We start from the raw sequence: 144179 nt of genomic DNA on the forward strand, positions 1-144179 counted from the left end.
TGAGTATGGCACTGGGAACTCTAAATAAATAATTAAAAATATTTTTAAAAATTAAGGGGTTTATTTAGCCCCGCTACTCACCAGCCAGGTCTGCAGTTCCGAGTTGGTGTATATCAGGAGAGGTATAGACCAAGTTTTCAACTTGCCTCAAATACCTACCCAAAAATTGGTGCCAGCTCTCCTACTATAAGTACTTATCCTAACTTGAATTATAACTGATTAAAAGCGAAGACTCACTCCTTCTACTATTAAAATAGCTCGCCAAAAAAGCGGATAAGTAACCATAGTTTTTTGTGATTGGTGTTGGATGAATGTTTCTATATTTAATTTAACGTTTCAAGGATCTTACAGCAATCAGCAACGCAAAAACATTAATTTAGATTCGATTCGTGCTCGTTTTCATATTGTGTAGATAGGAGTTATAAAGTTATTTAAAGAGAAATAATGTAGGTATAATATAATATTAAGGCGAAGAGTAAGCAGAAAACACGCCAACAAGGTGTTTTTAGAAAAGTTTTTTAGTGAAAATATAGCATGTTGGAGTGCCCCAAGGCTGTGTGCTATCTCCTACGCTGTTTCTTCTGCATATCAATGATATGTTGGACACCTCCAACATTCATTGCCATGCGGACGACAGCACTGGTGATGCCGTATACACAGGCCATGCAGGTCTCTCTCGGGAAATCGTCGATCAGTGCCGGAGAAACTTGTGTCTTCTATCGAGTCCTCTCATGAGAAGGTTGCGGAATGGGGTAAATTGAACCTTGTCTAATTTAACCCCCAGAAGACTCAAATTTGCGCGTTTACCTCTAAAAAAACCCCATTTGTCGTATCACCGCTCTTCGACAACACTTCCCTAAAAGCCTCGCCTAGTATCGGAATACTGGGTCTCGAAATCTCGAGCGATTGCCAATTCCGTGGCCATCTGGAGGGCAAAGCCAAATTGGCTTCAAAGAAACTGAGCGTCATTAATAGAGCACGGCAATACTTAAAGCTGGCCCACATTCTAGCGCTGTACAAAGCGTAGGTCCGGCCACACATGGAGTATTGCTGTCATCTCTGGTCTGGCGCACCACAGTATCAGCTCGATCTATTTGACCGCGTGCAACGCAGAGCAGCTCGAATTGTCGGGGAACCAGTACTCTGTGAACGGCTGGATCACTTGGCGTTGCGTAGAGACGTCGCTTCATTGTGTGTCTTCTACCGGATTTATCACGGGGAGTGTTCCGAAGAGCTGTTTAACCTAATACCTGCTGCCGAATTCCACCTTCGCACGACACGCCACAAGTTAGGATATCATCTTCACCATCTGGATGTGTGGCGGTCCTCCACAGTGCGGTTTACAAGGAGCTTTCTTCCACGTACTACAAAGCTGTGCTCGTTTGTCCTCCTATTCCATAAAAAAAAAGAAAATATAGCATTTGGAGCTATGAACACTACTTAATCCTGTTACACATATCCTTAAGTCTTATTTGTAGGTTGCTAATGTTTACTGTTGGTTATAGTTAACACTCCAGAGCCTTTTTGAACTACCACTTTTCCTTGCAGTTAAACAAGTTTTTTGGCATGGCATGACGCATTATTTTAGTACAACTCTTAGAAAAGTTATTCGTATAGCTTGTACTTTTTTGTGTAGGTATATTTATTCAGATTAGTAATGAATAACGAGGATCGTAATCATATAAACTATTTTCCACGCAAGAATTTTGAAAATATTGGCTTTGTTCCATAGATGGCGGGCCGGAACTCATATCGCTCAACGTCGCTGGCATTAACGCCCTAACAATTCGCGCTCACAGAAGACATTAAGATATGGCACAGTCAATATTATATAATATGTTGGTATAGTTAGTTAGTTTATAGGTTACCTATTATATTTTAATAGGTTATAGATTTTGTAATCAATTACTAAGCGGATATAATATAGGTATTCAAAGTCAAAGTCAAAACAATCTTTATTCACTGTAAAAATTTATAAGTTATTTAGTGCAAGTCAGGATGAAGTACAAAAGTTACAATAGCATTCAAATGAGTATAACAATATTCATTAACATTAATTCCAACTCTTTATCATTCAAATAATCTTTCACATTATAATAGGCCCTATATGTTAATTTATTATTTACGATATTTTTAAATTTTTGAATAGGTAATATTTTAATATCATTTGGGAGTTTATTATAAAATATAACACAATCCACTTTAAAAGATTTAGCAAATTTACGGCGCCTAGTAGATGGAAATGCGAGTTTATGTTTGTTTCGAGTATTGACAATGACACTATGTACATAACTATTCTTAATCTAAATTGGCTAATATGTTTATGAGCGTATAGGAGGTTCTCGTATATGTACTGGCAGTGTACTGTCATAATATTAATTTCACTAAACTTTTCTCTCAATTAATTATTATTATATTTTTATATTAATTACTAGCTGACCCGACAGACGTTGTTCTGTATATAATAAATAAAATAATGTTTTTATATGAATTTGTCAATAATATATCATAACATCAAAAATAACTTCGTAAAATATGCACCCTGCTGTCGTAATGAAAATGTTTCACAGCAGAACTGTCAAACCGTGCTTCAATAAATTCTCTCATAGAAATTATGTATGGTCACATCAAAGGAAAAACAAATTTGTTGTTTTTATTTAATTTAGCCGCATTTTCTTATTTATTCACCATTTAAACCTTCTCTGGACTTCCACAAATAATTCAAAACCTAAATTTGCCAAATCGGTCCTGCCGTTCTCGAGTTTTAGCGAGACTAACGAACAGCAATTCATTTTTATATATACATATATAGATATAGATTATATTTACACAGTAATGCTGCCAGTATTCTTGGTACGCTTCCACGTAATGATAGTTTTAATTTTATTTTGTCATAGTACTGTAAATATAGTTAGTTATAAGAATTGTTTTATGTGGTTAAATACAATATTGATACATTACTTAGTATCTGAGATCAACATATTTCGCATTGGTACCTCATACAATTTATTATACCTACTTATAAGCACTGAATGCACTAACATTAAAATTATGCAGTAGCTAACATGTACCTAGTTATTCGTAACTTTCTTTCTTTCCTGAAATTGAGTTATTAACTAGTAGAGAGTCACCTGAAAGTGTAATAATATAAACGCCGCCGCCTTTTTAACCGACTTCAAAAAAGGAGGAGGTTCTCAATTCGTCGGTATGTTTTTTTTATGTTTGTTACCTTAAAACTTTCGACTGGGTGATCCGATATTGAAAATTTTCTTTTTTTATTTGAAAGCTGGTGCTTCCCGTGTGGTCCCATTGGTCCAGATCTGACAATGGCATCCATGAGAAAACCATAAAAGTCTTAAATTTGTTACATATATACTATACCTACATACAATATAACGATATTCGAAGACACCGATTCCAAAAATAACAATAATCGTAGCTAGAATTAGTTTAATTAATTAGATTGTATAAAAATACGCAATTTTTTTATACTTTTTAGTGCATATTATACCTATATCTATTGTTTTGGAATAGTGTTTTTGAAGTCGGTTGTTTTATTGTTAAAATATTTTTTATCTTATGTCAGAATGATAGATGTATTGATATGTCTGTTATTACTACATATTTCACGGCTGAAAAATAAAAAAAGTTTTTTTATTTCCGTAAAGTTAGAACAGCATTTGTATAGTCAGAAAATATTTACAAAAACAAGATTTTCTTACATGGGCCTTGAATCTTAATCAATTCAACATCATCATAATTTCATTTGACGTCCTCAGCTGGACAAAGGTGTCCGCCAAAGATCTCTATGACGATCAGTCCCGGCGCTGCCCTCATCCAACCTGTTCCGGCGTGAAATATGAGAAAAATCAATTAATCAATCAAAAATATTATAGGTAAGTACTGACACGAGAGTGGGTCAGGGATTGAAAATAATACTCCGCTTATAGGAACGAGTCTTTATTTGGGGTTAACTTTTTCTGAACTTGCACTTCGCCCGTCTGCCGCTGTTCCTCTTGTAGGCGGCGGTACCTTCAACGTGTCCGCGCTGAACACTAAGTCTCTACTATCTTCTTCTTCTTCACCTGGGTGTTTCCACTTTTCACTACTTCTTCTTTTCTTCTTCTTCCTTTACACTTTCGAGTCAGAACTAGAACTTACTAGAAATGTCCATTAACTTTACAAAACGCAAAAAATTCCATACACTGGTAGGTGTAACGAACCCGGGTCTACTGCATGTAAAGATAACACTTTTCCGCTGAGCTACGAGTATTGCTGAAGGAGCTGTTGAAATTGACAATGTCTTGAAGTTTGACAGCTCTCGTCATATACGTCGAAGCGTTGCTACGCAACAGTAGGTACTATAGTTTGCACGCAGCCTGCGATATTAATTGAATGATAATAGCTACATTTCATCCCAAAAAATAGCAATCAAACGATAAAAGAAACTTCCTAGCGTAGCTGTCTCCAGGATCATACGATATGGATATCTTCAAATAGAACAACCACCTAAAATCCTAGCAACGAACGCTCCTGTGAGGAGTGAGGAGAGGAGGAATAAGGAATCACAGGATTCCTCTGGTGTTCCAATAGTACAAGCGGCAGTCATCACTTACCGTCAGGTGACCCGAACGTTCTTTGACTTTATCTAAATAACGATCTAAGTACCAAGCAGATTTAGTCTTCTAATAAATCAATTTAATCAACGGCGGCGTGTCCTATTACGACGCGCGGATCACGACCGGGGTCAACGACTCACCGATCTCCGGCTACCTCAAGAAGCTGGTCACAAGAACAATGCCCCTGCCTCTCAATAATACCAAGAGGTAGGTATGTACAGCCATCTAATCGTTTGCAACTAATTTCGTGTATTTGTCGAACATACTTTATACTTACAAAGCTTTGTATTCTGCAAGACGACTTCGTCTACTTGTGTGTATTACGAGTATAATCTTAGTGTAGAAGACGTATAATATAGAACGTTTTTGAAAGTAATTGTACTGCCCTTTATTTTCCCAGCGCAGCTGACTGTTTACGACTTATCAATCAAAATAGGTTATACTAACAATAGATTCGTTTAAGTCGCATCTGCTGCGCCATGTTTTCTTGATTGTTAACACAAAAACATGTTTTATAAACAGATTAGAGGCGTGGCTCAACAGTTTTTAACCGATTACAAAAAGGAGGTTATCAATTCGATCGGTATTTTTTTATGTATGTCTTTTATTTCTCTTATTATTATTTCTCTGAGATTTATGATCCGATTTACGTAATTCTTTTTTTCTGATGCGAAATAGATGCCATTTGGTCCCATAAAAACGGGCTTGGCACTGACTTAAAACCTATCAATAGGTAGCACATTTAAATAATAGTATTTTATTAATATTAAAGGTAAAGGTTTGCATAAGAGGTGTATCAAATTAAATTTTTAGTTATTTGATACTTTTCAGCTTTTGAAGTCGGTTTTTAAACGTAGTGTTTTTTGTTAAATAAAACATCTTAACATGTTTACCACGAGAAATGGATGACATCTCCCGCGTTCCTGCGGGGGAAATTAACGCATAATTTGTTAGCGTTCACTGAATGAGAACGTAGCTATCATTCGTAGCTAGCGATAATTCTATTTGGTTTGTTTGTGATGGAGGAATAAGGAAAACACTTTGTTTTTTTATACTACTGATAACAGAAAGACCGGTTCTTTAAGATGTTACATTCATCATAAAAATAAATACAAAAAGCTGGATGCACTTTGTCGGAACTCATTTTTGAAATGAAACAAAAACATACACAAAAGCAGGACGGACTGTTTTGCTAACATGTTATAAAATAGGCGCAGCAGACCCGGCTCTACGCTTTCTATCTTGCTGAATCTCCGATAGAGGTGTTCTTTCCTCTCGCACGATTGTTTGTCTATATTATGCTAGTATATATTGTAAGTCTATCGTTAAAGTACGTGGTATATTGCTGACTTGATTATTACCAACACTACTCATTTATATATTACTTACTTATAGCCCGTGCTAATAAAGAAACGAATCTAAAATGGCAGCCACTAATGATTCGCTCTTATGTATATAGGATAGTAAATTTATACGAAAAAAAATTTAAAGATGTTGACATTTTTTTCATCAGCCGTAATAAATTTATTAACTCAGTGATCGAGCACATGTCCCAAGCTGAGAACGATGCCCATTAGACTGAAACGTACACACTACTCACAACTCATAACACTATCACATATTCATACACACTATACACATATCTATTTAATAATCATGTATCACAAGCACACATTATTCAGGACTTCTTCTTCTTTATTTTATCTAATTACTTACCAATTATTTGCCAGCGTTATTATTTCATTATAATTTAATCTGCCAAACTTTGTTAAAGGCAATACATGTATATAGGCAATCTGTAGAATAGAAATGCTGTAAAGTTTGCTTTAAATAAATAAATATATAAATAGTCTTTATATCTTATTCAGCAGTATGTTTTGTACAAAAGCAGTTTATTTTCTTCATTCAAGGCTTTTCTCCTAATTGCTTTCCTTGCTCCCAGTTGGCTTTCTGGTTAGCTTGAGAAAAAGAAGTAGGGAACTCACGGTTCAAGTTTCTTATCACTTGTGTAATTATTCGTTTGTCGTCATACTCAACAAATATAAGTACTGATATTATCATAATTCTAACCATTTAAATGAAATTTACTGAAAATCGAGGCAGCATGAAACAATAAGCTGATACCCGCTATTTTGTCCGCGTATACACATGACTGCGAACGTAGTGCATAATATAAAAATCATTGTTTCTTAAAACCCTAATACCTTTATCATGAAGTTATCGCAGTATTTTTTAAGCTATTGCATAGCTTATATCGCGGGCCTTGAGCGTGGGGACCGAATCCAGAAATTCCGTAACGAAAATAACCTAACACTTACTTACTAGATGTATATAGATATTTCGGCACGCTTTTTACAGTTGCCGTGGAACAGCGGTTATCACATATGCTCGTTGTGCAGAAGGTCCCAGGTTCGAGCCTTTTTATCACGTTTTTTTATTTACTTTTATTATGACAAGCATTTTGATTTAGTTTCACCTGTCCCGTTGTCTGTCTGTAATCAAATCTTGCAAGTTAAATTTTACTCAGTTCCCGTTTGCTTTTTTTAAAATTAATTTTATTAAAAAAAAAATACTGCATAAATAAAATAAATAAATAATTATAATTGCATAAATTGATAAAAAATGCTATGCAATAGCTTCACTGCGGCAGTCCCCGAGCGCCATACGTCTTTTTTAGACAAGGGCCAAGTGTCTTAGGAATAAAACTTAGAAGACTTATATATATCCAGTAGCTTTTCCGTGATGCGTGCACAAATGAAAACCTCTATCATTTTATTTATGTTAGGTAGTTAGATAGGCAGGAAGTATTGACGTAGCAACGCGGGGGCCGCAGCGGGGTCGTTCACCTACGGCACTACGTCCTACGCCTTCGTCTGAATTGCAGGAACTCGACTCACCGTCAACAACTCACCACAGGGCACAGACACCGCGACACATTATTTATTTATTACTTCGGTGTTACTAAAACACTAAATTCAATTTCAGTATTGGTATACTTTTGTTTGTTACTGTTTTTAACCGACTTCAAAAAGGAGGAGGTTATCAATTCGATCGGTATTTCTTTTTATGTACGTACACCGATTTCTCTGAGATTTATGATCCGATTTACGTAATTCTTCTTTTGTTTGACGCGAAATAGATGCCATTTGGTCCCATAAAAAATTTACATAGTTTGGCCCAGTAGTTTTCATTTTATGAACATTTATATGAAAATTTTTGTCTACCTGGATGACATAATTGTTTTCTGTGTACGACTTTTTTTTGGAGTTTTCATTCAGGTTGATTATATATTATAATTAACTGACACTAAAACGTAAAAAATAAACTACGTTTAAAAAACCGACTTCAAAAACTGAAAAGTATCAAATAACTAAAAATTTAATTTAATACACCTCTTATGCAAACCTTTACCTTTAATATTAATAAAATTGAAGTCGTTGCCAAGCCAAATGTAATAAATGTACCATTCGCCACGCGTGACTTTGAGCTAGAGAGCTTATAGCTTCGTCTAGTACAAAACAACCCACGCGGACACAATGGTTTGCATAAGAGGTGTATTAAATTAAATTTTTAGTTATTTGATACTTTTCAGTTTTTGAAGTCGGTTTTTTTAAATGTAGTTTATTTTTTATGATGTCATGAACTTCATTATGGCAACTATAACAAATACTATCTTTGACTCATTTCATCTGCAGCCCCCTGAAAACGAGATCTGGAAAGTTCTTGAAACATCGGGTTAACTAAAATAAAAATGTTACTTTTACGCAAAAATCTAATGTACCTAATAACAATTACAATTACACGTATTTTAATCCTTTAATAGTGTTTTATTTGTATGTGTAATGTAAAACTCGCGTAAATCAAAGAAAATACTAAATAGGTACCTACTGTTTTCAAAAATGAATATTCCGCCTTATCTAGACATAAACTTAGAATAATTGCCCTGCTCCACATATGGGTAAATAAAAGGTAACTTTAAATGAATAATATTTTCTATGTTGAACAAATATAACACTACTAGCTGACCCAGCAAACGTTGTTTTGCCATATAAAGTATAATTCACGCGATAGTTTTATAAGTAATTATAGCCTGTACATCATTTTGTTCTATTGTCAATAGTTTTTGCAGCGCACGCAAAAATAGGTTTTCGATTTTACACCTTGTGTTACAAAATAGCAATTTTATTACGGATCCCTAATTTTGAAAAAAAAACATAGCCTATAGCCTTCCTCGATAAATGGACTACCCAACACTGAAAGAATCATTCAAATCGGACCAGTAGTACCAGAGATTAGCGCGTCCAAATGAACAAACAAACAAACAAACACTGCAGCTTTATAATATTAGTATAGATTTGATAGCTTAGATTGTAAAATTTGGACAGTAATCGCGGTTTTTAAGATTGTTATTCGAGTATGAAATTGTGGTTTTAACCTTTTATAAAAAATACTCTTTAAAGGATTAAAACGCGTGTTATTGTAGTTTTAAATTAGGTTTTTGCTTCACTTTTTATTACACTTTGCTCAAAAGAAGAGGCTGCCGGTGATCACGTTGCCCGATCTACATCGATGACTAATCGCCAATCGTGTTTATTTTGACACTGAACACTGCAATACTCAATTTGCGAATATCTAGAGATATTGACAAGTACCTTTACTTAGTTCTGTAGCATACGCGCTTAAAAAGACTACACAATTAACTGACATAGATACGGCGGGACTAGTTTACTGTAGTTATTTTTATAGTATTATCTCCTTAACATAATATATTCCAGATAAAATTCAAATTAAAATATTTTGTTTGAATGTAGGATATTAAATCACTCATTGAAAGACAAAAACTACTTTATAATCTAAATACCTAGTCTAACGGCGATCGCTCCCATTCCCAATTTATGGTAAAAAAAATCTCGATTATGGTAATACAATAATTGTTTTGAGCATTTTCTGGGATAATGTTTTAAAAGTATTTATGTAAGTACATCGCCCCACAAAAAATTACTAACACGACGTGCGTATGCAAAAATTAATAAAAACTCTTGAATAAACATTTCATTTAATATTATACAAACATTTTTTTTTCCTTTGTGAGATATCTTTACCCTTCATAAGCCCCCAAGCAAAATATTTACGCCACTGCATCCTAGGTAGCCATTATAAGTTTATGTTTATTCCTAGTGTTAACATGATTCTCACAGATTTTATAAAATGAAAATAAAATTCGCTTATGTGCCTGTACACATAAGTACATACATAACATTATGAAAAATATATTGAGAGGCAACAGTCAATTTTTAAATCTTTAAATTTGGCTCAGAATGATTCTTTAGGGCCAATTATAAATAGCGCGAATAGCCTTCTTCTTCAGCACAAAGATGGCATTTATAATTTATATCAGCTGCATTGCCCCATAGTAATGATACACCATAGGACATAGTATGAAACTAACTAAAATAAACTAGTCCCGACGAATCTATGTCAGTTTATTGTTTAATCTTTAAATTTGGCTCAGAATGATTCTTTAGGGCCAATTATAAAAAGCGTGAATAGCCTTCTTCTTCAGCACAAAGATGGCATTTATAATTTGTATCAGCTGCATTGCCCCATAGTAATGATACACCATAGGACATAATAGTACGAAACTAACTAAAATAAACTAGTCCCGACGAATCTATGTCAGTTTATTGTTTAATCTTTTGAAGTAAAACTTCTATACTTGAGGGTATGTCAGATTTTTTCTGACGAAAGTAACGATCACTTACAAAAAGTGTATTGATTTATTTATTATAAGATAGTTTTGTAATAAATAAATTATTTAAGAGGTGTTCAGAAATTATTTGACGGTTGCGACTTTCTTTCATATTTATTAACAACGTTATATTTTTGACATGTGCCAATCTAATCTATAATTTCCTATTCTCAATAATTATGTTTAATGTGTGAAAATTATTAAAACGTAAATTTTTCAAGACAAGCAGGACGTTCAGTTGATGGTAATTGATACACCCTGCCCATAACAACGCAGTGCCGCTCAGGATTCTTGAAAAACCCAAAAATTCCAGAAGATGTCGAGTCCCATTTGCCCAATAATTTCACTACCTACCACGGCGCCTATTTCTCGGCGCGACATAATTGGTGCATAGAATATAAAATGGAATAATAATCAGTTATATGAAATAGTGGAGCCTCAGGAACATTTTACTCTTTCAGCAATTAATAAAAATAAAAGAGAAAATCATGAACCTTACAATGTCTTGACTAGTTAAAAATGTAAATGTTTATGCTGTAATATTAACTATTCTAGTAGATAAAATGCCAACGCTGTTCAAACGATGAGGTAATATAAATTTATATATCAATCAATTATTAATCCTTAAATTAATAATTATTAAGTTTTAATTAAATCGCTCGTACAGATTACACTTTTTTAACTGCGGGTAGTGCATAACTAAGTTTATTAGCCAATCCCCCAATATGGGGGCCCCGTTGTAATTTGGAATCAAGAGTAAAGTCATAAAATATAGCAGATTCCACAGGTTTTATCACCTTTCCGTTGTTCGAAACGCTCTCTCGCATCTACATTGAAATTTGGCAATGAAAATGTATGTATATATTTCGTTTTTTTGCTATTTAATATTAGGTTATTAGCGCTTAACCAGTACACGTCGTTAGAAAGAAATGCGTTTCCCTCGTCATACGTTCGTTTATTTTCACTTTGAATATAAGTGAAGATCCGCAAACAATACTACCCTGTGTTTTTTTCGAATAAGGTTTTACGTTTATTACTCATTGAGTCACTCCTTAGTGCTCGAGCTCACGCTCGCATAAGAGTGAAACGAAACGTCAAGCGATACACGATTCATTGTGCGAAGAGCACGAAGATATAGTGTTTCCTTGTCTTACTCTGAGTGGCGAGTGCATTTTTGGTGCACTCGTACTAGAAATGTACTGCATCCATTGTCCTACCAGTACAGTTAGGCAGACGGCAGACCGTATTTTATTTATCAGTCGAAATAATTCGAACTCGAATTCATATAGTACGCTTACCTACCTTTCTTGTACTACTACATATTCTTTGCCTCTACCAGCTTATGCTTAATGTTTTGCTATACCAGTATGATAGCACTTATAATGGATAGTGTGGCTACTTTGACCTACATTATTATAAAATAAGTAGCTAAATAATAAATAACACAAAACATACAAAATGCGATGTGGAAATGACATTTTAAATTACTGACAATGTAGTAACCTGATCAGTGAGTATAATATCAACAATCAAAGTCGCAATTTTCCGTATATTAAAATGTGCTTTGTGCTCACAATCAAGTCACAATGCTAAATTATTGTACTATATATAGCTATAGTGGTTACCTACCTACTGAATGCAAAGAGACATAAATAAGTATACTTTTACCATTTAATTTACTCATCTGCTTTTCCTGTCCCTACTTAATCGGGTTCATAAACACTAAACAGCTGTGCAGCTTCGGGCAACATCGTCTATTCTCGTAGTGTGACCGAACAATTGATTGGTATGGAGTTCGTTCAGTCTGTATTCGCGATTCACGTTGTTGTTCTCGCCTCTCGCCTCTTAATTTGACTTCCAAGTTTCATTTAGCTTAGTAACATATGATTTTAGATAGAGTAGAGACGTATGTATATAACAGACTATTTATCGTACATAATAAAAAAACAGTTGTCTGTTAGCATTGTGCATCTTTTATACTTTTTTGTGAAATTGTAGTGTGGTGTTCAGCAGTGAGGATTTTAATTCTGCATATTATTAGGTAAGCGCGTTGGGCTCATATTTTCTTTGTTTTTAAATATGTAGAAAAGTAATCATTGGAGAGGCGAAAATAAGTCATGGAATCCCATGCCATAGCATTTAATGTTTCTTATTAAAAAAAAAATATTCATGAAGTGTTATTTTTGAACAGTAGTTGTAACAGTTTTGTAGATCGTTTGCTGCTTTTCTTAACAAGAATAGGTATAGAAAGTAAATAAATAAACCATAAAACAATTTATCTTTTGCTTTTCTTTTAATATAAATTTCCAGTATTCATGCTTGCTTTTACTATTTCTCTAACATTTATAATCAATAAATTTGATTTTGTAGTTTATTATAATTAACTACTAAATTATTAACTCGTACTCGAAATCGAATATCGTATTGTAATATTATCTAAGTATTTTTTATTGATTTAATTGTTAATTAAGTCTAAGTTTAATAAATTTCATTAAAATAAGACTGCAGTAAGATATCCATTGTAAATGGATTTAATATGAATGAGAGTCTAATTTTACTGTTTCGAATGTTCCAAACAAGTTCCAAAACATGACTAATCACCTAATTTTGTTTTTTTTTTCTCTAAACTCCACTGAACCTGTATATTTAAATAAATTGCATAATGCTTAAATATGTAATAGCATTCTATAAAATCAACTTTTTTAATAATTACCTATAGTACTTCTGATAAATATATGGTAGGTAATAAATAGTGCAATCATGTATTTAGATTTATGAAAGACTCTTATATCCGAATCAGTCAAGCTTTATTTGTATAACATAATGTTATGATTGACTACTGCTACACTATGAGAAGGGTATTATCTAGTTAAGATATTCATAAAAACTGTAGATAAAATGGTTATTATTTCTTTTGATTTTAAAATTATTGATTCTAATTGGATTAATTTTAATTGGACATTTTATTGAAGCCCTCGCTACAATGATATTACTTAAGTAACTGTTTTTTTTCCAAATAAATATATATACAAACTATTGCATTTTGAAAGATTAATTTTTGGAATGGGAGTAAAATAGGCAGAAAGATGTACGGATTTAGGCTTTCACAAATATGTGATATTTGTTAACATTTCCAAGAAAGGAGTGTAGGTAGTTCTTAAGTCACCTTATTCTTATTAATTGGATTATTTTTCAATAAAACTAAAGAAATTGCTGTTAAATTTGCAAGATTGTTCTATATTTTAAGATTACTTTTATTCCACTTAAAGAAAAGGTCCCCATGCTCAGCTCCTTTCCACAATAAGTAAAATTAATGTAAATTTTTTAATAATAAATATTAATGTAAGTATGTATATATTTAATATAAGTACTTAATAACATTATATTTCTCTAATTAATCCTATTCCTATAGGTACAAACATGTAAATTTCTTATTTTTAGAACATCATTCATTCATTAATTAGGTGATAATTTGCTTTACATCATTAATATTTCTATTAACTGTAATTAACCTATGTTATAATTCAAAGTGTACAACTTATATATTATTGAATTACGAAGAATATTTAAGGTCATAAGGGTTATAAAGGTCAAAGTATTACATGGCCACTGCAAACTTGTATGAATAACGAATTCAAAGAAGCAGATTGTTATCTTGGAGTTAGCCAAAAAGTTTTGTTACCTGCTCAGTGGATAAAAATTAAAATACTTCTTCCTTCAGCTGATTATGAAAGAAATGTATTAATATTTTATATCTAAGCTTTTAACACATCATGATGTCGGTGGATGCAACTACGGAGTACAGTTTATTATACACCTACAAACATGGAATTACTATTAACTAAACCCTGGTAACTATCCGTGAAACACCTTATTATATCACTCACTAACAGATGTTTTAATAATTTGATAATTTAACATCTAATGAAAAAATGGCCCACACAGCCAAGGGTTTGTAAGCTTATCAATAAGTACAGACAAGCTTATAAACATAATAAATTAAGCAATAGAAAATAATTTTTCATGTTGGACATGTCATCATGTCATGTGCATATGCGAACACTAATGATGGCTGTAGATATGCAAGTACAAATAGGTAATACATGAAACAGCATTAAACACTTGTAGGTATTTCCTGGTGGGCGGCTATTTTGTTATTTGATCTGTACTCATGAAACACTTTAAATGTCACATGGATAAAACTTATACTATTCATGTGTAGGTACTAAGTAGGTATATAAAATTGTTTGTTTTTTTAACAAATTCTGTGATAAATACTTACTGCAGACTTTGAAATAAGCTTTGCTGGTTTAAAGTTAATATTTTTTTATGGAAGAGGAGGACATACGATTGTACCAGATGTTAAGTGATCACCGCCGCCCACGGTCTCTTACAACACCAGAGGAATCATAGAGCTGCGGGCGTTTTAGACAAGTGTAGTGCGCTTTTTTGAAAGTACATATCGTTCTGGAAACACCTCACAAGGAAGCTCATTCCATAATTGACAACCTGTATAGCCGAGTGGTTAGCGATCCTACCTACTAAGCTAGAGGTCCCGGGTTCGAATCCCGGTAGGTGCAAGCATTTATATGATGAATATGGATGTTTGTTTCCGAGTCATGGATGTTTAAATGTATTTATGTAAGTATATTGTATTAAATATATCGTTGTCTTGTAACCCATAACACAGGCTATATATATATGCTTAACTTGGGGCTAGATAATTTGTGTAAAAAGTGTGTCAATATTATTATTATTATAATTTGAACTCTTAGAGAAACGCCAGACATCAAGATGGTGGGCATGATATCCTAGTTTGTGTTGTTCGGCAGGGATTAAGTCAAATAGCTCTTCGGAATACACCACGTGATAAATGCGGATAAAACAGACAATGAAGCGTCTCTACGCAACGCCAAGTGATATGGCACGTAGACCGTCCTTTAGGCTGGCAAAGCTCTTTTGATCCAGTGGCAGACTTCGTTATGCTCCCTTCTATCTATAAAAGACATCGAGTGTACGGGTCACCACGATGGTAGGTGATCACTGCCGCCTATACTTGTAACACCAGAGGAATTGTACATACTACGCTCCTGTTGCCATATCTTTTAGGTAGTTGATACGCACTTCGGATGAACCCGTGTGATATATATATAATCCTACTAATATCTCCCCTCTCTTGGCATGCGTCCGTGCAGAATGGGATGTCGCTATGCCAACTTAATGGCTGACAGGCTTGCCCTGCATGTTTCAGTATGACAACTCGCTCTGTTGTCCCTACTTAAGCATTTTATTGTGATAAAACCTTTAGTTGCGAATGCAACGGACTACTAGTATTAAGATAATTCCATTATTTCGCTGTACGGAGACGAAAGTTCCTTGAAAACATCACAGCGGTGAACGCCTCACATCCATTCAGACGATGAGGATATTTAAGTATATAACTCTTCCCCTACACTGCTCGAGAAGTGCATTATAGTAAATAGTTAGAGAGGTACTTCCGTCAACGTCAGGCGACATCCAAAAGTTGTCGGCTTTAGCATAAGTTGAAAAATTTACTATACCCGTTAAAATAGAATCTAAATATTTGTTCCTGAGCACAAAGAGTAAACAGTCAGTGCTCATTGAACTTTATATATGAAAACGAGTTTACAAAGGTCAATCTTTCAATTCTTGTGAAATATTTAAATTATTCCGTTTTATATATTTATGTCTTTGTTGCATATTGAAACGGTTTTTTTCCCACGAATATAACAGGACAAGTAATACTAATATGTCCGCTCCGATTTGTTTCCTTGTCTTAATAGCGATTACGTAAATTCTCGTCATAATAAAACGAGAATCCGAACAAAGAGATATTAATGGTGTTTCTTTATTGTTAGCATTTGATGTACAGACTATTCTTTGTTTCGAAGGGACGACACGAGCAGGACGTTCAGCTGATGGTACTTGATACGCCCTGCCCATTACAATGCAGTACCGCGAAGGATTCTTGTAAAACCCAAAAATTCTGAACAGTATTACAATTTCGCTCGTCACCTTGAGACAAATTACGATTTTAAGTCTCATTTGCCCAGTAATTTCACTAGCTACGGCGCCCTTCAAGCCGAAACACAATAATGCTTACACATTACTGCTTCACGGCAGAAATAGGCACCGTTGTGGTACCCATAATCTAGCCGGCATCCGTGCAAATGAGCCTCCCACTGGTAGGTTATATAGGTTATAGGTTATCACGGGCTATTATCCGCAACTCGACGACTACAGCGCGCCTATTTTGCGTGGTGAGGAGGGCGGCTAATCCTGCCACCCTAGTTCCTCAAGGTAATGTATCAAACCTCTGATGTCACCCATGACCTCGGGGAGAGTCCTCGGTGACCCCAGGTGTTTGGCCCGGTATGAGGCCACACTCCTACACTCCAAAATGACGTGTGCGGCCGTTTCGTCCGCCTCCGTGCAGGCTCTGCACAGTGGGCTGTCGGTGACACCTATATTGAACAGATGCTTGTTAAAAGGGCCATGACCCGTTAGTACATGAGTTATTTTCCGTAACCTAGGTCGTGGAAGTTTTACTAGCTTGCGAGAGAGCTTGGGGTCTATTTGTGGTAGAGCTTCTTTTGCTTGTCTACACCCACTTACGTTCATCCAGTACTTATTATGTAATTCCTTGGTGTGTTGGCGTATTACCTTCGTAGGCCAGCTAGGCGGGAGAGGGATAGTTGGTTCTGGTCCTTTTGCTGTCATCGCTGAGCCTCTCCTGGCCAATTCATCAGCGGCATCATTCCCTCGTGAGTTACTGTGTCCCTTTATCCATTGAAGAGTTACTTGGTTGTTATTTTCGCATAACTCCCTCAGACATTGGTGACAGTTGTATATTAGCTTAGAGGTGATAGTGTGGCTTTGTAGGGCTTGTAGTACTGATTTGCTATCTGAAAGGATGCGGATGGAGTAGTCTTTTACCTTTCGAGTCAAAGTAGCAGTGACTGCTTCTATGATACCCATACATTCTGCTTGGAAGACAGTGTTATGAGCTCCTAGTGATGCAGCTATTCTTATATTTAGGTCATCCGAGAACACTCCGTATCCCGTGCCCGACCTTGTCTTTGAGCCATCTGTGAAAATCCTGAGGTTTTTTGTACTGAGGTCCCCTTTCAGTTCTTCATGCAGCTGTATTTTGTATCTCTTATCGAATATGTATTCCTTTGGAGATCTATCACTTACTGCCAACAGCAGAGGCTCCTTTTCAATCACCTCATTTAGAACCTCTGGGTGTGGGGATTGAGTGGTTTTCCAAAGATTTAATGTCTTCAACCTTACTGCGGCGCAGGCCGCCTCTTGTTTTATATAGAGGTGTAGTGCCGGAAGATTCAGCATAGCTTCTACAGCCGCGGTAGGTGTAGTTCGCATACATCCTGTGATAGCCATACCCGCTAGTCTTTGGAATCGTTGCAGTTTATTACAAGTAGTGATCAGCTTGGTGCGTGGCCACCATACAACTGCGCCGTAACTTATCATAGGTCGTATCACAGCTGTGTAGAGCCATAGTACGATGTTCGGGGCAAGTCCCCATGTCTTTCCCAACATTCTACGGCATTGCCAGAAGGTTACGGTAGCTGTATTTATTTTTGTTTCCAAGTGGGCCGCCCAGTTTAACTTGCTGTCAAGTATAACTCCTAAGTATTTCACTTCGCTGTTTAGTTGGAGTTCGGTGTTAAACAGTTTTGGCAGTTTATAGTTACCCAGGACTCTTTTGTTTGTAAACATTACCAATTCTGTTTTATGTGGGTTGACTGATAGGTCGTTATCTATGCACCATCTTTCCACGATTTTCAATGCTGCATTTGTTACTTCACATGTAGTACTGGCAAACTTTCCGCTTATTAATATAGTTAGGTCGTCTGCGTAGCCTACCGTAAAGTAGTGATTTTCGTTTAGAGTGGTAATTAGATCATTTACTACCAAGTTCCATAAAAGAGGTGAGATAACTCCTCCTTGGGGGCAGCCTTTAGCTACAAATGCTTTCTGTGTCTCACTTTCATTTAGTAAAATCACTCTGTGTTTGAGCATGTTTTCAATCCATGATGACAGAGTTGTACATACTCCATGGCGGTGTAATGCTTCTTTTATTTTTGTAAATTTTGTCTTATCGAAGGCTCCTTCAATGTCCACGAAAGTTCCTAGACAAAAGGTTTTTTCCGAAAGTGCGCCCTCTATAACGTTCACTACAGCGTGGAGTGCAGATTCGGTGCTTTTACCCTGACTGTATGCGTGTTGGTTGGGGTGTAGGGGTATGTTCTTAAGGTAATTCTCCCTCAGTTCTCTTTCACACAACCTTTCTAGGGTCTTTAGGGTAAAAGAGGTAAGGCTTATGGGTCTGTAAGATTTAGCGTTTGAATAGTCACTTTTACCTGGTTTAGGTATGAAGATCACTTTAACTTCCCTCCATATCCTAGGGATGTATCTATGCGCTAGACACGCCCTGAAAATGTTGATCAGCCGGTTGTGGAGACCTTCTCCTCCCCATTGCAACAAGGCGGGAAAGATCCCATCAGGTCCTGCTGACTTAAAGGGGTGAAAGGAATTTATAGCCCACTTTATTTTATCGGTTGTCACCAACTTGTGTGCTTGTTGCCAGTCAGCTTCCTCAGCGGTTATGTTTTCATTTACCCACTCGATATGCTGCATTATTTTGCATCCTGGAAAGTGAGTTTCCGTCAGGACTCGCTCTGTTTCCTCTGGTGAGTTGGTAAATGTACCGTCAGGTTTCAGCAGGGATCCAAGGATTTGCCTGGGTTGGTTAGAGATTAATTTCCTTGCCCTGTTGGCCTGGTTATGGCATTGGATGCTGCTGCAAAATTTACGCCAGCCTTCTGATCTTCTGTATCTGATGCGTTTCTTGTATTCAGACTTACACTCTTTGTAGATGTCCCAGTCGTATTGATCGCCTGTGTTCATTGCGCGGTTCAGATGTCTCCTCACTTTTTTCCTGAGCCTTTCTAATTCAGGTCCCCACCAGGTCTGGGGTCTTGGTCTGTCTGATTGAGGGCTGGTGAGGGGACATGTAGCATGATAACTGGCAGTCATGAATTCGTATATTTTTTCTATTTGGTTTTCGATGTTGTCTACTCCGATTATTCTGGCTGGGAGTGTTTCGTCCTTTAGACGCGATTCCATCAGCGACTTGTACTGAGTAAGATTCGTTCTGCGGGGTTTCCTCTTGGGAGGCGGTGTAGTGATGTTTACCTCCATGTTAAAAAGTATCCATTTGTGGTCTGAGCAGGATGCTTCTTTCGACACATGCCAATTGGATATATAATCAGACACTCCCTCTGTTGCTAAGGTGATGTCTATAATTGTTTTGCTCCTTCTATTTACAAAGGTGGGTTCTGAACCTACATTCAAGATATTAAGGTTAGTAGAAAAAAGGTATTCAGTGAGTTGCTTACCCCTTTCGTTGGTTGTTTGCATGCCCCAGAGCGGGTGATGTGCATTGCAGTCTGCAGCCACAATAAGCTCGCTCTTGGTTGTCTCGCAGTAGTTCACCAGTTTGACAAGTTCTTCCGGCGGTGGGTCTTCCCCGTCCGGCATATAGACGGAGGCGACCACTATCGCTCTCTGGTGAGTTGGAAGGATGTGTCTGTCCAGTATTTTTATTGCGCATAAGTCTCTGTAACAAAAATCTGTTAGGGGTTGCACATGTAGATTATTAGAAATGTAGATACAGGCTCTAGGGTGTTCTGGTCCTGAGTAATGTATAAGCTTACCTCCGATATTGGAGAGATGGCATATCCGGCCCCGCCTAACCCACGGCTCCTGGATTAGGGCGAGAGCTGTAGGGTTAACCTCCAACCATTTCCGAAGTTGGGCCGTTGCGGTTTCGCTATGGTGGAGGTTTATTTGGATGGTGCTGCACTTAGAAGGGGATGCCATCTTTGGATAGCACACCCTCCTCGCCATCACCGATGCAGAGCTCTTCAATGCCCTTGGTGCAGTCGGCATCGCCTTTGGTGCCCGTCGCCAGAAGCTCTTCGAGCTCCTTTAGGCTGTCGAGCACTTCCTCCGATGGAGAGCTAGTGGCGCAGTTGCCGTCTGCTGGGTCAATTGCTTGAGCGTCCATGGGTTCCGGCAGTGCATCACTGTCGTCTATATTATTCCCAGTTGTTGTCGATGCCTCACCGTTTGTATCCTTAGAGGGGGGGGTCTCGGTGTATTTACCTCCTGGCCCCTGGAACTTCAGATATACTGAGCCCAGCATGAATGATAGCCGGCGCTCATGCTCCAAGATTGTGGGGATTTGGTCCTCCGGGATGCTTACCACGATGAAGCTGTGGTCGTTGTGGTGATAAAGGGCGTGTAACAACCAGCTGTCTACTTTGGCCCAAGAGTTCTGGAACCGTAGCATCCCGCCGATTGCTTTGGTGTCCTTCCATTCACCTGGTAGTAGAATGCCACACCTGACGCGGTTGGGAATTTCCCAGATGTTTTTTACTGCCAGGGTGTCACCGTTAGGGAGTTGGATTTCCGGGACAGCTATTTTCAGCCACTCCAATGTTTTAAGATTAGAGCACCACAGTTTTAGGATGCCCCCATCATAGACGGGTTTGCCCAGAAACGCAGGCCCTTCTCTGTCTTCATTCATAGCGGCCATCATGGCTGACATGAGCTTATCTTCAAGCTTGCTTTGTATAAGCTGTGCCATATTCGCGTCAATATGCCCTGTAGTGGTAGATGTTATGGCCACAACAGGGTCGGTTTTCGCAGCGTTGGCGTATGTTGTCGGTTTGGGCCTATTTAGCAATTTGGCCCTCTTGTGGTCACCCCTCGGAGAGTTGGTGTCGTCCAAGCGAGTGCGTTTGGTGGATGTCGAGGGTTGGGCTACTCCACCTGCTTTGTTGGAAGGAGGCCTTCGGTTGTCTGGGGCCTTCCTAGGATCATACCGGGCTTGCCTGACCGGCATATCCGAACCTCGTGAGGTGCTGGGTTGCGGTTCGGGTTCAGAGGAGGGCATTGAGGCGCTAGCTTTCTGAGCGTTGGCCTTGCGAAGGCGAGCTGCTATGCGCCTTTGCCTCCTGTTGGGTCGATGGCGATCTGTGTTGTCATGTGCCGAGTGACTTTCCCCTATTCGGGGTTTGTTTTGGTTTCGGCCCTTGTAAGATACGAGGGTCCAACCTGCCTCCAGTCTGCTGACTGATTGGGCAGACACTGCTGATGCGGCGTCTGTGCCCATAGACGGTTCCCTATTAGGCTCCTTGGTCTGTAATTTCTGGGTGCCAGCAGTTGCTGAACACGCTCCAGAGGTTTGTGTGGTCCCGGTGGATTTCTCCGCCGGGGAATTATTTTGTTTAGGGGTTTTTTTGGATCTTGTGTTGTCCATAGTTTACCGGGTAAAGAACTTCGTTTCCCTTGCTCCCCACCCTCCACCGAGCCCGCAACTGGGGATGGTTAACTTAACCATCAGGGCTGCAAGGGGAATATAGGTCCAGCTGGTTGGCCTCTTGCGCGACATCGGGAGCTCGAGATGAGCGGCTGATGGATTCGATCCTATCCATCAGTTCCTCCACCCATTCTTACCCCGTCAGCATGGCTGAGCACCTCCCCTTGCGGGGACCAGCCGAACCTCGCCTGTGGCCCTGCCAAGGCGGGGACACTTGACCATTACCCTCGTGGCGGCTACTCACGGGGCTACCGTTTAGCTTGAAATCAGGACCGAAGGAAGCGTATTACGTTACAGGGGTAACTAATCCCCGACCCCTGTCCCGCTCAACCTCCCAGGACTCCGTCATCCCCGCGTACGGCGATCAACTGCGCAGGCCAAAGACGCAGGTGGATGCTGTAAAATCTTCCGGTTGGCACCCACTAACCGCCGGAAGAGTGGAGCAGATATTAGCCACTGGCCAGCAAAGGACTGCCATTACGCAGCAATTAGTGAAAATCGAGCGCAATAACAAATCAGTCACAGGCGCAATGTTTCCAGGGTGCACCGGAGAGGTAGGTGTCACTCTATTCAGAACGCCTAAGAGAGGTTTCATCGTGGATCGACACCACCGCCCACACGTGGAGGTTTCTGCTAAGCACCCCCTCCCACTGGTAAAACTCTCCCCAGACCACAGGTTATGTTATGAGGTTGTAACGGGTAATCTCTGGACTCTCTCACTCTTCTACTGAACCAATTTTGAAAATTAAGCTACCAATAGAAAGTTAAAAATTATTATTAAACAACTTCGTGTTAGTTGTAATTGCAAAGTAAGTCAGAGAAAAAATGCTCAAATGAAAACGTTTCTTACGAACGCTGTTTTAACGATGACATAATAAATAAAGTGATTGTTTAGTATAAAGAAACACTAGACTGGATGTCTATGAGGTAATGATAAGATATATGATTGTTTTGTAGCAGCATTGGAACACCCAACTAATATTGTTACATTGGTGAATGCGAACGAAGTCGTGAGTTACAGCTAGTCACTTATTTCCTTGAGCATTTAGCAGGTTACAAGCTGAGATGAACCAGGTCATAATGACTTACTATTTAGGTGATAAATGAGTCTATAGGGATCACATGAACAATAGAGAAATCAGTTAAAAATATATTTTTTCAGTTAGATCAAAAAATACACATATATGAAGGTTAAAGTCGTTTTACCATTTTACATTGCCACTCTTTTAGTACACAAAAAAATCACAAAATTTTAATAGAATCTATTCGAAGTGATGTAACAAAAATATTCAATCGCTTCAACTTACTTGAATAAAGCCGATAGCTTTTGGAAGTCGCCTGCGTAGGTAGAGGCCGGTTAGGGGATCACTCTAATGACTAGTACATTTCTCGATTATCTGTCACCAACTCACCAGCCTATTGTATACTTAATGCTTCCAAAAAATCTAAGAACAACTACAAAGTGGAGCAAAAACTCAAAAATAAACTCTTGGGATCTATTTTGGATCGTAAAATTAATTAATTCTAATCATTACTTGAACTTACAAAATACATTAAAGGGTGTCTTCTCTCTCAGTTCGCCATTGTTTCCGAAGCGTGGTGGTGGTGGTAGTGTATCATTTGATATCAAAAAGAATTTCTAAAGGAATCAATGTCGAGGGGGCTAGTTAATAGACACTACAAGCCGGGCTACAGTAACCCTCCAAACTCCAAATACCTGCTTTATTGCACAAATTTAACCTGACGTTTGGCTCTTCATAATGTAAAAGTAAACAAAACATTGCGATAAAAACCTCGCGCATGTAAAAGAGATTCTAAATGATAAATATTTATTTTACAAATTTAAATAAGGATTACTCAAAAACAAATATTTCCTGGAAGAAGTTTTATGGAATTTCCGCACACTATTTTTCGTTCAATAATATCGCTTTGTCTTGCTTGTCGTCAACAGGCGGTTTGCGTTGTATGAAACAAGATGACCGAAAGGCCATGTTCGCGTTGACGATAGACAGAACCGGACAGGGCCTCTCTTATTTGTCTTCTACCGAAATTATCGCGGTAATTAAATTAAAAACCAATGTAACCAAATAATAGTCGCGTGTTATTACATATATAGCTTTGTAAGTATCATATGAATATATATTGGAACGGGGCTTAGACCTGATTAAATATTATATTTTTAATTATCTGTGTTGAATATTTTTAGCTTGCTTAGTTAGAATTTTAGAAGTGTATTATATGTCTGGTTATAGTTGAAAAACCAATTAACACGCGCGTTCTTCAAAAAAACTACGAATTTGTTGTTATTAAATAAAATAATAAAGTTGTTTAAACAAATCTAATTGGAACTTTAATTTGTTGTACCTTCAAAAACCGTCATCCTAAAATACCGCCCTAAAATACCGGTAACGCTCCTGTGATACCTCTGCTATGGCGGGAGAACGCTCGTTTGTCCGTGAAAGAAACTGGATTTTCAACCAGGAAATAAGTCAGTTTCGCTAATTCTGACTCACTTGCACAGAAAGAAGGAAAATGTCTATAAGCAAGATGGTCTTTTCGATACTGAAGTACTCTCTGCAGGCAGCCATCCAAACCGGTTGCTATTAGTTATGTTTTTCTCCGAATATTTTTAAGATACTTATCCAATTTTTTTGGTTAACTCATTTTTCTAAGTAAATTTATATTTAGTTATGCCTTTATTGACCTCGAGGGATTTACTGAGATTATTCGTGGAATACCTTTGTACATATTTGCAGAATTTTAATGCTGCGTTAATCAATTTATTTTTATGCTACCAATCTTGTAAAGTGGAATCGGTACCTATTCTAGTTGATATTGTAAAATTTGCCATATCAAGCTGATATAATTCGTTGATACTACAAAATCCATGCAGGTGTAGATAAAGAATAATTCGTTCCATTTTAATAAGATTTTTTTATTAGAAGATTCTGCTTAAGCTTTTCTCGGCACCTCTTCTGGAAACGGTTTTTGTGCTACTTTTTTCCTTGCCAGATAAGAACAGTTTGTTTATCACACACACACACACTCACACCTCGTTCCCGTCGGGGTAGACAGAGACAACAGAACGCCACTTCTATTCTTACAAACCTCACGCTTCCTCTACATCCATTACTCTATTCATACATGCTCGCCGGTTGCGGGTTCTTCGGACCTTTCCTTTTCTCAAAACGTCCTCAATTTGGTCGACGAATGTTCTACGAGGTCTCCCGCGACCGACTTGCCCACACACTTGCCTTATATATTTGTATAGGTCATTCTTTCCCCACTCATTCGCTCCAGGAGCCCTATTACAAAAAAACCGAAATACAAAGTTTCGGTCGACGGATCGTTTATTTTCCTACTACGAAAGTGTTTCGGATCCGAAGATCGATACGAAGTTCGCGATTAGACATTTTATCTTATTCCCAAATTCGTAACTTCACTAATTTATGGTTATGTCTATGGTTTCGAAACGAAATCCGTCCGCACTATTCGGGTCCGAAAAACTCTGGTAACAGGATATAATGCGAAGTTCTTCGTTCTTTCGTTTTGGACCGAAACTTCGGCTTTCAATTTTGGTAATAGACCTCCAGCTTGTTAATCAATAGATATATTTTTCATATCTTTGTTTACCTACCCAGTTAGCACTGTTGTAATATTTTTTATGTAATACGAGATAAATCAGCTGATCATCTAGTCGTTCTGATGAACACCAGTCGATGAATCACAGTGCGTTACCGGCCTTTTCAGTAGTGTGTTGGTACGCTTTATTCGAGGTTACGAAATTTCGTATTACTGACTATTTTAAATCAATTTATTTACTGTCTTATTCATAATGACTTAGCCGAGATTTAAGACATCGCTAATATACGCTTGTTAAAAAATGGTATTCATAGTCTCATATTAGAGCTAAAACGCTCATTATCTCTTCGATAAAGCTGACGTGACTTATAGGAGCTTCTATAAACCTATTTTAAGCACTCGAACGCAGAAAAACATGGCCGACATCGATCAGCTGTTCGTTAAATAATGTGATAAATAGTTTCCCGCTTCTGGTTGGCACTCAACGGCAGTTTTGATGGCAGACGTCGGACGTCTGATTGGCTCCTCGGGGGATGGGAGATTTATCTAACGAATATGAATAAGGAATTTTATCGAACGTATGATAGGCTTAAAACACGTTTTAACTAATATAGCTTTTTATTATGAATATGGCAGTTAAAGTTCTAATCGAGTGGTTGACTCTAACATACTTTGAGTTATTTATGTGTTGTAAATAACTTTCAATTTAGCAAGAATAAGCTGCAAGTTATTTTTTTGCTTTGAATGTCTACTGGCCTGTGTGTAGAAATCTTAAGTTGAGATATAGAGCTTAGACTTTGCTCAGACTTTACTTACGTAAAACATAGCTGAGTGTATGTAGTAAGCATAATGAAAATACGGGACGAGACGAGCAGGACGTTCGGCTACTGGCAATTTATACGTCCTGCCCATGACAATGCAGTGCCGCTCAGGATTCTTGAAAAGCCCAAAAATTCTGAGTGGCACTACAATTACTGCGCTCGTCACCTTGAGACATAAGATGTTAAGTCTTATATGTCCAGTAATTTCACAAGCTACGGCGCTCTTCGGACCGAAATACAGTAAAGTGTATGTAGTGGGACCTAGTGCTCTGTGAACGGCTGGATCACTTGGCGTTGCGTAGAGACGTCGCTTCATTGTGTGTCTTCTACCGCATTTATCACGGGAAGTGTTCCGAAGAGCAGTTTTACCTGATTCCTGCCGCCGAATTCCACCTTCGCACGACACGCCACAAGTTAGGATATCATCCCCACCATCTGGATGTGTGGCGGTCCTCCACAGTGCGGTTTTCAAGTAGCTTTCTTCCTAGTACTACGAAGCTGTGGAATGAGCTTCCTTGTGTGGTATTTCCGGGACGATACGACATGGGTACCTTCAAAAAAAGCTCGTACATCTTCCTTAAAGGCCGGCAACGCTCTTGTGATTCCTCTGGTGTTACAAGATAATGTGGGCGGCGGTGATCACTTAACACCAGGTGACCCGTACGCTCGTTTGTCCTCCTATTCCATAAAAAAAAGTGCATAACACTGAAGTAAACATAATATATTATACCGCATCCCCAGTGCCACAATTGACCGGGATTTTTCATATGTTAGCAGAAATAAATTTAAATCATTATGGAAACGAGTCTCAACTGCGAGTTGTGACCTACTTATACAGTAATCTCTTAACCTAAATAGGCGGCACTCAGTGAGCGCTTTTAAAAAAACTATTGTGCAGTTTTACGCAAATTATTTATATTTAAATAGTAAAGTTGTTGCTTGGTTATAATTAGTTCTTCGGTTTCAGTTTAGTAAAGTGTCGTTTCTTGTATACTGTATCCTGTGTCTATAACTGTCATAGGTATATTAAAAAAAATATATATTTAAAGGATTAAAACGCGTGTAACATTTGGGCGCGAGTGGGACAAACCCACCACTTCGTAGATTTATCGAGGACTGATGACAATACATTAATTTGAAAAAATTATTCTATTTATCAATTTGCAAAAAAGATTTTTCTTAATTTACATAATTTTTTAATCTATCGTCGATAAGGCAGGAATCGATGTTCATTTTAAACTTCAACCAATATCATTTCAACCAAAGCGTGTTTTTTGTTTTTTAAACTACTGTTATTACATTAGAGTTTGCGTAAGAGTTATATTTTTTTAGTTATGTTTTCAGGTGGACTGAAATGTTGAAACACAGTAACAATTACACGCGTTTTAATCCTTTAAAAGTGTTTCATTTAAATGTGTAACACTCGTGTTTCTCAATGAAAATATTAAAAAAAAATACTTTTGACTTTTGTGACATTCAACGACGCCTAGACAATAGACAGGCATAGTATTTTTGCTGCTTTAAAGCGACCACGCGGACGATCTAGCTGTCAGCAGCTAAAATAACATTGTAATTAAAACAGTGTAATGTTCATTTTGCCGTCAATATTACATAATTAGGCGCTAGAGTTTGCTTAACCCCAGGTTATGACGATGAAGCTGTAAATGTTGATTTAAAAGAGTAGCAATGGGTGTCTTGCCACTTCTTTTGTTTTTTTTTATGGAATAGGAGGACAAACGAGCGTACGGGTCACCTGTTGTTAAGTGATCACCGCCGCCCACAATCTCTTGCAACACCAGAGGAATCACAGGAGCATTGCCGGCTTTTAAGGAAGGTATACGCGCTTTTTTGAAGGTCATGCGCGGTTCTGTGCCCTCTCCAGAATACGAAGGGCAGCCTGAGCTAGTGTGCTCGGGGAGGGATTCTCCGACTCTGGTAGAGCCGGTACCCTCCTGGGGTAAGGACCGCTTTCTTGGGGAAGGGGGGGGGGGATGGCCACCGGTCCTCGACACTAACCCATGCGAAACATAGCGGCACTAGGCCGCTATTTCACGCCGGTATTCTGTGCGAGTGTGGTAATTAACCCGGACGAGTCTGGCACGATTGTGCTGACGTCAAAAGACGGCAGCGTGACTCTCCCAATTCTAAAAATCCCTTAGTCGCCTCTTACGACACCCCTGGGCCTGGGACTCCCCTATTCTTTTTATGCCCCGGGGAAAGTACATTACATCTTTTTTTTTATATAAGAATGGGCAAACGGGCAAGAGGCTTACGTGATGGGTGGTGGTGAGGCAACCGCCCATGAACATCCATAACACCAGGGGTTAAGATATGCGTTGTTGGCCTTTTAGGTGGGAACCTATGCTTGAATCTATCCTAACTATTGACGTCATAATTTGAAATTTGTATGTTTTTATTAAATAAAAGTTTTAAATTAATCAATTTGCCAAACGTATTTGGGCGTAACAATAGAGTAAAGAGGTGTCTTTACAATAATATAATAACAAGGCATAACAATAAACCGTTAATTGGATCCAATTCGTATTGTTCGCGTCTGCTTTTCACAATTACTTAGCGTGTTTGTACAAGTACAAACTAACTCACCATTCGGATACGATAGTTATACAGAGTGCAATTTTGAAGGCACTTCTTTCTCCGTCTATAGCTGGTATCAATTACATAACATTCTAGTTTCTCACTGTACAATAACCTCGCGTAACATTTAATTGACTTTCAATGCATGAGTCACTACTGTGATAATAAATGATTAACATATCTATCATACCTAATTTATCTACTAAACGCGAAGAACATTCTATAGATACTCATAAGACCACGGTGACATTTTCAGCTATTACTTAAATGTTAAAATGCATAGCTATTTTTGTTTTGTGGTTCTTTCGCAAGGCCACAAGATAAATTTGGAAAACGAGTCGTAATGTTCTTTTTATGAGAAATAGTGACGTAACGAGACAGTCGTTCATCTAATACATTCATCCGGGCGTATTATTATTACAATGAAGTACTTATCAAATTGGTTCCAAAATACTTAGCGGTATTGAAACTGCGCTCGTTACTTTGAGACATATGATGGTAGGTAAATGATACTTAACATCTTATGTCTCGAGGTGACGAGCGTTATTGTATTGCCGCTCAGAATTTTTGTGTTTTTCAAGAATCCTGATGGGCACTGCATTTTAATGGGCAGGAAGTATCAAATACCATAAAGTGAACCTTATGCTCGTCACGTCCCTTAATTTAATAAAATAAAAAAAAGTCTCGTAAGCTCAGTAATTTCTATACCTACGGTGCGAACACAACAGTGCTTGCACATTACTGCTTCGCGAAAAGAAATAGTGGCACGTTTTGCACCGGCGTGCAAACTTTGCACTGGATGCCAGTGGTAGGTGGTGGTGGTCAATGAAACGCTCCGAGCAACTGTTTAACCTTTAACTTGACGCGCCCGTATTGCTCATGTTTACTGATACGCAATTTTGGAACAGGACATCAATAGACCGACGCTTCATCCGATACTAAGTAGTACCACAGGCCAACAACGATCTTGGAACAGCAGAGAAATCAAAAGAACGTTTCCAGCCTTTCACATTAAAATAAAACACATTTAAAAGATTAAAACGCGTGTAATTTTAACTGTGTTTTTAAATTAGATTTTTGCGTTAAAGTAACATTTTTAGTTTAGTTAACCCGACGTTTCAAGACCTTTCAAGATCTCGATTTCAGGGGGACTGCAGATGAAATGATTCAAAATTTGTCATAGTTGTCATTATGAAGTTTAGTGCCATTTATTGCCTCGTAGGTAGTATTTGTAAGATACTAGCCTTTCACAAACTGCCAGTTCTTGTTAAGGTCTTTCATAATGTCACGTTGTCGATGCAGTGTTTGCAACTATTACACAACTCTACCTTTCATGAATCTCTATGTCTTCTGAACGATATGCTGAAACTGAATTGATTTCAAAGTATTTACAAATTGTTCAAATGATTAATCATATTATTGCTTACTGTTGATTCAGATTGAGTACGATAAACATTGCATCTCAACTATTACGCAAACATTTGCGTTATAATTCTTGCATTACTTGAACAAACTAAATTCTTCCACTTTCTCGATGTTTTGAAATTCAGGTATCTAGTAACTTATTCAGTAAAATCCGTACTATCATTGGTTAAGATGAAATGAGAAATAACTACATAGCAACTGAGCTGAAAGAGGATAAACCATGTTTAACTATTGCTATAGAATATTCGGATATATAAAGAGTGTAAGGCGAATAATATTTTAGGATACTTAATACTGTTTGGAGAAGGAAACGTAGCGAAAAAATCATTGAAGGGTTTAAGAAAGTAAGTAGGATATCATCCTCACCATCTGGATGTGTGGCGGTCCTCCACAGTGCGGTTTACAAGGAGCTTTGTTCCTCGTACTACGAAGCTGTGGAATAAGGTTCCTTGTGTGGTATTTCCGGGACGATACGACATGGGTACCTTCAAAAAAAGCGCGTACACCTTCCTTAAAGGCCGGCAACGCTCTTGTGATTCCTCTGGTGTTGCAAGAGAATGTGGGCGGCGGTGATCACTTCACACCAGGTGACCCGTACGCTCGGTTGTCCTCCTATTCCATAAAAAAAAAGAAAGCGCTGCTCTGAGCAAATCTTTTCATCCACTCATCGCTATTCATCAATTTGTGGGAAGGCTCCTTTGCACAGGATGCCGGCTAGATTATGGGTACCACAACGGCGCCTATTTGTGCCGTAAAGCTGTAATGTAAGCATTACATGTTTCGGCTTAAGGGCGCCGTAGCTAGTGAAATAACTGGGCAAATGAGACTAAACATCTTATGTGTATTGTCATCTCAAGGTGACGAGTGCAGTTGTAATGCCGCTCAGAATTTTTGGGGATTTTCAAGAATTCCGAGCGTGCACTGCATTGTAATGGGCAGGGCCTACCATCAGCTGAACGTCCTGCGCGTCTCGTTAATAATACACGTTTTAAATTAACACTAAAGTCGTAGTAGACATGGCACAGATGTTTTTCTTTTGCGTAGACCTTCCTCAGACACTTGCAAAGGTCTTGGTCATGACACGATCTACTCCAAATTATACTTGCGGTATATTTTAAATCGTCGATCCATTTAAGACTCGTTCTCCCTCCCGTCTTCTTTAACCGACTTCAAAAAAGGAGGAGGTTCTCAATTCGTCGGTATGATTTTTATAAGTTTGTTAGCTCAAAACTTTGGACTGGGTGAACCGATTTTAATAATTCTTTTTTATTTGAAAGCTGATGCTTCCTCTGTGGTGCAATTTCGTCCAGATATGACAATGGCAACTATGAAAAAACCATAAAAGTCTTTAATTTACTAAAAGTATGTACGCGACAAATTTACGAATAACTCTAATGTCGCGAGAACCGATTTCGAGGTTTGTTACTACATACGTAGTTGTAGGTGAGAGACCTTTTTTTTTTATGGAATAGGAGGACAAACGAGCGTACGGGTCACCTGTTGTTAAGTGATCACCGCCGCCCACAATCTCTTGCAACACCAGAGGAATCACAGGAGCGTTGCAAGAGATTGTGGGCGGCGGTGATCACTTAACATCAGGTGACCCGTACGCTCGTTTGTCCTCCTATTCCATAAAAAAAAAATAGAGGCTTTAAAATTTTGAGTCAGTTCAATATGCTTTTGGCGTGGTTTGAGACAAACATTTTTTTATTATAAGCCGAATCAAGTCTGTTGAGTCAGCTAGTTTGTAAATAAATTACCATATTTTAGATATACACTCTATATATAACCGCTTATCGCATTATTATACCCATCCTAAATTTTCAACCATGATTTTGGCTCGAGACACAATTTTGCATTGCCTCACAGAAAAAATAAGGGTCCTAATATTTGACTAAGGTAGGTATAGAACTGAACCGCAAGTGTATTGAGCGATGAGTGAAACAAAGGCTCAGGAACACCGCTTAGATTCACACTGCACAGACCAACAATGCTAGACGAGCATTGGTTGTATGCAGGAGACAGGCGACTACTTACTCATCTTTTCTTGCTATTATCTGCAGGCTGACAGACAACCCTCCTTAACATATACATACTGTTTATGTAAGTATACCTTATTTCGGAGTCAATGGATTTTAAGCTGTTCTTGAAAGACCGTTGCGTTGATAAAATAAAAAAAAAGGCGTGTGGCACTCGGGGACCGCCGCGGTAAAGCTATTGCATAGCATTTTTTATCAACTTATGCAATTATAATTATTTATTTATGCAGTATTTTTTTTTGATAAAATTAATTTAAAAAAAATCAAACGGGAAGTGAGTAAAATTAACTTGCAAGATTTGATTATAGACAGACAACGGCACAGGTGAAATTAAATAAAAATGCTTGTTATAATAATAAAAATTAAAAAACGTGATAAAAAAATAAAGAAATTAAAATAAAATCAAGACGTACCCTAGGCTCGAACCTGAGACTTTCTGTACAAAAAGACATAGAAATATCTATATAGATCTAGTAAGTAAGTGTTAGGTTATTTTCGTTACGGAATTTCTGGATTCGGTCTCCACGCTCAAGGCCCGCGATAGAAGCTATGCAATAGCTTAAAACGGCGCCAGATTTTATAGTTACTTGAATGCTAATTTTCTGTACGCCACTTATTCATTGTTTGTTTTAGTATCTGATACCGGAAAGCACTGACCGCAATACATACAGTTACAAGGTGCTAAATTTTATAATAAATAAAGCGAATGACTTCTCCATATAATAACTGCGTTTTTTTAGTGAATAGTTTGGCTCTTTTGTTTAACAACAAACCCTAACTCTAAGGCTTATGAGGTTGATCTTAATGCCATGCGTTACTTTAATTACCTAACGCTTTCCTGTGCTGATCAAATTAAAAATAATAATCATAATATTTACTTGACTTGTTACTAAACTTGTTGTTTACTGACAGGTATATTCAATTTTAAGAATAGATGTATAAATGGAGAGCCGGGTGTTTCCTTTGGTAAAACTGCGAAAACTACTGAACCGTTCATATTCTATATACGACCCCAAATCGTTTATAAAAAAGCCAAACTCGATATATTATAACGATTACCAACACGTTTCACTCAAGTTTTCCGAGTATCATGTCATAAAATTTATAGTTGTTAAATATCCCTTCTATTTTTTTTTTATGAAAATAAGTGACGAGACGAACAGGACGTTTAGCTGATGGTAATTGATTGCCCTTCCCATTACAATGCAGTGCGGCTCAGGATTCTTTAAAAAACCAAAAATTATGATCGCCACTACAATTGCTCGTCACCTTGAGACATAATGTGTTAAGTCTCATTTGCCCAGTAATTTCACTAGCTACGGCGCCCTTCAGATATAAACACAGTAATGTTTACACATTACTGCTTCACGGCAGAAATAGGCGCCGTTGTGGTACCCCTTCCCTCCCTTCTCTAACTATAACAATATTCTAGATGCTTAATTGTTTATAAAAGAAACATACTTGTATTTCCTAAATTCAGTTGTTTATATTTAGTTAACATTGTCCATAACTTTTGCACACAATTAATAAAAAACTGAGTAAAGCACTCAAATGCTTAATCTAAATCCACCATTCGACGAAAGTGAAAACAAATTGAATGCGGATCTGGGATTACGTTTACAACTTGTACAGATAATTGATATAGAGTTATCTTGAAATCACATGTTCAAACTAACTGTTGGCGATAATGAAATCAAACAATCCATTTATTGCTGTGACTCATTGTGAAACTTTTGTATGAAAATGACTCAATATTTTGGTAAATTACAGTAATATAAGTCATAAATATAAGATGTGTGACAATAAACTTCCGATACGTCAGACTATACGACCTAATATATATATAGTAAGACCTAAGTGTTCGGTTGGTTGGTTTCACACAGCTTCCAGTTCAGCAAAACGATTTTCTTCTCTCTCTCTTTCTTTTTCTCTATTTGGATCCATTTTAGCCCAGCGTTTGATTTCGTCTTCCCAACATTCCAATTGTAACCCTTATTTCTTACTATCTTCTATTGGAATTCAATCGGTTGTTATATTGGTGTAATATTTTATATACGTATTATAAAAGTCTATATTCCTAGCAGTCGTCCTAGTCAAAGACATTAGGTCTTTGGCTTCTTTTCTATTGTCAAGTCGTCTGCAGTAACATCTGTCATCTGTTTTGAATTCTGTTGATCTCTTAGGAATACTTAAAATGTGATGATTTAAAAATCGTATCATTTAAATGGATAGGTAAATAAACAGAATAGATTAATATTTAAAAAAAATCATTAACTAATAGTTTCAGTCTGAAGTATAAACGTTATCTTTAGTCTTCGGAGACGAAGCTAATGCTGAGATTTCATTCAAATGGCCTGATACCATCGACCAATGATTAGATCGATATGGTAAGGACTAAAAGCCAAAGCTAAGAGTGTTGTCGTACACTAGTCATTACTTATCCGCGTTTACTACACTTTATATACGTGCTTGGCATCATCCACAAGCGTTAAACCTTTCGTACATACTATCTTGTCCTAGTATCGACCCGAACACTTTCTTCTACATTTGCCTTATAAGTTTATGCATTTTAATATCTACTATCTGCTAATTGCTATAAAGCTCCTTCTTCAAAATATTACATGACTTAATTGATTCCAATCGTATTTTAAGTAACATTAAACTTAACTGTCCCCAACATTATACACGTTCTATAGATACATTCTTTATCCCTGTTCGTATTAATTAGTTCTAAGAGCATGCAAACACTTATAATAATAATAATAGTCACTTAGACATTTTTCATAGCAGCCATCGAACATTTACTAAAAAAATTAAAGAATATCTTAAACATCCTTAAAATATGTAATGTAAATATATATCTATTATTGTGTACTTTTTTCGCCTTATGTTTAATTGTACTCATATCAAATCGTTATATTTTGTATTATATTCACTCCTACTTTGTTTATATTTAAGTGGAAACTTTAATGGCTTGTGTAATATACATTATGTGTTACAATGTGTATATAACTTAAGCTGTTTGTTTTCCAATAAATAAATAAATAAAAGCTAATTACCTACTTTCATGCATCTCTACATAATAAAACCACCCCATCACGTTCTTACCAATAATTGTGATTTCCTTTTCTTTTACCCTACATCGCTCTCTGATGTCACTGTTCCCTTATTCTTTTTCTCAATTTACATACTGCAAACTATTTCAAGCGTCCAATAAACAATGCAAGCTCTCAGTCATGTCAAAGGTATGGTGAGTTCTATAATGTGTTTCACCTTGGCAGGATAATGAAACTTATAATCAATCAACCTTTCCGATATGGATGTGGGAATTTAGAACGTGCACGGTACAATTATATAACAGATAATTAATTATAATATTACTGCATTAACTGTCATTGCAAATTGCTGCATTAATGTACTTAGGTATTAAAAAATATCAGAAACGTCATATTATAATGTTATAACTGTAGAACGGCTGGTCTGACTTTTATGGTTTTTAATTTGTTACATTTGTCTCCAATTATTATAAGTTTAGGGGTGGACAATTGGTTTGTTCACATAGAGAGAATTTCTAAAGCGAAACGAAATTTCATTTTCAAGTTTTTGCGTACAAATTTTTACCCCGCCTTGTGGAAGCATTTACCGGCTGCAGTATTCCCAATCTGACACGACTTAGGGACCTACAAGCTCAGATCTATAACATGCTCTTTCTTTAAAAGCCGGCAACGTATCAGTAGACCTCTGGTATTGCGGCTGTCCATGATGGCTGGTTGTTACTTTCTATCAGCTAAGCCACTTACCCGTTTGCCCGCTCAAATATCAAAAATGTCCGTAATATCTACCTATCCTTTTCGGGAGACAGCCGATTGTATGGTGATGATCATGATAATCTATGAAGTAAATGAAACAATCCTTAGTAATATGTCAGGGTACAAAGTGCATTCACATTTAACATTTATCCACAGACTAATTATCTGTTTAATGGGATTAGGAGGCGCCCATACGCTTAGTTCATCCGATGTTAGTGGTCACCGTCGCCCAAACGGTCCTTCAGGTGGGTTTACTTGGGTGATGAAAACGAATTCAATGAGGCTTAAACCTGTCGTCAAGTGATGTAGGAAAATAAACAAAGCGTTTAGGTTGTAAAGGTCGAATATATAAGGAACTATTTCGTCACCGTAGACCACGTAGTGTAGCATCCTGTTACACTATGTTCAATATTCTGATCTTGTACCCCATAAGTTTTTGTTTGTTGTTGAATGATTGATAGGATATTATGTTATGATAAATATGCTACATTGAAAAAAACCTTTTTCACTAGGTAAAGTACTTTTATAGTATTAACGAGCGGAACTTTATATTTTCAAATATCATTCACGAAGCGACTAAACAAAGCGCTCATACAAAACATAATATCGCATAGACATAAAAGACTAGGAAAAATTTAAGTGTTATTATATCCTTGAGCTGGTCAGGTCCAAAAATACATCAGCCATATTAAACGTACGTAGCTATATGGCGGGACATCAGAACAATGTTTCCGGTATTATATTGGTGACTATTTGCTGAAATTTCGTTCTGAAGGAAATTTCTATAGGAACAGCTAGAACAAGTTCAGTAAGAAAGGCGAGGTACAGAATACTTTGCCAATCTCTAGGGATTGTTTCACCAAAGGGCTAAGCGGTATTTTCACTTTTCGCATTTTTAATAAACTTCTTACTAATAATCAAAATTTTAATGTTTAATGCAGGTTTCTTAAAATGACAATAATTTTTTTCAGATATCCGATTTCAATAAAACAAAACTGAAGAAATAACTATAAGTAAGTATATCTGTCAACCTGTGAAAACTAGATAAAAATCGGTTCCGTTAAACTGGCAATATGCGCTAACAAGTAAACTTTAAAATAAACAGACAATAAGTAAATCTTTTCATTTATATTCAGCTTCTTTTATATCATCTCTTCTCTCTAGTCACCTTCGTTCTTTAAGTTATTACTTTTCTTTGATTGTGCACACACTCAGTGTGTATTGTCATTATATGTATAGATTGATCTGGTATAAGAACGATGGTATAAGAGCGGTGATAGTGATTTTATCAATGACTAAATATTTTTTCGGGAGTCAATTTGTAAAAAATAAGTCTTATTATTTTTTGGCTCTGTTTTGCAGTTAAAACTTAAGTATGTCAGTAATAGATATGCTTATTTTTTTATTTAAAATATTTCTCATTAAGTTCGTTAACCACCATCTTATGCAAATGCATATGAAGGAAAAGATTTGGTTAAAACCATAGACGTAATATATACTAGCGTACAAAGATTGCGAGAGAGAACATTGCTAACGGAGATACAAAAGATAAAAGATGTTAATATAACTGATTTTGATCGGCAAGTCGTTAACAGTCAGCCACAGGTGCAATTAGCTCTTAACTAACTGTAGCTAACGTACACATTGACAAGCTGGCTGTCAGTTCGTCTAAACGCTAGCAATATATTCTAACTCTATGGTTAAAACTATTTTGGGGAGAAAGTAAGTGAGGCAAAGCAGCGGAATTCGCGCTTCACTGCCTTCAGTTTTATGAGCGGCCGGTTGTTCTGTCGAATTTATTTCATAACACGCAGAATTCTAGATAATGATCATATTGTTACGGGAATAAAGACCATTTTTCTATGAGAGAAGATGTGGGGCAGCTTCTCCCAAATTCAGATTGTGACCAGTTATAGCTAGTGTATTTCCGACAAGAGTTCATAATCAATAATCTCGTAAGTTACGCACAACATTGGTATTGATCGTAATACGGCATTGTACCGGCCTGGTTCGCGTGTACTCGCTACTGTTATTATGTAAACAGTTGCCGGCTCCAAATATAACAAGACAAGAGCTGGGAACGAACTTGAACATGTTACGTTTGTCGAATGGTAAGACGTAAATGGACGGATGATCTGGTCAAGATCGACGGAATAGTTAAGATGAGGGAAGCGTAGGACTAGGCTCCTTTGCACAGGAAGCCGGCTAGATTATGGGTACCACAACAGCGCCTATTTCTGCCGTGATGCAGAAATCTGTTAACCTTACTGTGTTTCGGTCTGAAGGGTGCCGTAGCTAGTGAAATTACTAGGCGAATGAGACTTTACTTCTTATGTCTCAAGGTGACGAACGCAATTGTAGTGCCGCTCAGAATGTTTGGGTTTTCAAGAATCCTGAGCGGCACTGCATTGTAATGGGGAAGGCGTATCAGTTGCCACCAGCTGAACGTCCTGCTCGTTTCGTCTGTTGTGGTCTGCTGTTGTGGTACCCATACTCTAGGCTCCTGTGCAAAGGAGCCTCCCACTGGTGTTCAAGATTCATTCGTTGGAAAGGTGACATTGCTAGTGAAATTAATCGCATCTTATCTCTGAAGATGACGCGCGTAATTCTAATGCTGCTCAGAATTTTAGGATTCCTGAGCATTGTACTTATAACTTAGGTCATATAAATTAACATTAGGTGAACGTCTGGCTCGTCGTGTTATTTTTTTTCATAAAAAAAGACAACGCTAAATGGAGACCATATCAATTTTCGATCAAAGACTTCCGAGAATATTAGCTTCATGGAAGAATACGAGCCTTATTTGAATTGGCAGATTAATTATGTTGTTCATTCATCAGGCTGGTACGCGCTGGTATCAAAATGTGATACGAGTGCGTTTTATTTTTGATGGTTTTTATGAAATACGGGATGAACGTGTCAACAGAACAATAATTGATCGTATGTGATCCAAGCTCTCATCATCATCAGATCTCAGGTCTCTTCCAGAAGAATCACAATTAATAAGCCGGTCTGATATCGTGTTCGTTCCAGACTTTTTTTTTTTACATATGCGCATATATGCGTTTCACAGACATTATTCGTAATAGTAGGTAATGAGATAAGTACCAGTATGTTTGTGTTTCCCAGAACGACCATTTATTTTTTTGCAATATAATATAGTTTCAGTAATATTAATAAAAAACTAAAGTACCTATTGTAAAAAACATTAAATATCTCCCACCCCAGCACATTCTAGGATTACATGAGTGACCGTTTCTTCCTCAGTTAGACAGCTCCTGCACTTAGGACTGCCCGTTAAGCCGATTGTAAATAGGTGCGTGTTTAGTAGTAATGTGTTTGTATGTATGTGTGTGTGTCATTATATTAATTTTTGCAAGATGGTGAATTTCTATAATTCAATATAAGCTTTAATATTCACAGCAACAAAGAACTGCATAATCACATTATAGCATATTTTGTCATATTTAAATTAAAACATTAAGAAATATACGAGTTGTTCACGTCTAAATACTTTGCACTTGAATAATTCATTCAGTGACGTGATTACTCCCCAAAGCTAATCCAAACAGCTCTTGTATATAATCTAATATTGGTTGTAATAATAGTTAATTATATTGAAGACTGTGTCGTGTTGATACGAGACACAAAATCACATGAAGCCACAACCTGAGAGTTGAAAAAAAGCATACAAGATTTTATGACGATACGTCACTTGAGCGGTTAGCTCAGTTGGATTTCGCACGGAACGCGAGAGGTCGTGGGTTCGAGTCACGCATCGCTTATAAAATTTGAATTTAAAATCACAATTGTTCCAACATCGAACTCGGAAAGAAAAACGTCTTAAAACCTTCCATCGATCTAGATTCAAGACTATTATTCTTTAAATAAAATAAACGAATAACATGTGAATAAATTGAATTATAAATTATTATTTAGCTAAAGAAATAAATTAATAATTAGATAATAGAGGCTATCGCTACATACGCACTACTTCAGCATGACGTGGCTGATGTCATTATCCTTTTGCATACGTCTATCATTTTAGTATCATTATCATGGCTTGCGTAATTTGATGTGAATTAAGTTTCCAACTGATATCCTGTTATAGCTGTCACTTTCAAAGTTGTTTTGTTAATAGAATAAATGTTTGATTCAAATTAGATCACGTCTTTATTCTATTCCTTCACGTCGTACTCAGTACGGACGGATGGTAATAATAATTTTGTGCAATGGACATCGAATATGGTACCGGACCGCGTCCGATGGTTCATCATCAGCCGAAAGATGTCCACTGCTAGACTAAGATCTCCACGACGATCGGTTGTGCGCTGCCCTCATCCAACGTATTCCATATCCATCTTGTGGGGGCCTACCAACACTGCGTCTTCAGAGTCCGGTGTCCGATGGTTCGGCCGGACAAATTCGACCATCTGTTTAGGCTATTCGACCATGTGTATAGTATTGTCTAGCAGTGGACATCTTTTAGATTAGGCTATTAGGGTTGCCAAGGTCAAGAGTAACAGCTGCAGTTTCCAACAAGCGTCGATAATATTATAAAATTTAATGACACGTGCTTTGATCGCGGTGGATTCACAATTATATTTCAATTAATTCCTTGTTCGAATACTTTTCGAAGAATATAAATACATATATGTTTTTTTGTTGACCATAGACCATACTAGCTTATAGACAGATATTAAAAGCATTTACAAAATATTGTTTCGTGATGGTCTAGAAAAGAGTAGACTTAATTTTTTAATGCTTGTTTAGGTCAAGTCTATCGGAGCTGTATTAGCTTCCAGTAAGAGGAACTTGTCTCTCTGTGAGGAGGAAGATGTCTATCTTTATATAACTCAAGTATCAGGGCTTCAAGTATGATTGTGTTAACAATGTAGGAGTAAACAAAAGGCAGGCCCCTAACGAGGGAACTAATATGTAGTAAAAGAGTTTGTCGAGAAGAACACAGTAAAAAATCAAGTATTAAATATTTAGCTTACAGTTAAGATAAAAATGGAGAAATAGGAATGCATATATATCTATACAGTGGTAGTTGACTACCGCCACCAATATTGATCGAAAGTTGCAGATTTTTATTGAGTTCAGCAGATTTTTTTTTAACGATTCACAGCGAGCAATGCATTTCGGATATATCATGGATACATACACAGACGCCGCCCTCTGCTTATATACAGCTTCTTTTTATAAAAGAGGAGAACAAACGAACGTACGGGTCACCTGATGTTAAGTGATCACTGCCGCCTATCTAGAATTTAATTTGATCGGTGTCATAAAGCAGGTTATATAATGGATTCCGCGCCACATATATTCAGAAAATACATGAAGACCATAAATACACACTCACACCAGTGGGAGGCTCCTTTCCACAGGATATCGGCTAGATTATGGGTACCACAACGGCGCCTATTTCTGTCGTAATATTAATATTATTATTGACTCACATTTTACACAAATTATCTTGCCCCAAATTAGGCATATAATATAGCCTGTGTTATGGGTTGCAAGACAACGATATATTTAATACAATATACTTACTTAAACATACATAAATACATATAAACATCCATGACTCAGAAACAAACATCCATATTCATCATAAAAATGCTTGTACGTACCGGGATTCGAACCCGGGACCCCTCTAGCTTAGTAGGTAGGATCGCTAACCATTCGGCTATACAGGTCGTCAAAATAATGAGTTAGCATTACTGTGTTTTGGTCTGAAGGGCGCCGTAGCTAGTGAAATTACTGGGCAAATGAGACTTAACATCTTATGTCTCAAAGTGACGAGCGCAGTTGTAGTGCCGCTCAGTATTTTTGGGTAGGTATTTCAAGAACCGTGAGCGGCACTGCAATGTAATGGGCAGGGCATTGTCAATTACCATCAGCTGAACGGCCTGCTCCTCTCAACCCTTATTTTCATTAAAAAAAATTCGTGGTGATTTGGATGATGCGACCCGTCAGCTGAAGAACCCTTTGGCCATCAATCGATATAAAATAATGTCCTTAGCCAAGGTACTTTATACTTGACCTAAACAAAGTTTATCGTGTGTTGCCATGTAATTAGGCAGATAGTCATCAGCTGATTAGTGGTTCTGGTTGCGTCAATTGTGTGTTGATTGGAGTGTAGAGTGGTCGTATGCTCGGTGCTCGGTGATCTGTGCTCGCTCTGATGTTGTCCAATGTTGGGACCTGGGTTCAAGTAAGTTAATTTTATTCTGATAACGTATGCGAAGACATCAAAGTTCACTCTAGTTGCCCAATGGCCTGATTGTTTCTACATCCGATCTATAAGGGACATAATATATATATAATATCTTGGAACGTAAACTTTTTGGAAAAAAACGTTTGTAGAAAGAACAATATTGTAATATTGCAACGATGGCTTTGACAATTAATTATTAAATAAAGAATACGGCTGTATGGGCTTGAACCCTTTGCCTATCCTAATAATGGACACAGAAACCAAAAAAAAATACTAATGTCGCAAAAAAAATGTCAGAAAATTTTAGTAACCAACTTCACCCTGTTACTTTTGTGTTACAGTGATGTGCGAGCATCTTAAAATTTCACTCTCATCATTTTTTCATAACGCACCTAAAGAAGTATAACTTCAATAAATTTTAGAATGAAAATATTGTGAACGGCTCGATCTCTTCGCGTTGCGTAGTAGTGACGTCATTCAGTTTGGATGTGGATACGAGGCTTCTTTTATTTCACGTATAAACATCTGATTGAAGTCCCTTTCAGAATAGAACCTGTTGCCAGGCAAATACTTTTAATTAGCTGAAATAATGCTTGAGCTTCCTCTAGTAAATTCAAATTCAAATATTTTTATTTAAAATAGGAAATAAAATCACTTATTGAAAGTCAAAATCTACCACCCATTCCAAAAGAATGCCTCAGACCTGAGAAGAACGGGCACGACAAACTCAGTAGTCTTTTTTTTTCACAAAAATTGTTACATGGTTACAAAGTAATATCGTAATTAAACTTATTATTTAATAACCTGGTCGCACCATTCCCAATCTGTGTTATCATTAAAGTGTTAAAGTTGATTTAGTTTAATTTAGTTCCGTTATTTTATAACCAAACTTCTATTCAACACTCACTCATAAAATTTTTCCTTACGCTAGATACTAGATACCTACGGTAACCAATCTTTGCATATTCGAAAGCTCAACTATGACTAGTTATAGTATGAGTATAATTCACATTTACAAAAAAGTGGTGGGATTTGTTATGGTTTTCAAACTCCTTAAATATATAAAAAAGTAAATTTCTTCGTTCTTACAATAACTATAAACATATTGCGAACAAAGGAACTGATAACACAACATTTTTCCAATGCGGGTTGCGTATTTTTATTCGTCTTTGTAAACACAGGTTTTAGTATGTGTGACAGACAGATAATGCATGCTTAAACCACGTGAGCACGTCTGTGTTTTTATGCTCTAATGAGAATACGGGCTATACTATTGTAAGTAGTAACTTAATACCGCTTACCAGCTCTGCATATACCCTTTATCCCATTATCTGCAGAAACGGATTAAGCTTACGCGGGGCCCGTAGCAAATTCTTTCAATGTCTTCTTTCTGTCAAGTGTCTGACGTGGGTTGTCTCAGTAGTTAAAGTGGTAACGTTTCACCTTTTTGCCACATCAAGAAATTCAATATCTTAATAAGTTTCTCTCAAAAAATTATGCTCAGACAGAGATGAGTAGGACATGCGGGGCCCCCTTTTGCGCGGGGCCCGTAGCATTTGCTACACTTGCTATATGGCTAATCCGGTACTGATTATCTGTATATAATAATAAAATAAATAAAATAAGCCTTTATTGCTGTTACTAACAATAACATTTTTTAAATATATATCCTTAACTAATTGCTTACTATTTTCTTAACAGCTTGTCCTTCGACATAGGCCTCCTCCAAAGACTTCCATCGTTCTCTCTCTCTCGCCATTCTTATCCATTCTGGGCCAGCCACTCTCTTAAGGTCGCCCTTTGCTTCTTTTGCATTCTCGTGGATACCACTCCGTTATCATTTTTGTCCATTTTTCGCTTTTGTCACGTAGCATATGTCCTGCCCATTTCCACTTTAATGTTTTGCACACAGTTTTGACATCTTTGAATTTAGTTGATGACTCTTAATTTTTGTTAGTTTTATTTTATCTCTTCTTTTAATTCCAATAACACTTCTTTCAATTCCGTTTTGGCAGATTTCGATTTTTTTCAACAACTTTTCTGTTAATGCCCATGTTTGGCAACCATACGTTAGACATGGCAAAATGCAGGTATTATATACTTTTCTTTTTTCCTTAATCTGTATATAAACACTTCTTTTAATAATGAAATTATTTTTGATGAAAATTGCGGAGTCACCTCCATGTGAGTCATGTGGAACAATTGAGGATGTTGAGCACTTGTTAAAGGAATATGTCCGATTTCAGTCTAGTAGAGACAAAATTGTAGGACTTATGGGTTTGAACAGATTTGATACGGGCATGTTTGTAAATATACTTGCCCGCCCTGCATCTAAGGATGCCATAAGTATGTTTGAATCCATAAGTCTTATTCTTTGAACACTATAGATATAACTTGATTTTGGTTTTATTATTATTTTTTTAAGTTTGTTAAGTTAAGAATTTTGTTTTTCTTTTGTCTTTTTTATGTACTTAGATTATAATGGGGCTGACATGTACATACGTATAAAAGCCCCTAAACCAATGAAATTAATTTTTAAATAGGTGTACAAATTTTTTTTTACATTTCAAAATTTTTTAAGTAGTTTAAAGATTTATCACTGATAATTCATACAAATAATTTCTACCTACTGATTTTCGTGAATCAAAATATGTGTTTATTATAAACTGCGTATTTGTAAATGCGTTTAAATCGTGGTTCGATTGTGTAAGCCGGAATTATATTATAAGAGAGCGGAAAAATAAACAGGCCTTAAATTTAAAAGTAATCATGTGGTAGATTGGACTATGTTCATTTACTAACACTAGCCTTACTTGAGTACTACTGTTGGGTTAGAGAGAACACACCCAAAGACTAGAATGTGAATGAAGAAGAGGATATAAATACTTAAATAATCTATTATATATAAATTAGATGACACGTTGTTTGTCCGCGATGGACTCCTATACTATTGAACAGATTTTAATGGGGATTACTTCATGGAGTGCAGTTTGGTCCAACTTGAGAGATGTTGTTTTTATTTCGATTTGGGACCCGTAATTATTTTTATTTTCAATATTTGTTTTGTATGGACATATTTTCTATGAGGGAATTTAGTGACGCACGTTTTGACAGTTCCGCTGTGAAACAATTTCAACAGGGAGCATTTTTTACGAAATCATTCTTGATGTTTTAAAATATTTTTGGCAAATTCCATTAAAACAGATTTTTTTTTATTATCTACAGAACAACGTCTGTCGGGTCAGCTAGTAATTATATATGTGCAGGTTTTTGTTTGATAATAATAATAATATTAGTAGCAGTAATGCTCGAAATTGATCGTTCGGGACACAAACCAATGGTTGAAACCAGCTTTGGCAGGTTCAAAGGGCGCGCACAATTGTAAGTATAATTGATAGAAGGACGTACAATGCCCTCCCTTATTGCGTAGCAACTTTTATTTATATGATTGCGTCAGCTACAAGTACAGTTCATTGTCACTTATCAGCTGATGATAATTAAACGGAAGGGTATTTTAAGACTCCCCTTAAGAGGAGTCAAGGAACTTTTAGAAAATTTAATACATTAAATCGTTAATAATTTAGCAATGAAGTATATTATTTTTTTAGTTCAATTTTGAAGTAAAACTTCTTTAGGCGCGACAATGCAACGGAAGCCCGTTATAGCAAGATGGCGGCACGTTTCTGTTCCATCCGGTTTTTTTTAATAAAGTACTTTTTAAACAGATTTAAATACTTCAGTCTGAGACTACGCTTACAACAAATTAATCGTTAACATTTATAATTCAATCAATTTAAAATATAATACAAAAAAATCTGTAGTGTGGTTCCTACTTGAAAAATATCTTGCACACTAATAATTCGTGAGGGGTGGATAAAGGCATAAAGGTATTTATTTTCTCAAAATTGATTCCTTTAGAATTATTTTTGATGTCATTTCTAATAACTACTAGATATTACTACCGCTTCGGAAACAAATGGCGCTCTGAGAGAGAAGAAGCGGCGCAAGAAACTCTCCCAGCATTCTTTTTTTGCGCTCTTTTGAATAAAACTATATACAATAAAAGATAGTCGATGCGAAAATCTTCGTCTTGACAACTGTAGAAGTGAATGAGAAACCCTTTTTTAAAGCAGTCAAAAGATTCAAATATTTATATCCGTTCAGTTTGTAAAATTAGCAGGCATAACTTATATTAAGAATTGATCTGCGCTGCGCATAACTTAGATTAAGGATTGGTTTCCGCTTCGCTCCGACTAGATACCGCACTACCTTACAACAACAACTTTTTTATTACGGCAACTATTAGATGCTTGTGTAGGTGGCATCTTGACACTCAATGGCATCTTTAATATTTTGTAACATACGCTTCGTGTTATTTACATTGAAATGAATGAAATACAAAATACTGGTGATATGTGATCCCAGTGTGTTTCTTATTTCTTGTAGTATTCTTTTTACAAAGCTTTACTACACAGGCCGGCATTTTGGTTTCAATTATTAGCAAAGTTTAACAGAATAAGTGGGACGTCAACGTCACAAATTGTTTGAGACGGGCTTGAGTACGCCCACTTGGGCGTAGAACTAGTTGCCGCAATTTACGACTACACTATCTAGTTGGAGCGCAGCGTAGACCAATCCTTAATCTAAGAGGTATAATTTATTTGTTTAAATTATCATAATATTTTTTTTATTTACTCCAAAGTCCAAAGTACAAATGACATTCTCGCATGATTGTTCTATGTATGTATTTGTCACCTTAGCTATCGACTATATAGGATTGCAAAGACATTGAAGGAATAATGTTGAAATGAATTTCTTACGGTATTGTCAGGTTATCGACCTGGTGAAATGCTTAAAGACCAACAATGTTCATGTGATTCCACTGCTTTTAAAAATGAGCTACCCCGACAGTGATCACTTAATGTCAGGTGATTACTAACAATCTATAAAGGCGTCTGTTTGCACTATGATGTAATATATATGTACGTAGTATGCTAATCCAATTATCTATCGATCGAACTTATTGAAACATATGCCTTGGGTTGCCAACCGTACTATAAAATTGAGTCTTATACTCTATTTCATGTACTCTGCAGTTACACTACCAGTGGGAGGGTCCTTTACACAGGATGCCGGAAAGATTATGGGTACCACAACGGCGCCTATTTCTGCCGTGAAGCCATAATGTGTAAATATTATTGTGTTTCGGTCTGAAGGGCACCGTAGCTAATGAAATTACTGGGCAAATGAGACTTCTCTCATGTCTCAAAGGATCGAACTTATTGAAACATATGCCTAGGGTTGCCAACCGTACTATAAAATTGAGTCTTATACTCTATTTCATGTACTCTGTAGTTGCACTACCAGTGGGAGGCTCCTTTACACAGGATGCCGGCCAGATTATGGGTACCACAGCGGCGCCTATTTCTGCCGTGAAGCCATAATGTGTAAATATTATTGTGTTTCGGTCTGAAGGGCACCGTAGCTTGTGAAATTACTGGGCAAATGAGACTTAACATCTCATGTCTCAAAGTGACGAGCGCAATTGTAGTGCCACTCAGAAATTTTGTGTTTTTCAAGAATCCTGAGCGGCACTGCGGGGGAAAACGTTTTAAACTTGGAATAACTTCATTTCGCGTTTATAAGTAACACGGTGGTGTTTCCCAGGGAGCGCGATTCAAAATAATAAGAACGATGTCGAACGACGTCAATGGTTCTATCTAGTGCGACTCCAACGCTTATATTAATCCGATGTAATCTATCTTCTATTTATAAATAATGAAAATGGTCTTTATTTGAGGCTCTTTAAAGCCTAAACTACTGATCGTATCGACATGATACTACCACTTTTCGATGCGAAATTTATCCTAGATGGTTTATGGCTACTTATTTTACTTCTTAGTCGCCCAGCGAGGCGGACGGGAACGACTAATATATATATCTATAATAATCATAATGGTCTTAGTTTGAGGCTCTTTCACGCCTAAACATCGTATCGACATGAAACTACCACCATTCGATGCGAAATTTATCCTAGATTCTCTATTTTTCGTTCAACGTTCTTTTATTAATTTATTTCCTTTTAAAATTCGCCCAGCGAAGCGGCCGGGAACGGCTAGTATATATATATATAACTTTCAGTACGGTGATCCCGGTTCGGTCCTCGTATTATAAGGTCCTGTGATTCCTCTGGTGTTACAGGTGACTAAAGGCCGCGTTCATCGACCTGTATGTTTGATAATTTGTCCTCCTCACCCATAAAAAATGCAGGAAAAGAAATCTAATGCGTATTAAATGCAAAGACTTCTGTGTATACTACTAGAGAAGCTCTGTGGTCTTAAATAATTGCTCACATAAGCCGTCAACGTTTTTTATATGTGCTACCTACTGATAGGTTTTAAGTCAGTGCCAAGCCCTAAACAAAATAAAACTTAATATTATTAAGTTTACTTACTGTATTTATTTAGGTTGTCTTGCCTTGCGTGTCTGTCCGCTTGGGTTGTTTTGTTCTACACGAAGCTATCCCGCTCAAAGTCACGCGTGGCGAGTGTAGGTACCTTTATTACATTTGGCTTGGTACAGACTTCAAAGCTATCAATCAATATGTAGCACATAAAAATAATAGTATTTTATTAATATTAAAGGTAAAGGTTTGCATAAGAGGTGTATAAAATTAAATTTTTAGTTATTTGTTACTTTTCAGTTTTTGAAATCGATTTTTTTAAACGTAGTTTATTTTTATTTTTTACGTTTTAGTGTCAGTTAATAATAATATATAATCAACCCGATTGAAAACTCCAAAAAGAAGCCGTACACAGAAAACAATTATGTCATCCAGTTAGACCAAAATTTTTATATAAATGTTCATAAAATGGAAACCACTGGGCCAAACTATGTAATATTTTTATGGGACCAAATGGCATTAATTTCGCATGAAACAAAAGAAGAATTACGTAAATCAGATCATAAATCTCAGAGTAATCGGTGTACACGCATAAAAAAAATACCGATCGAATTGATAACCTCCTCCTTTTTGAAGTCGGTTTAAAACCAACAGAGATTTTGTTTAAACTGACAAATTAAACATTGTCATAGATATTACATCAACGTTCAAGGCATATTCACCATGCCTGCCCCTCTCTGCCCTTCCGTGCGATCCAAAACTGCGACACAATTGTTATTCCATGCTTCTTGTCTAGTAGTATACGTCGGCGTTACGCCAGGGTTTCCTTGATCAGGGTCCATGATGAAGAAATACAACACTAAGAATTTCTCAGTTTATTGAAGCACAACTGCTAGTATAGATATGAACCGTCTTTACATAAAACAACCGCTTTTATAGCTTCCGTACAATAGATGAAACAGAGTAGATACAACTTCTTTTAAAACACAAAAACAATTAGGTATTGTAAAATAATTCCTAAATACAGCTCAATAAATGTATTAATAAATTTATATAACTTCAAATGATTTATATAATAGTTTGTTCATTGAATTTGAACAAACATTACGAAGTAAGAAGATGGCGCTGCAAGCAAGTTTCGAAATACAATTAAGAAAGACTTAATGCATAACATAATAAAGTTTGATACAGAATAACGATATTAATTCTAATACAAATTAAGTCTAATACAAATTAATTTGAACATTTTCACATTCAATTAAGTATTTTAACAATAAATGAAACATGAAATATCTTCAAACAATTCAAACAGTCAAAACAGTGTCTATTAAATTAGTTAGACCTTACTAATTCTATTACTAATTCTACTACTAATTATATCCATTTTAACGATAAACTAAAACATAAATATCAATAGTTGTAAACAATTGACGGTAGGTGGCGATTTGCGCCCATATATACAATTGAAGGTTTTGATTAAAATATGCAATAATTTATTATCATCTTCACGAACAATTAATTCATTCGTATCTGCTGACCTTTGGTTAAATAATAAAGATCAGCAATTTGACCCGCGCGCGCTATTCTTTATATAATTATATCAGTTCAACGCTGACCTATAAACATTTACAACGGCACGCGCCAAGTCCTATAAAAATTATTATCAATGAACTACCCAGTTTATACATGTAGCAATAACATGAGATAAAAACGATGACTCACTTTCGGACTTTAACAGCTTTTTTATCTCGTTTTTCAATATAGTCATAATAAATATTTAAGTAATCAATTAAATAAATTAAGGTTGATATTATATGTAAACACCTACTGACGTTGTTCTGATCATATTAAAAAAAAACTCGCGGGTGGAATTTCGTGAAATCCGTACTTAGTTGACCTCTATTCGGCGAATGGAATATTCCAACCAAAATTCAAGTCTACATTAGATCCAGGCATAAAGGCCGGCAATGCTCTTGTGATTCCTCTGTGTGGGCGGCGATGATCACCTACCATCATGTTCCCATATGCTCTTTTGTCCCCCTCTTCCATAAAAAAAGATAACTTTCTAGAAAATTGTGATAATGACTTTAAATGAACGAAAGTATTTTTCGTCAAATTTTCAATGATTTAATATTATTCTGCGATTCGAGACGGAGGCAAATCAGTAATAATAAGTAATCAGTGAAATAAAAATCATGAAAATCAGCCGTTCTTCAGATATAAGTGTTCGAACAAATATATTGTGTAATGTATGTTAATTTGTACTAAGAATTTTTATGATGATTTCACCAATAGATATTATAAAAGCTATAGTTTGTAAGGATAAATAAGTAGGGATGTATGTATATGATGGTTGATAGTAATGCAAAAGTTATAGGTAGCTACTGCAATATATTCCTTTGTCCTCCTAAATTATGTTAAAAGATTTATTTCAGTCAGCATAAACATGCAGATTTTGCGATTTAAAAACGCGTGAGCAAGTCACGTAGTTGGCTGTAGGAAAAACATGGCATGCATAAATGTATGCTTGCTTCATTTTAAGGTTTGACCCTGCGTTTAACACATTTATTTGTGATTTATTGTTTAAAAATTTGATCTTTACAGATTTATTAATATATATAAGAGATAAACAAGCATACATATGACATAATCACGTCATCTTGAGAAGTCTCTCTCTCTCTCTCATCTCAATATGGAACGGAAAAGTGGTTGCACACTACTGAGAGTGCATATAGATTTATTGTTAATGCACCAAGAACCGTATCATTTATAGCCTATCTATAACAAGGGCACAGTGTCGCATTCTGCCAGACGTTAAAATATACTCTCGCACCCTTCTTGCCAAATGTTTATACTTTATAGCTACGTTCTCATTATTTATTTGATAATCGTTTGCAATCCTTTTAAATACTTTGTACTTATAACTCTGTAAATGCTATTATTGACATTCATCTCTGTATAAATCACAATACTGAATAATATTAGAATAAAAAAACCAGTAAACTAATGGAAAGTAAGGTACAGAGAGTCGCAGCTAGCGCAAGCTGAGGGCATAATAAATCCTAGAATTTAAGAGACTTTCGACCCCAAATTATAAAAAAAAAACTATGGAATAAAAAGGCAAAGCAGCCTACGGGTTTCCTAATAGCAATTCACTATCACAAGCCTGTTTTCTGGCAACACCAAAAACTCATAAGAGCGTTGCTAGTCTTAAGCTTGGTGTTCTCTTTTGCAGTTAACTCTGAATATAACATGTTATGAAGCTCTATCTTGCCGCAAAATATATGGTGTCGTAATATATCATATTATGTGAATATATATTTATATGTCATTTTTTTTAAAGGACCGAGAATAGAACCCTGCGGAACACCTATTCCAACAGGTTTACCCGAAGACCGTTTGCCATTTACATCGACTATCTGAACTCTTTCGCTTAAATATAATTTTAACAGATATAGTTCTGTATTTTTTACTCCGTAATGCTTTAGTTTTAGGAGTAAAGTTTCATGGTTGACACAGTCAAATGCTTAGATTGGTATTGCATTCTGCATGTTTCCTTTGTACAAATGTTGAAATCCATCTACGCTTCTTTAGCTCATTGTTATAGTAGCGTTAACTAATCATTATAAACACCTTTATCTGTATTATAAAGCTTCCTATCATCCTGGCCAAATGTTATTTGGAACGGCTGTCTTACTAAACAATAGTATTGTTTTAATTGATACCAATTACATGAACTAGGAATGAGAACAGTTTGTGATAATTGATTAGTTTACCACAATACCGCCTTGACTCTGATTCAAACTAGACTGAGACTTAATTAGTAGCTACTCTTTGTCACTCTTCTTAGTATATCCTTATTATTATAAATATTTAGATGATTTTTTTTATGGAAAAGGAGGATAAACGAGCGTACCTGGGTCACCTGGCGTTGAGCGATCACCGCCGCCCACATTCTTTGCAATACGAGAGGAATCAGAGTAGCGTTGCCGGCCTTTAAGGTACCCATGTCGTATCGTCCCGGAAACACCGCACAAGGAAGCTCATTCAACAGCTTTGTAGTACGTGGAAGAAAGCACATCCAGATGGTGAGGTTGATATCCTAATTTCTGGCGTGTCGTGCGACGGTGAAATTACGGCTGGTGCAATAATAAATATGATGAATATGGGTGTTTGTTCTACGTGTATTTCAGTGTGTATATTGTATTAAATAATTCGATGACTGGGGTCAATAGTACAGAGAGGGCAAGAGAATATGCGAAAAAAAAAATTGTGACGTTTAAGGACCTAATGTAGTGTCAGTCAGAATAGCAGAAAATAGGTTTACGCGTTTTCAATCCGGGACGTTTAAGGTCAAAGATGCACTCTGGTCGCCCTGTTACGAATAAAAGGGACGCAAATTTTGAAAAATGGATCAACAAGAGTAATTGAAGAAAGAATTTCAGAGAAAGCAGCCGGAATTAATCAATAGAAAAGGGTTTGGTATTAGATCACGATACCGCTAGACGACACTTATCTTTAGCCACGTAGCAACAAGTAAGAGAATTTGGCTGGGAGATGTTGAGTGTATCCACCCTATAGCGTTTACCGTGCGTGCACTTTCCGAATTGTTATGGCAGTGTCAGGTTAAAATCAAGAGAGGAGTGCCAACACATGGTGTGATTTTTTGCTCAGAAGTTCAAAAATGTGTGCCTACAGCACATGATGGCAAAAAGTCGAACTGTTAACTTTGAAAAGAGTCTACTTCTCATAAAAAATTCGAAGCAACTTTATCCCCAACCTAATACTTACAATTAAAAAATTCGGTGACTATGAAGAATTAGTTCAAGTTCATCAAATTAGACTTGCTAGATAAGCATGTATGATTTGATGTTGAAAATGAACGCAAACAAAAACGATGGAGTTATGAATTAAGAAAATATACGTACGTGACTTGCGCACCTGATCCTAACTCATACATAAATGTAGTGGTGGTAATATGTGCGGGTCAAGCATCACGAGATAAATTACCATGTAATTTATACGTAAAAACCCTGCTGTAGGAAGTTAGGCTTAGGCCGCACTATGGATAAACTGCCATCATGTAATGAAAATATATTGGATGAAATCAATATAAGTAATACGCACTAGTCACTGACCTGTATAAATACCACTGGACAGGCTGTTCCATATGTTTGACAGCAAATTTTTTGTACCTATTTGAAACGCCACTCGCGAGCGTCCAGAGAACTAATTTTAACGTATAATACAAATGGCTGCGAAGGAACGTACAATACTCTGAAGTATTTTTACATTTTGAATTAATTTCGTTCGTTTTCCGCGTTATTTATACTTCAAGAATAAAAAAAAGCACTTTGATAGCCGCCAGTCCAGTGGTTTATAGTAGAGGTGGGTAGGCACTAGTGGATTTCCCGTAAATTGTTTCTGTAAATTGATACAAAATAGCTCGCGGGTAATATCCGAGCCATAAACTGTCGCCATAGACTTGACGCGAAAGCATATAACGAATTTTAGCAAATCTTTAGCAGACAACTCTATGATGATAATTTGTGGCTATTAAATCCCAGGTTATTGAAAAATTTCAAAGGACGTTTTCTTGAATCTTGATACTTCTTATGACTGAAATTTTTCTATAAACTTTAGCTTAGTGATTGGCGTGTCAATTTTAATATTGGACTTAGACATACTTACTTATTAAAATTCATCTTAACATTCAACTTCGCGGACAGATTCGAGGTTTTTGATCGAGTAGATTAGTGAAGCCTAAGACTTATAACACATTTCTCTTGCACGTTGAAGAGTAACGATATTCAGTTATATTTACATTTCAAATCAAAATTCGAATATGAGATCATATTAAAGACGCACAATAATGGTGCATTATTACGTAATAGCCATAGATCTTCACATTGATTTGAGACAGAGCGGTACTGAAATAAGAGAATCGAGACCCAGTATTGTAATAAATATTCCTTAAAGTTACAATTCTTTTGATGTTCATGTTTGAGAAGATAAGACTTATTTCTAATAGAGTCTCATTTTAAATTGATCAAGTCAAAACAATTATAAATTCCTTAAACTGATTTGATATCTTTTCGGATCAATGGCAGCCGTATCAAAAATATAGATAACTAAATAGGAACATTAAACGCAGAAAGCGTATTTTATATAGGGTAAAACGATTTCTAGTATTGTAACAGCTTATATCCCGCTACGGATAGGTAGGCAAAGTAATAAAATAACATGGAAAGCAAGTTTAATTTAATCGTTTTTCTTTTTCTTTCAGGAACATTTTGAGTAATAACTTGTGTCGGAAATTATATATTATATTAAAATCTTGACTTGATTCTTTCAGTGTTGGGTAGTCCGTTTATCGAGGAAGGTTATAGGCTATGTTTTCAAAAACAGGGATCTGTAATAAAATTGCCGGATTTAGGGATCCGTAATAAAATTGCTATTTTGTAACACAAGGTGTAAAATCGAAAACCTATTTTTGCGTGCGCTGCAAAAACTATGGACAATAGAACAAAATGATGTACAGGCTATAATATAGGCAATATTTTATTACTTATAAAACTATCGCGTGAATTATACTTTATATGGCAAAACAACGTTTGCCGGGTCAGCTAGTAAATAAATAATATACAACATATTTTCGAATGTAGGCCCTCAAATTGGTGAAGAATGCTCTGAAATAACTAATTAATAGCATTCTTGGCAAGCTAGAGCAGATACAATACACTGTAAAGTGACAATTAGGGAGCTACGAAGGTAGGCTTTGTATAAAAATAGATGGTTTCGTAAGAGCCGACCCAGCGAAGCCTGCGGGGGTTTAATTGCCTAAGGCGGAGGAGGTTTACTCGTACAATACATTTCGCCGGTACAGTTTAGTTGCGAAAAACAATTCTATTTCTGTAAATGTAAATTTTATCGTGGTTTTTGTTGTGGAATGGTCAAGTGGGTGTGGAAATGTAGTGGTATACGTTGTAACCCTCAAAAAGGATAACCCCTCGTAGGGATTTTTTATTTCTGTTTGGGGTTCAATTTACAAAAACGTCCATGTAATTCTACATTTATTTGTTAACAAAAGCAGGCATATGAAATTTCGTATATTATTCATATTGACGGACTTTCATACGACTGTTGCTTCGTTATTTTATCGCTCAATTAGCGAATTTTCAAAAGTACCCTCATTACTCATTTAAAAGTTATTAAGGGATATTCTGTTTAAAATGGTTGCCCCGTGGTATATTTTGGCTTTGTTTTCATGAAATTGTCCGACAAGATTTCCCAAATCTGTGGGTTGCTCAGGTTGATCAAAAACTGTCATCGTTTTATCAACCTGATAATGAAATAAGCTATCATTAGTGAGAGTGTTCCTGGTTCATCCCCTAAAATACTATGAAGTGGCTGCCAACTTTTACTAAACGAAACACTTTTCTTGCAGGGTTTCCATCAAGATGGCCAGACTCCGATGACGTCAGGCACGAAGATGGAGTCGAAGGGAACTCAGATCCACCTGCCGCTGATAGGACGCGGCAGTCGCGGGGAGATCAATGATAAAGTTACGTTCTCGCAGGTCAAGTCGCCAGAGCAGCTCAACAATGGACAAGTCTTAGGGTGAGCATTATAGGGTTTTTTTTATGACAATAAGGGACGGGTCTCGTCGGACGTTCAGCTGATGGTAATTGATACGCCATGCCCATTACATTGCAGTGCCACTCAGGATTCTTGAAAACCCAAAAATTCTGAGCGGCACTACAATTGCGCTAGTCACCTTGAGACATAAGATGTGTGTCTCATTTGCCCAGTAATTTCACTAGCTACGGCGCCCTTCAAACCGAAACACAATAATGCTTACACATTACTGCTTCACGGCAGAAATAGACGCCGTTGTGGCTAGCTGGCATCTTGTGCAAAGGAGACACAGCTCAGACTTCACTTACGTAAAACTAAGTTGAGTTTAAGCTTAGCATAATATTTGATTTCGTTTTTATAGCCATTTGACAGCTGAAATTATGCTGGGCTTAAGCTAAGAGAGCCCAAGTCACAAATCAAGTCCCCGTTTTATCACACTCAGCAAAGTCTTAAGTAAGTAAAGTGTGAGCAAAGTATAACTACGCTCTGGAGATCTCAGCCTTAGTCCGATGTATGTCCATCCGTACATCCGTGACTGGACAGTATCTCATTAATCGCATATCAGCTGTCAATGCGATTTATGATATATTATTAAAGTTTGTAATAATATTGTTGAATACTAAAAACCCAGTCCGAAATTCTTCAAGTTGTACAATAAGAAAATCGTTTTCTTTTACGGATGCATTAAAGTACATATAGTGATATAACTTGTACGATGTATCCGCGACGTATCAGCTTTTTACAACAAACTACCCAGTAATATCCAGGAACAATATTTTTATTTAAAAACATCGTTAAAAAATTCTCTATAAAAAAGGTATTAGAAAATATTTGATTATTTGGATGACGAAACAGTCTTAGTATTAAAACTGCTCAACGTCAGTTATAAATATAAATGTAAAATAATATATAAAACCGTTTTATTCGTTTAAATAACATATTCAACAAAAAATAACTCATACATTCTGAACAAAATCGAAATGATATTCATAGTTTCTTTTTCTTATGAGACAAAGCTTGTATATTTTATTATATTATACTAGCTGACCTGACAGACGTTGTTCTGTATATAATAAATAAAATTATGTTTTTATATGAATTTGTCAATAGTATATCATAACATCAAAAATAACTTCGTAAAATATGCACCCTGCTGTCGTAATGAAATTGATTCACAGCAGAACTGTCAAACCGTGCGTCAATAAATTCTCTCATAAAAATTATGTATGGAAAAGGAAAAACAAATTTGTCGTTTTTATTTAATTTAGCAGCTTTTTCCTATTTATTTTAAACCTTCCCTGGACTTCCTCAAATAATTCAAGACCAAAATTAGCCAAATCGGTCCAGCCGTTCTCGAGTTATAGCGAGACTAACGAACAGCAATTCATTTTTATATATAGACTAGCTGACCCAGCAAACGTTGTATTGCCGATATTAAAATCGCGATACAAAAGTAACTGTTGATCGTAGATGGGTGAAAATTTGAAGTTGTATGTATTTTTTAATGCTGACTCATAATCAAACAAATTTAAAAAAAATGTCAAAAAAATAAAAAATAAAAATTTCGTGTGGACCTTAACATTTACGGGTATGAAAAATAGATGTTGGCCGATTCTCAGACCTACTCAATATGCTCACAAAATTTCATGAGAATCGGTCCAGCCGTTTCGGAGGAGTACGGGAACGAACATTGTGACACGAGAATTTTATATATAAGATTACGTGAATGTGAAATAATTTTAAAACATATTCGCCTGGCCAAAGCACAACATCTCAATGTACCTTGGCAAGTTACAAGTTTGTCTTCATTTCCCATAAAAAACTGAATCTTTTTTACTAATTACTACTATTACCTTGATTCATTTGAATATGTTATCTTAATATATTACAACTCTGTATAAATCTCACACAAACCGATTGTTTATCAGCTGTTTATCGGTTAATTCATTTTTATTTGATAACGGGGTCGGCCGTGAAATTGATTTAATAATAGCTGTCACGTACCCGTTGTTGGTTTATTATTATTATGTTGAATTAGTTGAATAGAATTCATATATAGATTAAAATATTTCAATTAAGAAGTTACATATTGAATATAAGAATCTGTGAATTGGTATGGGAATGGTAGGTACAAATGAAAAAGAGAAATGCCTGAGAAAAAAACGGTGGAAAAAACAGCGGCACGTATATTTTTGAAGTGAAGCGAACTTCTTTAGCTGCGTTGAGCACTTTTCTTGGAATGTGTATAAAATGTTAAACTCGCGTCAGGACACGTGACCTGATCGAAAAATCGTAAGACAGTCGTTGAAGTTATGGATGAAAGTTGATTTTTCGGAGAGATAAACTTTTCAATGTAAAATAATTGTAATCGTTCTGAAATTTTAAATTTTTTATGTGATATAAATTGTCATTTTTGTGTACGATAGCGTAATAAATGAATATTGTATATATAATCACATAAATGCCTCTACTTTTATACTTATAACTAAAGAAATTGGTGCGAAATTATTCCCTAACCATTCCAAAATATGGCGCCACAACTTTACTCCTGGTTACTACAGCGATGACTTTTGTTACCGTGAAGCAGTAATGTGTAAGCTTTACTGTGTTTCGGTCTGAAGGGCGCCGTAGCTAGTGAAATTACTAAGCTAGTGATACTTATCTTCTAATGCCTAAAAGTGACGAACACATTTGTGAGAATTTTGAATTCAATTAAATAATGTACATCCAGCTCAACTCGGTACGATTATTATAAAAACGAATTTCATTAATTAAATTTAATGAAAAATTTAATGAGTTCATTCCTTCGAATCAATATTTAAAAAGCGGCCAAATGCGAGACGGACTCGCTCATGAATGGTTCCGTAGTCGCAAGTAACATGATATTAATTTATTTAAAGGGGAAAGACAAAAAATCTTTGCTCAAAATCATACAGCGCAAATGAGCTCTCATCATTTATAGGTATTAAAAAAAACTACTTACTAGATCTCGTTCTAACCAATTTTCGACATGACGAATCTATAAGCGTTCCGTTTTGTGCCATTTGGCTACGGAAACTGGCCCTAAAAATCCGTTCGTTTTGTAAGCGTTATGAAATATGATAAGGTCGATTCATATTAAACAGGACAAGTGCGAGTCAGAATAGCCCACCAAGGGTTCCGTACAAATAATTACGTACCTATAGGTACTTTTAAAAAAGGGAAGAGGTTATTAATTTTTTCATGAGTAAAATATATGACAGGGTTAGCTAAATTCAAAATTTGGACCGCCATACTTGTAGTATTACTTGCCAAATTTCATAGTTCTAGGTTAACAGAAAATACCCTATAAATTTTGATTCCTTTGAGCGTGTCGAAATGTACATTTTTTGCCGCATTTACCGTAACTTTTGTTTGATTTTGTAATTTAGAAGTATGATTTTTCACAGGTTTTTCCTTCCTTTCACAAGTTTTTTCCTTTTGAGGCACGGAACCAAAAAAATCCTATAGATATTATGGATTATGTCTATACTAACGTGTAGGTGCCCAATTACTATTACAAGCAGCATTATCAATTAGTATTCACGGTACTGCTTCATACGTTGAAGTGACAGTCCATTTATGAGTTCAAATATAGTCAGATTTAAGGAAATGTACTAGGTATATGACATAACATGTACTGACAAGACTCACAAAGACTCCGAGAGAGGAGATCATCTCTAACGGAGGTACAGCAAAATAGAAAAGGTGATATGATTGTAACGTTAAGACCTAAAGTAAATTGCCCTTTATATATAGTTGTAACAAATTAGTCGGCCATTATCTAAAAAAATATTGTATTGTTAAGCTTTGTGTAAAATTGTGCTGAAACCAGACTATATACTCTCAAACACGCGAATGGTCCATGTCCTGATTGTGAACGTTCAGGGAAAGATATTTTTCCTATTATCGTGCGCAAAGTTCGATTTTGCGCATGCATTTGCGTTCGCAAAGTAACACTTTCCCACACGTTGCGTCCGGGGTTATAGGGGTCGAACTTTGCGCAATATAATTGGAAAATAGTATACGATACTCGTGCGCACGTAGGTCATCCTGCACTCGCTTCGATCGTGCGGGAACGAACTACTTTGCGCACTTGTATCGTAATGTACTATACCGGAACCGCTTAGTCTGGTCAAGTCTTTGAGTATTTTTTTTAAAACCTGTACAGTCATTCTATCCTAAAGTTTGAAATGGTAATGGTATGGTATGGTATGTAATAAATGGTATGGTATATATATATAATGGTAAATTCTAAAATTATTTCCCACATACAAAATTGCAACATCGTTAGATACCAGTGGGTGTCATCTTTGCACAGGATGCCGGCTAAATTATGGGTACCACAACGGCGCCTATTTATACCGTGAAGCAGTAACGTGTAAGCATTATTGTATTTCGGTCTGAAGGGCGCCGTAGCTAGCGAAATTACTGGGCAAATGAGACTTAACACCATGTCTCGAGGTTACGAACGCTATTGTATTGCCACTCAGAATTTTTATGTTTTTCAAGAATCCTAAGCGGCACTGCATTGTAATAATAAAAATGAAGTCGGTTAATAAAAGTTCAACCGCTTTATTGAAGCTATTTTAGCTATCGAATTACTGTTTTACCCGTTTTCAAGTTAAAATGCTTGTCGGTATTCCTTAAAGTTGCATCGTGATAAACTAAATTTTTATACGATACGAGATGATGATGACCGGAACGCTCCATCTAAATTTTTATGCGTTTTTATTTAGAACATGTGCCGGAATCGTGTGCTGTTTAGTGAATAGCAGAATATTAAGTAGAGCCCGTTGGGGCTGGCGAGTGTCGACTGGTGCTCCGCAGTCATCCGGTGCATGTGAACTCGTTGGCACGCTTCCAAGCGGTTCGGTTCGGGATTTTGTAATCATTTGTTGACGCTACGCAGGGCGTACGTACTCGTTGTGGAATCATCTAAATCGAAAAATGGAACAAGATAATACGTTAGTTAGTCATTACTAAATTAAATACAAGTAACGTGGAAAATATTGTCTATGTAATGTGTATATGAGTGGCTACTAAATCTATACTTTACTCGGCTAAGTCGAGTTAGTAAGTCTTTTGTGGGGCGATGTATATGCTTTTACAACAAGATCCAAAAATGTTCAAAACAAAAGTATTACAATATTACTTTGTCAACATATTTTGTTGATGAAAAAAAAACTACGTTTAAAAAAACCGACTTCAAAAGTATCAAATAACTAAAAATTTAATTTAATACAAACCTTTGCCTTATATTAATAAAATACTATTATTTGTTTGTATTAATAAAATGCTAAATATTGATATGTTTTAAGTCGGTGCTGGAAACGGCTGAACCGATTTGTATGAAATTTTGTGTGCTATCATCGGGTAGGTCTGACAATCGGCCAACATCTATTTTTCATTCCGCTAAATGATAAGGATGACCCACCCCTAAATACTATTTAATTATTTTTTTTTGATTTACCCCAAAAATTTTTTTTGACATTTTTGAAGTGAAACTTCTTTGCGCGCATGAGGGTTATTTTTTTAACGGATGAAACGCAATAGTGTGCGAAAATGTGGGACGTTTTTGTTCAAGAGAGAGAGTGATTGACACCGCTTAAGAAAGAGTATTTCTTACTCTCGGGCTTCTCTACCAGCCTTGTATCGTGCAGGTTTAGCGCGCGGCCGCTAGTAAGTAGAACATTTTCCATATTAGCCTGGTATCGTTCAGATTTTTTTTTTAAATCCAAGATGGCCGCCGGGCAAATTTATGATTTTAACAATATGGATATCGAATCCGAGGTTCTCGAGGGTGCAGAGAACGAATTTGGGATCATTTTTGAAATCCAAGATGGCCGCCGCGCAAAATTTTGATTTCAGCATTATGGATACCGAATCCGAGGTTCTCGAGGGTGCAGAGTCCGAATTTCGGATCGCTTTTGTAATCCCAGATGGCCGCCGGGCAAATTTATGATTTTAACAATATGGATATCGAATCCGAGGTTCTCGAGGGTGCAGATAACGAATTTGAAATCATTTTTGTAATCCAAGATGGCCGCCGGGCAAATATATGATTTCAACATTATAAATATCGAAGCTGAGGCTCTGTAGGGTGCAGAGAACGAAATTGCGATCATTTTTGAAATACAAGATGGCCGCCGCGCAGAATTATGATTTCAACAATATGGATATCGAATCCGATCTTCTCGAGGGTGCAGAGAACGAACATAAGTATGATTAATTATAACTATTTTATACGTTTATTATTATTTTGAAAATTAGTTTTTCGAAGAAGTTTCACTTCTGACATGTGTACTTTATACGCACGCCATTTTTTTTGTTTTTATTTTATTATGATTCAGCATTGAAAAATATCAGATACAATCTCAGACACACAACTTCAAATTATCACCCTTCTACGATCAACACCTTCTTTTGTATCGAATACAATAATTATTGTAGTACGATAAATTTTATGTACGATATTTAGAATCGGTCGTCATCTATTTTTTATACCTCAAAAATTTTAAGTATTGATTTTTTTATTACTTTATATGGCAATACAACGTATGCTGGGTCAGCTAGTTATAAAATAAAATGTTGATTGTCATCTGTAGAGTAATGCATTCATCTCTGATTTAGTGCATCTGTTTTATTTTGTACTAGTTGACCCGGCAGACTTCATACTACCACAATCGATAAATAAAAGACCTAAACTTTTGTATGAAATAAACTTAAAACAAACAAAAGGACTCCTTTTTTTTAAATGTTACCCGTGTCTTAAGGAAATTTATTTTTACCTCCTTAGAAAGTTAGAAAAATATAAAAATCCTAATTAGTTATTCATTTTAAACTATTATTTTTATTACTTATTTGATTTCTGAACGACGGGGGACACGTCAAAGAAAAATCAAAATTGTTGTTTTTATTTAAATCCGAGGATTTTCATGTTTATTCGAACCTTTTAAATCTTCCCTGGACTTCCACAAATAATTCAAGACCAAAATTAGCCAAATCGGTCCTGCCGTTCTCGAGTTTTAGCGAGACTAACGAACAGCAATTCATTTTTATATATATATAGATAAGCTGACCCGACAACGTTGTTTTGCAATATAAATTATTTTTAGAGTTAGACCGTTTCTTGGACTTTGCCTTATTACTTTATTATTCTAAAATAAAAGATTTTTTCTAAAATAAACGTAGCCTCAGTTACTTCTACATCACTGATGCTTGCCTGATATTTCAATATTACAAACAGACACTCCAATTTTATTGATATGTGTACAGATTAGTCAAGCTGGTGCCCTATCGTTCGTATCGTTTTAAATCGCAGTGTGAAACACTTCTATACCATATAAAAGTTGATGTAAGCATTTCTCAGTTCAAGGCCACAATATCACGTGTTCAACTGTGTAGGCAGTCGGCGTTTAGTATTTTATGCATACTTTTGTTTCTTTACGTAACTATTTTATATGAGTTATGGTCACGAAGAACTTTACCCAAACATAATTGGAATTACTAATTGGATTACCTTGTTAAGGTACTTCTAGTCTCTTGTCTCTGTCCCATGCCTCTTGAATGTATTTATGGTTTAAGACATTTATTGTTCGATAAAGGAATTTCCACTTATATGAAACTTACAGGCTATTTTATAAAAAGTGGGTAACAAAATTGCATCTTAAAGCGTGCAGTAAATATAAAGTAATAAAAATAGGCTAATTAGGTAAGTATAGCTTATATACATTTCTAATTTCTAATACAAATATTAAATAAAAATTATAATACAAATATTTTATAAAAATTATAATACTAGTGGGTAGTTTTAAAACACCATCGCATCAAAATCATACCAACCCGGGCCGGTCGACTGACACAGTCGACGCGAGCAACGGTTGAGTCACAACTCACTTCACAAGATTACGTAGATTCATCGATTTCGAGTTACTAGATGTGACAACAGAAAAAATTAATTTTTTCTTTTTAATTTTTTTTTTAAATCAGTTTTTAATTTTCGTACTTACATCCTTTATCGCTGAACAGTGTTTCGGCTTTCTTTGTCTTGTTTTCAGCTGAATTTCGATCACTATGTAAATCAATTTGATGATTTAAAGGAATTATGTTAACTGTTAACCTTTTTATATGTGGAGGTAAAATATACAATAATCGATTGCCGACTATTCTTTTTGCCACTCTGTGTTTTACCACTACACGATGTTTTCTTCTGTGCTGTCTTGTGCCAAAGAAAAAAGCTCTCTTACTATGTCGAAAGTAGTCCCGATGTTTAACAGCCGTGTGTCCTATATATTAACGATAAATAGGATACATATATATGTTGTGTAAATGTATTGCACGAACACTTACTTGCGTGAATTTTTTTACTTCTGTCAAGTGCTTAAAATCGATAAGTATAAATGTATGTAAACGCCGTATACCGTATTTTCAATTTGTGACAATACCTTATATCTTTAAACGAGCAATTCTTGTATATTTTTGAATTTCTAGTGAATCTCGGAAACGGCGCTAACGATTTTCATAAAATTAAGTATACAGCGGATTTCGGGGGCGATAAATCGATCTAGCTATGTTTCAATGTAGAATAATGTGGTTTTATCCGTATTTAATGAGAAACAGCTACAATAACATTAGAATACAAAGATAAATTTCGTCACTATATACAAGTACTAGCTGACCCGACAGACGTTGTTCTGTTCATTATAAAAAAAAACTCGTGCGGGTGGAATTTCGTAAAATCCGTTCTAAGCTGACCTCTACTCGGTGAATAGAATGTTCCTACAAAATTTCAAGTCTTTAGCTCTAAAGGTTACAGAGATATCGTGATGAGTGACTATATTGGGTGACCCAAAAAGCAGACCTCGGTTCGAATCCAGATGACCTATGAGGTTCTTTTTTGTTCAAGTTTTGTACATTCCTAAAAAACCGAGCAAGGCACGGTCGTCCGGATTTTAAACCTTTAATTATAAAGTTTATTTGAGTAAAATCAAACAGCTTTCATTGAGTACAAATAGCTATTGACAATTAAGAACACATAAGTCAATATATATAGTTTTGTGAAACGCAAAATTCTTAAATACTTCTCGTATGTTTTGAGAATATGTAGTTTAGAATCTTTTGAGAACTGCTACTTTTCTCAGTTCAGATACCGGGTGATAGAGTCTCCAATTTTAATTCATTGAAATTTTATTTACATTGAAACAAAAATGCATATAAAACAAAAGCAATAAAAATTACAGTTAATTACAGTGACAGTTTATTATTTGTATCGCCTTCTCTTGGGAACTGGAAAGTATTGGGATCGAAATTCGTATAGATAGTAACAACCCTATGTACTTTTCTGTCCCCTGATGACTTGCAATATTTCATGATGATCCGTTGAGTAGTAATAAGGCGTAAACGCAAAACAAACAAATAAATAAAAATACACATTTCTATTGATAATATTAGAGAGCAAGTAAGTATATAATAATAATAATATTGACACACTTTTTACACAAATTATCTTGCCCCAAAGACAAGACAACGATTTATTTAATACAATATTCTTACTTAAACATACATAAATACATATAAATATCCATCACTCAGAAACAAACATCCATATTCATCATAAAAATTCTTGTACCTACTGGGATCCGAACCCGGGACCTCTAGTAGACCTTAGTAGGTAGGATCGCTTACCACTGGGCTATACAGGTCGTCAAAATAATGAGTTAGCATTACTGTGTTTTGGTCTGAAGGACCCCGTAGCTAGTGAAATTACTGGGCAAATGAGACTTAACATCTTATGTCTCAAAGTGACAAGCGCAATTGTAGTGCCGCTCAGAATTTTTGGGTAGGTATTACAAAAACCATTTTCATCATATAAATGTTTGCACCTATTGATTTGAACCCGGGACCTCTAGCTTAGTAGTCAGGGTCACTAAACATTCGGCTATATCGGTCGTAAATACATAAAAACTTTAAATATTACTTTATTTAGGTAAAAGATTAAAAAGTTTTCGGAAATCTCCCATGGTATATGGAGAGAGAGTGCATGAACATAGCATAAGTTTTGTAATTAATAAAATATTCATAGCGAAAAGTGGTCGCACGCTGCGTGCGTCACTAACTGCTTCATATGAGGCTTACACTTACTATAATTTGTATCAGTAAATCAAAGTCAAAGTTCTTTATTTGCCAGAAACATTTACAAAATTTATACAAGTAAAGTTGCTACAAATTTAAGAGCAGGCACATGTTTCGTCTTGACAGACATGCAAATATTTTTGTAGTTTCGTTTCACAATATTATAAACCTACAGAATCAATAATTACTACTACGCCTACTAAAAGACCCTTCAATACACAATTATTATAATTAATGAAATGCTAAGAGATAATGTAGTAAAAATAATCACAAAAAAATATAATATTATTGGTAAAAATAGTATTAGTGCCAGTCACCACTTCATTTGATAATATTTGTTAATTGAGTAAAAAGAATATTTTTTTAATAGTGTTAATAATTTAAATTAAAATCTATTTAACACTGTCTCCACTCTTATTTCTTTTGTTATTTATTAAATATTAGGTAAAATAACAGCTGAGATACCATCAAAGAATCAAATAGGATTCTATTTTGCTTTGATAAATACATGTCCCAACGTTTATGTTATACAAACCACAGTCAAACATTATCCATTGTACGAGTGCATTGTTTATTTTCAGCGGCTCACAAATGAATCTTTGCAACGGTGGTGCAGGCATGGCTCTCGTGCCGAAGATACCCAATGGATCCGCCTGCCAGAAGAAACCGATGGCGACCCTCACACATCTGCCCAAGCGTCCCCCCGTCGATATAGAGTTCTCGGAGCTCTCGTACTCAGTGAGTGAAGGGAGGAAGCGCGGGTACAAGACGCTGCTGAAGTGCATCAATGGAACCTTCAGGTCCAGCGACCTCACTGCGATTATGGGGCCTTCTGGTGCAGGGAAGAGTACGTTGATGAATATTCTGGCCGGATACAAGTAAGAACTGTTTTAATATAAATATATATACAGGATTTTTGGTGTAATTGAAACCATACAAGCATTTTTGAGTTTCCATGTTTTTATTTTTTCAAAATAAGTCAAAAATGCAACATCAGAAATTTATTTTTCTATATAAATCAGTTGAAGAAGAAAAATCTAAACAATATGTTATGTTTTTAAAGTGATAACCCTCACTTCTGGGATTAATTACACAAATAAAACTGAAAACAAAATTTTATGAACCATGCGGAACTCGAACCCGCGACCTCTCGCATTCCGTGCGAGCGCTCTTTCCAACTGAGCCAAAGGTTCGAGTGACGTATTGTCATAAAATCTTGTATGATTTGTTCAAGTATCAGATTGTGGCTTCATCTACAGGATCTACTTTACAGTTGATAACCTGCTCAACCCCAATATTTGCATATTAGGAAACTGACTTGAGACAGACAGACATACTGTCGGAATTTTAGTAATAGGGTTCCCTTTTTACCTAACGGTACAGCACCCTAAAAAGGGTCTTAATATACAGACGAAACCAAAGTTGTATTATTAATTCCTTATTGGTCATAAATTAATTATTGTATATTATCAGTCGCTCACCGGATGGTATGTCGGTCAAGGGTTAACTTATGATAACAAGTTTTTTTCTGTTGTTATTAGATACTATATTGTTCCTCTATAATTAACTATCATTAAAAATGAATTTTACCCAAGAAGAGTAATTCGAAAGACATTCTTTTTTGATGTATAAAACACTACCTCCCGCACCGCTCCACTGAATTGTTGATTGTTTGGAAATAAAAAGCTTTCTTCCACGTACTACAAAGCTGTTGGATGAACTTCCTTGTGTGGTTTTTCCGCGCCGATACGAAATGGGTACCTTAAAAAAAAAGCGCGTACACCTTCCTTAAAGGCCGGCAACGCTCCTGTTCCTCTGGTGTTGCAAGAGAATGTGGGCGGCGGTGATCACTTAACACCAGGTAACCCGAACGCTCGTTTGTCCTCCTTTTCACTAAAAAAATAAATTGAATGTTATTATAAGGCTCACCACAACTTCCCCTTCATAATATATAAAATGCATCTCTTACATAATTATAATTTTTAAAATTAATAATAAAGTAAATCGGATTTTAAAATACACATTAAATTCAAATCAGAAGTAATTCTGTAGGTGAAGAAAATGACACTTATAAATGTTAAGTTTTCTTTTTTTTTACATATACCACCACTTCGGAAAACGTTGAGCTTTAATGAGAAGAAGTGGCAAGAAACTCATTGCAACTCTTTTAATTATTTTTGAGTTTCTTGTCGATTCTCTTTAAGGCGACACTAAATGCCAGCTACCTTGAGCGATATGAGTTCACGGCTGCCGGCCCGCCGTCTATGTAACAAAGCCAATATTTTCAAAATTCCTGCGTGGAAAACAGTTTATATGCTTACAGTCCTCGTTATTCACTACTAATCTGAATAAATGAACCTACACAAAAAAGTACAAGCTATAAGAATAACTTTTCTGAGAGAAGTACCAAAAAAATGCGTCACGCCATGCCAAACAACTTTTTTAACTTCAAAGAAATGTGGTAGTTCAAAAAGGCTCGGCAGTTTTAACTATAACCAACAGCAAGCATTAGCAACCTTCAAATAAGACTTAAGGATATGTGTACCAGGATTAAGTAGTGTTCATTGCTCGAAATGCTATACTTTCACCACAAAACTTGTCTAAAACACCACGTTTGCGTTTTTCTGCTTACTGTTCGCCTTAACATTTAGTGCTGCCTTCCTAATCAATACTTACATAAAAGATAAAAAAAAATAAGATTTCGTGCAGTGTTTGATAATTGTTGGTAGTAAATCATCAGTTGTAATATTAAGGCTTTAAATTATCTGTATAATACACATGTTATATTAATATGCGACTGATACGAGTAAGTCATATTATTACTAATGATCGATTTATAATAATTAAGGCTCATTAATATATTGCTGCGATAATCTCAATGTCATTACCATATTATATGAATTATATTGTACAGAATTTCTTCATCCTACTCCCGATATATTTTTAGCAGTTTATAAGAAACCTTTCATCTATTCAACGAATGGCTTACTACTCGGATAAGTCGAGTTGGTAAGTCTTTTGTGGGGCGTTGTATATGCTTTTACAACAAGATCCCAGAAAATGATCAAAACAAATATATTACGATGTTCAAAAGCATTGGTAAAAACATTTGTATGGATAAGGTTACTATAACATATATGACTTTCTTAATGATTCCACAGATTGGAAATGGAGCGACCGCCCTCAGGCTATTAAATAATAAGTTACGTTGTAAACATATTTTTTGATGAAAAAAAAAGGCCTCTGAGTTTGTTGCGCCCATTCTTCTCAGGTCTAAGGCATTCTATTTGGAATAGATGGTAGTTTTTGACTTTCAATAAGTGATGTCACATCCTATTTTGAATGAAAATATTTGAATTTGAATGAAGTTCGCTTCCTATTCGGGCCATTAAACTAATCCTTATTCAATCATAGACTTATATAGAATATATTAGCGTATTGACTACCTGACAGCCCGATTATGTGTGATCAATTTTGATTTGTCATTAGATGCGCGTTAGCTAGTTTAAAATTCAAAATACTAAGGAGCTAATGTCAATCGTGGCTGACTTTTTATGACTTTTAAATCAAAATTGGTTACAGTAACAAAATATTCGATATCTTGATCTATCTCCGTTATAGATGTTCTCTCTCGCTTTGTTCGTCTACGCGATATATACTAAATATTGTAATTATATGACTTATTTAGGTTAAAAAAGCAGCTCGAATTGTCGGGGGCCCAGTGGTCTGTGAACGGCTGGATCACTTGGCGTTGCGTAGAGACGTCGCTTTATTGTGTGTCTTCTACCGCATTTATCACGGGGAGTGTTCCGAAGAGCTATCATCCCCACCATCTGGCTGTATGGCGGTCCTCTACAGTTCGGTTTTCAAGGAGCCTTTCTTCCACGTACTACAAAGCTGTGGAATGAACTTCCTGGTTTCTGTTTCCGGGACGATACGACACCTTCAAAAAAAGCGTGTACACCTTCCTTAAAGGCCGATCGGTGATCACTTAACATCAGATGACCCGTACGCTCGTTTGTCCTTCTTTTCCATAAAAAAAAAACAAACTTTAACCCTTCCATTTTCATTACAGAACGTCAAACGTCAGCGGATCTATTCTGATAAACGGCAAGGAGAGGAACCTGCGTCGCTTCAGGAAACTCTCCTGCTACATAATGCAGGACGACTGTCTCTTACCGCACCTCACCGTACGCGAGGCAATGACAGTCTCCGCCAACCTGAAACTTGGCAAAGACATGCCACCCGCAGCAAAGAAGATTGTCATCGACGAAATCCTAGAAATGTTAGGCCTATCAGACTCCGGCGAAACCAGGACGATCAATCTTTCTGGCGGACAGAAAAAACGACTCTCTATAGCCTTAGAGCTGGTTAACAACCCTCCAGTGATGTTTTTCGATGAGCCGACTTCAGGCTTGGATAGTTCTGCATGTTTCCAGTGTATTTCCTTGTTGAAATCTCTGGCAAGAGGGGGCAGGACAATTATCTGCACGATACATCAGCCGTCTGCGAGATTGTTCGAGATGTTTGACTTCTTGTATACGTTGGCGGAAGGACAGTGCATATACCAGGGACCTGTCAGAGAACTGGTGCCGTTTTTATCCACACTGGGATTGCATTGTCCGAGCTATCACAATCCTGCGGATTATGGTAAGTTAACTGATGTATCTAGAGAGCGATGTTGAAGAAGAAGTAGTGACAGTTATTTGAGAAGAGAACGTTGAGGTTGTTTGGTAGAGAGATAAAGAAGTTTAATTGCAAATTTTGTTAGGCTGGGTCCTCATAAGTATGAACGACGGCAAACTAGAGCCATGGAATGAAAGAGAAAGAGTATGTGTAGCATGTTGAGTGTAAGAGAAAGGGGATGTTTAGCTGGCTTTCGTTTGTTCTTATTATTTCCAAGTTTTTCCAAGTCCAAGGCCTATTGAGAATGTAGATGGATGTATTGGCAATATTTGGAAATAATGCTAAAAATAGTGATGACGTGCTGAAAGGAGGTGAAGATTACCAGGAATAAGAGAGATGTATATAAGTGTTCATGCAAGATAATGTCAGGATATTGAATTTCGTATCGTCCATATATATTTTCTTTGTTCAATACTTTGAATACAATACTGAATCAATAGAAGTTTGGTCATAGAATAACGGAACCAAATTAAACTAAAACAACTTTAACACTAGTACTATATTTATTCAGGTTCTTACTGAGGCAGGCACTGCCTAATTGCCTATATAGTATGCACGACTTTGCGTATTACATAATCTCCACTATGAATTCCAGTTATGGAAGTAGCAACGGGTGAACATGGCGAGTGGGTCCACAAGCTGGTGCTGGCGGTGAACAAGAGCTACACGGAGCGGGGGCAGACCAGCTCCTCATCATCATCGGCCTCTTCAGTGCCCCAGAACTGCCACTACAACAACCAGACTAAGAATAACATTAAGAAGGAGGCCCTGGAAGTGGTTATTGGTGAGTTGCTCTGTAATAACTTCGGCTTCTGAAACGTCTTTGCCCATTACACCGACTCAACGCCAATCTAGTACTCTTCCAACTAAAGCTACCATTGGACTTACGGCCGTTCTTAATATACTATAATAATATCTACATATAGAGATAAATTACTACCTTCTACTGTGAGTAATTAGCTGTCAATAATCTGAAGCTGTCCCAATATTCCCGATAAGTCATTATTATCGCCTTATATTGGGACGCGTGAATTGCAATTTCGCTATCGCTGGTAAGCTATACGTCCTCCCATTGACAGACAGCGTGCACGGATAAGGTGAGTTACCGTGGATAAGTTTATTGGGACAGAAACGTAAACGATAGTTACAATTTTTATCTAAAGTAGGCCATAACCGGAGATAGACTGAATATTGGGAACGGCCGTTAGTGGCAATGAGTGGGCGATGCGTCGTTGATTTGAAAGCGCGTTGTCCACTAGCTCGACCTCTAGCAACAGGGAATGGTGACTCTTCTTCATCTTCTTCCTCTCTAGGGACGCGTTGGCAACACGTTGCCCGCTTGCCGTAAGCGTGCCCGATTTGTCGACAACGAGGGACAAACGGGAGGCTCCTTTGCACAGGATGCCGGCTAGATTATGGGTACCACAACGGTGCCTATTTCTGCCGTGAAGCAGCAGAATGTGTAAGCATTACTGTGTTTCGGTCTGAAGGGCGCCGTAGCTAGTAAAATTACTGGGCAAATGAGACTTAACAACTTATGTCTCAAGGTGACGAGCGTAGTTGTAGTGCCGCTCAGAATTTTTGGGTCTTTCAAGAATCCTGAGAGGCATGTAATGGGCAGGGCGTATCAATTACCATCAGCTGAACGTCTGGCTCGTCTGGTCCCTTATTTTCATTTAAAAAAAAACGGGTCGGTGACAGTCTATATGTGTAACGTGCGAAGACCTTAAGGCTGTTGCCAGTGACGATCTATATACACATATGGAACGGCAAAAGTGTGCTTCGAGACAATGTAAGCACTCTTTTCTCCTTAGTCGTGTGTCAACTGTCACAGTCTGAATCAAACCTTCATTGAATAAATGTTTTACATTGCTGCTTATTCACCGAGAATATTTTAAAAAATTGGAGTAAATGCGGCAATGTATAGATATAACAGTCGAATCTCATTATGGTTTTTGTGGCATATATTTCGGCTTTGTTTTTATACGACGTGATTTGTCTTTATCTATAGAACGTTATTGCCTGTTACTATCAAATAATATTTTGAGTATAACTCTTTTCAATTAAATTTTCAGTCAGAGTGTAGTATAATATGCATAAGCATTTATTTTACATGGGACATAAAACAATGAAATAGTAAAAATGGAATCAGTTTATGTATTGTTTCAAGAACTGATTTTAATGTTACGTTTTAAAAAGAGAGAGAAGAAGCTAAAGAAAAGTCATTTATTCATCCACCACTTCGGGAAAGTACAGAGTTAATGAGAACAAGTGGCAATAAAATGCGATTGCCACACCTTTTAAGCTACAATTACAGTTTCAGCATTCTATATTGTATTTTATACAAAGCGTAAACCCTAACATTTCTAGTTATCTCATTAGCTATGATAGATATAAAATTTACCGTTTATATATTATCTAATAGTTATAATCTTTTGAGATGGATGTTTGAATATCGCAGTCTGTTCGTTATCTGAGTATTCAGTAATTTCAGTTGTAATCACGGCACTTGGCATTGAATTTGCTTATTTCGTAATTTATATTTTAACCTTATTTATAATTTAATTGAGTCAGATAAGCAATGAATAATGTATTTGTGAGGTTACCGTTGTGTGGTCAGATACAATAAATTACAGAACATAAGTTGACATAGCACACGGTAGCGACCGCAAACCGCATTGTATTGCGGTTACTGTATCGCATAACTCAACGATTGCTAATTGCCCTAAATTTGTGATTTACCGAGTAGTATGTGTAACGAAACGTGGGCAAACATGGGCGATACCGGGCCGTAGCTACTATTTAGTTAAATTACTAAGCTAATAAAACTTTTACCAGTGGGAGGCTGCTTTGCACAGGAAGCCGGCTAGATTATGGGTACCACAACGGCGCATATTTCTGCCGTGAAGTAGTAATGTGTAAACATTACTGTGATTCAGTCTGAAGGGCGCCGTAGCTAGTGAAATTACTGGGCAAATGAGACTTAACATCTTATGTCTCAAGGTGACTAGCGCAATTATAGTGCCGCTCAAAATTCTTGGGTTTTTCAAGAATCCTGATTGGCACTGCTTTGTAATGGGCAGGGCGTGTCAATTACCATCAGCCGAACGTCCTGCTCATCTCGTCCCTTATTTTCATTAAAAAACTCACGTAAAACTTAGCTGAGTGTGATAAATCTCGCATTTGACTTTTGCATTGGGGTGTCTTAATGAAAATAAAATAAAAATAAAAAAGCCTTTAATTCCCATATTAATTTACATAATAAAATTAAACTAAATTCAAAAAATTAAAAAATCGTATAATTATTGTTAGTAATCTTAACTTAAGCCTAATATTATAAGAATTAAAAAAGAGAAAATGATTTATATTACTAAGTTTTTATCTATTTCTTAATAATTAATGTTTTAATAAGTAGTATGCGCCCCTCTTTGAGTGAAGGCTTCCTCCATTTTTTTCAGCCCTATAACAGTCTTTGCCTAATATTAGCCAGTCTTACCTTAAGCTCAGCATAATTTAAGCTATAAAATGACTTAAAATACCAAATCAAAGATTATGCAAAGATTACACTCAGTAACGTGTCTGAATACACACTAGAGTTGTCAGCCTTAACGTCGTATCTGCGATATCGCTCAGAATTTTCGCTCTTTGACTAAATTGCTCTATAAATTGATGTCCGATAATCTACTTTTATCCATAGAACAACATTTTCAACCAATGCTTGGAAGCCGAGAAAATATCGAACCGATTAAAGTTTTACCAGAAGACTTTATCGGTTATGTTCTACCGTTATATTATAAAATTTTTAATTGACCGGTTAAAACGGTTTTTTCCACCTATCTTGCCATAATAAATATGATTGCATTGATCTAACACGCAAGCTGTATTACCGAGTTCCTGTACGTCATCTCTCTAGGGCTACACGCGCTCATCAACTTTTTGCCTTAAAAAAGTGTCGTACAAATGCTGGCATGCGCTCTCCAATTCATAGGATGGTCTCATCTTATAACCAAAACTTCCTTGACATTGACATACTAGAAACAAGACCTTTAAGAAACTGATATTTAACAAGTTGCATAAAATAATTTCGTAATCTTTGTGACTAATATTGTTATATAATGTGGATAAGTTTTAATATATATATTTGTATGATTCTATGTATGTGTATATGTATGTATTTTAAAACCTTTGGGATAAGGTGAGTTTAGTGAATTTGTTTCTCCAACACAAATAAGTAATCTGTGGATAACGTAGTTGATTATACATGTATTTATATTGTAAGAATTGTAATTATTAAGTAAGATGTCATGTATAGTTGTTTGTTGTTCCCAATAAATAAAATAAAATAAAATATCTTCATCACCGAGTCATACAGACCGGCACAAACTGGTTGTATCATTAAAACCGATAAATAAAAATTGGTTTCAAGTGTTGATATTTACTTAAACTAATATATTTTACTTGAATTTATTTATATTATTAAAACAAAAATGGCCGTACATATTCCCAATTCCCATTTTATGTGGTCGACAGGCTGAGTTCCTACGGCCAGCATGATGCTAATGTAAATCTAAGATCTATCGTGTGCGAACGCCCGACAACTGCTTTTATTTATAATTTAAGTCACTAGTGACAATAACTTCATTATTTTATAAGTTTTTGATAAACATAGTTTTGTGTATTTTAGTAATCTATAACTTGGAGTGACCTATCTCTCCAAGCACAGATTGTCTAAATCTACCAGGAGAGTTTCATATGTGCTTGTAAATGACTTTGTACAAATCTATACATAAGAATAAAATTGGAGTGTCTGTTTGTAATATTGAAATAACGGTTTTATACTACATGTATATGATTATATATACGGTACATACACCAAAATAACATTTTTTACAATTTTTATCTGTCTGTATGTTTTTTTCCGGCTAATCTCTAAAATGGTTGGACTGATTTTGACGGGACTTTTAATATAAAAACCTTAAAAATAAAGTAATGTTGCAATGTCCAAGAAACGATGTAACTGTAAAAATAATTTATATGGCAAAACATCGTTTGCCGGGTCAGCTAGTAAGTAAATAAGAATTTGAATTTGACTTGCAGACAAACCGACGTGTACTGTGATCGATGTATCAGAACCGACAACGACCGAGAAGCAACCGATTACCAACACTAACAACCTGGCTCCCGTTACCTGCACCACCTCTCTCCTCGACTCCAACGAGAGTTTCAACAAGAAGCCACTGAAGGCCGGCTTCCCGACTTCCGGCTGGAAGCAATTCTGGATCTTATTGAAGCGGACCTTCAAGAGCATCTTACGAGATCCGACGTTGACGCACTTGAGGCTGTTCTCGCATACAGTCGTCGGATTGCTCATCGGGTTCCTGTACTACGATATCGGCACAGACGCAGCGAAGGTTATGAGTAACGCGGGCTGTATATTCTTTACTGTGATGTTCACTATGTTTACTGCCATGATGCCTACTATACTGACATGTGAGTATATAGTTTTGTTACCAGCACCAGTAACATTTTTTAAAATATTTTATATGCACATTGTTTTATTAAGGCATAAAGGCATTTATTTTCTCAAAATGATTCCTTTAGAATTCTTTTTGATGTCATTTCTAATAATTACTAGATACTACTACCGCTTCGGAAACAAATGGCGCTCTGAGAGAGAAGAAGCGGCGCAAGAAACTCTCCCAGTATTCTTTTTTTGCGCTCTTTTCAATAAAAATATACAATATTGTACAGTCATTTCTATCGCTATAAAATAATAACAATAATAAACTTTATTGGCAACATAATTACACTGCTAAAATAGTTTATAATATAATAACTTTAACAAACAAGTAATTTTAACATAAAATATTAGATTAAAATTATAAGTTAACCAAAATTATAAACTTAAACTATAAAAACCAATAAAAAAGAATTAAAACAGACCTAGTAAAATTAAAATAAATAAAACAATTAGATTGAGGAGCAGTGCAATCACTTTAGTATTGCCAATCGGAGGCCCACTCAGTATACGTCGAGCCTTCAGAGACTCTGCACTGATTTTCAGTAGGCACCGTGTTAAGCAGCACGGACAGCGACTGCGGTATACAAATACTTCCTAAATCTTCAATTACAATTTAATTACATATTTCTACACTAAAAGCAAAACTATATTAGTAAAATAAATAAAATATGACACTATTCTGATGTTTATAAATTTTTATAACACAACTACAGTCATAGTTTATTGTTGAAAAATGTAAACTTCGCGGACACAGGGTATAAAGAGAATAAGAAGAAAGAAAAAATAAATTGGCAATAGACACGTTATTTGGGCATAACAAAAAGGTAATATTAATTTATTTTCAAATATTTTCAGAATAGTTTTAAATAATAATAGTCGGTTTGTACAATATGTATGTATGGGAATAAATATAATTTCAATTTGTAAAGATCCAGGGTAATCATAATCACAATCTAGTCCCAGGCTGTCCGATCATTTATATATTCAGCAGTTAGATTTTTGCACCAAGTCTACATCAAGCGGGGTTTATTAATAATAATTAATAATTAAAAGGTTTATTCGGTTAAAATAAATTACAGAAATCTTTAACTAATAAAAATGGAGTTTAGTCAGCATTATGTTGGGAATTTTACTTCTCAACGCTGGTATTCTCCAGACACCGAGACACAGACTTATAATTAACTAGCTGACCCGGCAAACGTTGTTTTGCCATATAAAGTATAATTCACGCGATAGTTTTACAAGTAATAAAATATTGCCTATATTATAGCCTGTACATCATTTTGTTCTATTGTCAATAGTTTTTGCAGCGCACGCAAAAATAGGTTTTCGATTTTACACCTTGTGTTACAAAATAGCAATTTTATTACGGATCCCTAATTTTGAGAAAAAAAACACAGCCTTCCTCGATAAATGGACTACCAAACACTGAAAGAATCATTCAAATCGGACCAGTAGTACCAGAGATTAGCGCGTTCAAACAAACAAACAAACACTGCAGCTTTATAATATAAGTATAGATTATTAGTTATTAATGAACAGTCTTGCATTATTATAATATTCGGTTACGTTTATGGCAAGGTATCAATTGAACGTTTTGTGATGTAGGGTAGGTACAAGAGCATTAGGCAGGTCGCTCTGATGGACTGAATAAATAAAACAGCTTGGGCGGGCCACTGAAGTAATGACGCAATAAGTAATATAGTATATTGCCAATATTTCAGTCCCCACGGAGATGAGTGTGTTCGTCCGAGAACATCTCAACTACTGGTACTCGCTGAAGGCGTTCTACTTCGCGAAGACAATCGCGGACCTACCGTTTCAGGTAACCTGCCATTCTTATAACATAGAAACTACTTATCCGTCAACTCTTACAATATTTTTTTGTTGCAGCTGAAATATTACCTTTAAATGTTTATAAACCTTGATCCTTTGTACATTAAAATTCAGAGTAATTATTACCAGTGGGAGGCTCTTTTGGACAGGAAGCCGGCTAGATTATGGGACGACGCCTATTTCTGCTGTGAAGCAGTAATGTGGAAACATTACTGTGTTTCGGTCTGAAGGGCGCCGTAGCTAGTGAAATTACTGGGGAAATGAGTTTTAACATCTTATATCTCAAGGTGACGAGCGCAATTGTAGTGCCGCTCAGAATTCAAGAATCCTGAGCGGCAATGCATTGTAATGGGTATCTATATGTAAGGCGTATCAATTACCATCAGCTGAACGTCCTGCTCGTCTCGTCCCTCATTTTCATAAAAAAAATGCATTAGTTAAACTTAAGCTCGCTCTACAAATTCATAGATCGAAGTGCGTTCTGTTTTCAGATCGTATTCAGCGGCGTGTACGTGGTGATAGTGTACTTCATGACGAGTCAACCGCTGCAAATGGACCGCTTGTTGATGTTTACCACCGTCAACATACTGACGGCGCTAGTGGCGCAATCCCTCGGCCTTCTCATCGGAGCCGCCATGAAAATAGAAACTGGAGTATACCTCGGACCCGTAACCACAATACCTATTGTACTATTCTCAGGATTCTTTGTCAATTTCAATGCAATACCTGATTACTTACAATGGTTGACGTACCTTAGTTATATAAGGTACGGTTTCGAGGGCGCCATGTTGGCTGTCTACGGCTACGATAGAGAAAAATTGAAGTGCTCCGAAGCGTACTGTCACTTCCGAACGCCGAGTTTGTTCTTGAAAGAGATGAGCATGGATAAAGCCAATTTCTGGATCGACGTCGGCGCACTGAGCGCGTTCTTTATATTCATTAGAGTAATCTCCTATCTAGTTCTAAGGTTCAAACTAAAGATGCTGCAATAGAGCACAAAGCTTCCGGCAACACTCTGCTGTGACGTTGACAGGTGACAGCTGTCAGTATATTAAACAGCGCAAATCGCATTCGTTAGTTCGATAGTTTTAGAAATAACTAGCTTGATAGTTTCGACGTAGTCGGAGTTTATACATAAGGTAGGTAAGTTAGGGTGTGATCGGGCCAATGACTTAACATTTAAGTTACTTAAATGATATTATTTTTCAATTAATCCTAACGGGTTAGTTATTGGTTCGGCGTCTGTCAAAATTACGTCAAGTAATATATTATTATGTATTTAGAGATTGTTATCTTACAAATAATTTTGTATCATCTCTTATTTTAAATTACACATTGTTTTATACTAACCAACATTGTTTAAGTGTTTGAGACCGCAATACAAATATAAGTAGTACAAATGAATTGTAATGGTAACCTGTATGCAATATGCAACATGATAATTTAGATTTAAGGTTTTAGATCATTGTAAAAGTTTTAGACCCCAGCAAGGTTCTCCAGTGGTGGTGTTGAATGTATTGAAATACTTCGTACAACTGTGTATTAATTCTGTTCACCAGTGGGAGGCTCCTTTGCACATGATGCCGGCTAGAATATGGGTACCACAACGGCGCCTATTTCTACTATGAAGCAGTAATGTGTAAGCATTACTGTGTTCTGAAGGGCGCCGTAGCTAGTGAAATTACTGGGCAAATGAGACTTAACATCTTATGTCTCAAGGTGACGAGCGCAATTGTAGTGCCGCCCACAGTTGGGGTATGGGTTTTTCAAGAATCCTGAAAGTCACTGCATTGTAATGGGCAGGACGTATCAATTACCATCAGATAAACGCAATGCATTCCGTTCACCACTCAAGAACTTTACTAATAAGGATTATAGTAGGTGCCCGCTGGCGGGGTTTTACAGTGAAGACAAATAATAAGGCAAGATATAGATTATAGAGTACTTAAACAAAACTATTTCAACAATTATGTTTGAGTTTTGCTAGAAGCCTAAAGTGCCGCTTCCAGTGAATAATTTCAAGTAGGAGATCTCTTTTAGCTTGAAAATCACGTACTGTTTAAGTAAAACCTCGATATGAGCTCTTAAGTTCACAATTTATCTTCAACTGCCACCATCACGATAATATTTTAGATTTTAATATTTAGTTTAGTAATCATAAAATCGAGTTATTTTCATTGAGCCTCTGTCAAGTCATATTACTATTAAACATCCCAGTAATAGTTATTCAATGATATTATTATTATTTTCTGGGAAAACCATTAAGTAAGGTAGCATTCTTGTAAGTAATATTTTAACTAATAGAAATCATTATATTCATGTAATATAAATAGAATATAGTATAGATTTTAGCATAAACCAGTCTTGAAAATGGTATTCAATATGTTATTAACCAGATACACGTAAGCAGAATATTAAGTTGATCCAATAAATCTTGTTTCACTCAACTTTAACATAAGTTTATTGGCAGGATTGGTTACAACATACAATAATATGAAAGTTAGTTTTGTACCAAATGAAAGCGCCACGGCGATGTACATTGAAACTATTTTGATATTTTATTGCAAATGGCCGTTGAATTGTTAATATTGTTAGAATTTTTCTTAATATGTTTGTCGAATCTATTTTGATGAATGGTAATACATTGACGGACTTATAAATAAACTTGGTATAAAGTTATACCTAAGAATAAAACAAGAATATGCAAAATGTTTACAAATAGGCATTTTGCTTATGATTGGTTTACTCGGACGTATAAAGTTTCCCGCGTTTATTTGCAAGGCTGCTTGACATTCGGAAAAATTCAGAAGCAGTATCTTTTTTTTTATTTATTTCGTGGCACGGGTTGCAAGTCCATAGGCCAAATCAGTATTGTATTGACAGCAATATAGTCAACATTTTGCAGTTGACTTGTCAAACTCTGGCTCGAGTTTGAAGACGAAAATTGGCGGAATTAACACTCAAAAAAACTCAAAACAATTGGATATTGATATAAGTTTGAAGTACGCTCACATTACAGCTAATAGCCTTTTTAAGACTGGGAGTTAAAATAAAAATATTGTGATATCTTTCAAACCTTAACCCTGTGATTGTTTAATTATGACATCTTATTTAGTATATTAAAACTAGAGCATATGATATTGGAAATTCAAAAAAATCTTGTTTTTATTAGTTTTACCTTTGCACAGGATGCCGGCTAGATTATGGGTACCACAACGGCGCCTTTTTCTGCCGTGAAGCAGTAATGTGTAAGCATTACTGTGTTTCGGTCTGAAGGGCGCCGTAGCTAGTGAAACTACTGGGAAAATGAGAATTAACATCTTATGTCTCATGGTGACGGCGCAGTTGTAGTGCCGCTCAGAATTTTTGGGGTTTTTCAAGATTCCTAAGCGGCACTGCATTGTTATGGGCAGGTCGTATCAATTACCATCAGCTGAACGTCCTACTTGACTTGTCCCTTATTTTCATAAATAAAGTTTCCAATAATAATTATGGCAGCATTTACAATAATTGCTTTATTATAGATTTTTTGTGAATATTTCATTGAAATTAATAAAACACATTCATTAATTTTATGACAAAGCAGTTTGTCTGAATTGTTTGTATGTACTGTGTGAACATTGTGCAATTTTAGATGTATAGTAATGTTTTTTTTTTCATTTTTTTCTGTGATATAACGAAGTATAATTTACTCGCCGTGGAAAATAATATATAAATATTGATTTATTTTTAATTTTTAACTTTTAATATATATAATTACTAATAATCGTAAGTAAATTTTTTTTAATGAAACTTAACTTTCATAGTGTGAAATAGTCATTTTTATGCTGTGAAGTCTGACTGTGACAGTTGTAAAAACGTCGAGAAAAATTGAGGTTCACAGTTAACCTCTATATTGAGCAACGCACTCACACTAACACAAAGTAGCATCTTGGGAGGCTTCTTTGCACAGAATGCCGGGTAGATTTAGGGTACCACAACGCCACCTATCTTTGCCGTGAAGCAGTAATGTGTTAACATTACTGTGTCTGAAGGGAGCCGTAGCTAGCGATATTACTGGGCAAATAAGACTTAACATCTTATGTCTCAAAGTGACGAGCGCTATTGTACTGATGCTCAGAATTTTTGGGCTTTTCAAGAATCCTGAGCGGTACTGCATTGTAATCGGCAGGGCGTTTCAATTACCATCAGCTGAACGTCCTGCTCGTCTCGTCCCGTATTATCATAAAATAAATCGAGTGTACGACGTAGCTTGTCACGCACGCTTAGGTAATAAACCTGGCCTATTTTCATCGGTTGTCTAGCTGCAAGAGGCTCTATCTACAGTAGACGTATAAATTATCTAAGATATTTTATACTTACAGTAGAAACTATGCAAAGAAAACCTTCTCATTTTTTTTTATATTTACTTGTGGACATATTTCACCTATCACACAGTCCAATGAATATTCTTAATATATGAGCAGAGATATATAGAATACTACACATCGTACCGTCATTATTTTATTCAGTACTTATTATTTTAAAGTATTTTTTTTTATTATGTAGTTGCATTAGATGTGTGTATGTAATTTTGACAGACATATTATGTAAGCGTAAATATATTTTTTGGGTCTATTATGATATTCCACTGTTAAAAACGTAACCCGCCATTTTGGATTTCAATGACATTGACATATGACACACTTAAACCTATATTCTGACAGTTACATCGCTACGTACAGGCCCCTCGGTTTTAATAAAATAGTTAAAAATTACGCTACATCTTTCATAGTTCTATAAGCGGTATATTAAATTTCAAGTATTTATTAATTAACAATAAACGACTGTGATTTTTATAAGGAATAGTGTGTTTTATTTCTTACCATTACTATTGCAAAATACACATATAAAAACAGTCTAAGCAACATGTACTAATTTAAATTTTAGGATGGTTTTTCACATTATAACGTATTTTATTTTTAAAATAATATTTTTAGGGTCCTATGCTGTAAAAGTAACAGCTGTTGTCTTTATAAGTTCTTTTAATAACAGAAATTAACAATATTAGAATATACTGCAGAAACTAAGGTACATAAGCAACTAAATATTTTTTTAACAAAATGAAATTTCTAAAGAAAATGAATTTATTGTGAAAGAATACGATAATATAATACAAAATATGGCCTCCTCTGCTATTCAGAACTTGTCGGCAACGATTATTCATTGAATTAATGAGACTGTTTATGTCATCTTGCGGTATTCGCTCCCAATGGAATTGTAGCAAATCCTTCAGCTGTTGGGTTGTTGTCACTCCATCCACGTCCTTCAAAACACGTCTCTGGAGGATGTCCCATGCGTGCTCGATGGGGTTGAGATCTGGCGATTGTGCAGGCCAGGGCAATACCCGGACGTTCTTTGTTGCCAAGTAGTGACTGGTTCGCCGAGCTGTACGTGAACGCGCATTGTCATTCATTAACGTAAAATCGGAGCCAAAGGTTTGTGCAAATGGATGGACTTCGGACGAACTTAGCGTTCATGTTTTTCATTTACAAAAACGAGCTTAGTTCGCCTGTTTTTCATAATACCCGCCCATACCAATAACTGTTGAGCCGCCGTATGGATGAACTTCCTGAATGCACCTGAGCCCTTCCGTATTTCCGGGCCGACGGTACAATCGCACCCTTCTTGTATCAGGCCTAAACCCGAATCGCAACTTATCGGAAAACATAATTTTATCCCATTGTTTCTGGGTCCATGTTCTGCGTTCTCTACACCATTCATTTCGACGAGTGCGATTCCCGTGACGTATCGATAAGCACCTAATTGGGCGTCGAGCTCGTAGGCCATACTCGTGCAGTCGATTTCGCACAGTTTAGGGACTTACATCAACACCACTTGAATTTTGTAGGCTCAAACTTATATCTCGAGCAGTTAACATCGGCTGGCGTCTTGCAGTCAGTTGTATGTACCGGTCTTGCCGAGTGGTTATACTCCTTTTACGGCTTGAATGTTGTTCAGCGGGTTCCCTTGTATTATTGTAGCGCTGCCAAATAAGACAAATAACTCTTCTATGAATGCCTACTACTCGGTTGGGTCGAGTTAGTAAGTCTTTTGTTGGGCGATGTATATGCTTCTACAATATGATCCCAGAAAATGTTCAAAACAAATGTTTTACGAAATTTTAAAGAATTGTTAAAAAACGTTTGTGTGGGAAAGGTTACTATAGCATTAGCGATTTTCTTAATGACACCACGGGCTGGGAATACAGCGAACACCCTCAGGCTCTTTAATTATAAATGTTTATTGTACGATATCACATTGTAATCCATATTTTATATTTAAAAAAAAAGCCCGCTGAGTTTCGGGCGCCCATTCTTCTCAGGTCTGAGGCAGTCTCTTTTGAATGGGTGGTAGTTTTTGACGTTCAATAAGTGATTTTAAATCCTATTTTCAATAAAAATATTTGAATTTCAATTTGAATGCCTATCATCTAACAATTAAATTTTGTCGCTAACTTTATTTAAATGGCTGGTAAAATTATAAAATCAAGACTAAACGTACCATTAAAAATCACTTAAATTCAAACAAATTCTCTTTCATTTAATTTTATGAAAAAAAAAAAAAAACAAAACATATTCGATTTTTTTTTACAACCAGCCAGTATGTCATCAATAACAAAAAAGTTTACATACCTATGCACTTTGAATGAATAAAGACTTAGAAATTATTTAATATAAATGGTAAATTTGTAATATCATGCATGTTGCTTAGACTTTTTTGATGTGTGTAGATTAAAACTACGACAGTTTAAAACAACCCTGAGTCGGCTATAGAGTAAACTAATTTAACGAATCTTATCTATGGGTGAAACCATCAATTTGTTTTATTCAAGTATGAGTTAACCTAAATTTAAATACCGCATTTCCTACCTCATAACGACAGAATGTTTGAGTTTGTTTGTTTAAGAGTTCACAGAGCTCCGTGTAAGCGTGTTGCTCGAAATAAACTGCCCGCTCGGTTTCCGAAGTACTTTTAAGGGCAGTTTATTCGATAGCGCTATTGGTTCGAAAACCCACAAAAGTATGTTTCTGAACGACGCAACACTAGTTAAACTATAATTAACTTAACTGACCAATGTGTGCTGCTTAACTGTTCCATAACTTTATTTGATGTTTCATTTCAATTTTAGATTATAATATAAATAATAAAGTGCCTACCTCTGTATTTCAAATATATTAGCAGTATTGTTATTCGTGAAAGTTAAAAAAAAATATTTTTCGGATTACGGCATAATGGAATTTCCGAACAGTTCCTCAGAATCTGATTTGAAGTTATTAAAGGAGTTTATTTCCAATATATTAAGTACCAAGAAACTTAAGACTTAGGAGGAATCCTTTTTAAATGTATTCAGAACAAGAATTTAAATAAAGGTATCGCTTTGATAAGAATACTGTGCTTCATATTAGTAACGTGATTAGCCCTGTTCTAGCTCGCGTTATGTACCACCAATACACATTATCTGATTTAGAACAAATTATGTATTCAGAAGCGAAGTGTTAACCGACGCTTATCATATACATAACTTTAACGGACCAATAGCTAATAAAAGTTTACCAGAGAGCTTCAGAAACCGGGCATCAAACGTCTTAAATGCAACTCTAGCTCACCCTTCTAGTGGTTTTCGGCTTGAAATACGCTCTATAGATTTCAGTCTTAATCCGCAAATTCTTAAAAAATCAGGCAAATCTTGAAGTCATCGCTCTCTCGGGTGTCTTTTGCGCACGTGATCCTGAAGAGAAACTGGGTAGCTACCAAAGCAATTACATGGTTAATGGGCACTTAGCCAATATGGGTCTCAGTAAATACAGTTTGCGGATTGTACCGCGTAGCCACTTTAACCATACATTCTCATATACTTTATTCTACGCCTCGTAAAAGTAACAGGAGTAACAAAAGTACTAGAGTTTGTTCTGCTCGAGAAGGGCGTGGGACCCCACCTCAAAGTACCTTAAAGACTGGATAGAGTCTTCACAAAAGGTTTTGTCAGAGGAGTGCACATTACTAGTTGGTATGTTTTATTTTAAGTGGTTTTATCTAACTTATTGACTTAAATAAACAGCGTGACTGTTCGAAATATATGTTATACAAGCTGCTTGAGATATTTGTTTAGCTATTTATGTTTGTTTATTTTACTACACTAAACTCATTAATCCTTTCCGGTTTGATTTGATTTATAACCTCAAAAACTTTAATACAACTTATAAGTACAGTTTGGGAAATATGGGGTAACTACTTGCGGGCAAGAGGGAAAGTAGTTTCATTATCGAGTGAGCCTCTTACCCTTTGTCCCCTCTTATATATAAAACATCAATTATTAGATGGGGTAAGAGAGCAGCGTTATTACAACAAAAATATTTGAGAAGTTGACATCCTCAACCAGCTTATTGAATATTATAGGATGTCGGAGGCTATGAAAGACTAATAGTTACTAATTCATATCTCAGACTTTGCTGTTATCGCATGAAAGCCGGAGACTTCCTGTAGTTTCGAGTAGATTTAGCTGACATTCTCACGACCAGCACTACGACTTTTTCTGTAGCCTTAGCTAACTGAGGAAGGGTAGGGGAACACGTATTATCGCAAACGATTTGACCATTTGTTAGTTTTTTTAGAGGCGTATTTTTTGTAACTTATTTATTTATTTTACTCAGTAGGAAATTTTATTGGAAAAAATGTCTGCAAATACTTATTAGGTACCTACTACAGAGACTATTTTTGAGACGTTAAGATGTTAAGTCTCATTTTCCCAGTAATTTCATTAGCTACGGCGGCGCCCTGAAAGGCGACACACAGTAATGTTTACACATTACTGCTTCACGGCAGAAATAGGCGCCGTTGTGGTTCCTACCCATAACCTAGCCGGTATCTTGTGCTAAGGAGATTCCCATTGATGGTAAGGACTGATCATATTCCGTTTGCTAAAGATGGTAAAAAGTCGTATATTTGCTGTGTTGTAAGTTTGACTTAAGCAGGATATCAACTAAACTAAAGTAGATCCTGTAGATGGAACCACAACCTGACAGTTGAACAAGACATACCAAAATTTATGATCCATGCGTTACCCGCTCGTAACCGTAACCCTCTCGAGTTACGGCTCGTTCATAAATTTTGGTTACAAATTTAATTTGTTTAATTAATCCCAGAAGTGAGGGAAATCAATTTAAAAATAAAAATTTTTTTAGATTTGAAAGAGCGACATCTCAAGTCAATTTCCTAATATGCAAGGCGTTGAGCAAGCTATCAACTGTAAAGTAAATGGAGCCTCAACCAGAGAATTGAACAAGATATACCAAATTAACAATCCATGCGTACTCGAACGGTTAGCTCAGGATTCGAGTCCCGCGTTGTTCAAAATTATGGTAGCAAATAAATTGTACCATTATAAATAGCCGATTCAGAAACATTCAGTATGGCCCATGTATTATACTACAAATATCTATAAACGCGCACTTGTAAACGAGAACAAGAGACGGAAGATATGAAGGAGATATTGAAAGGAGAGTGACTGCGGAAAACTGTGTGAATGGAGCGCTGCATGCCTTTATGAACGGCCAGACTTTGCCAAAAGAAGCGCGAATGGCTGTCCTTAATGGAGTGCTTGTCGGCACGTTAATGTACGGAGGTGAGAGCTAGGTATGGCAGAAGAAAAATAGAAGCAGAATTAACCCAGTTGAGATGCGGTCACTGCGTAGTTTGTGTGGGGTATGACTGATTGATAGAATTCCGAATGCGGTAAAATGTGCGCGCTGTGGTCCGAAAGAGGATGTTGTGACAAGGACTGAGGAATCCTGAAATGTTTTGGACACGTGGAGCGAATGAGTGAAGAAAGAATGATTTACCAAATATATAAGGCAAGTGTGTGTCGGCAACTCGGTCGCGGGAGTATTCGTAGGACATTCATCGACTAAATTGAGGACGTTTTGAGAAAAGGAAAGGTCCGAAGTACCCGCAACCGGCGAGCATGTATTAAAAGAGTAATAAATGTAGGGGAAGCGCGTGAGATTTGTAAGGATAGAAGCAAATGGCATTCTATTGTCTCTGGCTACCCCGACGGGAACAAGGCGTGAGTGTATATGTATGTATGTACTTATAAATGGAAACACGCAATCATGTTATTTTTCTTTGACACACAAAATATTTTGTATCATTCTACAAGGGTTATTATTTATTCTATAAACGAAAGTTATAAATACTTAAAAGCTTACAATAAAACCATTTGACTTTGTATCGCTGAACGAACTCCATGTTAATTTTGTTCTTTATAGTTGAGATTAAAGCGTGTTTTTATATTTTTTTACTTTATTTTTTTTCCTTAAATAATCATATATGGCCACAAATACTTATATAGTATCGTTTTTACACTTTTTCACAACGCACGACGTCATTTTTAAAATATTTTATTGAGACGCAAACTGATCTGTCACAGACGATGACAATTCTCATAATGGCCGCCTATCAGCCTGTAGTAGTATAAGTGTGTGAGGCTATGTATGTACACGTTAATCGGCTTGATTTGGTGCTACACTGTTATGTACACTACACGAAGTCCTTATTTTCTTACTAGTCCGTGCCTACTTGATTACCTATTTTTTCGTGATCTAATTTACATATTGTGGACAATAACGCTTTTGACGCACTCCAGCTAACTTTTTACATTTAATATTAAATAATCATTCCGAATTGTTTAAAGGCCAAGATTTCCTTTTATATTTATTTAGAAGCTTAATTTAAGACATTCAAATTCAAATATTTATATTCAAAATAGGATTCAAAATCACTTATTGAAAGTCAAAAACTAACACCCATTCAAAATATACTGCTTCAGCCCTGAGGAGGATGGGTGCAAGAAACTCGGGGTTTTTTTAAATAAAAATATGGATTACAATCTAATATTGTACAATAAACATTTATAATTAAAAAGCCTGAGGGTGTTCGCTTCATTCCCAGTCTGTGGTATCATTAAGAAAATCGTTTATGCTATAGTAACCATTCCTACACAAACGTTTTTTAACAATTCTATTTACAACATAGTACGGTAGAATGCTTATTATTCATATTTTCTGTTCGAATATAAATAGAATAATTTTATTCATTACCTACATTTATATCATATAAATTTATATTCATAAAATGGTTCATATCGCTTTCTATAAGCGAAAACTACCATCCATCCGAAAATTTATTCCTCACACCTGAGAAGAACGAACGCAAGAAACTGAAACCTCATGTTATAGTAACCCTTACCACATAAACGTTTTTTAATAATTCTATTGAATTTCGTAACATATTTATTTTGTGCATTTTCTAGGATTATGTTTTAAAAGTAAACACATCACCCACCAAAATACTTACTATCTCGAATGGCCATAAATAGGTCGCGCAACTCTCCAAACATTGATGCACTGTCGAGTGGAATAGTTCATAGATGTGCTCTCAAAATTCAATTCTGCCTTGGTCTGGGAGTGCGCCCCCGGGAACTGTTTACACGAGTTACGAGCCCATTAGGATGTCGGGCGGCCGCAGATGGCTTGACTTTTGTGGCCAGTAACTATTAACTTCAGAGTAGTTATATAAATAATAAACATACATTCAGTATTTATAATAAGCGTTGAGCTCCCCAATTTTATTAATAATATTAATAAAGCATTGGAAATAATAACAGTGCTTAAGTTTGTATGTGCAAAAACTCTAAAAAAGCGCATGTAAAGGATGGGAATGACCTTATTCAATTATCTTAAATAATCTATTGTAATGATATCAAATTCAAGAAATTTTATGAAATAAATATAGTCTGTCATGATAAATACCTTCTATTATATGTAGTTATTTGAGTATTAGTATTTGCATTTCTTGACAATATGGTTAAATTCAAATTCAAAAACACTTTATTCATGTAGGTCACAGAAATGACACTTATGAATGTCAAAAAAAAATTGTTACTTATTGAATTTACCGCTACTTCGTAAAGGGTTGAGCTAATGAGAAGAATAGCAAGAAACTCATTGCCACTCTTTTAAGTCAAGATATACAATTTAGTTGTTTTACAAATCATTTCAATTACAATATATGCAAAGTGACGCAACAAAAATACTCAAATGTTAAAAACTTAAAGGCTTACATGAGTAAGTCAGAAAAAGAAAAAAAAAGTAAATTAATACTTATAAACACAAGAGTTATTGAGTATAGTAGATGCATCAATCCACACATACCGTAAATATATAGAGGCATTATGTGAGCATTTCATAAAATAAAATATATAATAACTTTAACTTTAAAGGAAATAATAATAATAAAAAAACACACCAAGCAGACCTCCCGGTAACAAGATCATCCAGTCCCCACGAGTAGCACCCGTTCACGAGCATGACGCATGGACCAGCCATCGCCTCCCTCGACCATATTTTAGGGAAGGGAACGACCCGCCCCACGTCGCTGCCACAAGCAGAGGCATTTAAGCGAGCATGACGATACCTGTCACGAGAAATCTACTGAATAACAAAACAATTCAAGTTCATCTACATATTATGCAATACTTACTAAATGCCTCTACTTACAATTTTGTTTCAAATTACATAACTCATGATAATGATTATTAAAATTGATTAAAAAACAGAAACAATATTAGTATTTAAATTATATAATTGCTTAATATGGTTAATTTTTTAAAGAGGCATGGCACTCTAAAGTAAGCACCTTGAGAAGAATGATGAGATATATTAATAAAAATAAAATGTATGGTATTTATTTTAAGTAAAAATATTAATAATTTTAAGTTTCTTTCATCAAAACGCCGATTATCTACTAGTTACAGATTACAATTTTTTCCAGTGGCAGGTCCCTTTGCACTTTCGGTCTGAAAGGCGCCGTGGCTAGTGAAAATACTAGGCAAATGAGACTTAACATCGTATGTCGTAAGGTGACGAGCGCAATTGTAGTGCCGCTTAGAAATCTTGGGTTTTTCAAGAATCCTGAGCGGCACTACAAAGTAAGGGCAGGGCGTTTCAATTACCATCAGTTGAACAGCCTGCTCGTCTCGTATTTTCATTAAAAAAAAACAACAGCTAAGAGGAAGAAAACTTCTATAAGATTATTACCTAATTCTACGAAAGGATACGAGCCAATAAAATGGATGAGTATGATCAGTCTGTTATCTTGGAGCTTGGAACTGGTCGACCTGGCAAACTTCTGGAGAGAAAGGGCGTTACCCCTCAAGGAGCCATTTCTTATCGGCCTTACTCGTAAATATAAGATGGGCAAGGAAAAAGAAAATTAAAACTCAAAGCTAACCCAACAAATACTAAGGTATCTTTAGAATACTCTGACACAATACCGTAAAAGTATATAACGGTAAAAGTGTCATTACAAAAAAGCAACGCGAATTTCCTGAACAACATAAAGAGTGTCAACCACCGAAACCAAAACCTAGGTATATTTGCTAGGTATATGGACATAAGAAAATTAAAAAGAATTTTCCACCATAGCAAAACCTGATCCTTAAAGACCTCAATTGAGTTTTAATCCACGACGAGTTGCATGTAGATCAACGGACTAACTCGTCATCAACCATAGATACTAAAGAACTAGTAGTACTAAAAAGGTTACATTAATTTTAAAACCGCACTAGGTTTTCATTGGCGTTTCGAACTTTCGTATAAAGCTCTTAGAAGCTTAATAATGTAAAGAACATTGAAATGAATGAACAGGTAGGTAAGTACTTAACTAGTTACTTTGAAAATAGTGGATTTTCCTACAAACTTTCAGGCGCTAATTTTAAAGTTAGTTTTCATTTAAGCTTCGTCGTTGGCTTCGGTAACAAGCTCTGCCTTAATCAGCAAGCCATTCATTTTAGCAATTATTCATTAAGCAACATTACGTGTCTGCTACGAATGTATTTGAATAAAAAAGGTATTCAAATATCATAAGCATTAAGTATTTTTTAATGAATACATATGAAATAAATTAAAGATAATTTTTTAATTAAGCCCTTAATGTTAAGACATCCTTGCTAGCGATGGCAGGCCATAAGTCACATGGCAAATCTTTTTATCACGCTTTTATCAGCTTGGTATGTATCGCTCTGAGGGCAATGGAGCTATGCTCGGAGTTTCCCTGCGAGATCGAAGCAGGAATGCAGAGATCCGAAGGAGAACCAAAGTCACCGACTTAGCGCAAATGATTGCGAAACTAAAGTGGCAGTGGGCAGGGCACATAGTTCGACGGACAGCTGGCCGTTGGGGCAGTAAAGTCCTGGAATGGTGACCAGGTACCCCAAGACGCAGTATGGGTAGGGCTACCGCAAGATCAAATCAAATCAAATCAAATCAAAATCAGTTTATTCAAGTAGGTCACGAAAATGACACTTATGAATGTCAAAAAAAAATATTTTTCTTATTGAATCTACCGCTACTTCGTAAAGGGTTGAGCTAATGAGAAGAAGTAGCAAGAAACTCATTGCCACTCTTTTATATCAAGATTTACAGATCATTTCAATTACAATATAATATATAAAATGTAAAATGATGCAACAAATACACTCAAACGTCAAATAGTCAATGTCTTACACGAGTAAGTCAAAAAAAAAAATGTAAATTAATACAAAAGTTATTGAGTACAGTAGCTGCATCATCCACATACACCATAAATCAATAAAGGTATTCTGTGAGCATTTTATAAGCGATTATAAATAAATAAACATGTATATATCCATACATATATATATATACACAATAACTGATGGACCGACGATCTGGCCAAGATCGCCGGTAGGTACACGTTGGATGAGGGCAGCGCAAGACCGATCGTCGTGGAGATCTATGGGGGAGGCCTTTGTCCAGCCGTGGATGTCTTCCGGCTGATGATGATGGTGATGATGTATCTATGTACCGGAATCTTTGATCGTCATTTATACGTACTTTAAACAGTCGGATTAACTTGAAACTATGAACACTTATCAAAAACCCATGTCTCATTTTTCTTAACAGGACCTTCAAGACTAGCTACTTTTTATGTCGACGATATCCGGTGTGTCTATATGGGACAGACCAAAGCACGTGTAGGATGCGCACATCAAAAAGTAAATTATGCGTTGCTCAAAAGTTATCATCGTTTAAAGACTAAAAAGTATAAATAAAATAATTATTTTAATTAATTAATAATTAATTTTTAATGGAATAGGAGGACAAATGAGCGTATGGGTAACCTGGTGTTTAGGGATCACCGCTGCCCACACTCTCCCACAGCACCAAAGGAATCACAAGAACGTTGTCGGCCTTTAAGGAAGGTGTAGACGCTTTTTTTGGAGATAAACATGTCGTATCGTCCCGAAAACACCGCACAAGGAAGCTCATTTCACAGTTTTACCACCACACATCTTCCGCCACACATCCAGATGGTGGGGATAATATTCTTATTTTTGGCGTGTCGTGCGTAGGTGGAATTCGGTGGCAGGAATCAGATGAAACTGCTCTTCGGAACGGAACACTCCCCGTGATAAAGCGATAGAAGACACACAATGAAGCGACGTCTTTACACAAAGACAAGTGATCCAGCCGTTCACAGAGCACCAGGTTAATACAATTGGTGTAAATAAAAAAAATATTTACAAAATGGCTACTTATACAAATATCTTCCGTCAATACATTTCTTTTGCTATACTAGAAGAATCAGAGAAGCGTTAATATCTCATTAATTGCAGTATGTTGACGATTTTAAGTAAAGGTGAATAATAATTTTCATGACTGGCTATAAGATTCTTGTAATTTGTTCTTTTTATTAAGTAAAACATCTTCGACATTCAAAAGTCAGTTTTTCGACCTCGAATGAATGTTATTTTGTGTGTTTGAAGAATCAGTAATTTTCTATTGAAATGATTTATTCTCAGTGCTCTGTGAACGACTGGATCACTTGGCGTTGCGTAGAGAAGTCGCTTCATTGTGTGTCTTCTACCGCATTTATCACGGGGATTGTTCCGAAGAGCTGTTTAAGCTGATTCCTGCCGCCGAATTCCACCTTCGCCACAAGTTAGGATATCATCCTCACCATCTGGATGTGGCGGTCCTTTCTTCCACATACTACAAAGCTGTGAAATGAGCTTCCTTGTGTGGTGTTTTAGGGACTTCAAAAAAAGCGCGTACACCGTCCTTAAAGGCCGGCAAGGCTCCTGTGATTCCGCTGGTGTTGCAAGAGATTGTAGGCGGCGGTGATCACTTAACAACAGGTGACCCGTAGGCTCGTTTATCCTCCTATTCCATAAAAAAAACACCGTTATTTGATTAAAGGGTATCTTTGCTTGCAAAACTATCTGGTCGAAGTAAGAACTTAACATCAAGTAAGTACAACTTAGTAATTTCGTCAATTCGCATGCCTGCTACGTAGAGCGGTTTCACGAGACTGCGGCGGGTAATTCGGGAGAGCAGACCAATTAGCTGATGAGTGTTTGCGAACCGAATATAAATAGAAACGGCTCGACCATAGACTATATTCGTGTATAGACAATCTGACAGCCTGATAATCCGTGAACAATTTTGATTTGACAATGTATTCGTTAGCTCAAATTTAAAGTATATTTATTTTCTCTCACAATCTGTAATCTATATACCTATCTATAAACTATTCATAAAAATTTAGATACGATTCGAATTGTGAGAGACCGGTGCTTGTAGAGTTTGGGTGTAGTGACTTGGTGTGTAGATGAAAACTGTAGTGCATAGTTTCTCAACCTTATTTTGCTCACCGCCCACTTTGAGAATATGTTTTTTTCTAGAGTATTTTCGTGTATTTTTTTGCCTTTTTAGACAATATTTTTTAATCTACCCACGCCCCATCTGTGCCATCTCAATGCCCCCTAATTTTCTCTGGATCTTCTACTGCCCCCTCTCAAACGCCCACAAGGGGGCGTTACCGCCCACGTTGAGAACCTATGCTGTAGTGGATATTGTGTTGTAGATTTTTTTTATCTATATTATGTCCACATATAAAACGGAGATAGGATACAATAATGAACAGAATAGACTCACCTTGAGGATGGCTTTTTGAGCTTTTTCTACTGTTATCAGTTGGGTTCTTGCACCTAAACTAGAGATACGCACAAGGCATGGTAAAAAATCTTCATAAGCTTAGGATCTGCAGCAAGACGAATATTTTTAAATAAGGCTAACAGCTTACGAATACGTGTGATTAAAAGAAGAATATGTGATTAAAAAGTCAATTTACTATCGAAAATGTTAGCTAAATATTTTTCTGTCAATAATTATTGGACAATTACATGAACAGGAAGTGGAATGGGCAATACAGGAACACGAATCCTACTAATATTATAAATGTGAAAGTTTGTATGTCTGGATGTATGTTTGAACTTCTTTAACGCAAAATCTACTGAATAGATTTTGATGAAACTTTACAATAATATAGCTTATGCACCAGAATAACAAATAGGCTATAATTTATAAAACAATAGTGTGAATTTTACAAAATATAAAAGAAGTATGATTGTTACTAATGAATACAGCTAGCGCCATCTCTTATCAACTAGCAAAGAAAAGATCAATACAATTTATATGGCAAAACCACGTTTGCCGGGTCAGCTAGTAAGCTATAATATTGAAACCATCTACTGACAGTTGGAAATATTTAAGTCAGTGGTTGAACATTATTTAAAATACGAAGGAGCTAATGCCAAGCGTATGTTTATTATTACTTGAAGAGAGTGGGTATTTATCAAGTCCTAATGATTCCTAGTAATACCGCGTCCAAAATTGAACTTCGACGTTCGCCAGTCAAATTTATAGCTGCAGCCATTACGAAGCACAGTATCTTCTTGACGCGAGTGTTACAAAATCATCTGGTGGCAAAGTGTAGTCGTCAAAGATTGTGTTAAGCTTATGCATAAGTGGGCTGCAATCGCAGAGTAGATAAAGAGGCGGTTCATTAGCCTCAAGCGTGGCTTAGTGTATACGACTTGTCAACCAAAATCGGTTACAATAACAATAAATTCGCCTTCCTTTTCTATCTTGCTGTATCTACCAGTGGGAGGCTCCTTTGTAAAGGAAGCCAGCTACATTATGGGTACCAAAACGGCGCCTATTTCTACCGTAAAGCAATTAAGTGTTAATCATTACTGTGTTTCGGTCTGAAGGGCGCCGTAGCTAGAAATTACTGGGCAAATGAGACTTAACATTTTATGTCTCAAGGTGACGAGTGCAATTGTAGTGCCGCTCAGAATTTTTGGGTTTTTCAAGAGTCCCTTATTTTCATAAAAGAAAATCTCCGTTCAAGATATTTTTCTTTCTCGCAGGCTTTGTTCGTCTATACGAGCGTATAAAGTCTATGGGCTCGACTAACATACGCTAACTTATTTATACGAGGCGTTATTTATTCCACGGAATTATTTACGCGGAGTAGTGAACATTACGAACATTAATATTAGCTCATCTTCGATGTGGCAAATTGATATTATGATAGAATATGTTTTCGTTTCAACTTTCTTATACGGTCAAATGAGGATGGGAGTTAACTGAAAATAAGTGCAAACAGCACCATAGTCCTTAACGGGTTAGGTGTTTAAGTTTTTTTCTAAGATACCAGTACCTTACCTTCTACATCCCTTACCTTCTTTCTAAAATATCTTTGAAAACACATTTGAGTTTTGGACTTCAACTACCGGTAGGTAAATCATGTCTCCGGAAATTTGGCCCGAAATCTTCGATTGATAGACGACTAAGCGATACCACCACTTGAGCATAAAACGCTGAGGGAAAATATTCTGCGGCTCGGGTTCGTATACCGCATCAACCATAAATTTTTGGTTAAAGACTTAATAATTTTTTTCTTATAATGTATTTATGAGCATATTTTTTATTGAGCATCTTGGTGATCCCGGTTATGCTAAATCATTGAAATCCAAATAAAAACGTGACGCGGGACGTCTGTCTTTTATATATACATACGTTACATTGCAACGTGCGCTTGCAGAGCTGCGGATATTGAGGGACTTACGCAATAACAGTTTGCAAAATACGAATAAATTATGAATCGAATAGTGAAAAGTGATCCTTAGATATTTTTTTTAAAATCAGCACTTTAGATAAAAAACAGACTTCCGAGGAAATATTGTAATATTATGATTAACAAAAAAGAAGTTTTCGCAGTTAAAAACACCTTTAAGCATTATATCACATCCACCGTTCCGATTAATACTACGCGGAGTCACTGGTGTCACTACTTACTCGCTGGTAGTCTTAAAGGCACCTGTTAGGCGACATGTTTAACGAGGCTTTGTCATTTCCAATACCTTCTTATCGATTCTTGATATGTGTGAACTTCAGTATATGAGATATCTTTAAGGTGCTGATAATTACAGGAAGAGATGATATTATATGAATAATGACGCGACATCTTCACAACGCTCGACAGTTTGAGTAGCTCTGGTTGGCACAATTTAACGAACAAACAACGAATCACAAATTACTTAATTTAAAAATATTTTTATTTTATTTGCTTATTATAGCGAATTTCTCAATGATTCACAATTTAGATCTAAACGACAAATAAACTTGTTATAAACTTATTTTTTTCATTTCATCATTAATTTGTAGTCATAAGATGTTACAAGTCACAATAAAAGTTCTCCATTCCTTGCTGGCATGCTGTGGCGTACAAATATATTATATCTGAGCATATATACCAAGAATATGCCAAATGTTCACTATATCGCTTACAACACTGTCTATACAATGATAATTATGAAGTTTTCCGAATGTCAAGCAGACTTGCATAAACGCGGGAAAGGTTATACGTCCGAAGAAACCAATCATGTCTATTTCTAAACATTTTGCATATGCTTCGATTACCTATTCTTTTTTTTTAAATTTGAAAATAAGCGACGAGACGAGCAGGTCGTCCAGCTGATGGTAATTGATATGCCCTACCCATTACAATACAGGCTGCTCAGAATTCTTAAAAAACTCAAAAATTCTGAGTGGCTCTACAATTGCGCTTGTTAGAATGGTTAAAATACCAAAATAACACTTTCTAGCCTCATTTAATATTCACATGGGGTAACGCTATTAGATTATTAATAGGTACTAAAAGGGATAATAATATCAGAACAGAAAATAGAATAATATAATGAATAATAATAAGTACTTAACTCTGAAGTGTCCGTTCGGTGCGGCAGCTACGAGCCAACTGTATCTAAGCAACACTGCGCCGAACCAACGAAACCTTAGTAGACTTAGGTTGACAATTCTAGCTGCTTGATCGCTGATTGGCTGCTCAACAGCCAATCTGGAACAAGCTCTTATTAGCTGTATTGACTTTTAAATACAATTGAGCTACTTTTTAGTTTTAAGATGTCTAAATATATTTTATATATATTTATTCAGAGTTATTAACCTCTTTATTGTTATTAAATAATTACGCAAAAGCTTAATAAGCTTATTAATCTAACAAGATTAACACAAAAGATGTTAAGTCTTCAGACCGAAACACAGTAATGTTTACACATTTCTGCTTCGCGACAGAAATAGGCGCCATTGACCACAATCCCATACGTACGTATACGTACCCATAATCTAGCCGGCTTCCTGTTCAAAGGACCCTCCCACTGGTAGAAGGTATAACTTTATACCAAGTTTATGTGTAAGGCCGAAAGCTGTTTAGGTAGCTTGTTTATTCTCGTTGACAAAGCTTATCTGAGAATTAATATTCTATAGGGTTCCTTAACTACCAGATAAAATGGTTCGAAATGATACAGTATCACTAGACTAGCAGAGCAATAAGCATTGAAAAAATCTGAACTATACATTATCTGCAATATATGGTAATAAACTGATTAACAACGAAAACTAATTTTTATATGTTTTATGAAAATAAGGGACGAGACGAGCAGGACGTTCAGCTGATGGTAATTGAAACGCCCTGCCCATTACAATGCAGTGCCTCTCAGGATTCTTGAAAAACTCCAAAAATTCTGAGTGGCACACAACTGCGCTCGTCACCTTTAGACATAAGATGTTAAGTCTCATTTGCCCAGTAATTTTACTTGTTACGGCGCCCTTCAGACCAAAACACATGTTAACACATTACTGCTTCACGGCAGAAATAGGTGCCGTTGTAATATTTTAATTAAACTATTTTATTTCCCGGGAAATTAATTCGTGTACGTTCTATTAATAAAAGTTACTCGCAGTAAAACGTAACTACGCCCTCGGGACGGGTTATCTTGTCAGGGCTGCAGAGGCGACGTATATGTCGGATCTCTATCTAACTGCGTACAAATAGGAGACCGCTTACCCGATGATATACTGCTTGTGTATTTGATACTGCTTAACTAATATGCAATCTCACTAACATTGAATGACCACATTAATGAAGATATCCCGTGAGAATGAAAATGCCAATCATAAGTATTGGTCTCTTCATAATTTATACGCATTTCTTCACTTTTAATGCCTTTCCAACAGAAAAAACCAATAAAAAAACACCTTATCACTATTAGTGTAACGGATAGCCCTAACGGAGGTTTGTCTCCTATCATCCCTAAGTGGTAAAATATGAATCGGTCACTCATGCTAGAATGTATAGGAGTAGCCGACAAACGGGTAAAATTCTAGATAGTATGCGTGCATGACAGGTAGTTTGTGAACTTCTGGAACGGGATAAGCTGGTTGGAGAAGCCGACAAATCCTGCATGCCAAATGGGTCCAAATAAAGACCCTAATTGCGGAAACAGAATTCAATAAAGAAAGAATAAAATCTCATAAAAAAGGTAGATATATCAGGAAGGTACCCGCAGCCCAGAACAATACAAAATTTGATTACAACATATAGTAAAATATTTTATTATTTTAAGTGTCATTCAGGTATCATATTCGTAGTCTTGAGTTCAATTATTTTTAATAAATCGATACAATGTTCATATCATGGCATGGCATATGGCAGTTTCAGTAATAATAATTAAACTCTGGTCTTTTTCATCCAACTATCAGCTACAATCATCCGACTAGGTATGAAAAATTTAGAGCAGCTCGAATTCATAAATCCAGTGTTCACATTGTGTAGGTCATTGTTTTTCAATTTTATTTATTACGCGACTCCATTACAGCTTGAAAATTTTGCCGAGCCCCTTCTCAATCAGATAAATACTCGATCCATAATTATACAAATGATTTGAGATTTCTTTAGTGTTAATTCCGCCAATATTTGTCTTTAAACATCCTCAGGACGTGTTGTCTCGCCAAAATTGAGTTAATTTATAATTTTATTTTAAGCATAATGCACAATAATTTTATGAACAAAGCACAAAAATGCTCAACGTGTTTTGGATAAAAAGATACAAGAATATTCAGAGGTGGTAAGGGAAGCTATTAAGTTATTAGTACCATTCGCCACTTCATATCTGTTTGAACTGACAGTCTCTTCAATGGTGGACATGAAAACTAAAAAAAGAAAAACTTCAATGATCTCATTTGCCCAGTAATTTCATTAGCTACGGTGCCCTTCAGACCGAAAGACATTGTAATGTGTAAACATAACTGTTTCACGACAGAAAAAGGCGCCGTTGTGGTACCCATAATCTAGCCGGCTTGCAGATAAACAATGCAGATAAAGAAATTGAAACTTTTTTTAAAATGTGACTGTAATATAATTGATGGGAATAACTTTGTTATTGAAGCATTATAGCAAGGTAATTATTATTGGAGTACTTTAATATTGTATGAAACTAAAATTTCAGTTTTATTACAACCTTCGAATTTGTTGTTTTCTTTTATAATTATCGACAAATTTTGTTATGCCGCTATAGTTTTTTTTTAAATAAGGGACGAGACGAGCAACACGTTCAGCTGATTGTAATTGATACGCCTTGCCCATTACAATGCAGTGCCGCTCAAGATTCTTGAAATACCCAAAAATTCTGAGTGGCACTACAACTGCGCTCGTCACCTTGAGACATAAGCTGTTAAGTCTCATTTGTCCAGTAATTTCACTAGCAACGGCGCCCTTCAGACCGAAACACAGTAATGTTTACATATTACTGCTTCACGGCAGAAATAGGCGCCATTGTGGTACCCATAATCTAGCCAGCATACTGGAAGCTTACCAGTGGGAGGCCACTGGTAAAATAAGTAAAAATTTTGGTGAACAAATAAGTTTAACTTAATAAATTTTAATCTGTATCACAAATCAAACTCTTGCTTAACTACACTCCCAAAAGCTAATCCAAATTCGGTCAAAACATTTGTTTATTTAGGGACGCCGGGAGCAAACCGTAATCTGTTGTTAAATTTTCAACTATCGGCTTTATAAACGCCCCGGGTGATTTAATCTCAGTTATCGATTTAATATACTGCATACACACTTATAGTTATGTAGCCCAGGGACTTAACATATTTCAGTGGTTCTTGATTTTATAGGCTCTATAAGGTTGCTACGAAAGTAGTGATTAAGTATCGACTATCGAACAGATTCGCGAGTCTGATCTTCAGAGTTCCAATCTTATGGGAGTGGGAGGCTCCTTTGCACGGGATGCCGGCTACATTATGGGTACCACAACGGCGCCTTTTTCTGCAGTAGAGCCTTAATGTGTAAGCATTACTGTGTTTCGGTCCGAAGGGCGCCGTAGCTAGTGAAATTACTGGCCAAATGAGACTAAACATCTTATGTATCAAGGTGACGAGCGCAGATGTAGTGCCACTCAGAATTTTTGGGTATTTCAAGAATCAGCTGAACATCCTGCTTGTCTCGACCCTTATTTTTATAAATAATAAATAAAATACTTAAAGGACAATCAAGGGAACTCCTAATGATAAAACTTCACCTAGCTGTCCGTCCGTTTGTCTGTCACATTTATTTTTATATCTCATAAGCCTTCATTAGTTAGAAAGCTGAAATTTGTGACAATGTATGTATAACTATGTCTGCTATAATAACAAATAATAAGTAACAAAATATTAAATATAAAAATAAGGTATCAGAAATAAAAATAAATTTATTCTCTATGAACTTTTGAAGTAGCTACAGATATTAAACAGGTATATTGTAACGCCAATGGTTTCGGGTAGTAATTACCACTAAAATAGAATTTACTTACTAAAAACACATTCTGTTTTAAACCCGATTAAAAATTAAGTTCATGTGAAAATCAGACATATATTGTAAGCAGAAAGCAATTCCTGGAACCCTTTGCTTAACCTAAAGCCAAGGCTATAAAAATATACACTTTAAAAACTCTTGCAACTTTATTGTAAAATCGTGTGAGAAACAGGAGTTGAACAAACTATAATGAGGATTGGAAAACATTTTATACACTTAATTAATACCATTTTTCGGGAATATATATTAAATTAATTGAATGAAAAGTGGGATGCATACACATAGCCTTGTCTTTTTGCCCTAATAATGAATAAAAAAATAAAATTATAAAATATCTTATCTTTCCTTTTTATGAAAACTTACACTACTAGTACTGGGAATTACTATATAAACATTTTTTAAGAATAAAATAAATTTATAGAAATTATTTATTCTAAAAGATATTAATAAGAATAGAATCAATTAGACAATAACAATTCGTTTTCGAAAACGTTCGAATTTTCACGCAACACTAAATTCGGAAGTCGAAATCTTTACGATACGACCTTGACATCGCTCGGGTCTCGGCGTTTCCTAACCGCGATCCAGTCAGTATAAAACATGTCGACTGCTGACAGTCAGTACATTCACAGACAGTTCCAGCAATGAGAGGTCTAGTGGTATTGGGGCTTGTGGCCTTAGTGGCTGTGGTGGCAGCCAGGGAGATCCGGGAGAAGCGATCAGCTGACCTGGAAGCTGCAGCATCAGGGCATGGCTGGGATAAAGGTGGCGGGCACGACCACCATGAACACCACCACCATGACCACGGTCATAAAGACCATAAAGGTCATCACGGGCATCATGAACACCATCACGGTCATAAAGGCCACGGACATCATGAAGGGCACAAAGGACATCACGGTGAACATGGCGGACACAAGAAACACCATCACCACGATGAAGGCTACCATCATCACCACGGACACGGCGAGAAAGGCGATCATGGCCACGGTCATGAGGAGCACGGTCACTGGCACAAGGGCCACGACACAAAGGGACACCACGGCATCGAGAAACATGACGAATTCAAGAAAGACAAGCATTTCCATGATCATCATGGAGACAAGGGCCACCATGAGCATTACGGCGGTCATCATCACGAAGGGGATTACAAGAAAGGCGGTCACTTCCACAAGGGACACAAACACGGAGACCATCACGAGCATCATCATGGTAAGGGTGGCCATCACGAGCACGGCGGTCATCATCATCACCACAAGGGTCACCACGGAGATGGCGGCCATCACGAGCACTGGCACCATCATGACGACCACGGCAAGAAGGGAGAGCACGACCACCACAAACATTGGGACCACAAATCTGGACACTAAGCCAGCTTTAGCGTATCTAGATATCCTACCCGTTGACTGTATTTGTTATGTTATTTTCTACTTCCAAATAAATGTTTTTGTACATACCTCTTAAATTACCGATTTTTATTCCATATTTCTTTCAGTCATCATTTCTTCAGGATGAGCATTTCCCTTGCTGCATGTAAAGCCACAAGCCACAATATTTATAAACTAAAGTCATTTGTGAATGGTGGTAGTTGGAATTTATTAAATTGAATTGGGTTCAATAATTCCCATGCTGAGTATACAATACTCAAATCATCGGAAAGTCCTTATCAAAATCAAAGGTAATATATTCGTGTAGGTCGAAAAATACACATTTACTAGTACTTAAGAATATTTAGGCCTTAACTGCAAGAAGCGGCAAGAAACTCATTGCCACTCTGTTAGCAAAGCGATCCAACAAAATGCTCAAACGTTCCAAATACTTAAATGAAGGAAAAAATAAAAGAATAACCTAAATCACAATATTTCAAGAGTTATTTATTTCAAATATTTGAAGCATCGTTCTCAATGAACATCGATCATCCACCTTGCACTAGAATAACACATGGATCAGGCATCACTTTCTTTCAACGACGTGCCACACGATGCCGCCACAAGCAATGACCTAAGTAATCCCACTATCACACTCGAATCAATTCTGGAAGTTCAATTCTTAAGAATGATTAACAAAATTAATATAATTTGCTTAATTTTATGCAAATGTACTTATACTGCATAATTTTTAATTAATATCAACGTTCATATTATAATCCAACTAACATTTTACTAAACATTTTGTTTATGCAAATATTCATTATAATGCAAGCAAAAATGGACTTATATGAATAAAGCGGAAAGCACTTTATCCTAGTAGGTAGGAAGGTATTATGAAACAATGTAATCCGCTTTCCTCTATGCAAGTTATTAAGAGTTTAACGCAAAAAGAGTCGCAAGATATAAATAATTTTCCGGGACTGGTATCGCTTAGCTGCGGCTTAGAATGAAATTTGTATGCGTGTCGCTAACCTACTTGATGGATACTGATGATAAGGCGGTATTTACACGATACGATACGACATCACACGACTTTTTATTACTATTATAAAACATTGATATAATACATTAGTTTATAACAGTCGCAGTATAAGTAAAAGTTAGTGAATGATCATATTGTAGTAAAAAATCATCCCTATGTTCTTCCCTTAGTTACAAGACAGAAACTGCAACATAAGGAAAGTTTACTTCCAAGGAGATACGTGGGCTGTACTAAAAGTATCGGGAATGGAATATTTCCACTATTCCTGTCATATTAAAATCTTTTTAATTGAAAACTCCTTGGTTTTAAAAACCAAATACCATTTATTTATTAAAAAAAAAGATTCTCGGTCTTGTCACAAGGTCTTGTCAAACTTGTTTAGTCGTTAAGAAAATGGAATTGACTCGAGAAAATTCTAGAGCGATGATTTATTATGACTTTCGAAGTGGTTTAACACAAAAACAGTGTGTTGACCGGATGATTTCTGCATTTGGTGATGAAGCCCCATCCAAAACCACAATTTATCGCTGGTTTGCTGAATTTCAACGTGGACGTGTCAAGCTCAGTGATGATCCCCGTCAAGGTCGTCCAAAAACTGCGTTCACCAAAGAAAACGTTGATGCTGTGCGTAAGCTGATTGAGGAAGATCGACATGTGACATACCGCGAAATTCAGGCATCTTTAGAAATTGGTTTGAGTCAAATACAAATAATCTTGCATGAACAATTAGGTGTAAAAAAGTTGTTTTTCCGATGGATACCGCATTTACTCTGTGAAGAGCAAAAAGCGGCTCGCGTTACTTGGTGCGTCAGAACTATCGAAAGATTCCACGCAGGATCCTCAAATGCAACATCGTATCAGGTTACGAATCCTGGATATACGCGTACGAACCCGAAACAAAAACCAGTCACGAGTTTGGGTGTTCGAAAATGAGTTAAAGCCAACAAAAATTGTTCGTTCACGAAGTGTTGCAAAAAAAAAATGGTGGCCACGTTTGTCTCCAAAACCGGCCATGTTGCAACTATTCCTCTTGCGGGACATAGAACGGTTAATGCAGAATGGTATGCTAGAATTGTTTGCCACAGGTCGTTTCTGAACTCCGTAAAGAGAACTGCAACCGCCGCATCATCCTCCGTCACGACAATAAAAGTTCTCACAACGCGCACAGAACAAGAGTTTTTAGAGCAAAAACCATAGAATTATTAGACCATCTGCTGTACAGCCCCAACCTTAGCCCTAATGATTTCTATACTTTCCCTAAAATAAAGAATAAATTGCGTGGTCAGAGATTTTCATTACCTGAAGAAGCTGTGGACGCCTACAAAACGGCCATTTTGGAGACCCCAACTTCCGAATGGAATGGTTGCTTCAATGATTGGTTTCATTGTATGGAAAAATGTGTCAAATTTAGCGGAGAATACTTCGAAAAGCAATAAATACATTTTTAAATAGTAATGTTGTGTCACTTCCTTGATTCCCGAAATTTTCAGTGCCGCCCTCGTACCAGAAAAAGTGCAAACTACATTAATTTATTTCAATGATCATTTTAAGCCTGGTCCATAAACTATGATATAATAAACTCACATGTGTAGGTTAACGTTTACATAAAATAATTTTTAAGCGATTAAAACGCGTGTTTATTTCTACATTAGGTTTTTGCGTAAGAGTTACATTTTTATTAATATTTTACTCAACCTGTCATTTCGTGACAAAACATGTTTTTAGGGGGACTGACAGATTAAGTTTTCTAAATAAAACAATATTATCATTTTTATGGAAGAGTAAGACAAACGAGCAGGTGACCCGTATGGTCACCCGATGGTAAGTGATCACCTCAGCCCATACTCTCTTGTAAGACCAGAGGAATCATAAGAACGTTGCCGACCTTATAAAGCGCCCAATTAACGTACATAATGTTCGAAATCTAAAAATAAATTGGTACGTGGCTTGCAAGGATTGATCCAGGGTAGCCATGGTGAGAGTCAACGGTCCAACCTACTGCGCTAACGACGCTTACTTTCTCACCATTTACTTTTTTTATGAAAATAAGGGACGAGACGATCAGAACGTTCAGCTGATGCCCATTAAAATGCAGTACCCCTCAAGATTTTTGAAAAACCCAAAAATTCTGAGCACTGCCCAGTAATTTAACTAGGTACGGCGCCCTTCAGACCGAAACACAGTAATGTTTACACATATCTGCTTCACAGCAGAAATAGACGCCGTTGTGGTACCCATAATCTACCCCGCATCCTGTGCAAAGGAGCCTCCCTTTGTGAGCCGTCATTTTGTTGAGAGCGACAGGTTGTTTATAAATATTTTACGTCGCTTCTATCGTGACGATATCGTGTTTTATAAACTAAAGGATCTTAAACCAAAAATTTCCCTAAATGTTAACAAAGGCAACAAAGCCCCATCGGGAGGGCTATTCGAAGTTTTTGCACGGAGAGAATTTTTCGAAGAATTTATCCGCCCAAGATAACCTTCTGCTAATCCAATCAAGCTGTATTAGAATAATCGCGTAGCCCGCCGCGGTCGCTGTTTGAATAGTTATGAATTGTTTATTCAAAAGAGTTTAAACAATTCAGGTCATGTAGAAACAATATTGATTTAACATTGTTTTGGTTAATATCGGCTGGGTAATGATTATTCATAAAATATATGTTCATGTTTCAGGATAACTTGATTTGGATTTTCTTCGAGGTTTTTTTTTATATATATGTCTAATTCGGTTTTACTTATCGTATTAATTGTGATTACTGCATAGCTGTAAACACATCCCACATATTATATCTATTATTTTGGAATAGCTGTTTTTGAAGTCGGTGGTTTAACTGTAATTTTTTTTTTTGATTTTTATACTTTCTTAAGTACTAATAATATGTCTAAATATGACCGTGTAGACCTATTCAATTTTTGAATGCAACAATGAACGTAAGCGCATTGCAATTTGATTACAAACTGTTAGGAGTTCTGCCACAGATCGCACCCTTACTGTAGGTCCTTAAGGAGTTCAATTGATCATCATATCGGACTACGACAATTACTTGACCATAAAGACGTGATGGTAGGTGGCTCAGATATCTGGATAGCATTAAAAAGATATTTTGCCGAGTATCGTTAATTTGCTCCTAGGAATTGAAGATTTTCGTTACTTTGTCATGGATCCCACAATCAGAACCTAACCACCTATGAAGTATATGCTTTCCAATAAAAAAAGAATTATCAAAATCAGTTCACCCTGTCGAAATTTCTGAGGTAACGAACAAAAAAAAAGAAAATACCGACGAATTGAGAAACTCCTCCTTTTTTTAAGTCGGTTGAAAAGACTTTTTATTCAGTTCTTGAAACAATTAGCAATTAAAAAACTAAGAATACAATACTATAAACTACAGAATCTCACTTCTTTCGACGTGGCGGATGGCAAAGGCCTCCTTCAACGATCTCCACTGTTTGTCTGTTTTGGCCAATTCTTCTAAGGTTAGGTTCTGCTGTCAATATTATTTCATCTTTCCACTTTGTGTGCTGCCCTTCCTTTCTTTCTTTTACCATCCCTTGGTTACCATTCTGTAAGTATTTTGCTACATTTCCCCACTTTATCTCGCATCATGTGCCCTGCCCATCTCCCCTTTTGTTGGTCGATTTGTTTCAGTATGTCGGTAAGTTTTGTAATATTCTTTAGGTTCATTTCTTATCTTATCCTGTAGTTTATAACCAGCCATACTCCTTCATTTGCTCTCTGTGTTACGGCAAGTTATTCTTTCAATGCTTTCTTTCGGGTCCAAGCTTTGCAGCCATGTGTATAACATACATAATATTAATTATAATACTGACAAACTTTTCACAAATTATCTTGCCCCAAACTAGGCAACTAAGACAACGATATATTTAATACAATATACTTACTTAAGCAAACATAAATACTTTAAAACATCCATGAATCGGAAACAATCATCTATATTCATCATATAAATGTTTGCACCTACCGGGTTACGAACCCAGGAACAGCTCAGTAGACAGGGTCAGTAACCTCTGGGCTGAATATATCGTCAGAATAGATCATATCAATGAAGAACGTTACTTAACTGTAAACCTCATTCAATACTCGCCTTGTACAGTTTCACTTCAATAATGAACCACGTCTTATGCGGTTATCAAATGATACAACGTTACGATAGGAAATACATTTAAATAAGCATCGAATTTTCATATTATTTATTACTTCACAAATTCACAGAACATTTTGGGACTGGAAACATAATATATCGAACAGAAACCTTAATCATAATCCCATAAATTGCGTTTCATTACAACCGGACAGGCACAAAATACGATGCTTTATTTAATATTTTAGCTGAAAGAATGATTTAGGACTTCAGTAATAACTCCCACGATCTTTTTTGTATTAATATTATTAAATACGTTTATGAATGTTATAAAGGCTAAATGTTTGAACATTTAAAGTCAATCAAACCGTATCAAATATTTGTTTTACTTTTGTTGTAGGTGGCTATGGAGCTAAACCTGTTAAGGGGAATAGCTTAAGAAATACGACGGCGTAATTTACTTCTTAATTATTTTTATTTGCCTTCTATGAGATGTAGTTGAAGGTGGTATAAATATTCTATTTAATAATTTTATATAGTTTCAACAAGTATAAAACGGCATAGCCTGGTCAGAACATCGAAACGTATTTCTATTTACTCTTAAGTAAACAGACATATTTTAAGTTCTCTTTGCTTGCAGACTAGTACTGTATATTCTGTTCTAGAGGGATGATTGTCACCTATACGTACTATTACATATTCTTAGCCTAAGCGACGGTTCTAATTATAGGTACATTTCACCAGTAAGCACATTTTTCACCAATCTGCTGCTTTTTTTTAATTGAATATATTATATCGGTCATTTCTCACTATGAGATTATTTATTCGTATTACCGTTATTTGCATCAGTCCCTCAAACGTTGCAAACATACGTAGCAATGTAAGGTATATATATACTTTATATATACATATATATAAAGTACAGCCAACGCAAGGAATTCGCATTTACAGTATTTCTAGCACATTCCTATTTAGGTTTCTATGCGTCAGAATTTCTATTATCCCATTTAAAAGCCAACTTACTCTAGCCGCGGTGAAAGAGCTCACACTTCATTCTGTATTCAATTTAGTACTTAATAAATGAGTCAACTTGTCGATAAATTCGTGTCAAAGCTGCTTCCATGTGTCTGTAATCGGTTTCTCATCAGCTACGACTGCTTCGATCCGCTACACTGAGACTCAATATATAATCAGATCGAGTACATCGGAGTGTTATTAACATTCTCCGAGATCTTGATTAAAGCATTTGGAATTACGTAATAATAATTTGTTTAGCAAGCTAACATTTGATATTATGTCAATCGATAAGAATAAGGCATTTTATTTTTAGGATCTTTGACTATAAATTTAAGGGCACTATGGCAAAAATGTTAATTCGAGTGTTATAAATACCATACAGGATAAACCAGCTTACGGGTCACCTGATTTTTTGAAGGTACCCATGTCATATCGTAGTTATGATGGTGGGTATGATATCCTTATCTGTGGCGTATCGTGCGAAGGTGGAATTCAGCGGCAGGAATCTCTTGGGCAGATTAGGCAGTCGAAGCTCTTAGGAACACTTCTCATGATAAATGCAGTAGAGACACAATTAAGCGACATCTCGGCACAACGGCAAGTTATCTAGCCTTTTACAGAGTGCTTGGTCCCCGACAATAATTCAAGCAGCTCAGCGTTGCACGCGGTCAAATCGTCCGAGCTAATACTAAGGTGCGCCAGACAAGAGATGACAGCAATACTACAGATGTGGTTGGACCTGCGCTTACTAGAGCGCTAGAATTTGGGCCCCCTTGTAGTAGTGCAGTGCTCTATTTATTAAACCCAGCTTTTATGAAGCCAATTTGAAGCCATAAACCTGCAAACTTGAGTCTACTGGGGGGTTAAATTGGACAAGGTTCATTTTACCCCATTCCGCGACCTTCTCAAGGTAGTAAGTCATTCGTTAGGGGATATATCGGATCGTAATCGGATCGGGCGCTAGAATGTGGGCCCGCTTGTAGTATTGCAGTGCTCTATTTATTAAACCCAGCTTTTATGAAGCCAATATGAAGCCATAAACCTGCAAACTTGAGTCTACTGGGGGGTTAAATTGGACAAGGTTCATTTTACCCCATTCCGCAACCTTCTCAAGGTAGTAAGTCATTCGTTAGGCGATGTATATGCTTGAATGAGGAATGCATTTTCAAATCGATTATAATTGCTGATGTCCAATAAGTGGTAAGGTAGGAAGTGGATAGTTTTAAAGTAAGCTTCTCAATATGACTTGTCTACATTTTGGCTGAGAGTGTGAAATTCAAGCCATGGATATGATACCAGAAATTGTTTTGCATACGAAACCTTCAAAGAAAACCGCAAATTCCAACTGTATAGCTATTGGATCAACAAAATAAAAAATGCAATGTAACAAATGGTAAATAAAGCTCTCACTAACCCAATAAAATCAGACCTCATAGAATCAGGGGTAGGGGTACCTACAAAAAGTAAAAGCAGTGTAGAAAAAAGCTGAAAAGATGAAAGCGAAAACCCTCGATGAAAAAACACAGAAGTCTCCAAAGAAACATAAACAAGAAGACAACAAGAAGATTAACAAAAATAAAAAATAAAAAACACGATGAAAGTAAAAAAGAAATGTAAATAAAAGTGATACTATAAAAGAAAAACTGAAGAAACTGAAGAAAGAATTATGAAAAAAAATGACAGAAAATTGTTAAAAATAAAAAAGTTAAATTAAAGTAAAGGTTTCTTATAAGTTGCGAATTAAAAGCGAAATATCATCAACGCCAGCTAAGAAACGGGCTGGAATCGTTAATAGAAAAAGCATTGATTGGATCGATTATTAAACGGTCAATGATGAAACCTGGTTTCTAACTAAAAGAATAATGATCAAGACATAACAATATATTAAAGTCGTTTGTAATGATAATGTAAATATTAATTATTTGAAGATACGTAATATGCTTATGCAATTGTGAAACATAAAAAAACTATAATAAGTGACAACTAATATTATTAGAGGGATGGCATAGATTGCACTCTAACAAAACAAAATCTAAAGGGTAAATGTAACATAAATTAATTAATAAATTCAATCAGGTATTAGAGCAAAGAAACAAATGTAGCTAAATACTTGTTACCACAGTAAGTTGCTGACGAAACACTAGAAATAAACGAAATCAGTGCAATCATTATGTCAAAAAGAATTTGGAGAAAATTTGAACGCCCTGTTGAATTGGACATCAAAAAGCGACGTTGCCAGTTTGCCAAGCAGCATAATCCACGTGCCTTATGGTTGCAGTGCTCTTCTAAGTTCATTGGTGTTGAGAGATGGCTGGCGCCCATTCCCTACATCTACTACCACAATAAGACAGCTGATATCCTGTAAGATGTTAAAAAAAATAAAAATCAACTCAAATCCTATAAAAAGCACCACGCTCATTTGAGCTTTAGATATACCCTGTATTGGAACGATTAGAAACTGAATCCGACAATTGTACCGAATTATCTCTTGATAAGACACAGAGTACAAGATAAAAATGTGAATGCAAATTCACTGTATAGCTCGCCAATTGTGTGCCATTTCATTCTACACACAGCGTGGTCTATTCCCGGATAGCTCACGACTTTGTAATCAACGTAGCTTTGATAAAGCGCCATAAATTCCTTTGCGATTGTGTTTTGTGTGTGATCTAATAGTTTATTGAACTTGCTCTGAATTTGACTTCTGGTTGGTTTGTGTTTTTATTTTTAAATTCTGGTATTTTAGCGGGATGTTCTGTAGTTGCAGACCAAAAAAAATATAGAATTTTTGGCCAGAATATTAATGCAATGTACAGACCCTACGTAATAAAGGGTCAATATCACTCGTACAACGTTTATAAAGCTGTCAGCTGGTGCGGCGAAATACAATTTCTGCTTTTTTTTTTAATAATTTTCGAGGCTATTTATAGTGATAATTTGATAGTTATAATAAAAAAAAATGCATTGCAAATTTATTCCGCAAAATTATACCAGTGGGCTCCTATGCACAGAATGCCGGCTAGATTATGGGTACCACAGCGGCGCCTATTTCTGCCGTCGTAGTGTGTAGTAGTGAAATTACTGGGCAAATGAGACTTAACATCTTATGTCTCAAGGTGACGAGCGCAATTATTGTAGCGCCGCTCAGAATTTTTGGGTTTCTCAAAAATCCTGAGCAGCACTGCAGTGTAATGGGCAGGGCGTATCAATTACCATCAGCTGAACGTTCTGATCGTCTCGTCCTTTATTGTCACAAAAAAATATTAATGAACTTTTTCGATCATCCAAAAAATATACAGTTTCTTAGCACAGTTTGGATATTTTAGAAATGAAATTTTATGGAAATTAACTTCAAATAGTAATTTTCAACCTTTGTAATAAAAGGCAAATCATTCTTAACCGTCCCATGATTCAAGCAGAGCCCACTCTAAATAAAAGTACAAACAATAACTATAAAGCTAACTGGAAGTAATAAAAAGGGGCAGTAGTACAATAAAAGTAGGATTTACAAGTTTTATGTTGTGATATCTAAGACGCTGTAACTTACAACGATAAAATTATATCTTCCACTTGATTGAGTAATTGTAAAAACTAATCCCATTAAAAACATAAATTATGTGAAATGAGAGCCAAGTTCAATATATGTATTGCTTACCTTTTAACTAAAAGTGTCGTATAAATTGTTGGAAACTTCACTGGTGAAAGTGTAAGTTTTAAGATTTGTTAATATTTAAGTATCATAATACTGTTTGTTTCCTATACATGAATAAATAAATAAATAAATAAATATGTGTTGGTTGTTGACTTTAACGATAAAAGAAATGGGATCTAAATGGATGCGAAGTTCAATGGTTAGTTTTGAAATTAATTTATAACAAGATAAAATATTTTATTATAACTTAACATTCGGAACCTTCTAATCTTCATCATCATCAGCCGGAAAACGTCCACAGCTGGACAAAGGCCTCCCCCAAGGATCTCCACGACGATCGGTCCTGCGCTGCCCCACCTACTCTGGCGATTGAAATTTGATCTCGACCAGATCGTAAGTCCATCTTGTCCAACTACGAACACTGCGTCTTCCGGTACGTGGTCGCCATTCGAGGACTTAACTGCCCCAACGGACAGATGTCCGTCGAACTATGTGCCCTGCCCACTGCCACTTCAGTCAATCATTTGGGCTATCTCGGTAACTTCGGATCTCCTCATTTCTGATTCGATGTCGTAGGGTAACTCCGAACATAGCCCTCTCCATTGCCCTCTGAGCGACCATAAGCTTTCTCATCAGGCCCATAGTAAGTCATCATTGGCAACACACATAGGTTGAAAACCTTCGTCTGCACAGCACTGCTCAGACAGTGTGATATTTGGGACGAGAAGATTTTACGGAGGTTCCCGAACGCTGCCAATCCGAGTGACCTCTTTCGCGAAATTGAACCTACATAACTAGATTATTTGTCTGAGGTAGACGTACTTGGTGACAATTTTGAGAGTACAGTTCCCAACCCTTATGAGTAGGTGCGACATGGACATTTGACATGATCTTCGTCTTGTCCATGGTAATTTTGAGACCTACTTCTTGGGAAGCTGTATTGAGGCCATCGGCTTAACTCTTCTATGGTCACTGCCATGATTACGATATCGTCTGCGAATCGAAGGTAATGTATTCGACGTTGATATTGAGGCCCAGTCTGTTCCCGTCCAGAAGCTTTAAGACATCTTCCAACGCAGCGGTGAACAGCTTGGGCGATATGACTTCGCCTTGTCTGATCAGCACTCAGCCCTCCATACAAACCACGTTTACTTTTCTAGTTCACACTCAACCATCTCGTTACTGACTATAGATTTTTTTAGCTATCATTTGGTATATAAACATACTTTGGATGTGACTTATAGACATGTATCTAAAACACCAAACTGTATCTTACGATTTTGTTATTTATTATTCGGAAACCCAACAATCGCACACAAATACATAAATTATATACAAAAAATAAAAAGATATATATCTAAGTGTACATATAACTTACACATTACACATCTTTCATTAGCTATAGCTGATCTTCCTTACCATATTATACAACCTGGCTTAGAATAGTTAAATATGTTAGTAAAATTATTACAGTATATCTAAATATTATGTTAAAATTAAAATTAAGTCCAATACAAAACAACAGTATTTACTTCAAATTAACTTTAGTACATTTATTTATAAATGCTGTAAACCCATCTGCACTAATGTCCAAGTCTGGTATTTTATTTAGATACTCATTATATTATGCTCTTGACATTCGCTCGATTTGAAAAAAAAAAATACTTTTCTGGATTGCCTCCCCAGTATTGAAGCCAATTTAAAGACGTAGTCACATCAACAAGATAAGTTCACAAGCTAGTCTCATATAATTAAGTGTAGAAACCTCGATTCACAGAAATATCGCGGTTTAATTATCTCGCAATCTGGATCGAGCAATAATAGTGCTCCATGTTGAAGCACTTCATTTGTAACAGTGAACAAGTGGAGGTATTATTATACCGACATTTAACTCTCGGTCGCGTTGAAGGTTGTTTTAAGCATGCAAAGATGTAGGTTAGCTTTAACTTTAACAAATCTAGTGAATATTTTATACACGTGGCTTTTCATGATTAAGAATCAGGAGATTCAAAACAGTAATGTAACAAGGAGTTCTTATCTACATATAAGAACTCATTGTTCTATGGTTGGCCGTCAAGTGAAAGAATAATGATGATACGGATGAGAAAGTAATAGAAAAACAAGCAGTGATATTTAAAAGTATAGTTAGGTTACCTAGACAACATTCGATGTTTATATATGATACACTAACGCACACATGAATAGTTAAACATTGCAATAGCACACTACATTACGATTACTCGTCAAAGAAGGATAGTAAATGCAATTATCGCAAGCGAAAAAGAGAAAAATCTAATTTAAACAATATGTTATGTTTTTAAAGTGATAACCCTCACTTCTAGGATTAATACACAAGTAAAATTTGAAAAACAAAATTTTATGAACGATGCGGGATTCGTCGTGATCTTATAAAAAATAATTTTATATTCAATATAGTACATAGCCACATTGATGATATCAAATATTTGTACATAAAATAATGAAAAACATACAGACTATACAGTTTTCGTATCGAGAGAGCGACTACGACCAAAGGAACCAATTGACTCCATTTAGGCGATTGACATTCGGCGCGCTAGTGACATATCTACCTCTGTTAATACTATATTATCGTTGATAATAAGACAGATTAGAAATGAGGAAAAGTTGGAACGGTCGGCCTTTGGCCTAATATTTATAATAGAAAGTGAAAGAATAAGAATATAGAAGTAATAGAATACATAAGATTGTTTGATTATGCAACGATCCCGCGTGTGAGGGAGGACTCATGCGCTACAGTAATGTGAATCCATTGCAACGCCAGATCTTCATCAATAGATAGAATATCTTTCCTTAAAGGCTGATAACGCTCCTATGATTCCTCTAGTGTTGCAAGAGAATGTAGGCCGCGGTGATTACTTAACATCAGGTGTCGCATACGCACGTTTGTCTTCCATAAAAAAACATATATGGGTCATCTTAGTCAATTTGAAGTCTTCTGTGTAACTATTTTACACATACAACCATTTTTCTTCGCAGGAGTGTATGGTTGTCTCCTCACGATATTTTTTACTTCACCATAAGGATGTCGAATAAACGTTCATAGTGAATTCGATAACCGGAAATACGTATGTGGCGGGGATTGTGGCACTTTTCTTTACACCATCGACGCTCCCTTAATCAACATAATGTAAACGACATCTGTTTAAAACCAGTTCTAAAGAATGAAATTCCGGCTTGTGGTAAAAGTTGCCTTCTAGATCGTCACTTAAAAGCCTATGCCTACATAGATCGAAATAGTAGGTACTATTATAACGATTGTGATAATTTCAATTCAGTTAAAAATCGGAAATTTCCTATTTTAAACCGTAATGTATATGTGAGTGGTTTTCAACAGCTGACAGTCTAATTTCTTCAAGAGTAAAAGAATAATAGGGAGCCATGATAAACTTTTTCGGATTTAGGACAAGTTAGTTATTTATTTCAGTCTCTCCTAATTGATATCTAGTGTATAATTTGCTTGATTACGATATGTTAAAGATATGACAGTGAATAAGTATGATCATTGATTATAATATTGTTGCAAAGATAAATATTGTTGCAAAGATAAACATTGTTGCAAAGATAACGATGGATATTTTTGTTTGCGGATAGCAGCGGTAACAGGCCATATCAGAAACTTACAAATAACATTCATACATTTATCATATAGTTGCATTATTAAGAAAATAATATATGTAAAGGCTCCCTTATAGGAAGCAATAATTCACTAAAGAACATTGAAAGGGCCCGAACTCTGAACCTCAGGTAGTCTTCACAACCGTAATAAATAACTGGACCTTATGCTATCTAAAGGTGGGCATACATTTGCTGACATCCCTTAGTCGTCTTGTTTGAGGTACGACTGACTAGCTACAGATACGAGAGGTTATTCCTTTTACTACGCTAACATAGGTAACAAATTATATTGTAATGTTTACCGAATTTATAACGAAAAGCAACTTATGTAGGGCGTTCAATAAAAATTTTGAATGTGTATGTTGTCGGTAGCTTTTATTACATCTGATTTTATTTTCTGACGTTTGCGACATTCGTTATTTTTTTTTTAGTTTTTTCGCCCATTATTAGGACAGGCAAAGGGTTCAAGCCCATACAGCCGTATTCGTTATATAATAATTAATTGTCAAAGCCATCTTTGCAATATTTTTTACATTATTTTTCTTTCTACAAACGTAGAATAGCAGGATGAATAAATAATTTTAAGGATTTTTCTTTGTTACGCCAAAGAAGTATAACAACTACTTGCGTGCATACATAAGTACACACACACACTTTTTTAGTATTGTTTACCTTTTATAAATTTTTTAGTTTTTCAAGTAAGTTTACTTGAACAGTAGTTTATATATCTTTTGTATGTTGTATTAAGAATTGTATTATTTATTGTTTTTTTTTAGTTTTTATATATTGGTTGTCGCGATTTCTAATACATTTTTAAAACACCTGGTGTTACCCATGGCTTTAATAAATAGTGACACAGCATAAATATTTTTTAACCTTTTGTTATGTTTGGTGGATGTTCTTCCATGTTTAAATTCGGTGAAACAATAAAGAACTGTCAAAACCTCTGTACTTAAAGTATCCTGTTTATTAACTTTTTCTATATTGAAATTTTCTAAGCGGAGATAGTAACTGCCCGCCATACAAATTTATCTATTCTTGAAAATACACTCTAACAAACTGAAATCAAAAACTTCCTTTTATAAAAATCAAATCTAAAAAGGATATTTTAATTCCTTTTTTAACCTTAACGATATGCGAGCTTTATTAGCCAGTGTTTCCTTTTTTGGTTCTAAAGAGTTTGGCACCTAATTCTCTCTACTTATTAAAAGCTTAGGAAAAGTTATTATTCAATTACGGATTAAGAACTAGCGACTGACTAAGTGGCGTTGAACAAGATGATGTTAGATCTTCTTATTAAAGTAAAAACTTCCTTCGCGGCGTTGAGCAGTTTTCTTGCGATGGGTATAAAATGTTAAACTGGCGTCAGGAAACGTGACCTGATCGAAAATTCGTAAGACAGTCGTTGAAATTACGGATGAAAGTTGATTTTTCTGAGAGATAAACTTTTTAATGTAATTGTTCTTTAAGCAGTAATTAATGATTTATTTGTAAAGCTAAAAAATGTTTTGTTCTGTCATCTGACATTTAACAGAGTAGACGTATATCGATAGCTCCTGTATTTAAAATTTTAAATCAACGAATTTACTGCTATAATTACATTAAAAGTGTTAAGTGCTCAAAGTTAACCATTTAAATAGTGTGGTGATCAGTGTTTTTTGATCAAAGTATCTTGAAAAAGTACTAAAATCAGTGTAAAAACTTCACGGTCCAGTGACGAATTTGGTAGCATTAATAAATAAATGTGGGTACCTATAAAATAATCTGCTAATGCTGTCACGCAATATCGCTCAAACTTAATACGCCTCTATTAATTCGTCGCTATAGTAATACGTTCCGCGGCCGGTTGGTAACTACAACGACTAGCTCAACGCGGAACCTGGTTCGAATCTCGCCGCGCGTTGCACATTTTTTTTCTTCAATTTATATTTCTTTGGAAATAATTGTGAACGAAATTTGCAATGGTTGCAACTTGTGAAGCGTGCCAAGCACACATTAGTGTGACGATGAAACGCATAAAATGTATCAATTGTAACCACATATACCACTCTGAATGTGTACGATTTACTGGCGACTCAACATCCGCACGAACGCAGTGGAAGTGCCCTAAATGCGTGGCAAATGAGCGAAAAGGTGGAGATAACAGTAACACACCAGTACGAGTAGAAAAAATAAACAAAACTGCGCGAACTGTAGCCGCCAATTCCGACATCTCAGTGTCTGTATGCGATGTCCCTGCAGCCTCGATAGATAAGGATGCAAACCTAATAATTAATCGTTTGGAAAACATTCTAGACGCCAAGCTGCAGTCGATTAAATTTGAAATTGTTGAAGAATTAAAAGCTACTATCTTCACCGAATTAAAAAATGAAATAGCTTCGTTATCTTCCCAAATGTCTCAATTGCAGACTTCCTATAGTCAACTTCAGGACGAAAACGACCATCTTAAGAGTGACGTACGTACACTGCAGGAACGTATCAGCGTGTCGGAGGATCAACTATTGGAACTGTGTTCACAGTTTTGTAGACAGCAGCAACAGGCGAGAATGAATAACCTGGAAATTGTAGGGTTGCCACAAACCAGTAGTGAATCGCCTGTCGACTTAGTACTGAAAATTGCTGAATACGCTGGCGTGGTGCTTAACCGTGGGGATATTGACTTTGCACATCGCGTCCAGCCTCAGAAAGCCATAGCTGGTAGACCTAAACCCATTGTAGCCAAGCTAGCGGACCGTCTTTACAAAGATAAAATACTCTCTGGCCTGAAAAACAAAAAGGGCATCTGCACCAGAGATATAGGCATCGGTGGAACTGAGAAAAAATTTTTCGTAAACGAGCACCTAACCCCTGAAAACAAACAGTTATTAAAAACAACTAAAAATTTAGCAAAGGAGAAAGCGTACAAGTTTGTTTGGGTTAGGAATTGTCACATTTTTTTAAGAAAAAACGAAGAATCGCCGGCCCTTTACATTCGACTCGAAAAGGATTTAGCCAAGATAAAGTGACTCTGTGCGTTAAACTATTTTTGAGTTATCTTTTTACAGTTAATTTGGTTATTTGTATTTTCTTGTTGCTCAAGATTACTAGCGTTTTTTGTAAAATTCCACAACATAATAAACTCCTACTTAATCACACTCAATACACCAACACTTACATTCATAAATTAACACATACACACTTTATTATTTCTTACACAAAATATATTTCTTTTTTAACTCGCACCCAACTTCACAAATCAGACATTAAACAATATTGTTACCACATCCATTCTACTTTTAAAAGAAACATCAAAATTATTCCGTTTCGAACATCAAGCAAATGTTACCTTAAGTATCCGTACAATTTAGCTTATCTTAACTTACTTACATTACTGTCCATATTATACATATATAATTTTTCTATATTTTGGTACTTATTGCACACGCAAGGGCGCTAATACAATAGAAATACTATACCAAAATGTGCGTGGCTTACGCACTAAAACAAATGAATTTAGACAAAACATACTTAACCACGATTATGACATAATTTTAATAACAGAATCATGGCTGACTAACGGTATCTATGATAGTGAGATCTGTGACAATAGATATGACATTTTACGTTGTGACCGAAACCAGGGAACATCTACTAAAAAAATGGGAGGGGGAGTCCTACTATGTGCTTCCAAGAAGATGCATGTCCAACATCAACGCGAGTGGGCCTGTCCTGGCGTCGAATCCTTGTGGGCAACTATACCAGCTGAAACTCTCAAAATTTCGGCGAACCGCAACATCCATATCGGATTAGTATATGCACCACCTGACTCACAGTTACCTACAAGACTCGAATCAATCTATTCTCGACTCGCAGAAGTTTTGGCAACCCATCCCAATGACTATTTCATTTTATGTGGCGATTTTAACTTACCAAATGTCACGTGGACTGACTCCGGACCTACACTGCAAAAACGTGGCCCAGTGGAATTGCAAAATGCTTTTGTAAATATTTTAGATATTTGTAACCTCTCTGGTTTGAAACAACAAAACACTATCTCGAACAGTAAGCGAAACACCTTAGATCTATTATTTAGCAACATTGACTTTGAAGTTCACCACTGCCTTACTCCCCTCGTTACAGAAGATGTATATCATCCATGTCTAGAATTTAATCTCTCGAACTCACTAATTCGTAATATTCTTCAGAAACCCGTCAATAGGCCCAATTTCTATAATGGGGACTATATCAAAATTAATGAATACTTATCACAAATCAATTGGCACGAATTACTAGTAGCTGATTCAATTAATGAAACAATTAAACTTTTTTATTCCATTCTAAACGAAACAATAATTAAATTTATACCAGTTAAAGTTAAACATAAAACTAATTTCCCTGTGTGGTATTCTAAGTCTCTAATTCATATAGTGCAAGAGAAGCTTCAAAAGCACAGACAATGGAAAAAAGATAAAAATCCTCGTGATTACGACGAGTTTGTTATGCTCAGGGCTCGCCAAAAACTCGTACAGAGCAGGTGTTACAAAAACTACACTGAGCGTATGCAATGCTTCATTCGTAAAGATCCTAAACTTCTCTTCTCTTATACTAAATCCCTTAGAAACAGCGAACAAGGATACCCCACTAAGCTTACACTTGGTAATAGTACTTACACAGGTGAAACTTCAGTTTGTAATGGATTCAGTCAATACTTTGAGAGCATCTTTGTAAAACCAGCGAACTCGTACGATGAACCAAGTTCTCTAAACTTGAATCATAATGAAACCATTTGCAAAATTACTATAAGTGTATATGAGGTTCGTAAATTGCTTAAAGCTTTAAAAACTAATAAGGGAGCTGGCAGTGATGGAATCCCACCGATTTTTTTAAATAAGTGTGCTAACAATTTAGCCTTACCGCTATCCATAATATTTAATCTCTCCATTAACGTCTTCAGTAGTTTCCCTGATGTGTGGAAAGAAGCACTTATATTACCGTTACATAAAAGCGGATCAAGAGCCCAAATAGAGAATTACCGGCCCATATCGATTCTGAACGCAATGAGTAAGTTATTCGAAACAGTTGTCTATAGATACATATGCCCCATTATAACTAGATCTATTCCCTACGAGCAGCACGGATTTATGAAGAACCGTTCTACCGTTACAAATTTAGCTGTTTTTACGGATTACGTAGTACAGAGCATGGACGAGAAATATCAAGTGGATGTGATCTACACGGATTTCGAAAAAGCATTTGACCGAGTAGATCACGTAATTCTACTGCAAAAACTAAGCGTGCTAGGCGTAAATGGGAGCTTACTTCGGTGGTTTACTTCATACATTAAGAACCGTATGCAAGCAGTTGTGACGGGTAGTGCTAGAAGTAACTTTGTAATAATACCCTCAGGAGTACCACAGGGGTCCATCTTAGGTCCGCTTTTATATAACGCTTACCTATTTGATATTGGAAGTTGCTTCCACCTTGCACAGTATTTAATGTTCGCTGACGAGACAAAAATATTTGTCAAAATACGTTCACTTGACGATTGTCATAAACTACAACATGACCTAAATGCATTGACAGAATACTACGCAAGGAACAGAATTATAGTTAATGTTAAAAAGTGCCATCATATTACTCTGACTCGTAAAAAAAATATAATTGAATTTAACATCAAAATTAATGGCACATGTATACCCAGAGTGACTGCGGTTAGAGACCTGGGTATCCAAATCGATGCTAAGTTTTCAATGAATGAGCACGTTGATAATGTAACAAATAGAGCTTTCAAACAACTAGGTTTCATAAAACGAGTGACCCGTTCCTTCAGTAATCTGGAATGTATAAAGGCACTTTACTTTGCGTACGTCCGGAGTATTCTTGAATACGCATGTAATGTCTGGACACCCCAATATATTATACATATCGAAAGGCTTGAAACCATACAGAAACAGTTTATTAAATACTTAACTTTTAAAGATTTTAAAGAATTCAACAGTTATGAGGAAGCGTGTTCTCACTATGGTATCGACACACTGGAACAAAGAAGGAATCAAAGTGACATGTTACTTCTGCAAGCAATTTTGAGTGGCTCCAACGACTGTCCTAGTCTACTGTCAGCCTTTTCATTAAACGCTCAATCTTTAAGATCGCGTCACACGCGCCTTTTACATGTTCCCAAACCTAATACAAATTATGCCCAAAATTCCATAATTCCGCGTCTGTCACGAATTTATAATAAACAGTACGCTGAGTTTGACGTATTTCACTTATCAAAAATTAAGTTAAAAACAGAAATAATAAAACATCATCGTAAAAAATAACAATAATAGGTAACGCAACACACACAAACACACACGCACACACACATACCACACACGCACACACACACCACACACGCACACACACACCACACACGCACACACACACACAGACACGCGCGCGCTATTGTAATCTTTTATTTGTTAGTATATATAGTACATTTTTAAGTCTATTCTGTTAATATATGATTTCTTTTTATAATTTAAAATGTATGTAATCCTTAGTGGCTTTATGTAAAACCTAGGTTAATTTTGTAAAAATAATTGTTGTGTACGCTGTTGATTACTTTTATAATAAAAAATAAAAAAAAAATAATAAAATAAATCATATTTAAATTCTAAATATAGTCAGCGTACGTGTTTGTGCAATTTAACATATTAATAATTATTAAATTTTTTAATTTCAATCGTATATTTATATATACTTAGAATTCTTAGTTTATATTAAGCCGAAAAAATAAATTATTTTATGTCTAAACATATTTATAAGTACATACACGTATATAGAAATCAACCAAGGTTTTTAATAAGATGCAATCATGGTTAATGCTATTCCTTCTGCAGCTCCCATTTTAACGATATTGATGTAATAAGAGAAGACAGATCGTTTGATCGTGATACATAACGTCAGGCGCGCGTCCATCACAATTACGTGTAGCGGCAGACCGCGCCATTAATATTCGTGACGTCACAACATGGCCGCCTGGCGACGCGCCTGATCACGTGACACACTGTAAACAGCCCTGCTATAATATTATAATTTTTACTATGTTTATCTGTTTTTTTTATGTTCATTACCTATCTAAAATCCATCTTTTAGATGTATTGTGTTTATACAAAACAGGACATATTAAAATAACTAAATATTTTCAGTTTTTGAACGTAATGTAACCTTAATTAATTACGTGATAAAATCACCGGTAAACGTACTAAATTCATTATATTTGCGGCAATGGCATACTGAGCTTAATATTAGCATTAACTAAAGCATTTATATTTTCATTTCAAAACAAACTCACAGCGGACCAATTTAATTCTTAATAACATACACCAATAAAATTGAATACAAAAAAAAAAGACTCGAAACCGCGTTCCGTGCGAGCGCTCTTTCCAACAGAGCTAACCGTTCGAGTAACGCGTCGTTTATAAAAAACTTGTATGCTTTGTTCAACTTTCAGGTTGTTAAAAAAATATAGTTTTATCACTTTTAAAACAACAAATTGTCTTTAAAACATTCTGCAACTTATGTCAACGATCGCGTTCAAGGCAAATAATTAGATAAATTGAGCGACACTATTTCCCGAGTAAATCGGCAAATTAAAGCAAAATTACTGTATCAAAATTTAGTAATGTAAAGCAAAATTACTGTGTCAGAATTGACTAATGTTAAGCAAAGTTACTATGTCAGAATTGACTAATGTTAAGCAAAGTTACTATGTCAGAATTTACTAATGTTAGGCAAAATTACTGTGTCAGAATTGACTAATGTTAAGCAAAGTTACTATGTCAGAATTGACTAATGTTAAGCAAAGTTACTATGTCAGAATTTACTAATGTTAAGCAAAGTTACTATGTCAGAATTTACTAATGTTAGGCAAAATTACTGTGTCAGAATTGACTAATGTTAAGCAAAGTTACTATGTCAGAATTGACTAATGTTAAGCAAAGTTACTATGTCAGAATTGACTAATGTTAAGCAAAGTTACTATGTTAGAATTTACTAATGTTAGGCAAAATTACTGTGTCAGAATTGACTAATGTTAAGCAAAGTTACTATGTCAGAATTGACTAATGTTAAGCAAAGTTACTATGTCAGAATTGACTAATGTTAAGCAAAGTTACTATGTCAGAATTTACTAAAGTTAGGCAAAATTACTGTGTCAGAATTGACTAATGTTAAGCAAAGTTACTATGTCAGAATTTACTAATGTTAAGGAAAATAACTGTGTCAGAATTGACTAATCTTAAGCAAAATTACTGTGTAGAATTTACTAATGTTAAGGAAAATAACTGTGTCAGAATTTACTAATGTTAAGCAAAGTTACTATGTCAGAATTGACTAATGTTAAGCAAAGTTACTATGTCAGAATTTACTAATGTTAGGCAAAATTACTGTGTCAGAATTGACTAATGTTAAGCAAAGTTACTATGTCAGAATTGACTAATGTTAAGCAAAGTTACTATGTCAGAATTGACTAATGTTAAGCAAAGTTACTATGTTAGAATTTACTAATGTTAGGCAAAATTACTGTGTCAGAATTGACTAATGTTAAGCAAAGTTACTATGTCAGAATTGACTAATGTTAAGCAAAGTTACTATGTCAGAATTGACTAATGTTAAGCAAAGTTACTATGTCAGAATTTACTAAAGTTAGGCAAAATTACTGTGTCAGAATTGACTAATGTTAAGCAAAGTTACTATGTCAGAATTTACTAATGTTAAGGAAAATAACTGTGTCAGAATTGACTAATCTTAAGCAAAATTACTGTGTAGAATTTACTAATGTTAAGGAAAATAACTGTGTCAGAATTTACTAATGTTAAGCAAAGTTACTATGTCAGAATTGACTAATGTTAAGCAAAGTTACTATGTCAGAATTTACTAATGTTAGGCAAAATTACTGTGTCAGAATTGACTAATGTTAAGCAAAGTTACTATGTCAGAATTTACTAATGTTAAGCAAAATAACTGTGTCAGAATTGACTAATCTTAAGCAAAATTACTGTGTCGAATCTGGAATCCTGTTGTCAGAATGTGTAGAAACCGAAGAATTACAGTGTCATTTACTCGTTTGGATACAATAGGTAAGAGTAGAATGCCGTTATCGGTTTCCATTCGAAAATGAAACCTGTAGTAATGACAATAATCAAGGGCGACGAAATATAAGAGTGAGATCAGGGCAGAATATTGTATCTGATATTAACTACCAACTACTTAAATTAATGCCCACATGCCCACTGGACAATTAATTAATACCTTTAATTGTATAGTGGGCATGTGGGCATCAAAAGTTCTTAAATCATCAAACATAACTCTTTTAAGGTTTTTTTTTAAGGAAGGGGAGGACAAACGAGCGCACGGGTCACCAGATGTTAAGTGATCACCCCCGCCCACATTCTCTTGTAACACCAGGGGAATTACAGGAGCATCGCAGGCCTTTTAGGAAGGTGCACGTGCTTTTATTGAAGGTACCCATGTCGTATCGTCCTGGAAACACCGCAAAAGGAAGCTCATTCCACAGCTTTGTCCTACGTGGAATAAAACCCGAAATCCAGATGGTGGGGATAATATCTTAATTTGTGGAGTGTCGTCCGAAGGTGGTTTTGCGGCAGGAATCAAGTGAGAGAGCTCTGTGGAAAACTTCCCGTGATAAATGCGGTAGAAGACACACAATGAAGCAACATCTCTACGCAACAGCAAGTGATCCAGCCATTCACAGAGCGGAATCATATACCCATTGTTGATGATCATTGTAGCTCTTATCATAAAACATTTACACTCACTACACCGTGAATTTTAGTTAGTTAGAAGGTCAAACTTATTGAAGTGAAACTACTTTAGGCGCATGAGGGTAAATTTTTTTTCAAATGCAATAGAGCATCATGAAAATGTTTGACGTTTTTGTTCAAGAAGAGCAGGAGGTTTTTCTTAAAAGGAGAGAGCGATTGACACCGATTGAGGAAGAGTATTTCTTACTCTTGGGCTTCCCTACTAGCTTTGTATCGTGGAGGTTTAGGGCGCGGCCGCGAGTAAGTAGAACATTTAATCATTTCTAATATTGAAAAAAAATCATTTTAGGAAGAGAACAGATTAGGATAATTGATATAAACGAGATTTAAAAATTAGTTTTGCAAGGATTTTTCACTTTTGAAATGTGTACTTATTACGCACGCCATTTTATTTGTTATAATAATAATTCTTTTATTTCAGGCCAATTACGTCCCATAGTTAACATTAATTATTTATTCTAATTAAAAGTAAACTTAAAAACTAGAAAACCATCACTGTATAAGGGTGTGGTGTCCAAAAAATAAAATATAATAAAATATAAAGATATAAAAATTCATAATATTAATTACAAGTCCAATTTATTTTTTGTTATTCTCCATCTTATGCAACCTATGAATAGACACTCAGCGCAAATCGAAATAGCAATGTGCAAAACCAATGGACCCCAAAAGTACAGGAGTGTCAGCTGCGAGTGAATTTGTATATTTTGTAACGTAGCCCATTATCAATCTTGTCAATGTAAGCTCGGATATAACCCTGAGGCTGTATACGCGAATTGCTGCAACATGAACCGTTTTATGAGGTTTTATTTCGCATTTTTTTCGATTATCCGATAATGGAAATTCTCTGACGTAACTCAATCCCTTGCAGACGGCTCGGATTATGCGAAAAAGAGCGTGTTTTGTTATGTTTTTAATGTCAGAATAACCAATAACATTGTTATGATTGCTATTTACCTCTTTGTTGGTTTATTTATTAGCTCTGTTAAATTTACCGTGAATTTGCATTCAGTTTCTAACTTACGAAAAAACTCATAAGTGTGTAGTCAAAAGTATGTAGTCGTGGTATCTGTCGTTATGTTGTCCAAAAAGGTATACGTGAAAAATACGTGGAAGCCTTTGAAAATGATTTAAAGTGATAAACAAATAAAACAAAAATGAAAGGAAAAATAAATAATGGGCTATCTGAGGTCGGGAAGTGGAAGAAAAGGGTGTTTAAGGGTAAAAAACGGTTTATCTCGATTTCCGGCGAAACAACAAGTCCTATGGAATAAGTTAAATAGCAAAGTTGTAGGTTAGAAAAAGATCTACAACTTTTACTGTCACACTTTATTCACATAACCTCAAAATTTATGTGAAAAATTCAAATAACCATGTTTTTGGTTTTATTTTTATCTTTTACAAAATATTATTTTTTCCCATCTAATTTTGACTCAAATATCGAAAAAGCGGTGGGCTTTTTGTTCGTTGAAATCTCTTCTTTTTGATGGTGTTTGGAAAAATTAACCCACTAAAAGAAATTTCATAGAGAATTCATACCTGTTATTTCGTAGCAGCTAAAATAGGGATTACAATTAATCAAATCTATTTAGAAATGTAAAAAGGATTGTGAATCAGTGTTATACTATCCTTTTTTTCCCAAGCAAATCAAGGGAATATTCGAAAAAATTCAAAAGTTACAGAGCTCAAGTATAGTTGTTAATTTGAATGTCCCTAACATTCATCATAGCTAAAGTATTCATTTCAATTATCAATAGAAGAATGTAAAAATTTCATAATTATACTTTTGTTTCAGAAATACGCTAGTTAATAATGTTATCTTAATATATTACATAAATTTAGTGTCCTGATGTTTGTTTCCACTCCTAAACTAATCAACGGAATTTTATGGGGATTACTTCATGGAGTCCAATTTAGTCCATCGTGAGATATAGGATAGGTTTTATCTCGATTTGGGCCCCATAATTATTTTTTATTTCCGATATTTATTTTGTATGGACATATTTTCTATGAGAGAAATTATTGACGCACGGTTTGATTGTTCTGCTGTGTAACAATTTCATTATAACAACAGGGAGCATATTTTTTTAAGAAAAACTATCTTGATATTAAGTTCATGTTATTAATTATTATTGACAAATTCATAAAAAAAAACAGTATTTTATTTATTATGTACAGAACAAAGTCTGTCGGGTCAGCTAGTGTTATTTATTATATATTTCTTTCTTACTAAGCTGTATGTCTCTATAAACGTCAATATATTTTAAGATTAGTTTTTGTCTATTGAGCAAGAAGGCCACAGAAGGACAACTGAAAATGTTGAATTTGGTAGACCAGACCTTTGTATCGACGATTACTTTCTCCACAATCTTCGACCTTGCACAATTTAACCACCGTTACCTCAATAATTTTAAATTGCAATGTACGCTCTCAACTGCGCCATTTAATACTGCTTACAAGTCAACTTTTCCTCATTGCACTTACTGATATAAGCTTACTTATTCCTTCACACGTTCTTACGACCGCTACAGAGTTCAGCTGATTTTGCTGATTTTAACAAATTATAATAATTGCAGTTTGCTTTTTGATTTGTTTTTCAATTACGACAAAGGGATGTACAGTGTGATTTATATATCTGAATATATTTTTGTCAGTCATTCAACACCAATTCGACATAAAATTGAGTTAATTTATATAGTGCTTAGCGTTGTCTTTGCATACTTGGAAACCCCTTTAAGTGGCAAGAATGTTTTTAATTGATTGTAAATAATTTTAACCGACTTCAAAAAAAGAGGAGGTTCTCAATTCGTCGGTATGTTTTTTTATGTTTGTTACCTTAAAACTTTCGACTGAGTGAACCGATTTTTATAATTATTTTTTTATTTGAAAGTTGGTGCTTCAAACCATAAAAGTCTTAAATTTGCTATACATACGTATAGCAAAGTGGATGATTAATTTACGAATAACTCAATATCGCGCCAACCGATTTCGATGATTCTTTTTTTATTGGAAAGGATATACTTCAAAGATAGTTGATAGATTGGTTAGATTCTGATTACGGAATCCTTGACAAAGTAACGAAACACTGTCTGCAATCAGATTGCAAATCACTTACGTTCATTGCTGCATTAAAAAATTTAATATAATACACATAAAATAACAACACATATTTAGACAAATTGTTAGTAAGTGTACGATAATTGTAATTTTTGGAGTCGGTGACAGCCAAGATAGGTTTGTTACAACATTCCCGATTCCAAAAATAACAATTATCGTAACTAGAATTAGATTAATAATAAGATTGTATAAAAATACGCAATTATTTTTATACTTTTTAGTGCACATTATATCTATTGTTTGGAATAGTGTTTTTGAAGGTGGTTGTTTTAAGTTAATTTTTTTTTAAAAAGATAGAGGTTGAAATGATTTTCATTTCAATGTTAATGTTATTGTTAGTTATAGTCAAAACAACTTCTTAAGAGGTACGCAACGGAAGTATTTACTAAACAGATTTTTTTAACTATTAGTGTCTTTAATTTTTATACATCCTGATAACATTTATTTACCCAATAAAATAAAATAATTGGAAATTTATTTCTAAGAACGAGAATGATAATACAACATGTTCGTTAATCAAGAATGGTCCCAAGACTTAGCACTGGGTCGTAACCTAAGGTAACGTACGGTAGGTAAGGTAATGTAAGAAACGAACATTTCTGACGTCATCAGAGCTGAAGACTGACCGTTATCTAGTCCCGATTGTAATTCATTGGTTTATAAGTTTAGATTACATTTAGAGATTGTGTTTTTTTATGAAAGTAAGGGAGGAGAAGAGCAGGACGTTCAGCTGATGGTAATTGATACGCTGGATCAGGATTATTGAAAAACACAAATATTCTGAGCGGCACTTCAACTGTACTGGTCACCTTGAGACATAAGTTGTCATATCTCATTTGCCTAGTAATTTCACTAGCTACGACGCCCTTCACACCGAAACACAGTAATGCTTACACATTACTGCTTCACGGCAGAAATAGGCGCCTCTGTGGTACTCATAATCTAACCAGCATCCGGTGCAAAGCTCCCGCTGGTGGCTGGATACTTCTAATGCCATGATAAATTTGAAGTCCCTGAAACAGTCCAGAAGAATAATTCAAGCCATAAGGAACTAAACTAAAAAACTAAACTGAACCAAAAATACATTAATGTATAAATAAACGGACACTAAAGTAATAAATGTCTTGTGCAATTGAAAAAAAGTGTGTGTGTACTTGTGTATGCACGCAAGAAGTTATATTTCTTTGGCGTAACAAAGCAAAAATCATTAAAATTATTATTGCTGCTGCCATTATATGTTTGTAGAAATCGAATACAAAAATAATATTGTAAAAATCTTGCGAAGATGGCTTTGACAATTAATTATTAAATAACGAATACGGCTGTATGGGCTTGAAATCTTTGCCTGTCCTTATAATGGACGAAGAAACCAAAAAAAAAAAATCACGAATGTCGCAAACGTCAGAAAATTTTAGGTTCCAACTTCACCGTGTTACTTTTGTGTTACAGTGATGCGCGCGCATTTTAAAATTTCACTCTCATAATTTTTTCATAACACGCCTAAAGAAGTATAGGTATAATAAGATTCTCTAGTATATATCGCAAATTATACGCACGTGAGAAATGTATCCTGCCTTTTCGCTAAAAGAAATAAATTAGTTTTATTCGAGCTTTATGTAAAGATACAGCAATAAAACCAAATAGAGAGAGCTCCGGTGGATAAGCACATGTGTTGTAAGTTACGATGTTTACTTATGATGATGTTACCGTTCTTTATATTAGAAGAATAAACGAAATAGAAAGGGGTCAAGTGCAAATCTGACTCGCCCATGAGGGGTTCCGTAGCAGCAAGTAACATAATATAAAAGTGCTTGTAGTTCGTTGTAACGATTTATAACGTATTAAAAAATACTACTTACTAAATCTTTGTTATGTTAAGCTATTTTAAATGTACTTTCATCGTTTGTTTGCATGCTTATAACTATTAAAAATTCTCATGTCAGTGATTTTATGTTAAATCTTATAATCTATAAATGTCTTTAAACCAAACCTTACCCTTCATCTAACTCAATTTGGTTTGACAATAATAACATTAGAACCATCGGGTCGAATAATCCGATGTTCAGTTTGTAGACACATACTGTTTAAAAAATTTAGTTAAAGTTATTTAACTTTATAATTATTGATTTAAGTCAATTAATCTTAATTAAAATATCATAAGCTATCATCGAAAATATCGTTCTGAAGTATCGTCTGAAAAATATCTAATGAAAATTTATCACAGGCGAAGGGTCTCGCGAAATTTAAAATCATGGGTTTGATAAAATAATTATGGTCGCGCTAGGTATGAAATGATCAATCTATTTTTTAAATATATTTTTTACTAAATATAATACAACTATATGTCTTGGTTTCAATCCGCTCACATCAAGAATTTCTGTTACGCATTTTTTTAATTGCTCGTCCGTCAATTTTATGTTGGTTTTGGGTATTTTGAACACATCTGAATTGAAGTCCTATATAGAGCTCTTATAAAATATAATAAGGAATACATAATATTATACTAACTCTTTTGGCTGTAAATATTGTAAAAAATTAGAAAGTACTTGATTATTTTTAATTTTTTAATTTAAGGTGGTAGTATTGTTTTCAGATGGCACTTTACTGATATGCAAGGTGAAAATAAACCAGGTAATGTATGATGAGTATATATTTTCTTTAGTGTTAATTCCGTCTATATTTGTCTCTAAACAATTCGACACGTGTTTCGCCTCTACACGAAGCATCCTCAGGACGTGTTGTCTCGCCAAAATCTGGCACCAGACTGATTTGGCGGAATTAACACTAAAGAAAACTCAAATCATTTGTATAAGTATGGATTTCCGCAAAGTAACGCCTACTTCAATAAATGTATGATGAAGTAAATGTAGCATACACGGTTAAAATATTGGACAATTAACTGACATAGATACGGCGCGACTACTTTACCTTTCTTATTTTCATAGTATGTCTTATGGTATATTTTTTAAGGGTCTATGCTGCTGATACCAATATTATCTTTTTGCTGCAGAAAAGAGCTAATGGCGCTATTTATAACATAGGTCCTAAAGATAATTGAGAGCAAAATTTAAAGAAATTAACATCGTGACTGATGCTGCCCAACATATTCTTGATAATGTAATGTATGTTCATAGTCACGTAAGTGAATTTGGTGGACACTGTCATAACCATAATGTTAACACCAAGAACAGACAAACTTATTTTGCCTACTACTCAGCAAAGTCGAGAAAGCAAGTCTTTTGTGGAGCATTGGATATGCTTTTACAAGATCCCAGAAAATGTTAAAAAAATATTACGATATTCAAAAGAATTCTTCAAAAACATTTATGTGGTAAAGGTTACTTTAGCATAAATTACTTTCTTAATGCTGCTAAAGTTGGAACTGGAGCGACCACTCACAGGCTATTCAATAATTAATTTTATTGTACGATTAAATTGTAATTTTTATAAAAAAAAGGTTCCCGCTGAATTTGTTGCGCCCGTTTTTCTCAGGTCTGCGGCATACTTTTTGGAATGGGTGGTAGATTTTGACTTTTAATAAGTGAAATCCGATTATGAATAAAAAAAATTGAATGTGTATCATTTTGGAAATAAATTAGTGTTGACAGTGAAAGAAAAAATAAATCAAGATGAGTAATTACATAACAAAATAAATAAACATGACCAGTTTCTCACTTTTATATGAATAAAAACTACCCTAACACGTTTTTACATTCTGAACAGTGGCTGGGACTTTATTATAAAAGTGATGAAGTGATTTACTTAAAACTTATGATTTATTTAAAAAACAGGCAGCGTGCAATGAATTGCTGGATAAAGTAAACTTCAGAATCCCGCACAGATATCCACGAAATCCGATTACTAACATACTTGTGGAACCAGTAAGTAGGACAAATGCCCTTAAACATTCTCCACTATCAAGGATGTGTTCTGAGTACAATCGATTTTCCGCGTCCATAAAAGATTTTGATATTTTTCATTTCTGTTAGATTTTGTGTTGTAAATAATAATAATATGTTAGTTGATATTCAAACAAACTATTTCTTCGTTTTATTGTATCTATTATTGTTAGTAATTCGCTTAAAATCCTTGTTAAATTTGTAGGTCGAACTGTATTTTGTATTTAAATTAATGTCTTGCAATGAGAGTGGTGTATGCACCAGTAACTGGCATTCATACTAGATTATAAACCTATAAGATCATAATTATTTTTAATGTTTTGTATGTAATGCTGTTGGTGTGTCAATAAATAAATAAATAAACTTCATTAACCCTTAAATCTATTATGTATCTTATGAAGCCTACTAGAATTAGTTACAAGCAATCCCTTATTTATAGTGTTATAATAATGAAAATCACTATTTAGTCAGTAGTTACAAATCAACGATAACATATTTATACAGTTTATCATTATGATGACTACAAATTTTAAACAAATTATTGATTTAAGTAAAATAAATCTCAACTAAAATATCATAAGCTCTCATCGAAAATATCAATCTGAAATATCGCCTGAAAAATATCTGATTAAAATTTATGCCAGGCAAAGGGTTTCGCGAATTTAAAATCTTTCAAATTTTGACGTTATCAATCATCGGTTTGATAAAATAATTATGGTCGCGCTAGGTATAAAATGATCTATTTTTTTCGTACTCGGCTAAGTCGGGTTAGTAAGTTTTCTATGGAGCGATATAATATATGCTTTTATAATAAGATCACAGAAAATGTTAAAACAAAAATATCACGGTAAGTGGTAAAGGTTACTTTAGCATAAATAACTTTCTTGATGATGATTGGGAATCTAGCGACCGCCCTCAAACTATAATATTATTGTACGATTTTAAATTGTAACCATATTTTTATGAAAACAAAAGGTGCCCGCTGAGTTTGTTACGCCCGTTTTTCTCAGGAATTGGTGGTAGCATTCGACTTTCAATAAGTGATATTATATCCTATCTATATATATAAATGAATTGCTGTTCGTTAGTCTCGCTAAAACTCAAGTACGGCTGGACCGTTTTGGCTAATTTTGGCCTTGAATTATTCGTGGAAGTCCAGAGAAGGTTTAAAAGGTGAATAAATGTGAAAATGCTCCAAATTAAATAAAAACAACAATTTTGTTTATCCTTTGATATGTCCTCCGTCGTTCAGAAATCAAATTGAAACAATAGTTAAATATGAATAACTTATTAAAATGCGATACGATTACCGAAAATAATTCTTTATGAAAATAAATAACAAGCGCAATTAATTAATAATCTATCGATAGTTTACTCGATCGGGCGTGAAACCTTCCTTGTGCAGTGTTTCCGGGACGATACGACATAGGTTCCTTCAAAAAAAGCGCGTACACCTTCCTTGAAAGCCGGCAACGCTCCTGTTTTTCCTCTGGTGTTGCAAGAGAATGTGGGCGGCGGTGAAAAGTATTTTTGCCGCTTTATAGATTCCACGCGAACGACGTCGCGGTCAGTAGCCTGTTTTGAATAAAAAAATTTGAACTTGTATCATTTGGGAATATATTAGTGTTGACAATAAAAGAACAAATAATACAAGATGAGTAATTAGATAACAAAATAAATAGACATGATTGGATTCTTTTATATGAATAAAAACTACCCTAAAAGTAAACCGAGATGTGACAAAAAACGTGTCACCCAACAATCATTGTTTTTACATGGACTGTGTCAGCGAATTTGTGATGATTAATGCGTCCTTTGGCACCGAACAAACGCGTCAAGAGGCTAATTATAATGAAAAGTGGGACGGCTTAGAGGGAATCATTATTTAATTAGTGTGGAATGTTTACTCAACAATGGCTACGATACTTGGCAAGTTGAAGTTGAAAATTCAAAGCTTTTGTTGTATAGATTTCTTTGTTTTTTTTTTATATCCGACTATAATATTATCAGCGGCTTATCATGTTATAGTCTTGTTCTCAATTTTTCTAAATATCCGTAGAATTGTAACAGATTTTGATTTTAATATGATACATAGTTAAATATAGAAGATTTTATTTGATTGTCCAGTTGAAAAAATCTCTGTACCCATAAATTATTGCTCCCATGATAATCTTACATTATAATAAAAAAGAAATGCTCATGTGATTCCTCGTTTCAAGATTAAGGATGATGATGGCTCGTTTATCATACCCAATAAAAAAATATTTAAAAATATTAATCATACTACGTAGGTCACTAGGCTTTGCCAACCCAATTGGTTGGATAACAGAAGAGAGTTTCTCTATACAAATGATGATACTTACTCAAATATACAAAACTATCTGAGGATAACATTGCTTGATACAATATGTTTGCCTGACACTGAGACTTATACAGCTGATGAGCAACCTATAATGCTCCTGGAATTGTCGATCCTCCCGAACTAACTGCTGATATGCATCTTTCCTAGTTTCACTTCTCAAATGACAAGCTCAGGGCTAAACCCAACAACCATAAATTTACCGACGTTACATCGGAGCATATGCAAAAGCATTGGCGAGAATGAAAACTCCAACACAGGAAGATGAACCTTTTCAAGTGATTAAGAGATGTTTCAGACGTAAACGCACAAACTTCTGTCTTCTTAGGGTTAAATTGGAGTAAATTGAATTGCCGTTAATGACCTTGATGCTCCGATCTGCCAAAAAGGTAGTGAGTCATCTGCAAAACCTCTCGGAAAGCCCTTAGAATAGCAGTTTCGCTATAAGCGCTTTGTGTATGGTGAGATATACAAGAAGATCTCTAACTGAGTGACCTTGGCGGATACTGTACTGGAAATCGCTGATCAGGTATCCCAAGAGCTGGCGGTTGATAATTTACTCTAAAACTGAAGAAAATGGAGATAATTTCTGGATGCGCCGCAATTATTATTTTTATTGTTATTTGGTTGCTGCAAATGAATTCCGTCGACAGTTTTCTGTAGACAGAGAAATACCATATACAACAGACGCATTGTCATCTATGACGTTAGCAAAATGACAGTTGTCTTTTTCGCTGCCTAATAATATAACCAATCCTCAGGACGTGTTGTCTCGCCAAAATCTGGCACGAGACTGATTTGGCGGAATTAACACTAAAGAAAACTCAAATCATTTGTATAAGTATGGATTTCCGCAAAGTAACGCCTACTTCAATAAATGTATGATGAAGTAAATGTAGCATACACGGTTAAAATATTGGACAATTAACTGACATAGATACGGCGCGACTACTTTACCTTTCTTATTTTCATAGTATGATGTCTTATGGAATATTTTTTAAGGGTCTATGCTGCTGATACCAATATCATCTTTTTGCTGCAGAAAAGAGCTAATGGCGCTATTTATAACATAGGTCCTAAAGATAATTGAGAGCAAAATTTAAAGAAATTAACATCGTGACTGATGCTGCCCAACATATTCTTGATAATGTAATGTATGTTCATAGTCACGTAAGTGAATTTGGTGGACACTGTCATAACCATAATGTTAACACCAAGAACAGACAAACTTATTTTGCCTACTACTCAGCAAAGTCGAGAAAGCAAGTCTTTTGTGGAGCATTGGATATGCTTTTACAAGATCCCAGAAAATGTTAAAAAAATATTACGATATTCAAAAGAATTCTTCAAAAACATTTATGTGGTAAAGGTTACTTTAGCATAAATTACTTTCTTAATGCTGCTAAAGTTGGAACTGGAGCGACCACTCACAGGCTATTCAATAATTAATTTTATTGTACGATTAAATTGTAATTTTTATAAAAAAAAGGTTCCCGCTAAATTTGTTGCGCCCGTTTTTCTCAGGTCTGAGGCATACTTTTTGGAATGGGTGGTAGATTTTGACTTTTAATAAGTGAAATCCGATTATGAATAAAAAAAATTGAATGTGTATCATTTTGGAAATAAATTAGTGTTGACAGTGAAAGAAAAAATAAATCAAGATGAGTAATTACATAACAAAATAAATAAACATGATCAGTTTCTCACTTTTATATGAATAAAAACTACCCTAACACGTTTTTACATTCTGAACAGTGGCTGGGACTTTATTATAAAAGTGATGAAGTGATTTACTTAAAACTTATGATTTATTTAAAAAACAGGCAGCGTGCAATGAATTGCTGGATAAAGTAAACTTCAGAATCCCGCACAGATATCCACGAAATCCGATTACTAACATACTTGTGGAACCAGTAAGTAGGACAAATGCCCTTAAACATTCTCCACTATCAAGGATGTGTTCTGAGTACAATCGATTTTCCGCGTCCATAAAAGATTTTGATATTTTTCATGACACAGTGACAATTCTGAAAAAAAACTAACCGCACATTTCTGTTAGATTTTGTGTTGTAAATAATAATAATATGTTAGTGGATATTCATACAAACTATTACTTCGTTTTATTGTATCTATTATTGTTAGTAATTTGCTTAAAATCCTTGTTAAATTTGTAGGTCGAACTGTATTTTGTATTTAAATTAATGTCTTGCAATGAGAGTGGTGTATGCACCAGTAACTGGCATTCATACCAGATTATAAACCTATAAGATCATAATTATTTTTAATGTTTTGTATGTAATGCTGTTGGTGTGTCAATAAATAAATAAATAAACTTCATTTACCCTTAAATTTATTATGTATCTTATGAAGCCTACTAGAATTAGTTACAAGCAATCCCTTATTTATAGTTTTATAATAATGAAAATCACTATTTAGTCAGTAGTTACAAACCAACGATAACATATTTATACAGTTTATCATTATGATGACTACAAATTTTAAACAAATTATTGATTTAAGTAAAATAAATCTCAACTAAAATATCATAAGCTGTCATCGAAAATATCAATCTGAAATATCGCCTGAAAAATATCTGATTAAAATTTATGCCAGGCAAAGGGTTTCGCGAATTTAAAATCTTTCAAATTTTGACGTTTTCAATCATCGGTTTGATAAAATAATTATGGTCGCGCTAGGTATAAAATGATCTATTTTTTTCGTACTCGGCTAAGTCGGGTTAGTAAGTTTTCTATGGAGCGATATAATATATGCTTTTATAATAAGATCACAGAAAATGTTAAAACAAAAATATCACGGTAAGTGGTAAAGGTTACTTTAGCATAAATAACTTTCTTGATGATGATTGGGAATCTAGCGACCGCCCTCATACTATAATATTATTGTACGATTTTAAATTGTAACCATATTTTTATGAAAACAAAAGGTGCCCGCTGAGTTTGTTACGCTCGTTTTTCTCAGGAATTGGTGGTAGCATTCGACTTTCAATAAGTGATATTATATCCTATCTATATATATATATAAATGAATTGCTGTTCGTTAGTCTCGCTAAAACTCAAGTACGGCTGGACCGTTTTGGCTAATTTTGGTCTTGAATTATTCGTGGAAGTCCAGAGAAGGTTTAAAAGGTGAATAAATGTGAAAATGCTCCAAATTAAATAAAAACAACAATTTTGTTTATCCTTGGATATGTCCTCCGTCGTTCAGAAATCAAATTGAAACAATAGTTAAATATGAATAACTTATTAAAATGCGATACGATTACCGAAAATAATTCTTTATGAAAATAAATAACAAGCGCAATAAATTAATAATCTATCGACAGTTTACTCGATCGGGCGTGAAACCTTCCTTGTGCAGTGTTTCCGGGACGATACGACATAGGTTCCTTCAAAAAAAGCGCGTACACCTTCCTTGAAAGCCGGCAACGCTCCTGTGATTCCTCTGGTGTTGCAAGAGAATGTGGGCGGCGGTGAAAAGTATTTTTGCCGCTTTATAGATTCCACGCGAACGACGTCGCGGTCAGCAGCCTGTTTTGAATAAAAAAATTTGAACTTGTATCATTTGGGAATATATTAGTGTTGACAATAAAAGAACAAATAATACAAGATGAGTAATTAGATAACAAAATAAATAGACATGATTAGATTCTTTTATATGGATAAAAACTACCCTAAAAGTAAACCGAGATGTGACAAAAAACGTGTCACCCAACAATCATTGTTTTTACATGGACTGTGTCAGCGAATTTGTGATGATTAATGCGTCCTTTGGCACCGAACAAACGCGTCGAGAGGCTAATTAAAATGAATAGTGGGACGGCTGAGAGGGAATCATTATTTAATTAGTGTGGAATGTTTACTCAACAATGGCTACGATACTTGGCAATTTGAAGTTGAAAATTCAAAGCTTTTGTTGTATAGATTTCTTTGTTTTTTTATATCCGACTATAATATTATCAGCGGCTTATTATGTTATAGTCTTGTTCTCAATTTTTCTAAATATCCGTAGAATTGTAACAGATTTTGATTTTAATATGATACATAGCTAAATATAGAAGATTTTATTTGATTGTCCAGTTGAAAAAATCTCTGTACTCATAAATTATGGCTCCCATGATAATCTTACATTATAATAAAAAAGAAATGCTCATGTGATTCCTCGTTTCAAGATTAAGGATGATGATGGCTCGTTTATCATACCCAATAAAAAAACATTTAATAATATTAATCATACTACGTAGGTCACTAGGCTTTGCCAACCCAATTGGTTGGATAACAGAAGAGAGTTTCTCTATACAAATGATGATACTTACTCAAATATACAAAACTATCTGAGGATAACATTGCTTGATACAATATGTTTGCCTGACACTGAGAATTATACAGCTGATGAGCAACCTATAATGCTCCTGGAATTGTCGATCCTCCCGAACTAACTGCTGAAATGCATCTTTTCTAGTTTCACTTCTCAAATAACAGGCTCAGGGCTAAACCCAACAACCATAAATTAACCGACGTTACATCGGAGCATATGCAAAAGCATTGGCGAGAATGAAAACTCCAACACAGGAAGATGAACCTTTTCAAGTGATTAAGAGATGTTTCAGACGTAAACGCACAAACTTCTGTCTTCTTACGGTTAAATTGGAGTAAATTGTATTGCCGTTAATGACCTTGATGCTCCGATCTGCCAAAAAGGTAGTGAGTCATCTGCAAAACCTCTCGGAAAGCCCTTAGAATAGCAGTTTCGCTATAAGCGCTTTGTGTATTGTGAGATATACAAGAAGATCTCTAACTGAGCGACCTTGGCGGATACTATACTGGCAATCGCTGATCAGGTATCCCAAGAGCTGGCGGTTGATAATTTACTCTAAAACTGAAGAAAATTGAGATAATTTCTGGATGCGCCGCAATTATTATTTTTATTGTTATTTGGTTGTTGCAAATGAATTCCGTCGACAGTTTTCTGTAGACAGAGAAATACCATATACAACAGACGCATTGTCATCTATGACGTTAGCAAAATGACAGTTGTCTTTTTCGCTGCCTAATAATATAACCAAAATTATCACTGAGCAATATAGTTCTCACGCAAATCGTCACATACGCATAAATTCCGCTTAATATAATTACGCAAGTTCTTCAGAAGACTTCATCAGTGGTCAACGATCTAATCGATAAGTTCTCGGTGTAACGCATCTCAAAACCCTATTCCGACACACCCCGAGAGGAAGTAGCACGCACCTTAGCACCAGGAGTTTCTATAGGACTAGCGGGGACAGCTGCAGACCATCACGTCCAGGAATACTAGATACGTCGGCATAGTATTTTGGCCATAACTGATTAGGCAATTCTAATAATATATCATATCTTAACCACAGAGGCGCGCATACAATGGCCATGGGACGGTAGTTGAGTCATTCATCCGTCCGTCTTATGTCATTTAGTACTTGCAAAAGCCTTAAATAAATAAATTAAACTATCTGGCAATAACTATACACTACGTGTAGGTTCAATCCTCTGACAGTGCAATAGAATTGAACTTTTGTGCAGCAAGCTAGAGTACAATAATATAGACACAAAAATATACTGCGACACTACAAGAGATCTACAAGAGATATCGAATAGCTAACCTTGACCCTCTATAAGAAAATGTCTGTGTTAACGCTTCACTGCTCATGACGCGTGTTAACAAACTGTATCCGACATTAATTAATAAAGAGAAACACTTTCGATTCTTTAGCGTTAAAAGCAAATCTCAACTTGCATTTTTTTTAAATAGATTAGATTAGGAATACGGGCAAGAGGCTCAAGTTATGGGAAATGTTGAAGCATTCGTAACACCAGGGATCAAGAGATGCGTTGCCGGCCTTTAAGTTGGTTGTATGCTCTTGAAGGTCCTAGGGTCGTAACGATTTCATAGTAAAAAAAAACAATTATTTTCTAATACTCGTGCCCAAGTCACGATTAAAGTCAAATTAGATAAAATTAATATTTCACTTAATTGTGTGTAGGTAATGTAGTAAATGAATTATTGATAGCATATTTCTTTTATGAATATAAGGGTCAAGACGAGCATTACGTTCAGCTGATGGTAGTTAATTTTAATTCAATTTAAATTCAAGATTATTGAAAAACCCTAAAATTCTGAGCCGCACACAACTGCGCTCGTCACCTTGAGACATAAGATCTTAAGTCTAACTTGCCCTGTAATTTCACACACAAACACATTAATGTTTACGCTTTACTGCTTCACGGCAGAAAAAGGCACCGTTTTGGTACATAATCTAGCCGGCTTCCTGTGCAAAGGAGCCCCCCCGCACTGGTAAATGTTATGATTGTTAGTAGTAGTCCCGCCGCCATTTCTTTTCCAACTATTTCATTTCTGACTTTGATCATCTACTGCAATACCAGTATTTTAATATCTATCGACCTATTTCTCTGGCGTCCTTGAGACATTATTAACTCCGGAATCCATTCAGTAGTATTTTTAAAGTAATTGTACCATGTATTGTAATCTCACTTTAAAACAAAAATAAACTTACTTTAGCTTTACCAAGATGCGTGATGGTGTACGAATTGTTATTCACCATCTTATACCTACCAACATTATAATTAATATTAAAGAAGTAAAGATTTACCCGTATTGTCCTCAAGATAATGGCAAGGTATTTTTTTACCTAGTAATCATGATAAAATAATAGGTGCTTATATAAGAACCTTAATGGACCTTAACCGCACGAAACTCCACCGATTTAACACAACCCTCATAATGTTACGAACTATTGGGACTAAACACATCCCTAAGACAATTTCTGGTAATTTTTTCAATTTTCAAATTGCTGTATCTCTACATTAATATTATTTCGCAAAATAATAACCATAGATTAAAATAATAATAATAATAGAGATGTAAGTCAAATCACGTATAAAACATTTTTTGTTTGTTTGTCGGTTTATTAATATACATAATATACACATACATAATAGCTTTAAGGGTATTTATCCTTACAGATATAGTACACACTTTTATAATAAAGTCCGAAGCGGTAGTAGTATCTAGTATATTAGAAAAGACATCAAAGAGAATTCTAAAGGAATCAATTTTGAGAAAATAAATGCCTTTTATGCCTTTTAATAACCAACCTGTGTGTTTGTTAAGTCTGACTTATCGAATTGTCAAAAGCGACGATATTCACATCACATCACCATCAGCCGGAAGACGTCTACTGCTGGACAAAGGTCTACCCCAAAGATCTCCATGACGATTGGTCCTGAGCTACCCTCACCCAACGTATTCCGGCGATCAGATCGTCGGTCCATCTTGTGGGGGGCCTACCAACACTGCGTCTTCCGGTACGTGGTCGCCATTCGAGGACTTTATTGCTCCACCGGTCATCTGTCCGCCAATCTATGTGCCCTGTCCACTTTTGCAATAATTTAGGATAAGTCGGCGACTTTGGTTCTCCT

General features: G+C 35.6%; 2 protein-coding genes and 1 long non-coding RNA gene across 5 annotated transcripts; all 3 read left to right on the forward strand.

Annotated features, from left to right (window-relative positions):
- The first annotated feature begins 12185 nt into the window (after nt 1-12185).
- On the forward strand, nt 12186-83374 carry LOC126968680 (ATP-binding cassette sub-family G member 1). 3 transcript variants are annotated; one of them, XM_050813728.1, is made up of 8 exons: nt 12186-12409; nt 56144-56316; nt 67068-67364; nt 70562-71136; nt 71768-71956; nt 76270-76662; nt 78418-78518; nt 79021-83374. In XM_050813728.1, the coding sequence occupies exons 2-8, from the start codon at nt 56171-56173 to the stop codon at nt 79519-79521; spliced, it is 2202 nt and encodes a 733-aa protein (XP_050669685.1). In that variant the 5' UTR covers nt 12186-12409; nt 56144-56170; the 3' UTR covers nt 79522-83374. The 3 variants fall into 3 exon arrangements, with proteins under 3 accessions (XP_050669685.1, XP_050669683.1, XP_050669686.1); XM_050813726.1 differs by lacking the exon at nt 12186-12409 and adding an exon at nt 42207-42290; XM_050813729.1 differs by lacking the exons at nt 12186-12409; nt 56144-56316 and adding an exon at nt 61187-61319.
- Nucleotides 41790-83374, forward strand: LOC126968780 (uncharacterized). Its single transcript, XR_007730284.1, has 2 exons — nt 41790-41871; nt 80249-83374. It is a non-coding gene; the product is annotated as an uncharacterized LOC126968780 (long non-coding RNA).
- A 19924-nt stretch (nt 83375-103298) lies between these two features.
- LOC126968741 (histidine-rich glycoprotein-like) lies at nt 103299-104126 on the forward strand. Its single transcript, XM_050813851.1, has one exon. The coding sequence runs from the start codon at nt 103306-103308 to the stop codon at nt 104029-104031; it is 726 nt and encodes a 241-aa protein (XP_050669808.1). The 5' UTR covers nt 103299-103305; the 3' UTR covers nt 104032-104126.
- The last annotated feature ends 40053 nt before the right edge of the window (nt 104127-144179 follow it).

This window comes from Leptidea sinapis, chromosome 16 (assembly GCF_905404315.1).
Source record: "Leptidea sinapis chromosome 16, ilLepSina1.1, whole genome shotgun sequence".
Classification (NCBI taxonomy): Eukaryota; Metazoa; Arthropoda; class Insecta; order Lepidoptera; family Pieridae; genus Leptidea; species Leptidea sinapis.

Excerpts from the sequence above, each read along its gene's own strand:
- LOC126968741 (XM_050813851.1), top strand. The coding sequence starts at position 103,306 with ATGAGAGGTCTAGTGGTATTGGGGCTTGTGGCCTTAGTGGCTGTGGTG.
- LOC126968680 (XM_050813726.1), top strand. The coding sequence starts at position 42,261 with ATGTTGTCCAATGTTGGGACCTGGGTTCAA. Across the intron at positions 71,957-76,269 it reads GGCCCTGGAAGTGGTTATTG|ACAAACCGACGTGTACTGTG; the intron begins GTGAGTTGCTCT and ends TTTGACTTGCAG. Across the intron at positions 76,663-78,417 it reads GATGCCTACTATACTGACAT|TCCCCACGGAGATGAGTGTG; the intron begins GTGAGTATATAG and ends CCAATATTTCAG.